General features: G+C 43.8%; 1 protein-coding gene and 1 pseudogene across 4 annotated transcripts; one reads left to right on the top strand and one right to left on the bottom strand.

The window, feature by feature from the left end:
* Nucleotides 1–11,081: 11,081 nt before the first annotated feature.
* Nucleotides 11,082–11,501, bottom strand: LOC147464890 (small ribosomal subunit protein uS12 pseudogene; annotated as a pseudogene).
* A 60,784-nt stretch (nucleotides 11,502–72,285) lies between these two features.
* On the top strand, nucleotides 72,286–140,979 carry LOC147464889 (calcium-dependent protein kinase 1-like). 4 transcript variants are annotated; one of them, XM_086516997.1, is made up of 11 exons: nucleotides 72,286–72,382; nucleotides 77,400–77,473; nucleotides 77,617–77,915; nucleotides 78,052–78,447; nucleotides 114,537–114,680; nucleotides 114,760–114,912; nucleotides 115,072–115,187; nucleotides 115,426–115,593; nucleotides 140,051–140,178; nucleotides 140,264–140,381; nucleotides 140,491–140,979. In XM_086516997.1, exons 3-11 carry the CDS (start codon nucleotides 77,627–77,629, stop codon nucleotides 140,563–140,565), a joined length of 1,587 nt encoding a protein of 528 aa, XP_086373123.1. In that variant the 5' UTR covers nucleotides 72,286–72,382; nucleotides 77,400–77,473; nucleotides 77,617–77,626; the 3' UTR covers nucleotides 140,566–140,979. The 4 variants fall into 4 exon arrangements, with proteins under 4 accessions (XP_086373123.1, XP_086373118.1, XP_086373112.1 ...); XM_086516992.1 differs by having other exon boundaries at nucleotides 72,308–72,382; nucleotides 77,400–77,915; nucleotides 140,264–140,363; XM_086516986.1 differs by having other exon boundaries at nucleotides 72,308–72,382; nucleotides 77,400–77,915.
* Nucleotides 140,980–144,179: the final 3,200 nt, after the last annotated feature.

The raw sequence follows: 144,179 nt of genomic DNA, 5'->3' as shown, positions 1-144,179 counted from the left end.
ATCATGTGGATCGTCACTCTGCTCTATGATTTCATCCCCCTCAAACACGTGACTCTTCCTTGCTTGCCAAATATTGTGCAAGAAGTAGTACCTAATTATTTGAGTGCAGAAAAGAAGAGCAGGACTTCCCAACGTGTTACTACCAAAGAACAAATCATTCTTGAAGACCTTAGTTTGCCATGTCCTTTGAATCCACTTGCATATTTTGCCAGCCATGCCCCTAATTGCCTGGCATCCCATGAAAAGGTGGGCTAGGTCTTCACTAGCTATTCTGCACCCCGAGCAACGATCGGACTCGATGCCTCTTTCTTGTATCTTTACGCCCGTCGACAGAGCACCCCCCTTCCACTTCCCCCTTTCGATCCCAGTTTTACTGCATCAAGCATTTCCTTGGTCATGATAGCCCAAGCTTGGTCCTGTTTAGCCAATGAGACCCTAAATTTGGCACAAAGGACCTCAACATAGGTGTTGATTGCTCTGAATGACTAGTCCCGTCTGGAGATTTTGAATTGCCACATTTTCAGTGTTGATGATGCGATAATGTTTTCAACTGATAAAAAAATTGACGGGTTTTGCAGAGATTGATTACAGAGTACGAATCTCTAGCAACCCTAAACCGTGAGGCGACAACAAGAGCTTTTATTGGTGCAACTCACCTACACAAATGCCTCCACTTGAAAAAGGGTGGGGATGCTGTATGTGATAAGTGAGCTTCTGGCTGTAAGGCATCAGAGGAGCGAAGATAATTTTTTCATGTTCTTCTTATTCAGGAAGGCTTTACCCAGCAGGAGGCTTTGAGTAGGCCCTTGACACAAGTACAAATCAACATGGTGGTTGTCTTGCACCGCACCCACCTGCGTGCCCTCAACCAATGTACCTTGACCCAGCCAGCACAATGATGCATCTGGTAACTTTTTCTGCCAATGAAGCCAACATTTGAATGCTTATCAGCCATGTACATGGCTCCTGAACCGAGTCTTTATGTAAATCCCAATGTAACATGAATTTAGCTCAACAAGCTTACATCCCTTTTTTGTTCAACTCCCTTTTCCTTTTCATTTGATGCAGCGCTCGAAATATATATGTCTTGGATAAATACTTATGTTTTGATTGTAAATGGCCAGCAAGCAAACCTCAAAGCCTCAAATATGTAGATCACAAAACTAAAGTCGAAAGGCTTATGCTAGTGTTGGGAGCGATAGCCCCATGGACAACACTTCCACTTTCAAAAGTCCCTAGAGATTGTATGGGGTGTCACTCTAAAGCATCAACCTTAAGACCTTGATATATAGGTCCATTGCATGGTTGTGCTTATTCATGCACCGTGATTAACTTTGTGTGCATGCATCGTGTATAAGGAAGTTGGCCTCTTAACACTTAGAAGTGGCCAGGATGTTAAGGGGGGAAAACTATGATCCATTCGTAATGAAAATAGCATTGGATAAGCTCATGAAATCATACATGAGATATTCAAGTGTTAATATATGGATAGAGTTCACTAAACAAGCTTTGGGTCACACCAACATACAAAATTAAGAGAAAGACTGAGAGTTTGGCATCATGTGTTGAAGTTTAACCTAGCAATCACGCCCTTAAAACACACACACTTTTTTTTTTATAGTGATATGCCCTTAAAAACACACACACACACACACACACACTTTTTTTTGGATTAGGATGGATCAGTATGTAGTGCTCTATATTCTAGTTGCTCCAAAGCCATCTCAACATATGCATCTTCCCGGGAAGCCACATTTGGATGCAATGAGAAGCACATTGCACAATGTGAGTGCTACATTCGACTATGAACTCTGCATATCATCACTTGGGAGTGCTGCTATCACATGAACATATCCACAATTTCTTGAAGTATAGAGGTTGAGTACAAAAGTGCTATAGTGGCAGCATGCGAGGTAGCATGGTTGGAGTTGCTACTTGGAGAGTTGGGTATACAAGTTTAGAGGCTGGTTGTCCTCCACAACACAACCTTAGTAGCGTGCAATTGGTGTGGAACCTAGTGTTCCACGCGAGGACAAGAAATAACTACCACTTCACTAGAGATAGGTCTTGGCAGATCAATCTTAGGTACGTGAGGGCAGATGAGTAAGCTCATACACCTTCATGAAGGCTTGGGGACAGAGAAGCTGAGACCATTCAGAGCTATTGTTGGACTACAAGAGATTGCATTGAGCTTGAGGGGAAGTGTTGAGATACAAGGTATTCTTGGATTAATTCTTGCCTACATTTATTAGTGACACAACTTAGCGAGCACGAGGATCATCCTAGTGATACTACATGTGGACTTCATGAACTTGGTCTACCTACCGAGAGTTATGGTCACTTATCTTTCTAGCTCACTCACTACTGCTTCACATTGACTTGTACATAGTTATCTCTTTATGTTATGTTTTCCACATTTTAAAAAAGACCATCTTGCCATTTTGAGAAGTAAAGAAGAAGAAGTAGCTTTGTGCCTCCATTTTCATTGTGTGCTCTCTTGGTTGTGTGTGTGCGTGCTCTTGCAATAGCTCAAGCTTTCTCCTTCTCTATCTCTTTATACAAATTTTGAAACTTCATGATTGGATTTTGCCAATTCGTCGCTTTGGCTCTAGGTCCTTGACCTTCCCACAACATTCCCGGAACACTTTAACTTGGTATAGACTTTGGCTCTAGGTGATGGGTATAGACTTCAAATAGCCATCCGAGGCCTTGGAGCTCAAATTTGAGCATCCTTATCTCCTTTTATTAGAGGTGATCAAGATTTGGCTACTTTTACCAGTGTTGATTACCCTAAGTGACATGTGTGCACTTACTACCATAGAACTCATGTTCGTTTAATGGGTGTCTATCCCTAGACACTTCTTGTAGATGGTGCCGAATATGAAATGGTAAAGCATAGGAAAAGCACGTAAGAAATTGAATTATGTAGCATTGCCATTTGCATTTGATAGCAAAGTTTGGGTTAAGTAATTTTGCCCAGTTTGTATATTCAAAGCCATAATGTGGATGGATGACAAAGTTATCATGTGGAAGAAGTTAGTAGCAACAAATGAGCTATGGAAAGACATGCAGATTGAGGAGGTTGCCATGGGAAGTTAATTTGTCTTTACAAAACCAATATTTTGTTATGTGGTAGTGTAAGTTGCAAATGTGATGAAACTCAAAGTCTTTCTAATGGAATCCATCTCCAAGGGTTGAGGTTTTTATTCTTGCAGTGAATTTTGAAGAGGCTAATGAAGGATGCACCCATTTTCTAGATTAGATCGTAGTTCAAAATTATGCTTTATAGTGGACAATCCCAATTTAAACTAAGTTATGCCTTGGACGTATTGTGCATGCAACACCCCCTTTCCATGTGTTATCTTAAGATGAGATTCTTCTTTATTAAAAACTTGACAAAAACTGTGAGATGAAGGGAGAAAAGTTTCGGTGCAAAAAAGGAGACTTTTTTTTTTTTTTTTGGGGGTCGCTGAAACCCATGTATTAAGAATAGAAATTGCATGTGCATAGGGTGAACAATAAAATCATGCCTAATGCATGTGTCTAATGGTGTGTCTAATGGTGAGACACCCCTAGTAGGCGTGCCCCATTTTGGAAGCAGGTTGAGAAAGGGGTATCTTGGGAGACCCCTTTGAAAAGTTTCTAGTGGAAAAACAGGGAGGACACACATGGAGCTAGGCGAAAAGAGCGATGCTATCTATTTCGCGCGTGTACATTGAGATATCATTTCTCTCTCTCCTCTCTTTGTCTCTCGGTACAACGGATGCAGGTGGGGGGAGGTTGGGTGCAGTGGGGGACGAAGAGATGTGATGGCGAAGAGAAACGAGGAGGCTGCTTGTGTATGTGTCTTGGGCGCAGGTGATAAGAGCGTAGGACGAACTGTCTCTTTCTTTCTCTCTGTCTCTCTCGATAGAACGGATGCAGGCGGGGATAGGTTGGGTGCCGAGGGGGTGGAAGAGATGCCATGTGCAGGCTTGTGGGCGCTGCGGAGGAGGAGTAGGTTTGTGGACGCTGTGCAGTATCGCGGACCAGGAGTAGGTTTGTGGGCGCTGACCTGGACAGTATGCGTGGACTCTAGCAACATCTACCTAGATTCCAGTTAATGGACCCACAGACCGAGTAGGCGTGCCCAATTCTGGTTTGGGGTGAATTAACGCGAATGTCACTAGATGCTGTTGAGTCTTTGAGGGAAAAGAGGGGGGGGGGGGCACGTGGAGAGAGAGAGAGAGAGAGAGAGAGAGAGAGAGAGAGAGAGAAGAAGAAGAAGAAGAAGAAGAGAATTTAAACGTCGTGGGAAATATCCGACGAGCAGAGTTAGTGAAGGCGTGTTATGAGAGAGAGAGGTTTTTGCGTCGGTGGAGTATTCGCAGAAGCACATACGCGACAGGCGGAACTGTTCAGAGCCAGGGTTGGCCGCGCAGGAGTGGATAGCTTGGGAGGCCTGCTGACGGGCTGAAGGAGTGACAGGAGTAGGACGAGCTTGTTCGGGAAAAGCAAGGCGAATCTGCCGCCATGGGAGACTCTGTTTTTTAGCAGAAGAGCAGACACGCATGTGTGTGTGTGTGTCGCGCGTGTAGGGCTCAGAGGGAGGACTGATAGAGGAGAGAGGAGAGAGAGGGGCAGGGGGATCTGGAGAGATTCGGGTTAATAGTGCGTGTAGACCCAGTAGTGCCATTAGTTCAAATAGTATGCATACTCAAAGATTGTACAATAAAATCAAGAGCTACGAGCATTTAAAAAATGTATCTCAATTCCACTTTCAAATCAATGCAATGTTAGTTCTTTTTCAAGCATGAATTATCCTCTCATTTTACTCACTAGGCCGGACCAATTTTCGGTTTTGGGTTGATTAAGGGGTATCTTTAGAGATCCATTTTCATGGCTTTGAAGTGAAAAAGGGGGGAAGAGACACGTTGAGGAGAGAGAAAAAGGCACATGCCATGTGGGACAGCATGAGAGAGAGAGAGAGAATATTGTTCAAGACTTTCAAAGGCACGCGTCGGCTCTTCTGCAAGGAAGGGCCCGAATGTGGCTGTGTATTCTGCATTCATCTGCAGATCATGCAGTACACCTTGGTTTTCGAAGCACAACTGTAGCATGGAGCGACAGATGAAGTGATCTTGCGAGACGAGCGTAGCAGTCAGCCATTATGCAGAGGAGGAAGCAAGGTCGGGGTCGGGGTTGTACAACTTGTTCTTGTGCTCTTCCCATTGCGGCTTCGCTCCATATTTTGTACGCCATGCCAATAGCAAACGCATGATGGAATATTTTTGCAATGCAAGAGCTGCTGCAGTCAGCAATCTCATTTTGTGCAGAGCGGAACAACGCACACGGTTGGGGTGGGGATGGGGGCAGAGAACAACTTGACATAGAGCTGTTACAGTCACGCAATCTTGTTCTGCACAGAGCAGAACAACGGACAATGTTGGGGGAGGGGAGGGGATGGGGGCAGACCAGTACAAAGCAGGGCTGCCAGGGGTAAAGGTGTGCGGTGTGATGAGGTGCAAAAAAGCTGATGGCGACAGCTTGGGTCGTTTTGCCTTTCAATCCTAAGATTTTTTGAGGATCTTAGTGACAAATTGATTAATGAGAGTAGAATCGACCGAGTAGTAGAGGCCAAAGAAAAAAAAGAGCTATGATGGGTTCTCTAAGAAATTTATGTGGTATTTGGGACATGTTGGAGCATCTCTAAGGGTTGGTACAAGTCCAAAGAGGATTTTTTTGTAGAGGTTTTTCCACTATATCCTCACAATGCATGAGCACACAATTGTTATTCACCATCTCTATTAGAGATTGTATTCAGCATGTCCATCCACTCCTGATTGAGTAGGGAAATACTATCACTAATTGTCCTCTTGTTGGTACCTTTCTCTTCTTTACTTAGAGGCTAGGAGGTTGGAGACTCAAAATCCACCACATGTATCCTTGATAACTCTTACGATTATGGGCAATTAGGTTGACCCTCATGGTTACCCCATCATGTCGGAGGTACCTATACTTGTATCCCTAGTCTTGGACAACCATGCGTTGCCCATGAAAGGTCTACCCAAAATCACTTGATGGATAGTTGGGATCCCTGTCAAAGTCCACAATAACAAGCAAATGTGTATATTCCACCTTACATCTAGTGACTTCAATGTTCTCAAGGAGCCCCTTGGGATTCTCAAGATTTCCATTAACCAGTTGAAGGACCATTCTAATTCTTTGCACTTCCCATAAGTTAGCTAAAGGACCATTCTAGTCTTTTCCACTTCCCATTAGTTACCTAAAGGACCATTCTAGTATTTTCCACTTTTTGTTTTCCCCTTTTCTTCCACATGTCATTGCAATTATCCGAACTCATACCACTACCACAAAAATCTAAAATTTCCATGGCCTTTTGATCATTGTACTCTACAAATAGGGTTGTGTTCCCTTTGCTTGACTTGCCATGTTCCTAGGATACTTTATGGATCGGTACTGCCTTTGCCTTCTTTTTTTTTTTTTTTTTTCCCTTTTGACTTTCATTTTTTTCATAAGTTTCAAGAAGTCTTGATCTAACCCATGTTGATGCAAAAGTTAGTGCCTATTTTCATGTGTCCAAGCTCCCGCCATAATCTAGGCCTTATCTTCAATAGATCATTTCCAAGGGAAAAGTGCTCATCACTAGGATTGACACTAGAGCTTGCCCTCAACCAATGCCCTTTTCTTTAGGAGTTATCTCTTTTGATTTCAACATAAGAACTACCTCCAATTTAGCCCCATACTCTCCTATGTATTCAAAATGCATAGCTAGAGTGATTTTTTTATTTTTTATTTTGCAAAAATCACAATTGTGAGTGAATTATATTGAACAACCCAAAAAATTACAAGGTCTAGTCATGCTCTTGTTGAGCCATGACATCATCCACATACTATAATTACATCATGGCCCATCTCTTCCTTGATACACAGGGTCCAAAAAGTTGTCCTTTTGAGATCTTTTATTTACCGATGGCCGAGATTTTCCCCCGTCCTAGGCATTCCATCTGCTGACAACAAGGCACAAGTAGTCCTAAACCAATCCTCCGAGTGTTTCTTGCGCCCGAGCGTCCATATTAGCACTTTGCTTTCTTGAGTAATTTCTGCGAAGCTTGCCACCTCAGAACCTCCTTCAAACACACGGCGGTTCCTTGTCTGCCATACATTATGTAAGAAGAAATATCTGACGATTTGAGTGCTGACGAGGAGGGCAGGACTTCCTGAATTCTTGCCTCCAAGGAATAGGTCAGTCTTGAAGAAACTAATTTTCCATGTTCTTTGGACCCACTTGCATATTTTCCCTGCGAGGCCTTTAATAGTTGGGCAGTCCATGAATAGGTGGGCCAGATCTTCTCTAACCATCCTGCACCCCAAGCATCGATCTGACCCAATCCCTCTCTCCTGAATCTTCACCCTCGTTGTTGGTAGAGCACCCCAAATTACTTTCCATAGAAAGACCTTCATGTGCTGCGGAACCTTTGGCTTCCATATGTACTCCAATACTTGCTCCCACCTTTCCTCCGGCCATTGCTTTTTCCATAGCTTGTTTAGGGGGCTAGACCAATTCTTCTTATGCATCATTGTCTGATAAATGCTTTTAGGATGGGGTTTCCCTAATAGACTGCTTCCGGGCCATTTCCAAGAATTCCAGTCAAACACCGAATCACAGATTGGCATCACTAAATTGTCAAGCTCCTTCATCACTTTGTGGACAAGCAAGACCTCCAAGCTATTGAGTTGGTATTGGGTCACCAGAAGGTCAATGGTTTTTCAACCCTAGTTGCCACTATCCCAGAAGTGTCCAAGTCACTTCAGACCCTTATTATTCAGTTTTCTGGCTGTCTCAATTCAATAGGGAGTTTGTGGCGGATCTACAACTTTGGACAGCCAGGGGGACCAATGCAGAATGGAGTTCTTGAAGTATCTGACTTCTTCCCCCCACTTTAAGACTCCTACTCTTCTCTTGCATTTTCTTACCAATTCTCCTGAGCTGCCTCCCAATCTTAAGGTAGACCACTCCGGGGCTAACAGTTTGTCATGAACCTCCACCCCTCTCCACTTTCCACCATCGGAGCCAAGTTTAGATGTTGCTATCATATCTCTGACCATGACAGCCCAAACTTAATCCTGTTTAGCCTAGGAGACAACAAAATTGGCGCAACAAACTTCTGCATGGGCCACAGGGTTGAGAATTCCAAGGCCTCCTTGATTCACCGTTCGAGAAACTAATTCCCACCGGGCCCATTGCCGTGGCCTGGAGGATCTCTTGCTATGGGCATTGAATACGCAACTGTCACAAAGCAGGAGTGCATTCTGTTGCAGTTGGACCTGGACAAGGTTTATGACAGAATAACATGGACATATATATGAGCCGTCATGGAAGCTCTGGGCTTTGGGCCTCGCCTGTGTCGGTTGGTACGCGTACTGGGGGCTGAAAGCCAGTCAGAGCTCCTATGAAACGATAGAATTTTTGGCTCTTTTGAGGTCAAAAGGTCTATGAAGCAGGGATGCCCTCTAGCCCCCCTTCTTTTCGCCATAGGTTCACATCCTTTAATCACGACGCTCGAAGCTAGTGCGGAACGAGGGGAGTCGCAAGGCCTCGCTTTGCCAGGAAATAGCCAACTCCTAGCAAAACTTTTTGCAGACGATTCTCTCCTCTTCTTGAAGGCATGCCCCCAGGTCATCAGAAAAGCTCTAGAGATTGTTTAAATATTCTCAAAAGCCTTAGGGTCCCAGTGTAATATAGAGAAGTCAAGGCTGATCTCCCTATCGGAAAATGACTCATTTGACCCTTCTGTGTGGTCGGGGGAGATTGTCACAAAAGGGAATATATTTAGGCATCTGGGAGCCCCCTTGGGGGTGGACGTGACTCACAAGCAAAAATTTCAGTGGGTGCTTGAGAAAATAAAAACAAAAATGAGTAGGTGGTTCCAAGTAGGATAAAAGTGATGAATGCCTTTATGATTCCTATAGCTAGAGTGATTTTAATGTCCCACTATCATTGTTGCACTCTAGGTAATCTTTAATACTTTAGCTCATCTCAACAAATTTATTCATTGACGGTTGTACATAATAGTTCTTATTATGTTTTATTTTCCACTTATGTTTCCTGGAACTTATCATTTCAAGTACTGTGAAGAAGAAAAAGAAGAAGAAGAAGATGTAGCCTTGTGTCTCCACCTCCATGGTGTTCTCTCTTGGTTGTGTGCATGTGTGCTTTTGCAAGAGCTCAAGATCTCTCCTTCTCCATCTCGATATCGAAGCCTGGTTGTGTTTGAGGATCTATGTAAGCAACAAGCAAAAGTAGTTAAAAAGTGGTTGAGGGTAAGAGTTTCTCCACTCGACTCCCTCGTATGCTGGTACTAACCTCACCCCTGAGATTTTTGAGAGGCGTCAACAACGATCTTTGAGTTTGACAATTTCTATGGGACATCATACGGCTAGAAATTTTGTACACTCTTTAGGACTAAATTTTTGCAACAAGATGGCATTTTTGGGTGCATTTTGGCATCCATTCTGGAATTAAAGTGTGTTCATGTGCAAGAAAACAAAGGTGTGAGATTTTGCAAATCTTGTATTTTGATATAGCAAGAAGCTTAGTTGATGTTGCAATTTTCATAACTATCATATACTAGTGTTGTTTAATGGGGTATATGTGTGCATATTGTGGTTACAATATTTTTGCTCCATTGCAAATTTTGTGGAGAATTTTGATTTTTTGCAAATATATCTAACAATGATAACATCAATGGTATTGTTAGTGAGAAGTTGAACAAGAAGAACTTCAATGCTTCAAAGTTTAGAATGACCAATTTCTTAATGGGTGGAGGTTATTAAGAGTACACTAAAGGTGAATATGAAGACGCACCAGTGTTGCCCAAGGGGAACACTACTTCTCAACGAAGTGAAGGTGTTTAAGGATTGGAATAGGAGAGCACATAAGGTTATGTAATGGTTTTTTATCAGTGTGAAAAATACCATGATTGTGCATATATAGGATGTCAACTCTCCTAAGGAGGCATGCAATGATTTGGTATCACTAGATGTGACCAACAATAAGGCAGGGGAACTATAATTGATGACATAACTCACCACTATGAAGCAGATGGGCATGTCAGGGAATGATTATGTCTCAAAGATAAAGGACATATGTGAAGCCTTTGTGTCGATTAACATTTCTATTGATGATGATGACAAGGTGAAAGCATGCATACATAGTTTAGGGCCACTGTACAAGTAGTTCAAGACCTCTATTTTGAGTTTTCAGGATCTTGTCCATTGTTGATTATAGCAAAGAAGAACATTATTGAAGATTCATCGACACAAAGCGCAAGTAATTATGAAAAGGTATTCTACAACAATAAAATGTAAGAGGTAGAGGACATGGTGCATGCCAAGGAGGTGTCTATGTCTAAAAATTAAAATTAGGGCAATCAATGCATATTTGACAATCAAGGGTAGAATATAGATGGTAGAGGAAACTTATGAGGTATGGGTTTCACAAAGGTGGTGGAAGATTTTGCAAAAATAATGCATAGATTAATGGAAGGGGATGTTGGAAAATCAAGCCCCACCGAGTTGAGGTATTGAGGGAGCTCTTTTCAGAGTTGAGCAAAAAAGAAAAAAAAATCACTTCGCTCCAAAATCAATTTTTTGGAGCGAGCTTTTCGGAGTGAGATTCTCTCTCTCTCTCTCTCTCTCTCTCTCTCTCTGTGAGTCCCTTCCTTCCCTGCTCTCTACCTACTAAGCAATTTCAATTGTCATTGCATTCATCTGAGTTTTATTCAAGTGTGTAGAAACCTTTGCTGGCTTCTTAGATATGGCCAACTTGGGGGACCAGTCAAGAACATCAATGCGTCATGATTGTTTCTCCCTCCCTCCCTCTCTCTCTCTCTCTCTCTCTCTCTCTCTCTCTCTCTCTCTCTCTCTCTCTCTCTCTCTCTCTCTGTGAATTTAACAACTATATTTCCAAAAAAGTTCTAGGAAGTTCATCGGAAACAGGATCATCTTGAAATGTTTTTGCAAAAAACTCTCACCAAAATACACCTTAACAAAAACCAAAACCTTATCCAATCTCACTCCTAGCCTTCACAAAACCAAGACTTGGGCTTCTCTTTCTTCTCCTTGAAGAGATCAAGCAATGATATGCCTGACACTTTCACAACTTTAAACCTAACCCCGAGAATATCACCCACAACATGTCCTTTTCTTCCAAACCTAGCAATCAGAACTTCATCATTCTCTTTAATATAGTTGAGACATCTATCATTGGGGTCAAATGCAACGATTTTCTTAAGACTTTTTATCAATTGTACTCGGGCACACTTTTGAATAGTAGAGTTGGGTTGTTTGGTCTCTATAACAATTTTCTCAAGCACAATCCCTTTTGCATGAGAAGAGCCTGCAAATGGCTTCCATTCATTGCCAAGGTTTCTCTGTTTGTAAGCCTTGTCTGTCCACAATTGGGCTCTGTGGTGGTTCTTGAGCTTGCGCCCAACTTCTCTCTCTCTCTCTCTCTCTCTCTCTCTCTCTCTCTCTCACACACACACACACACACACACACACACACACACACACACACACACACGCTCATGTTAGCGCTCACTTACAGAACATGAGCATGTGAGAGAGAGAGAGAATCTCAAGATCATGCTGTGGGGATGATGGGGAGCAAGCAGTGGGTCTAGCGCTCACTTGTTGCAGAACAAGAGCATGTGAGAGAGAGAGAGAGAGAGAGAGAGAGAGAGAGAGAGAGAGAGAGAGAGAGAGAGAGAGAGAGAGAGAGAGAGAGAGAGAGAGAGACTCTCAAGAGCATGCTATGGGGATGATGGGGAGCAAGCAGTGGGTCTCTCTCTTGTTTTTGCTGGCCATAGCAGCTGCTCTTTGTGCAGGCGACAGGGCAGCCCCCTCAAGCGCGGAAGGCTACTATGACGTGATGAGTGGGCAAAGTGGGATGGGAGGATTAATGAATGAGGAGGGGATGAGAAGAAGAATGTTGGTAGCCACTCTAGGCACCCGTTACATCAGCTATGACAACCTTTTGTGAGATCGTGTCGGTCCGCGTGCCTTGTTCATAGGCAGGGTCCTACTATGGTTGCCCTGGTTTCGGATCGGCAAACCCATACTAGAGGCTGTAGCTCTATCACCCCTTGTTATCGTGATGTTAGTTGACCAGGACTAGGACCTCATCCCAGTGTAATAGCCACCCTCAAATTGTAATACATGCTTGTATGTCCCCATTTGCACATGACTTCTTTAGCGTTGTTTTTGTTTATAAAAGGCCAACTTTAGATGTTTTCTAGAGAGAGAGAGAGAGAGGAGTAGCGCTAGAAAAATACATTTTCCCTAATCGGTAAAAATAAGGGCAAACTTGAAATTCTCTCAGTTTCTAGGTCAAATTTTGAAGCTTTCGCCAGTAATTACACTTAAATTTGTGTAAATTTTTTGGTTTTCTTAAAGGCAATTTGAAAACTTAACCGGGATTTTTTTATAATTACACTAAAAATTGTTTAAATTTTTTGATTTTCTTAAAGCCAAGTTCAAAACCTAACCAAGATTTTACAATTTCACCCGGTTAAAATACATTAGACCTTGATTTATTTCTATAACACACACACACACACACACACACACACACACACACACACACACACACATATAGAGGGAGGGAGAGAGAGAGAGGGGGGGGGGGGGGGGGGGGAGGGACAGAGAGAGCGAGATAGGGAGATAGATAGATAGATAGATAGAGAGATTGAGGGTTTAAGAAAAAAATCTTGCTCCAAAATTTGAAGCGAGCTTTTTTTATTTTTTCTTAGCTGAGAAAAAAATCTAGAAAAAGCTCCCTCCAAGGCTCTTTCTCCAAAACCTCCCTCGATTCCCATCCCCCCACTAACTCGAGTGCAATTGTCCACAAAGAAGCCAACAAAACAAATTTGTAAGTACTATTGGAGGTGTAGATGAGCTAGAGATATTTTTTTGTTATGTAGTATATGGTGAACACTATGTCTACAAATGTATCTAAATGTGGTCATAATGTATGGTATGCAAATTTAGGTGCATCAAATCACATGACTAGCCATGGTGAATGGTTTTTGGACATGGAAACCTTGTATAGTCTTGGTTATGTTGAGATTAAGGATGATGCAACACATCCTGTTATGCATACAAGGAATGTGCCAATGTCATTGATAGATGGAAAAGAAAAGTATTTGAATGATGTATTGCATGTGCCCAACATTACAAAGAACTTGTTGTCTGTTGTGAAAATGGTTGAGCAAGGTTTGATGTTAGGTTCAATTCTAATGGCCTCTATGTAGAGGAAGACAAGAAGAATGGAAGGTACATTGCACAAGGCAAAAAGGTGGGTAGGATGTTCACTCTTGATGTAGATGTACAAGAGATGAAAGCTCCCATGTTTGCACAAGGTTCAAGAGTTGTTGCAAATATTAGCATTTGGCATAAGTGTATTGGACATGCAAAGGTACAAAGGCTAAAGACTATGCAAAGTGAGGAGCTTGTAATAGGTTTTGTAGTTTGTAAGATGGTTGAAATACAAAAAGTTTGTGAGGCTTGTCACTTTGCAAAGTACTCAAAATCATAGTTTCCCATGATAAACATGTAAGCTAAAATGTATCGGAGATACAAGGAGATAGTGTTACGAGCACGTCTCAAGATAGAAGAGAGCAAGAGGAGGAACACAATTAACAAGACCTTGAGGCTTGATTACAATACTTAATACTTGATTGAGAAACCTTGATACAAGACTTGATACTTGATTAAGAAAACTTGATACAAGACTTGGTTACAAGAACAAGATCCGAAAACAAGACAAGAATTGGAAGAAGACGTACCTTAATGCAGGAGCCTCACAACAGGTGTTGGAAGACTCATTAAAGAACAAGACTTGATAACAAGACAAGAAGTCAAAGAGGATGTACCTCACACGAGTCTCACAACTAGTGTTCACAAGACTGAGGGGCTTGTAGCCCCAGACCTCTATTTATAATAGAGTTTGATGAGGTTAAGAAGCTTCTAGGTGCTTCCTCAAGCTAAAGGAGGTTAAGAAGTTTCTAGGTTCTTTCTCAAGTTTAAGGAGGGTTAAGAATCTTCTAGGTCCTTCCTCAAGCTTCTAGAACTTTCTAGGAACTTCTAGATTCTTCTTCAGACTTCTAGAATTATCTAGGAACTTCTATATTCTCCTGTTTTAGAACCTTCTAGAATCTAGTAGATGCTTGTAGAATCTTTTAGAACCTTCTAGAACTTTCTTCAATCTTATTGAATCTTTCACAACTTTCCATTAGAAATATGGAGTTTGTATGGGCCTTGTAAGGAATTCTAATTTTTAGGGATTAAGGCTAATGTTATGTAGGGTTAAGGGGACAAGGGCATTCAAGAATCTAGTTTTGAATAGGCTTTTCTAACCTTTTTTTAAGGCACCATTAGGATGTGGACCTAAGAGGTCCCTTTCTCTCTCTAGCTTTTTGAAAGTGAATGGAGTAAAGGAGTGTGGCCACATCAGCAAAAACGTGCATAACTAAGGTCATACATGACTTAAAACCCCCTCCCAACATATATGCATACTAAAAAAACCATTTTTTGACCTTATTTTTCACCTACAAGCACTGAAAGTCCACTTTTTCAAAAATATTTTCCCCCTCCAAAAAAAAGACCTTTGCTCTCTCCTCCTCTCCGTCCTCTCACTCACTCCTCTCCCTCCTTGTCCCCTTCTCTCCTCCTCCTTCCCTATCCCCTTCTCTCCTCCTCCTCCTCCTCTCCCTCCCTCTCTCTTTTCATCCATTGCTTCCTCACACATTAGCTGCCATGGTGCTCATGGATATCACAAATTGTGTACCTTTACCACCATGTACTCCGCTCACAAAAAGTGTACATATTTGCTTCCCCAAAAAGTTTTCACCAAAGGCCGCACGTGAGGGTGAGCAAAGGTCATCACAAGAATGTTGGGATGTTGGTGAGATGAATGTCAATATTTGGGTGGATAGCCATTTGTTTCCTTATGATCCTATAAGCCGCTTTCATCCATCATTTGATAGCCTTTTTATGTTTCTTCAATATCTTGGGAGGAGAGAAACATGCTTGTTAGGCTATTGCCAGTGGTTGTCTATGGGTGTAGGTGCTTCATTGCATTCATGGATGCACCACCAATTTCAAGCTCTTCAACTCAAGGCATTGCCATTCCAAGATAATATTTCCTCCTTGGAGAGGGAGGTTACAAATCTCCAACAACAAACGTTGGAAAAAGGTGCCCACCTTATGAAGCTTGGAAACACCATCACACATTTGAAAGAAACACACCTTGGTGCAAGAGAACGCAAGCGCGCATTTTCATCCATTGAAACTCTTGCACATACGAATGGAGCACGCAAATGACAAGTGACAGTCACAAGGTGATTTATTATGTACTTGCAGGGGACATTTCTACTTCATACTATTCACTAATATTTATCTTGCTGGCTGCCAAAAACTTTATTCAAGAGGCATGTGGTGGAACAAGCCAAGATGATTGAGCCAACCTTCTCACTGCTTGTCTCAATACCCACAATGTGATTTCTATCTTATATTCACCTGGAGAGAAGTACATTAGGGATAAAGACACCATGGAGATTATGCACAAATTGGCAAATGTGGTTAGTGAAGATTACATCCAACGTGCTTTTGATGAGGCTAAGATCAACACCAAAGCCTACAAGGTTATTTTTGAACTCCTAAAGGATGCCCTGCAGGAGCATGTCATCGTGGAGAATCTGTTTCCCATTTCGCACAAGGTCAACCTTGCAAAGAAGGCCACTAACAAAGATGTGTTCTCTTGCATTGGAGCATACCTACACATTGAGGACACAATGCCAGATTCACTTTATGCTTCATGCACATCAAAGGCAAGGGAAAAATGTAGGCAAAAATCCATAAGATCTTTGGAGAATGACTTCACTCACACAATGTGGAACAATATTTTGTGGACCTCAAGAGGCTTCAACAAGCTATGCTTAGATTCTACGAGTTACCTCAAGAAGGTGACACAATATACTTTTTAACTTTTGGTTGTGTTCTTCTTACCATAGACTTTGAAGTCGAAGGTCTTGCCTCTACTTGTTTTCCAGTGCTTGGCACAAAGTTCATTTTTGTGTTGAAATTCAATGAGTGTCAAATAGTGAAAGGTTAAAGGCTAGATAGATTAAGTGTCACTCTAATGAATGAAGCCGTGTTGCAAACCAAGCAAAGGGATTCAATTGAACCATCTCCCACCCCATCAACGTGCAATTAGAGAAAGACATTTGGTGGCTGGGTGCTATTGAGGTGTCCAAAAAGACCAATGGAGTACTATCATGGATTTTTGAGAGAACTCCATGGATTATACAAGTAATACACTCCTAACTTGCAGGTGAGAACTTGGAGGTTGAGGGTTTTGGTAGCTTTGATGTGGAGTGGCAACTGGGCGGGGACTTAAAGACCATAAAGTGTTCTCTTGGCTGCAAATAAGGGGCTTCTTCACTCTATCCTTGTCCATTTGCACTTGGAGATACAAACCTAACAAAAAAAAAGCACAAAAGAACTCTGCAGAGGGTGGTTCAATGCTTCCATGGCAAGAGGATGGAGATGAAGCATTGGAAAATTTCAGTGTCAAAGATGAAAGCAAGGAATGAAATGCGTTTATTTTGAGATGCCCCATGCTCAATGCCCCAGATCATGCACTAAAGAACAAGGCTTGAAAATAAATCTTTCTATTTTCTATATCTAATGTACTTTTTTTTGTACTATCTAAAGCTCCACATTGACTATGCTTTCACAATGAAGCCATTGCAAAAGTCCCATGAGGCAATCGAAAGTGTGGAGGCACTTCTCAATTCCATTGACTGCCATGATGAAAACATGTCGATTGTTGTGATGATGCAAAGAACACATGGGAGGCCCATGAGATTGCCCAACAAGTGTCAATGTTTGTGCTTTCCAAATGTCTTGGGGTGCACACAAGCTCAAAAAATGAAAAAAGAGGGGTGGCCACAAGAGTGCACAAAACAGCCAAACAAGCCCTGTTTAGTTGTTCTACGTTGGTGCAGCCAAAGTATGTCGGCTCTAGAAGATGGCATGGACAGGTGTTATAGGCAAGTAGAAGCATGGCAAAGGAATGGAGCAGCTAGGAAGTTCATGGGATAACAGGTAGCAGCGGGAGTGTATGCATGATGCGGCTTATAGGCCAAGAAATGCTCCATAATGTGCTAATTGGGGTAGTAGGTGAAGGAGATGTAGAGTGCAGCTTTTGGGTCCAGAAATGAAGAGCTTGAAGTGCTGAAGGAGCCGGTCCGGACGACTCATCAAACCGAGCTACGGAGCCCAAGTTATTGAAGGTTGAAGTTTTGATGCTTTGCAGATTCTTGCCGGATAGGGCAGCTGGTGACAGGTGATCCAAGTGGAACTTGAGGTATAGATGTGTAGAGCTCAACTCATAGAGCCTACCCGTCTTTTCGGATTGTGGATCGGAGCTCTGGATTGCAAGCTATGGTCAGCTGAAGTTTTTTTGGGGGTCGGGTCTGATCCCACTTTGCCACATTGGAGTACGCGCCATCTGGAATCTTCTGAGCCTCGACAAAGTTCTAGAGTAGAGTGTACACCATATGGAGCTAGCAGGAAGTGACTGCATGCCAAACGGAATCCGAAGCAGAAAGATATGGAAGTCGGAAGATTGGTTGTCTTTGCCCGAAGTTAATTGCAAATGGTTTTATCGTGTTTTGGTCGCATTGGATATCGGGCCTAGAGGAGTCGAATAACGGTGCGGATCATGGAGGAGCAGGGCGGCAGTGCACGATTTCACTCGGGCTTTGCGGCTCGGCAACAGAAGGTGGGAGCACAAAATGGGGGCCAGGTCAAGGCAGATTGCAAAGTTTTTTTGGTTAAAGGAAGAAAATAATGAGTTTTTGGAGCCCTTGGGGCTCAAGTCTTAGGGGAATGCCACGTGGCAGGGGCCTAAAACCCACATGCGGGCGCGGGACCATTGAGGCCAGGCTATAAAGGCTGAGGCGTGGGCTTCCATTAGCACACAAGGAAGGAGAGAGAGGGGAGCTCTCTTGGGCGCAGCTATGGCGTCCGCGTGCATGGCGCTGCTGTGGGTGTCCGGCGGCGATTTTGGTGGCAATGGCCGGCGGTGCTGGATGGTGGTGGCACCCGTGGGCGGCCCTGGCTGGTGATGTAGTGATGACGTGGCAGGCCTTGCTAGAGGCGGGTCCCGCGGCTCCAAATTTTTGAGAAGGAGCGGGAGAGCAATAGCGAGGTCGCTATTGCCTCCCCCCTCGTGTAAGAGAGAGGTCCCACAGTAGCATGCAAGGAGACGCCGACAAGCAAATGAAGTGCAAGGAGAAGGGAATCCGGGCGGCCGGCAAAAAAAGTGAAGGGAAAGGGGCCAAAGGGCCAATGTGTCTAGCATGCAAAAGTTTCCAAGAATAATTAAGCCAAGTGTTGGCAATGCATAGAACTTCCAAATGGAACTCCAAAGGGAGTGCACGACATGGAATCACACCACATTTTTTTCTTTTTTGGACTCCTATGCACACCCCTATAAAAGGGTGCTTATGTTCATTTGTAAGGGTTTTTTTTGGGGACCAATGTCTTTTGCCAAGGAGGGCTTTGGACAAAGGAGGGTTTTTTCTTGCCAAAGCTTGTGGAGCTTTTGTTTTGATTGCCGAGGTTCATGTCGGCAGGGTGTTGATTGTACATGCTATTGCCTATGCTAGTAGATGGTTCCCTTCTGTTTCAGGCGTCATTCCCCCTTCCCCCTTCTCTTCTCTACTTGTGTGCGTGTGTTTCCAGGTGTGTGTCGGCGTGTGTGCCACCCCGAGGTTTGTCGTGCAAAGAGAGATAGAGAGAGGTTGTGTGAGTGCGGAAGGCTGTGAATTGAGCGGAGCGGAGTGATTGAGTCTGTCTGATGCATTGCAAGGCGTATGTGCGTGCGGTTGTGTGAAAGCAGTGGTTTGCTTGCGGATAGTGTTGAGTTTTGAAGGTGAACTCTAGTGGATTGGAGCGCTGTGTATACCCTAGGTTATAGTGAGGCATTGTGTTGTGTGCTGGGTGTGTTCCCCTTTCCCCCTCTCCAACGTGCCCTTGTGGCCATCCCCATTTTTACAATTTTTGGGCTTGTGTGCACCCCAGGACAATAGAAAAGCACAAACTTTTCTTGATTTCAAAGTTTCATGCACTCTGTCAGCTTTGGCTCTAGCAGTGCCAGGGGGAGAGGGGATGAAGTAATGCATGGAGACCTAAATTTCAATTGGATTTGAGATTTTTCAATGTCGTGGGGTGCACACAAGGCCAAGACAAGCAAAAAGAAGGGAAGGGGGGGGGGGGGGGGGGGGGGGGGGGGGCGCACCAGGATGGCATGATTAGCATTCCCTTATAACTCTCTCAATTCTCTTTTGTGTTGACTTTGAGCAATTCACATCTTCAACCAATTTTGTTGAATTCATTTTCTCTATGTATTGTTCACCTCATTTTGAAGCCCTCCTCACAAGCCCCTTGTAGAGCCTTCAAGCCTTGTATTTTGATCTTGGAGCCCCATAAACACCATCCCCCATTATCTACAGAAAAAAAAAGTGTTTGTGTGTGTGTGTGAGTTTGTGTATACACCTCCCTGCCAAAGCTAAGCATAAAAGATTATTTTTAGCCTATAACCACATGCAATGGCATGTGGGCAAGATAGTGGCCATTGCTGATTCTTAGCTCATGTTCACAAGTTTAATAGTGGCAAGACAATCGAGCGTGAGGGTTGACAATTAAACTTAATTTTTTTAACGTTGGTGGGTTTTCAAGTGACATATCCTATGCCATCGTGTTTTTCTCATGTCGCTTGGACATCAAGCCTCATCCACAAGGGCTTATAAAGCATGTCGCTTTGTAAGCTTGCTATCCTGCGTGCCATGTTGCTCCCAAAGCTCACCCCCTCCAACCCAGAGTAAGGATTTCTGTCCCGCACCTTGTAGACCCAAGATCTCTTACCTCTCTCCAAGAGGGGAGTCCTATGTTGTTGCACCAAGGCAACAACTAGGCCACCCAAATAAGAGCTCCAAGCCTCCAAAGCTCAAGCTACAAGGGTAGCTTCCTATAGTAGCAGGAGTTTTTTCTTATGATATTCAAAACTGCTCAAAATATTTAAAGCTTATTCTCTCACACTTCAAGGCAACAACAAAGCAATTCAAATTCAAAGGCTTCCCTTCAACCGAACCTCAAGCAAGGAAGGAATCTTTCTCTCTCATTCTCTCTAGCCCTAAATCTTCAAAGATAAATCTTGCATCCATGACATAAAACATGGTTTGTATGCATTTAATTTTCACCTATGGGAATAGGGTCACTCAAGTGCACTTGTATAGAGGCTAGATACTCGCATTAGCTTTTGCTAATAGCTAAGACCCCTCTATCGGCACTATGGGAAAAAAAGAGATCAACAATTCAGTGGGAAGGGTTTCCATACCTGGCAGACCAAACTATGAGGCTCCCGTATGCACAAGCAACTATAGACTATTTCTAAACCATGAACAACTGAAACATCCAAAGTTGAAGGCACACACAAGAGCCAAAATTTCAAAAATATAAGCCAAAGATGAACAAAATGGCATAATTATCACTTCATTGCACAATAATTATGTGCACTTCACTATGAATTGCACCAGATCTATCCAAACATGGACTATCTTATATGAAAATTTTGGTGCCAAGCAAAAAGTGAGCAAGATAAGCCTTAAAAGGAACCTTTACAAATTTACAATGCTTCAAGGCAAAGATATTTCAAGCCTTTTGATGAGTATCATCACTCAATTAACCTACATTGAGTGTCAAATTCTTGAAGAAGATAAGGTTGATGTGCTCTCAAGTGTTGTTCCCAAAAAAATTGGAAACATTGTCACAATCCTAGAACAAAAGGACCTTACACCAACTTTGCAACATGTGATCAATGCATTAATTGAAGAAGAGGAAAATCAAGCAAAAACGGCTTCAACCAATGGAGGGGTTTACATTGCATCTTCATCTTGGATTGCATCTTCATCAACTAGGACCAATAATAAGAAGTGTTGCAAATGTGGCAAATCAGGTCATTTTTCTATAAGAAAAAAATTTGTAGGCAAATACAACATCAAAGGTTATTCACCATATACAAAATGCCACAATAGCAACAACAATAGGAGAGACAAAGGAAAAATCAACCTTGTAGAGGATGAAGGCAAAGACAAAGATCAAGAGAAGGAGAACTATCTGTATGTTTGTCCTACCCCTGACAACCACTTTTGCATTAGTATACTGATGTATTATAGATATGAATGGTCTCCTACTTTTTTTGAGGGGAGGATTCTTTAGTTTGTGTGACACCATATCAGTTGAGACCTACGAGCCTATTTGGCATTGAGTCTTGTTAAGCTTACTTCAGTAGAGTCCAAAGTCCAAGGGGAGGTGTTTTGGGATTATGGACTTTGGCCTAGACCTCTCATATACTATGGGCATGACCTCTTGTGCAGTCAGCAGACTAGTCACCATGAGAGGATGTGAGGGCACATAGCCTAGTACACATGGCATTGTGAGTTGCACAAGAATCCAAAAAGGTATCCCAAGCATCTTAGCCTTCCACATTCTATGGAGCCACTCTTGCCCTCTGGAGAGGTACCCCTTAACTCTTGGAAGAAGGTACTTATCCGACCCTTGAGAGGTCTAACTATCCATATGGTGCTGCTATTTAAGTAGCTACTCAATTGTACACACTTCCCAATGTTGTTAGTTCATTTCTAATCAAGTTATTATTTTGTGTCTACATTCTCTCTCTCTCTCTCTCTCTCTCTCTCTCTCTCTCTTGCATTGAGTTAATTGGTGTTATCAATCTATTAACATGAATGCTAGTATTGTTAACCCACCCTAGCCTTTAGAAAATAGGATATTTTCAAAAACTAGAACCTTTGTGTTCCTACAGGTGAACACTTTCTAACTCCACAACGGATGCCGAAACGTGCCCGTAACTAAAATTTAGCCATAGAGGTATCAACCAAAAGGACTCTATATTTGTTCAACCAATTCTATAGAACCACACAATTTTCCAAAGAAATTAAAATCAATTATTGTTACAAACACCTCCCAAAATTCTCAAGGGGTGTGAGTGTATTACCAACACATGAGGGTGGAGAGTGGAGAAACTCTTACTCTCACTCACTTATTCCACTACTCTTGCTTGTCATTCAAAGATCCTTATTGACAATCAAGCTTTGATGTCATGTAAAAAGGTAGATAAGGAGAGAACACAACCAAGAGAGCACAAACTGAACATGGAGACCGAAATTTTCTTCTTCATCTTCACTACTCAAAATGATTTGATAGTCTACATAAACATAAGTACGTCATACAACATAAAGAGATAATTATGTACATCAGTCAATCTAAAACCACTACTGAGTGAGATGGCAAGATAAGTGGGCATCACTCCTAGTAGGTAGACCAAGCTGGGGAAGTGCAGATGTAGTATCATCAACGACAATCAATGTGTCCTCTATGTCATGGTAGTGCGATAAATGCAAATGAGAAATCATCCATGCATACCATGTGGTGAGCTTGGTATTTCAACAATATGGTGATATAATTGTGTGTTGGAATGTGGACAAGGAGTAAAGTGAGAATACAAGTTTATGTCCTCATTGGAGACAAGCATTGCAAATATAAAGAGAAAGGGTGTTTTGGGATTTGCCTAGACATTGTATGAATTTATTGTAATACTTTGTGAGAGGTCAAAAGGAGATTTTTGATGTAAGTTCATGATTTTATAATAGGCCGAGCTCACATGGGTTCTAATTTGTATCTCGTATGCTCCTATTTTATGCTTAGACTCGCTAGTTTAATTATTGTCCAATAGGCATCTAGTTTGAATCCCTAGGTATAAATATCACATTGCAGTATGGGAAAGGGCCCTTTGAGCTCATCTTTAAGAAAAAATCCTCATATGCTTTGCGACGAGATCAAGATTCCATTGCTCAGAATCTTGGCTTGTAATGTATGTGAGGCAACTAAGACCTTTGCTCCTTGTCTAATCTCTTCTCTTCTCTATTAAGTGCATATGACCTTTTGTTCTCACATTGAAAATGTTCTTCTAAAAGTATTTCATGCTTGTGTGTGTGTGTAGAAATGTATGCAATTTTTGGGTGTGTACTCTCTTGAGTGTGTGAATGTGCCTGTTTGTGCCTTCCATGTTTGATTGATGAGAACCTATGCTTGCTTTGTCAATCATAGGTTTTGGATCGAGTAGAATTGATTGCATTATAGAATTGAGAGATATAGTCTTCATGAGTTTGCAGCTAGGCAAAGTAGATCAAGCAGTTGTTGTACAACATGCATAGCATGGACTCCCATACACAAGTATGATTGCCAACCACCAAGCACTAGTTGGGTAAGCTAACCAAATGATAGTTTAGAGGATATCTACACCAATGACTACACAAGGTGATGTGGAGCATTAAAAAAAAAACTGTAAATGATATGTAAGGCAAGGCATTCGAAGTTGTAAAGTGTTACATTGCTGCTGAAACGTTAAGACATTAAAATGTTTCACTAAATAATTAAAAGTTTTATGATCTCTTGAATTTACACTTGAATTGACTTGAATCTACCCATTACTCATGCATGGAAGACTTCCAATTTAAAACAAAGATTTTTGATGCTAGATACATTACCAAGGTAAGAGTGCATGTTGCATAACAAATGATCAAGGGGGTTAAGTGGAGGAAGAAGCAGATGACTAAGGTAGAAAGGGAAATCCAAAAAATGACTTAAAATTTTGTGATGCAAAAGTAAAATGATGCCCCTCCTCCTTAGGATTGGTTAACTGCTTTACCCCATGACTTTTGCTTCTAATCTCATTGTAGAGCGTGCACGATAGGCTAACATTAAGAAGGACGTAGGGAAATTGACTTATTGAGAGACAAGTAGTAAGTAGCAAAGATCACAAGGCCCCATCAGCCAGGTAGCATGGTGCCAACAAAGAGTACAACAAAGGTGTACTCATGGGCCATTACTTCCTCTGTGTATGTAGATTTTCCTTTGGTAAATTTTTAGGGTGAAAAGCATCCCCTATAAGAATTAAAGTCATAGTGTGAAAAGAACCCATTATAAGGAACCCACGAGCCACAAATCTAGGTGTTTGTTTTAGCCCATAAAGTCCTTTTCCTAGTTTACATACACATTTGGATGTCCCACATCCTTACACCACCATGGATACTCCATATATTTCTCTTCTTGCAAGTTTCCATGCAGGAATTCATTATTCACATCCATCTATTGCAAAACCCAACCTTTTGTTCTATAGTAATGTTATGAACAATAGCCATCCTTGCCACACTATTGAATGTCTCCTCGTACTGACATAGCCCTTTGTTACAAATCTAGCTTTGTATATGCTCACTAAGCTATTTTCATTGTGCTTCACCTTTCAAACACATTTACATCCAATCACATTCTTTCATATTGGCAATGACAAAAAATTCCATGTCTCATTGGCATCAAGAGAAATAATCTCCTCATCCATACCTAGATACTATTTTGGATCTTCAACATCAATCTCAAAACAAATAGGCTCTCGATCTTGCATAATGGCAAGCCACATAAGTATCAGAAGTAAATCTTTGCACATGATTCTTGACCCTTTGAGATTTATGTGGTCTAGGATTAGTGCTAGGTTTTTTCTAATTGCATCTTGTTAGGAAGATAACTCTTTGTGCCTTCTATGTGCACTCTCTAGCTCGTGTTATGTATCCATGTAAAAATCCCATGGTCCAACCCTTAACCATCTTGAACTGTCATTTACTCTTTCTCAGCCACTTGTCGGTGAAAATGATGTAATACTTATAAAAGGCCCAAAATCTAAATGATGACATCTTTTTCTTTGTGTCCACTTGAATATTATCCTGTCTCACTCTTTTTTCTATGTGCACACTCCCTTGCCATGTCTCTAAGAGAAGGTATTGAATTTCGGTGCTAGCTCTATAATCCATCCAAATGGCTCAAAAAAATCCTTAGGAAATGGTTATGGGATGTACACTTTGTCTTCTATTGGTCTCTCAAAGATGCAATATTCTATTGCCAAACTCTCACAAATCCTCGTGGTTATGTGATGTACTCTTTGTCTTCAACTGGTCTCTCTAAGATGCAATCTTCTATTGCCAAACTCTCACACTCAAAAGCTCCACACATCCAAAGATGTGCTTTACTCTCTGTCCATTAGGTATCTCTTGCTCGTTGATCGTTACTGAGTTAAATTCCTCTACAAGAGTTTGACTAACATCTCGGTAGCTATGGTCCTTGATAGTGATCCTTGTCATGACCTTTTTGTGTCTCAAGTAGGTGTGGTTGTTTTTGGAATTAGGGTTGCAAGAAAACACACACATCTTGGAGAAGACAAAGGAAGCTCAAGGCACACAACACAGAGTGTACTACTTAGTGTGCAATGGGATAGATAGTTAGCCCTAGAATGATGGAAGTATATACAATGCATGGGGGGAAAAACGTCCTAATGAGGGGAAAAATGCTATGACGGTCCTAAGTGTGTTCACACACATCACTGCCACATGTATATGGTAACAAAGCCCCCTGGGAGTGATGCGGTGAACGAGAGCTATCACATAGAGTAAAGGGAAATGACATTCCCTAAGGACATGATCAGTCCACAAAGGGGAGTAAGCCCAAAGCTTTTCAAAAAGATTTGAACTTCTCACGAGACAATGCCTTTGTGAAAAGATTTGCAAGGTTGTCCTCTACTGGCACATAAGACAAGCTGATATCTCATAATGAGAGCCTCTCCCTGACATAGTGGTAATGCACCTAAATGTGCTTTGTGCGAGCATGAAAAACTGGGTTCCTTGCAAGTGCCAATGCGCTCTGACTGTCAGTGTAGATAGTGTTGGCAATGTCTTTTCAAACACCCAAATCAGCCCATAAGGCGTCTGAGCCATACACACTCAACCATAGCTATGACTGAGAAGATTGCCATATACTCAGCCTCACAACTAGAAGTGGCCACAATTGGTTTTCTTCTTGCTCAACCAAGATATACATGAACTGCCAAGCATGGAACAAAGCAACGATCCCCCCTTGGGATAAAACAAGCCAAGATGTAAAGTGCCACTCAAGTAGCAAAAAATCCTCTTGATAGCCTGCCAATGCTTAGACCCTGGGCTATGCATAAATCTGCTGACCTGTGAGACTGCAAACTGAATAACCAGCCTCGTGTTGCATACATAAATGAGTCATCCAACATTAGTTTGGTAAAGAGTGACATCTGCACGATCAACAACATCATTAAGACTCAGTTTCAAACCTGTTTCCATGGGAGTGGCAATAAGTTTGCAATCCTCAAGTCCAAACTTACATAGCAACGTCTCTATGTAACTTTTTTGACACAAGGAAATACCACCATCACACTGCTTAAATTGTATACCCAAGTAATGATGCAACATACCCAAATCTTTCATCTTGAAAGTAGCATTCAAATTAGTCTTAAATTCAACAATATGTCTCTCATTTGGTCCAGTGATCAACAAATCATCTACAAAAGAACCACAATGAGAAGTACATCACCCTCACGCTTTACATATAGTGTGCTTTCTGTTGGACTCTTACAAAAGCCTCGTTTGACTAAATGAGTGTTAGTCTTCTCATACCAAGCATGAGGAGATTGCTTCAACCCATACAAAGCTTTGTTACATTTGCACACCTTATCGTCTTATCCTTTCTTGACAAAACCGCGAGGCTGCGTTACATAAAATTCCTCAAATATGTCACCGTTCAAGAAAGCAATAACAATGTCTAATTGATGTACATCCCAACCAAAATGAGCTGCCAATGCACATAGAAAATGCACAGTAGTCATACAACAAGTGGGAGCCAAAGTCTCTTCATAATCTATTCCTTTTTGCTGTGCATAACCCTTTGCAACAAGTCGAGCCTTATAGCGATCAATCTCACCATCCGGCTTGCATTTCAACTTGTAAATCCACTTTGTACCAATGGCCTTTTTTCCAAGAGGCAAATCACATAAAGTCCTTGTGTCATTTTCTAGAAGTGCATCATATTTTGATTGCATGGGAGCCATCCAATTTTATGAATTTTGTGCTTCATCAAAAGACAGAGGTTCCTCAACATCACATAATCTAGACACAACCAAAACATAACAATCTATCTGATGCATAAGATGCATGGTGAGAACCTGAACAAGTATGACCAGACAAAGGTGCATCCAATTTACTATCACACAAAGTATGCACCATCCATTTAACAATACCTCTAGCCCTTTTCTCATCAAGTACATCATGTACATTTGCATCAGTAATAGGTGGATCTGTAACATTTTTAGAAACCCCCATAGGCTGTACAGATGATACAAATTGTATCCCTCTTAGCAACACCATTTTGTTGAGGCATATAAGGAAATATACATTGGTGTTTTATCCCGCAACTAGCCAAAATGTATTAAACTCATGAGACATATACTCCCCCCCTTGATCAGAACGTAGGGTGCCCATAGTACATTTTGAGACATTTTCAGCCATAGCCAGAAGTTGTTTGAAGCACATAAATACTTCGGAATTTTATTTAAGCGGATATGCCCATGCCTGCCTGAAGTAATCATCAATGAAAGTCACGAAGTAAAGGTAATTGCCCAACGACGAAGTTTGCATGGGCCTACAAACATCACTATACTCACAAGCTGCAACTTGCATCTGGCCCTAACTAAACCATCCTTTGGAAACTTAGAATGCTACATCTTACCCAAAATATAGCCTTCACAAACATGTTTGAGGGATGCTTCAAGAGGCAGCAAAGAAGCAACCATATAAGATTTTTGCAAACGCAGCAAACTAATAAAATTTAGATGTCCAAAACGTGCATGCCAAAGTTTTGCATCTGAAATACCTTTAGAATTGACAATTGCATTTGCAAAATTCTGCCACACTTGTCATACAAATCAAATGAGCTTATGCAGCCCACGACATAATATGCCAGATGCAACAATTTTATCACCAAAATTGAGATCATGTAGTGTACATCTATCATCCACAAACTTGACTACAAGTCCAAGTCTAGCAAGTGCAAACACAAACAAAAGATTATTCTTGATCCCAGGCACATAAAAGGGCATCTACAAGTGTGAAAGAACTGCCATTTACAGCAGTAAGCTCAATCTTTCCAACTCCCTGAACCGGAGAAGAGGCATTGTTGGCACAAGTGACTGAATTCCCATGAGGGACAGACTCAAGAGAGGTGAATAAATCATGATGTGAGGTAATGTGCTTTGTAGCACCACTATCAAAATACCACACATGTGAATCTATTGACATGCATGCATCATGGACAACAAGATTATAGGTACACTCTGCACTAAAAGCCCATTCTACATCAACATCAGCATCATAGTCTCCTTTCACAAAAGACTCAACAATAGCTGCATTTGTAGTGGAACGAGCATTAGTAGTGGAACCAGCCTCTTTCTTCTTAGCCTCTTTGGCCTCCAACTTAGGACACTGCTTGAGCAAGTAATCATTAGCTTTACAATAATGGCAATGCAGCTTATTTTTGTCCTTATCACCAGAATTCCCAAACAAATTGCATTAGAAACATGTGATTTTCCACTCGTAGAAGAACCATGAGACGTGGTTGCATTGCTGTTACCACCTTTGCTTTGAGCAGCAATAAAAGCATGTTCAATTGCATGTTGTCTAGTCTTATTTTATTTGGAAAGTGACTCTTGCAACAACAATGTGCACAATGCATCAAACTTGACAACTTCAGGATTTTCTTGGGTGATGAGTCTCCAAGTACTAGCAAAAGTGTGGTAAGAATCTGGCAAGGCATCAAGAACAGTTTGCACAAGGGAACTGTCTGAAATGACTTCACCTGCAGAAATAAGTTGCTCATTGATATCGTTGACACCAGCAAGGAAAATGTCCATATCATCTTCCTCGTGCATAATTTTTGACTCCAGCTCTCTATGTAGCGATGCAATTTTTGCCTCATCGTGACTTGCATAATGACCAGCTAGAATATCCCAAGCATGTTTTGCCTATTTTGTTGAATGAATGTGGGGAGTAATAGTGCACTTCCCAGACAACACAATCAATACATGAGCTTGTGCAACTTTTACATCCCAACGAGCTTGCTCACCTATAGGCAAAACAACTCTAACAGTAGCAATCTTGCAGCAAGACCCGCAACATCCTCAACATCGCCTGTATCCTCAGAACCAGGATGTACATCAATGCCATGCACAATGTTCCAAATGCACTTCCAGACAAGAACATCTTGCATCATATAAGCCCACATAGGGCAAGTGTCCCCATCCAATCTGTCCTCAGTAGCAAACATCTTGAACACATTTGTATTGTTGTCAACCACGGTAAATGTTGACCTGATGTGAAAGCTACCCGAAAAGAGGATAAAGAAGTCATGAACAACACATGCTATATAACACAAACCATAGAAGATTGTAAGGGACCTATTATGCAAAAAACAGCACAAACAATTTTTTTTGCACAAAATGACAAAATAGATTGCACAAAACTGCTTGTAGTGGAAACAAAGGTCGAAATGAGCACGAATTAGAAATGTGAGCAGACTGAGCTCTATGAGATCACTCAAAATATTTTTTGACTTGAGAACGCTTGCCAAAGCTCACTGAAATCAGAGAAAGTGAGCAGGCATGTGTTGAAGCTGATGGCGACTAAGCCTGGGAGGATGCAACCTGCTCTGATACGAATTGTTGGAATTAGGGTGCCAGGAAAACACACACATCTTGGAGAAGAGGAAGGAAGCTCAAGGCACACAACAAAGAGTGTATTACTTAGTGTGCAAAGATAGTTAGCCTTAGAATGTTGTGCGTATATACAATGCACGGGGGAAAAAATCTCATAGTGAGGGAAAAAATGCCCTGGCGGTCTTAAGTGTGTTCACACACATCATTACCACATGTATATGGTAGCAGTTATAGCCCCAATCTTGAACCATTTTAAGTTGTCTTATGAATGCATGTCCCAAAATTATTTCAAAAGTGTTGTCTTTTCCAAAATTTAATATTGTAAACATATATTTGTATTCTACCCCACAACAAGTATTTGTTCTAGCATGCCCATAGGTCTCTCTATATAACCATCTGTGAGTTGCAATTTCATTCTAGTTTTCTAAGAGCTAATTTTTTCCAATTTTTTTTGGTGGCTATGGCTACTCTAGCCCCACTATCAAACATAGCCATTGTTTTGACTCTTTTGTGCTCCATTGGTAAGGTACCCACAAACTATTGGCCTTCATCCAACAATTTGATGCGGCCTTTGGAGATGAGGGCTTCACAAAGTTCTTCAAGCTACACCATGTAGCTATGCAATTCTTGAAATCTGCTCATCAATGGTGGGCTAGCCTTCGTTGCAGCAGTGAAGCCCCAAAGACATGGAAAACTCTATGAGTTTCCATCATGAAGCAATCCCTTGCAAGCGATGCAAAGGACAAAGTGCTTACCGAATGGCAGAGTTTGAAGCTGCTCTCCAATGATTCTATCCACAAATATGTTAAGAAGCTTTGGGATTTACATCTCAAGTCTACTGTCTTTCAAAAGATAGACTTCATCGAGCAAAAGCAACAATTTTGTGAGGGATTACCTGAAGAAATGGACGAGTATGTCAACTCCCAATGGCATGGTTCTATCACCAAAGTAATCCACCACATTATGGTTGCTTGCCGCATCATTTTCAACAAGGGGCTAAAACGAATTCCAAGCCCATGGAAAGCAAAGACAAAAATGATGCAAAGGGAAAAAACAATGCCCAAAAATCTTCCCAAGGTAATTCCAACAACAACATCAACAACAATCGGTCCAAGGAGAAGGGAGTTTACAAAGGTAAAAACAAAATCTCTCCTGAAGAGCTAGAACCTTCTCGTAAGGACCACAAATTCTTCAAGTGTGGGGAGCAAAGACATGGCTATCGTTCTTGCCCCAAAAGAAATGCCCGCAATGAGACTCCTAGAGCTTCCACAAATGAAGCTCCAATAGAGGATGCTCATTTCAAAGGATCACCTCTCTCCTATGCTTGGGGAAAGGTAAAGGAGCATGATGCCTTCATCTTGTTTGACCTTGGCTCTACTCACAACTTCATATCAACTGAGCTAGCCATTGAGTTGGGCATTCAAATATTCGAGATGGGAGATACTATAACTGCCGATGGAGCTTTCGATGGACAACAAGCCTCCACTACTCCCTGGATTGGGAAGTTGAGGCTTCATGTCCAAAGCTACGTCGACAAAGAACACTTTTTCATCTCTTTTCTTTAACATGAGGATGTTATCCTAGGGGCACCATGGTTCAACCGCATGGCTGCCAACATGAAGTTCTCTGAAAGGAGAATTACTTCACATACACGAAAAAGAGCATGTATATAGATGCTAATGAGTCCAATCGTACTATACCACTTGTAAATTTACCTGCTTTTGATAAGTCAATGAAAAGCTCGGTTTTTGCATACATGATTTTCGTTAAAGATATCCCTTCGGATTTACCTCCAAAACGAGGGGATGATGACCATCAAATTGAGCTCCTACCAGAAAGCTCACCGCTAGAAGCAGTATTCGGGAAAAATATGTCTTAGCTTAACATCGTGCCGTTTTTTATTTCAAAGATGTTGGTTGAGGGCAAGCACAAGAGGGGGAATCTTGCCCTAAACTAGTGTAACAAGAAAAAAAAACCTATTTTTTAAAAATTTCCTCTTAGTAAGTTCAAGGAAAGGAATTTTGTATATTTGGGAAAATGGTTTTTCTTGAACATTGCTTAGAAGGCCCAAGATCCAATTTTTAAAGACATAATATTTAACAAAAAATAGATTGTATTATCTAAAAATAAGTTATATTGTTTATCTACTTAGGCTATGGTCACACAAGGCTCAATTATCAGTAACTTGGGCGGCTAATTGAGCCCGCAATGTGGTTGCACACATCCTACTGAGCGAGTTCAATTCTACCAATCATAGCCTTTTTTTAACTATGCCATTGGCATACTTGCAAAAAGCTACAAGAAGTGCCTTCAATAACAGGTGTGCATTTCACTTTTTCAACCTTGTGCAAGGAGTTTGATTGATGGCATTGCAAACTACCAACTTTGTTGGGCGTAGACACACCGAATTCTATCGGCTATCTTTGTTCCATCGACCTCTAGGTGGCAGCACTCCAACCTCGATAATATATGCATGACGACTTTGAAGGTTCATTAGCCATCTAGAATGTCAAAAACAAGTTTAGTACATCAAAATTTGAAAATTATGCATCGCGTGACCATAGCCTTAGCACATCTTTATAAAAATGGCTCAAAGAGTACGTCTCTAATTCTTGTAGCCATCCGTGTTGACACGGATGGTTACAGGTAGTGTGAAGTGGGGACAATCTCATTAACAAATTTCACCAAGGGCCAAATTGTCGCTACTCTCTTTTGCTACATCTTTGCCCATTGTTGTTGAAGACAACACATGCATACAGTGGCCTATGGAGCTAGGGGGATCTCTCTCTCTCTCTCTCTCTCTCTCTCTCTCTCTCTCTCTCTCTCTCTCTCTCTCTCTCTCTCTCTCTCTCTCTCTCTCTCTCTCACACACACACACACACACACACACACACACACACACACACACACATTGATAAGGATCACAAGGGCTTGTTGCAGATGTACTGAGAATGCGATATTTTTCCAAGGATTGGAAACTAATTTTCTGAGGTCTCCGTGACGCTATAAAACATCAAGGTCGCCATGGAGTTTGCATCCAAAGTGAGCTAGTGAAATTATGGCCTTGCAAGCACGATCTACACTTACTGTTCTTTTGCATGTAAGTAAGATTGCGAGGGGATCGTTGCAAACTATGTTTGTCAAACCTGAAGCTATTTGTTGCCAGTTGCAATTGCCAAACCTGAAGCTACCTGTAGCCGTTTGTGCCAACGCGGATGGCTATAGGTAGGTTTGAGTTGGGAAGATAGAGTAGAAAGTAATCGACTGAACAAAAACTTGAATCAATTCAACAGCTATGCGGGTCAATCTTGTTTGCCAGTGAAGGGAGATCTCCCAACCATAAAACCTACCTATGGACACCTGCATCAATGCGGACGGCTACAGATTAGTGCCTTTCTCATTAAGAGGACAAAAGCGCCAGAACAAAGCCAGGCTAAGTGAGTCAAGAGACTTATGCTGCGCTATTTTCAGCTTTAAGTACTATCGACAGCTGAGTGAAAGGCATATTCATAGCAAAAGACATAGCTCGAATGCTGCAGTGCGCACATCGAACGATTGTAAGCAAAATTTTGAATGAGCAAGGAACCAGCAAGATAATTATAGCAAGATTTCTAGTAAGGCTTGAACTCAAAAATTGCCAGTTGCAAAGCACACATTGTTCAAACTAGCCACTCCGGTGCAAAGATATCGATCTCTAAATCAATACTACAATAGAAGGTCAGTGGGTCTTAGGAGAGAAACACGGCTCATTAGTGGCCCCTTTACCCTAGTGGGTACCTTTTGGGTTTCGGCGGTATGTTGATTGGCACTTCCTGCTTGCATGGAGTGATATAGGCGTGGAGCCTATGAAATGTTGCCCACAACTCTTAGGCTTATTGAAGCTATTTTAAGATTCTTCTTTTCAGTGTTTCTTTTGAACCATGCTTGTGATAAAGAATAGCGCTTGCATAAAAAAATATTGCTAATAGCAGCAGCGCAAGGAGACTTGAGCAAGGAGCATAAGGAATGCTCTAGAGTTCTCTCTCTCTCTCTCTCTCTCTCTCTCTCTCTCTCTCTCTCTCTCTCTCTCTCTCTCTCTCTCTCTCTCTCTCTCTCTCTCTCTCTCGGACATCTTGCTTAGGACAAAGTTATATTGCGTAGGCATATCAAAATATTTCTTCCAAAGCTTGGTTAGAAGCTTATTTTGATGTTTGATGCTGGATTGTTTGATCTTGAGTCTCCTCATGAGATTTTTTGACACAATAAGACGTACTAGGACGTAAGTGCATCCATAGTGAAGAATAGACATATTGAAAATCTTTTGAAGTGATTATATTGCCTAATGAAAACATGTTTTTGAGTTCCTATCAAAACATGGGTAGCTAATTTTGGGGGGAGTGAGGGGATTGGTAACTTGAAAATATGTTTAAAGGGGTTATTTAGCCCCATTATTAACACATTTTTAAACTACATAAGAGTAAGAATCAAATGAAAGATACATAGATTAGATTGAATGGAGAAAAGGTGTGTTTTATTTATAAAAAATCGAATGCACATGATGTGAAGCATTTATATGATGAACCTCCTGAGCTTTTTTTTTCCTTTGCATATTTTTGGCTACTCTCACATTCCAACTTTAGTATCCCAGGCTATGTGCATCAAAGGAAATTATCTTTATTTTTTATCACCATTTAGAATTTCAAAGAAAATGACAAATTCATCTAGAGTTCATGTAGGTGAGACTTTCAACTTGGATGCCACATTCTGATGTTTATGGTAGGTGAGAAGATGTTCTTTATATGATACTAGTACTTCTAGTAGAGAAAATACTTTTCTTTTTGCTCACCATTTCTCTTTGCTAAAAGAAACAAAATTTTCCCGAATTACACAAAATACTAAATTTCAATGACTAGATTTGTATTTTCACCCCTCTAGTGCTTGTACTAGGTGAGAATATGCTTTTAATTGTGCCCCTTGATTGCATCAAGCAGATGATATATTTTGGCTTTTGATTGTCATTTCTATTCACTAAAAAAAAAGCAAACTCATCACAAAGAAAAAATCTTGAATATTGTTATACGCTAGATCAATTTGTGCCTTAGCTTACAATCACCCTCTACTATTTATGATATATTGAGGTTCTTTGCCGAATTTAGCTTGGGTTTATTTTAGCTCAAAAAAATTTGCTCGGAGTCTAGGTTTTCTCTTCTACATGCCCTAGACACATGGAAGCACTACCTATTGGGGACTCCATTTATTTTGCAAACGAGCCACCAAAGTCTCAAGTACTTCATGACACAAACCAAGCTTTTTGATAAACAAATGAGGTGGGAAAATTTTCTTTCATAATTTTATTTTCTATTACTCACACTGCTAGTAAGCACAATCAAGTGGCCGATGCACTTTCATGACGACCAAGAGTCAATGCGATGTCTATAGCAACTCACAATGATATATCTTTTATGATAGATGAGTATGCTACTGACCCTGACTTTAAAGATATAAAGTCAACCCTTGCCTTAGGGAAGAAAGAGGAACCATTCACCTTGCATGATGGTTATCTTCTCCATGGCAACAGGCTATGTGTTACTCACTCCCTTCGTGAGAAAGCTATGTATGAATACCTGCTCCTCCAAAATGCGGGGCATTGAGGAATTCAACCTACTCTTTAAATATTAGTTTGATAGTTCTATTGGCCTACCATGAAAGTGGACATACAGGAGTATGTACTGGCAAAATGTGTGGTATATCAAAAGACCAAATATGATAGAGGGAAGCAACTTGGATTACTCCAGCCATTGCCAATCCCTAATTCACCATGGGAGAGTATATCCATGGATTTTATCTTTGGATTACCCAAGTCTATCCATGGGAAGAGGGGAATAGTAGATAGGTTTAGCAACCAAGCACACTTTATTCCTGTCAAAAAGACCATTAAGGCACACCAATTGGAAACCCTCTTCATATCTCAAATTTTCAAACACCATGGATTGACAACATCCACAGTGTCAGATAGAGATCCTAGAATGACCAGTAATTGTTGGAAAGGTCTCTTTGAAAATCTAGGCACACCATTGAACTTCTCTTCGGCCTATCACTCACAAACGGATGGCCAAAGTGAAATAGCTAATCTTACGATTCTCGATCGACTAAAGACTTATGTTACAGAAGTAGATCAACACTCACAATGGGAAAAGTACTTACCCCTTATAGAGTATGCGTACAATAATGTTGTCCATATTACTATGGGAAAGGCACCTTTTGAGATCATAGAGGGAAGACCTAAAAGTCCCTTGCTACTTAAAGTAGATGGGAAGATTTTTGCTGCCGATGAGTATAGTCGTGACCTACAATTCGATTGAGGCAAACAACGGGCAAAAAACCTACGGGTCATCAAATGTATTATGCTAAACTAGCAAAAAAGATACTATGTTCCTTTTCATATCTTGAAGACAATCAATGACATGGCTTATCAACTCAAGCTGCCCAACCATTGACTCATACACAATGCTTTTCATGTGAGCCTACTCAAGCCTTACAAAGGAGAGCCACCAAGAGAACCAATTATTTAAGACCCTCCAAAAATTGAAGACCAAGAAGAGGTGCTACAACCTAAAGCTATCCTTCCGCATGAGGCATGGTAAGATTATCCAACGATATCTTATTAAGTTCAAAAATTGTTCTTTTGAAGATGCTAGATGGATGCAAAGAATACAGCTTAAGGATGGTATGAACCTTGTCAATGCTTACAATGCTACATTGGAGTAAGCAAATATACTTGCTTCTTTTAAATGATCAATGTTTTTATCTTATAAGACTAACTCTTCCACTTTGGGAGAATGAAATGGACTCAAGAGCAGACATTCTTTTGGCAGCTAAGTCTCCCAAGCCTCAAATGGAATAGTCATCCATCTTGGAATGATGTCGTAGGGTAAAAAGGGATCCTCTACCTACTAAGAAACATCGACTAATGACTAAGGCTTTATCTCTTCTACCTCATAGTTGAGGACGACTGTGATTTCAAGAGACATGTAGTGTCATAAACTCTAATATCTAACCAACCCAAATGATTTTCTCATATTAAATTGATCATTTAATGTGGGAGAATAAATGGGAACAAGGGTTAGAATATAGGCACGTGCTTATGGATCTATCTCAACATGGGGCCAAGGTTAGAGGGTTCCAAATGAGAGATAGTATTTCAAAAAGCAAGGCTAGCTAAAATTCCTTTGACCTTAGGCAAGATAGGTTTGTGCTTGAGGTGGGAACTTGGCCCAAGATTGAGGTGCTTATCGTGCTTGATGACTAAGGTGCTTGAGGTGCTTGCTGACTAAGGTGCTTGAGGTGCTTAATGACTAAGGTTCTAAGGTGCTCCATGACTAAGGTGCTTAAGGGGTTCAAGGTGTTTCCAAAAGTCAACATGATCCCTACTCAAGGGGCGGCGAGCCCTTATTGTGGGAGTATGAGAGAACACACACACCCTCACAGAAGGCAAGCTTGGTCTAAAGAATCAACAAGGACACTTGTCAAGTTCCTCTCCATGTTTCCCTCATGGTGTGCCTAAAGCCTATTGGTTGGCCTCTTAAGGGGTCCAATGATAATTTAGCTAATTTAATTAATTGTTTATGCATTTATCAAGTCCTGTCCTCAAAAGGGAAAGGGGGACACTTGTTCCTAGGCTAGCATGGTTGCTTGATATGCAGTCTGCATGTGATTGGCTAGGCCTGAAGGGGTCCAATCATATTCTTTCATGAGCTACAAGGGGGGATCGACCAAGGTGGCTAGGAACTAGCTTGGGGGTATACTCTGCCCCACACACACACACACACACACACACACACACACACACACACACACTATCATTGTGTGAGGTGCAAAGTTCAAGAGCTCCATCTCCTTCTCCAAGCTTGTTGAAAAGTTGAGAGCCTACACCAACACTCTTGGCTATGGAATGCAAATCCAACCAAAAGCCATGCTTCAATGAGTAAGCTTGCCATCTTCTCCATCTTCATTACTATGCTATCATGTATGCTAAGCAAGAAGAGTGAGGATTTATTTCTTTTTTCTATGAATCTTTATTCTTCCTCTTCCCTACCCTCATTCCCTGCTAGCTCTCTCCACCTTCGAAGGTGTTTGAGGCCTTGGGATTGAGGCTAGGGATAGTTAATGCTTTTACCAAGGGTTATGTTATGCTTGTGATGCATGAAGTTTACTATCTTTATTCCATCACCTAGGTCACAAGGAACACAAAGATTGTATTGTGCCAAGTCTCTCTTGTTACCATATACATGTGGTAGTGATGTGTGTGAACACACTTAGGATTGCCGGGGCATTTTTCCCCTCTTTTTTTACCTCGTGCATTGTATACACGCCCATTCATTCTAGGGCTATCTATATTTCCATTGCACACTAAGTAATACATTCTCTGTTGTGTGCCTTGAGCTTCCTTCGTCTTCTCCAAGCTGTGTGTGTTTTCCTACAACCCTAATTCCAACAATTGGTATGAGTGCAGGTTGAGTCCTCCCGGGCTTAGTTGCTAGCAGCTCAAGCACACGTATGCTCACTTTCTTCGATTTCAATGAGCTTTGGCAAGCGTTCGCAGGTCGACAAAAATTTTGGGTAATGCTCGAACAGCTCAGTCTGCTCAGATTTTTGATTCGGGCTCATTTTGGCCTCCGTTTCCACTACAGGCAATACTACATAGGCTATTTTATCATTTTGTGTAAAATTTTTGTCAGTGCCATTTTTTGCATAACAGCTCTCTAACAGTCTTCTACGGTTTGTGCTATATAGTACCTGTTGTTCCCGCTTTGTTTCTCCTTTTTTCAAGCAGTTTTCACATCAGGTGCATCATTTACCATGGCTAACAACAACACAGATGTGTTCAAAATATTTGATGTTGAGGATAGATTGGAAGGGGACAATTACCGTATGTGGGCTTATATGATGCAACATGTTCTTGTGTGGAAGGAAATTTGGAATATTGTGCAGCGCATTGATGTACGTCTTGGTTCTAATGATGTAGGCGATGTTGAGGATGTTGCAGGTCTTGCTGCAAGGATTGCTACTATTAGAGTTGTTTTGCCTACAGCTGAGCAAGCTCGTTGGGATATAAAAGATGCTTAGGCTCATGCATTGATTGCATTGTCTGCAAAGTTTATTATTACTCCCCACATTCGTTCAACAAAATCTACCAAACATGCTTGGGATATTCTAGCTGGTTTTTATGCAAGTTGTAATGAGGCTAAAATTGCATTGCTGTGTAAAGAGCTAAAATCAAAGATTATGCATGAGGAAGATGATATGGAGACTTTCCTTGCTGGTGTCAAGGATATCAATGAGCAACTTATTTTTGCAGGTGAAGTCATTTCAGACAGTTCCCTTGTGCAGATTGTTCTTGATGCCATGCCAAATTCTTACCAGACTTTTGCTAGTACTTGGAGACTTATGACCTAAGAAAATCCTGAAGTTGTCAAGTTTGATGCATTATGCATATTGCTATTGCAAGAGTCACTTTCCAAACAAAACAGGACTAGACAGTGTGCAGTTGAACAGGCTTTTATTACTGCTCAAAGAAAGGGTGGTAACAACAATGCAACCACTTCCTATGGTTCTTCTGAGAGTGGAAAGGCACCTGTTCCTAATGCTTTTGCTGGCAGCAATTTGTCTGGACATTCTGGTGATAAGGGCAAAAAGAAGATGTGTTGCCATTATTGTAAAGCTAATGATCACTTGATCAAGGAGTGTTCTAAGTTGAAGGCCAAAGAGGCTAAGAAGAAAGAGGGTGGTTCCACTATTAATGCTCGTTCCACTACAAATGAAGCTATTGTTGAGTCTTCTGTGAAAGGAGACTGTGATGTTGATGTTGATGCAGAATGGGATTTTAGTGCAGAGTGTATCTATAATCCTGTTGTCCATGATGCATGCATGTCAATTTTTGCAAATTCACATGTGTGGTATTTTGACAGTGGTGCTACAAAGCACATTACATCACATCGTAAATTGTTCATCTCTCTTGAGTCTGTCCCTCATGGGAATTCAGTCACTTGTGCCAACAATGCCTCTTATACGGTTCAAGGAGTTGGAAAGATTGTGCTTACTGCTACAAATGGAAGTTCTTTCACACTTGTTGATGCACTTTATGTACCTGGGATCAAGAAGAATCTTTTGTCTGTATCTGCACTTGCTAGACTTGGACTTGTAGTCAAGTTTGTGGATGACAGATATACAATACATGATCTCAGTTTTTGTGATGAAATTGTTGCATCTGGCATATTATGTCGTGGGCTATATAAGCTCACTTTGTATGACAAGTGTATGTAGAATTTTTCAAATGGAGTTGTGGATTCTAAGGCAATTTCACATGCAAAACTTTGGCATGCACGTTTTGGGCATCTAATTTGCCAGTTTGCTGCATTTGCAGAAATCTGATATAGTTGCTTCTTGGCCGCCTCTTGAAGCACCTGGCAAAAATGTTTGTGAAGGCTGTATTTTGGGTAAAATGCAACATTCTAAGTTTCCAAAGGATGGTTCAGTTAGGGCCACATGCAGGTTGCAGCTTGTGCGCTTAGTGATGATTGTGGGCCCATGTAAACTCTGTCCTTGGGAAATTACCTTAGGCTTTGTGACTTTGATTGATGATTATTCCAAGCATGCATGGGTATTTCCGCTTAAAGCAAAGTCCAAAATTTTTATGTGCTTCAAACAATTTCAAACTATGGCTCAAAATGTCTCCAAATGTACTATGGGCACCGTCCGTTCCAATCGAGGGGGGGAGTATATGTCTCATCAATTTAATGCATTTCTGGCTAGTCATGGGATAAAACACCGATGTACAGTGCCTTCTATACCTCAGCAAAATGGTGTTGTTGAGAGGAAAAACAAGTCACTTATAGAAATGGCACAATGTATGGTCAAAAGTCAAGATTTGTCGCATTCTTTTTGGCTTGAAAGCATGATGTGTGCAACTTATGTACTAAACAGGTGTCCTACAAAAGCTCCACAACCTATTACTCCATATGAAGCATGGCATGATAGAAACGCCTTCTATTGAGCACACATGTGTTTTTGGTTGTTTGGCATATGCTTTGGTGCCACAAACACAATGCAAAAAATTAAATGATAAGGCTGTCAAATGTATTTTTGTTGGTTATAGTGTTGAAAGAAAAGGTTACAGGTTGTATCAATCCACAAACAAAGCGTATCTTCGTCTCACGGGATGTTGTGTTTGTGGAAGATTTTATTCAGCCCTTGCGGTCATGTACTAGAGATAGTAATGCCAGCTCACAAGACACTTATGACACTTTGTTGCCTCTTTTCAGTGGTGGAAGTTCAAATGTAAATTCCAATGAGATAAATGTATAGCCTATGGGGGTTTTTAAAACGTTATAGATCAACCTATCACTGATGTAGATGTACATGATGTACTTGATGAGGAAAGGGCTGAAAATGAGTAGGCTAGAGGTATGCCAAAATGGCTAGTGCATACATTGCGTGGCAATAAATTGGATGCACCTTTGTCTAGTCATACTTGTTCATGCTCTCACCATGCATCTTATGCATGAGATTGTTATGCTTTGGTTGTGTCTAGCTTACATGATGTTGAGGTACCTTTGTCTTTTGATGAAGCACAAAATTCATAAATTTGGATGGCTCTCATGCAATCAGAATATGATGCACTTGTAGAAAATGACACATGGACTTTATGTGATTTGCCTCCTGGCAAAAAGGCCATTGGTACAAAGTGGGTTTACAAGTTGAAACGCAAGCCAGATGGTGAGATTGATTGTTATAAGGCTCAACTTGCAAAGGGTTATGCATAGCAAAAAGGCATAGATTATGAAGAGACTTTTGCTCCCACTTGTCGTATGACTACTTTGCGCTTTCTATGTGCATTGCCAGCTCATTTTGGTTAGAATGTACATCAATCAGACATTGTTACTCCTTTCTTGAATTGTGACATATTTGAGGAAGTTTATGTAACACAGCCTTGTGCTTTTGTCAAGAAAGGACAAGAGGATAAGGTGTGCAAATGTAACGAAGCTTTGTATGGGTTGAAGTAATCTCCTTGTGCTTGGTATGAGAAGGTTGACTCTCAGTTATTCAAATGAGGCTTTCGTAATAGTTCAACAGAAATCACATTGTATGTAAAGCGTGAGGGTGATATACTTCTCATTGTTGTTCTTTATGTAGATGATGTGTTGATCATTGGACTAAATGAGAGAATATTGTTGAATTTAAGGCTAATTTGAATACTACTTTCAAGATGAAAGATTTGGGGATGTTGCATCATTACTTGGGTATACAATTTAAGCAATGTGATGGTGGTATTGCCTTGTGTCAAAAAAGTTACATAGAGACATTGGTGTGTAAGTTTGGACTTGAGGATTGCAAACTTATTGCCAATCCCATGGAAACAGGTCTTAATGATGATGGTGATCCTGCAGATGTCACTCTTTACCAAACTAATGTGGATGCCTCATTTATGTATGCAACACGAGGCTCAATATTCAGTTTGCAGTCTCACACGTCAATAAATTTATGCATAGCCCACGGTATAAGCATTGGCAGGATGTCAGGAGGATTTTCGGATTCTTGAGTGGCACTTTACATCTTGGCTTGTTTTATCCCAAGGGAGGATCATTGCCACCAGACTTACATCCTTTTTTGGACTCAGTTTGGGCTGGTTGTTTTGGCATGCGAGTGTCCACAAGTGGTTTTTGTTTCATGCTTGGAAGTTCATGTATATCATGGTTTAGCAAGAAGCAACCTACTGTGGCCACTTCTAGTTGTGAGGCTGAGTACATGACAGTCTTCACAGCTACGGTTGAGTGTGTATGGCTCAGACGCCTTATGGCTGATTTGGGGTGTTGGACAGGACACTGCCAACACTATCTACACTGACAGACAGAGCGCCCTTGGCATTTGCGAAGAACCCAATTTTTCATGCTCGCTCAAAGCACATTGAGGTGCATAACCACTTTGTGAGGGAGAGGCTCTTAGCAAGAGAGATCAGCTTGGCTATGTGCCAACACAGGACAACCTTGCAGATCTTTTCACAAAGGCATTGTCTTGTGAGAAGTTCGAAGCTTTTCGCAAAGCTTTGGGCTTACTCCCCTTTGTGGACTGATCATGTCCTTAGGGCATGGCACTTCCCTTTACTCATGTGCCAGCTCTCATTCACCGCATCACTCCAGGGGGTATTTGTTACCATATACATGCAGTAGTGATGTGTGTGAACACACTTAGGACCGTCGGGGAATTTTTTTCCTCACTAGGAAGTTTTTCCCCCGGTGCATTGTATATATGCCCATTCATTCTATGGCTATCTATCTTTCCATTGCACACTAAGTAATACACTCTCTGTTGTGTGCCTTGAGCTTCCTTCGTCTTCTCCAAGCTGTGTGTGTTTTCTTGAAACCCTAATTCCAACGTGTCTTTATGGGAGAATCTATAATACAAAAGCCTATTGGAGGGGGGACCGGCTCCACATAAATTGGGTCCTCAACTATTGTCGACCAAAGGTGCCATCATATGTAAGAAAAGAGATATTCTTTCCTCCCTCTTTGAATTTCTTGAGCTTTTGGGATCTTCTCCATGCAGGGTAGGATTTGCGATGTCCACTTCTCTTGTATTCTCTAGGAGAATAGTTGTTGCTTTTATCGAAAGAGGAGGAAGGTGAAGAAGAAGGAGAAGAGGGTAACATCTTTCTTGCCTTTTTCTTCCTTTGTTCCTCTCTTCCCTTTCGGAGTGACAAGGAGAAGGACTATGGGTTGACCATTTCCTCTTTGGAGGAATTGGCGACCATCTAGACTGTCGTCTTCATGAAGCCACATCTTCAGAGGAACTTAGGGATTCGCTTCTTTCTAGTTCTTTGGATTTCTCCTCTCTTATGGAAGAGAGTCTTCTTTCTCGTTCTTTGGATTTCTCCTCTCTTATGGAAGAGAGTCTTCTTATGGGGGTCTCATCAAGAGGCATCCTAAGCTCTCTGTCCTCTTGGAGAGGAAGGGAAATCCCATAAGCACAAAGTTGTTGAGTATCTTCGGCTTGCAAATCAGGGTTTCCCATAGCTTGTTGCAACCTAGTAACAATTTAATTAACAAACAGGGCATCATCATTAGCACCTTTATGTGAAAAATCAAAGTTATTAATGTTCATTAGCACCTTCATGTGCAAAATCAAAGTTATTAATGTTCATTTCAATCTCTTGGTTATTGTCAACCATGCTAATTAAACTTATGTATGAATTACTTTGTGCTTTGGTACCCTCAAAAATCTTAGTCGCTACCGTTCTTTACCTTTCAAAAAATTAGTTCTCAAGTAGCCACACCCCTGGTTTAGACATTATTGATTGCAAAGACTAGTGGAGAGGGTCTAACCTTGCTTGGTTGATTATGGTTCCTGTTGAGCTTGTTCATAGCTCAATAATGGTTAAGCCAAAGGCAAGCCTCGAGAAGCTCCATTAGTAAGACTATAGTTTCCAATGGTGTACCTCAAACTAAGTCCTTCTCAACCAAGATAATAGATCCCTGTCCCACTTACCCTATTGCAAAAGTCCAACCTTTCATGGACAACTTAAGGACCTCTCTCCTTAAGCAAGAAAAAAGAAACCAATAGCTTTAATACCAATGTAATGGAAATGGCTTATGAACTTTGAGAATAGTGGAATTAAGAGAATTAGAGTGAGCATTTTCATGAGGCTACTTTGAGAACATAGAGGGTGAACTTAATTAGAGATAGAAACATAACCATATACTTAATTAACTTGGAATGATCAATACTTTTGCAAGAGAGAGAATTAGACAACACGACAACAGTTGAGGATCTGATTTATGTGGAGCCGGTCCCCCCTCCAATAGGCTTTTGTATTATAGATTCTCCCATGAAGAGAGACTTGGCACAATACAATCTTTGTGTTCCTTGTGACCTAGGTGATGGAATGAAGATGGGAATCTTCATGCATCACAAGAATAACATAATCCTTGGTAAAAGAATTAACAATCCCCAGCCTTAGTCATAAGGCCTCAAACACCTTCGAAGGTGCAGAGAGCTAGCGGGGAGTGAGGGAAGGGAAGAGGACGAAGAAACATTCATACGAGAAAGAAATAGTTCCTCACTTATCATCACTCTTCTTGCTTAGCATACATAATAGCATAGTAATGAACATGGAGAAGATGGCAAGATTAAGAAATAGTTCCTCACTTATCATCACTCTTCTTGCTTAGCATACATAATAGCATAGTAATGAAGATGGAGAAGATGGCAAGATTAAGCATTATTTGCATTCCATAGCCAAGAGTGTTGGTGTAGGCTCTCAACTTCTCAACAAGCTTGGAGAAGGAGATGGAGCTCTTGCACTTTGCACCTCACACAATGTGTGTGTGTGTGTGTGTGTGTGTGTTGGGGGGGGGGGGGGGGGGGGGGGGGGGGGGGGGGGGGGGGGGGAAGAGTATACGCCCCAAGATAGCCCCTAGCTTCCTTGGTCAACCCCCTTGTAGCTCATGAAAGAATTTGATTGGACCCCTTCAAGCCTAACCAATCACATGCAGAGTGCATATCAAGCAACCATGCTAGCCTTGGGACAAGTGTCCCCCTTTCCCCTTTGAGAGAGAGGACTTGATAAATGCATAAACAATTAATTAAATTAGCTAAATTATCATTGGACCTCTTGAGAGGCCAATCAATAGGGTTTACGCACACCATGAGCGTAACATGGAGAGGAACTTGACAAGTGTCATTGTTGCTTCTTTAGACCAATCTTTCCTTGTGTGAGGGTGTGTGTGTTCTCTCTCATGATCTTTCAATGAGGGCTCGCCCCCCCTTGAGTAGGGATCATGTTGAATTTTGAAAACACCTTGAACCCCTTAAGCACCTTAGTCATTAAGCACCTCAAGCACCTTAGCCAGCAAGCATGATAAGCACCTCAAGCTTGGGCCGGGTTCCCACCTCAAGCACAACCCTAGCTTGCCTAAGGTCAAAGGATTTTTAACACTAACCTTTGGAGGTATTTAATGAAGCTAACCCTAAGGTCTTTCAGCTCCATTAACTAACCTTGCTCTTTGATAGACCATCTCTCATTTGCACCCCTTTAACCTTGGCCCCATGTTGAGATATATCCATAAGCACATGTCTATATTCTAATCCTAGTTCCAGTTTATTCTCCCACATTAAATGATTAGTTTAATATGAGAAAATCATTCGGGTTGGTTCGATATGACAAGTTTTGCCTTAGTTTTCTCTTGTGTCATTTTACCCATTTGATCATGGAAGGGAATATCTTGAAGAGGAATTTTAAATCCCATCCTCTAGACTTTTGCCCACTTTTCCCCATAGATATGATTTGATTTTCAACAAATTTGAGAGTAATAGTGCATTGTATAGGAGTAAATCAATTCGTACAAGCTTGTAGTATCTATCATTTTTAGTGTGGCTTTCCACTGAGATGGCACCATTCTAACCTTATATTTGGCTTCATGTCACCCATATATGATGGTAGAGTCTATAGAGAATGTGGTTTTCTCTCTTCAAATGCTATAGACCCAGTATTATGGTATAGAGATTGTATTCTCATGGGTAAAACTCATGATCCATGTTGATCTCAGTGATAGGTGCAGACTTAAAAGTTTCACTACCATCCTTCTTATTCCTTATCGTTTCCCATAAGGCTTGTGGCCATGGTTTTTCCCTCCAAAAATTGGCATAATCACTTGTGACTTTGAATCATCAGTGGTATTAGCCACTACCCTATTTTTCACTTGTGTTTTAGTCTCTGGTCTCATGTGATCATTCGTTTCGTTTCTTCGTGCTCAAATTTTGCGTTTCTTTCATGGATTAATGCTTCTGGCTTAGGGATGTTTTGTTTCTCTGGCTCCATTAGAGCTTGAGTTGTCTCTATAAGAATTTTGCACATTTCAAATCTTTGTTTCTCGATTTTTTTATACAAATTTGTGAACCATCTCTGTTCCAATGTTTGATTGGCTTTCATTTTAGAACACCATATTAGTGAGTTTGAGAATTTCCTAATTCCCACTTTCAAAATGATCTTAAGATTTGACCACATGGCCAACTATTTGTCAAATTTTTAAGAGCATGGCCAAAACCCTCTAATATGGGATTCGACCACATGGCCAACTATTTGTCAAATTTTTAAGAGCATGGCCAAAACTCTCTAATATGGTGTTTTAGCCTCATAAGGTTGCAATAGAGCCTCTAAAGATTCAACGACTTTATCAACCATGACTAAACCTCTCGATGTTGTCTTAGATGACACTGCTCCGCCTGTTTGATCCTTTTTTTTTACTTTTGTAATCTAGCTTCTCTTTGGTTTGTTGTATCTCAATTTCCAATGTTGTTTTCTCTTTTAACCTTTTTGCTTTCATTTTTTCTCGTTTAGCTTTCCACAATTATCTTTGAGTCCTCATTGATATGCTCTCAATTTTTGTTTAAATAGGCAATTTACATTTCTCCTCCATAGGTTTATTTTTGGTCTCCACACACACACACACACAGCTTTTCCAGAGACCCTAAATTGGTCTCTTGATTGGCTATGAACATTAAGACGTTCTCGCTTATGGAATAATGATTTCTCATGGGTTGTGGCAAATACTCATTTGGTTGAGTGTAGTTGACTACTACTCTACTATTGTTTAAAAGAGGAGGTTGTTCCCCTAGAATACGTTGTGGTCTCGGTTGAGTGTTATAGTTGGGATGATCCCTTCCACAAGTGTCACATCTCCTCGTTTGTTTTTGTAGTACATTCAGGTTTTGTCTATAGCTTGGGTTCATTCTCTTGGTCACTTATTTAACAAATTGATTAATGTTTGGCATGGTAGGAGTTTGAACACTCCGCTTCATTGTGGGTTCACTTGTCAAAAGAGGTGCTACTAGTTGCATTGTTTGCATCTTATCTCACCTCTTCATAGGCCTTACAATTGTCAACTAGATATAGAGCTTCTCTAGTTACTTACTCAAACATCATGCATCCTTTAAAGTATAGATCTTTTTTGATAGTTTCATTTTTTAAGCCCTCTATAAAGAGAACTGACAATCTTTCCATTTGCGATAACTCTCATTTGGGACATCTGTCAAGGTATTGTTTGAATTAAAGTAATTCTAATTTCTAGTGTGTGTGTGTGTGTTTTGGAGAAAATCTTGGTGCAATCCTCTTTGCTCTGGGATTGTTTTTAAAAATATATGTCCAAATTGTGGTCCTATTGACCCCATAGCTTTAGTCCTTAAAAGATGAATGTATTCAAGAGACTCGTTGAATCCCCTTCCCATAGATTGCGTCTCAACTTCTTGTGTTTTGGCCCCAAAGATCACTAGTGCACTCACACTCGGCTGAAAGTACGTAGAAATTGGAGTACACTTGTATGTATATCTTTCTACATCAATTGGATCAACTAGTTTATTCTTCGTCCATACTTATATACCATCAAAACTTGTACTCCTTTGGCATATGTATATGTGGATGCATAGAGGTTCTTATGGTTTGTCAACTCTCCAGCATTGGTTTCTACACACTTGTAGAAGTTATGTTGATCCCCATTTGTGAACCTATGCAAGCCTTCATGAGTGTAATCCATTAGAACTCTCCTGAATTCAATGGTTTTGATGAATCTCTCATTGGGTTTGTTGATCACTTCTCCTCTTAGTTCCTTGTTGGAAATGAATCCTCAAAGAGACCATAGTATGATTATGACCTCCGAAACAATTTTAGGTCTGACAAACTTACTCATCTCCTCGGATAGGCCCCATCATAAAATTGTGCTTTTTCTCCACAAACTCTATGTTTTTGTAGATAGTGGATTTGAGATGTAACTCCCAAATCTTATCCACATAGCTTTGGATAGACTGGTATGGAGCCATCTTCAAACTTTGCCATTCCGTAAGGACTTTGTCTTTGGCATCACTTGCAAGAAATTTCTTTGTAATAGCAATCGTCAAAGCTTTCCAAGTATTGGAGCTTCACCTCTACTACATAGGTTTGCCCACCATTGACGGGGTGACTTTTGGAAATGCATAGAAACATTTTGGAGCTTTGAAGATTTTGAGGAATCTTCATCTCCAAAAGACACATCAAACTATTGGATAAAGGTCAATGCTTTATAAGTGTCTTCAAAGGTTCCATCATAAATGATGAAACTGATGTTCTTTCCTTCCTCTTTGAATTTCTTCAACTTATGTAACCTCTTCCATGTTGCATAGATCCTACATTTATCCCTTCTCTTGGGTGGCAAGTCACCATCTCCATGTCAAAAGATGGTGACGATGACGAAGAAAAAGAGGAGGAAGAAAGCAAAGATAGTGACCGTTTTCTTTGCTTCCTCTTGCTTGGATTTATTTCTCCCTTCTTCGGATTGGCATGGGAGGGAGTATTTGATTTTTGGGAGGACTAGGTGTCCACCGTGATTTTTGTCTTCTTGGGGCAACATCACTTTCATAAGTTGGAGGGGTGTCGTTTCATACCTCTCCGTTGAAAATTTATGGTGCACTTCTTCTTCTCAAAAAGTTTTCCTAGGAGTTCCTTCTGGTATCTCCTTTTCATTACCCAAAGAGATTCCCCTTTTGGAGGTTTCACTAGGAGGCCTTGAAGGAATTCTCTCTTCTTGGGCACTTAGGGAAACTTGAAATTGAAGGGCTTGAATTTGGCTTTGAACCTCCGCCTACAAAATATGGTTTCCCATCGCTTCTTGTAACTTGTCAACAAGATAATTGACAAATGCAATCATCATCAAATACTATACCATGAGCCAAATATAAGTTGTTCATATTAATTACATTCTCTTTATTATATTGGGCCATGATGGAATTTCCTTGTATATGTATGCTAACTTTTTCCTTGGCACTTCCAAAACTTTGGCTACTACTCTTCTCATCCCTTGAAAGTAACTACACCCATGGTATAAAATATTGTTAATTGCAAAGAGTAATGGAGTGGGTTTTACAATGCAAGGCTGGCACTAGTTCCTATTGAGAATTGTAATATAAGCCTCTCAAAAAACAGCTTTGATACAATATATATTTGTGCTCTTGTGGAGCTTTTCTTGAATTGCAAAGATGGTGTTCTTACAAATTCCATAATATAACCCTTCTTTCCAAACCCTAAACACCCTAACGGGGAGAAAGAAATTGCAGTGAAAGAGGAAGATGAGGGTGAAAAGAAGTATTTTTCAAGAAAAAGATTCAATACTCCATGTTTTCTTGCTCATGGGAAAACTCTTAGCATAGCTTAGTATAATAGAATAGTAGACATGGAAAAGAAGAACCTTACATTGGCTTGGATTTGCATCCATAGCCAAGATCTTGAGCATAGAGTCCCCATCTCTAGAGCTCCCATGAGAGAAGTAGAGAGAGAGAGAGAGAGAGAGAGAGAGAGAGAGAGAGAGAGAGAGAGCTTGCTTTGCCAACTTGGGCACTTGATAGAGTGTGGTGAGAGGAGCAAGAGAGAAAAAATTGAATGAGCCCCTTCTTTTATGCTTATGCTACTGTGCAACTAGTCTTGAATTGGAAGGCTTGCAACTTGACTAATGAGGTAAGAACGCCTCATAATGCAATATCCCACAACTATCCTAGCTTATATTGCATGAAGAAATTATCTTCTCTTATCTTATTAGATCCTTCTTGGCAAGTATAAACACCACACACACTCACACACATATGTTAAGTTCACTCAAAGCAAATGTGTGCTACTTTGGACATGTGGTTTAGCCAAGCTTAGTAAACAAAGACTAGAGTCAACTTACTAAATGAGAAATTCCAGCAGAAGAACATGTGATTTACCACTCGTAGAGGAACCATGAGAATTGGCTACATTGTTATTACCACTTTCTCTTTGAGCACTATAAGAGGTTGTGTGCTCTTGTGACGCTGCTAGCGACGGAAATACATTGGGTTTTTATAACCCCCGGCATCGCTAAGACCGTTGCTAACAACGTCGATACGGGAACGTTGCTATAAGCGTCGCTATAACAATCGCTATAAACGTCGCTATATAGCGACGCCTATAGCAACGATTATAGCGACGTTTGCAGGCCATCTATAGCGACGTTTATAGCGATGCTGCAGAGGCTTATATGGCAACGTTCATAGCGACGCCCGAGAGGAAAAATTCAATGCCCTGCCACCCATCAACCATATTGAATGTTTCATTAATTGATTCACCTTTGAAAAAAAGTGCAAAGGTAGATATAGACCCAAAATGGTCACCCACAAGACAATATAACCATTAACTCCATCATCCATAGTACGTATTGTTTGCAAAATAAAGATACAAAACTGACAAGCGTGAATTGATGAAAGTAAATCAATGACAATTGTACACATCATAGGCAAAATCACTTGATTGTTAAACTTTGCAAATGTAATAGTTACAACACCATTGTCATTATTGAAAAAATATAGATGGTTTTCAAAAAGACGTACAAAAGTCGTCTCATGATACATAAGGTATGACAAAAAGAAACTAATGCTATCTAGCTACGGCTAGACTGACGTCGTCTAATCAGACGTCTCATCGCGTCCAAGCGGCGTATCTGTCGGATTCTGCAAAAAAAAACAATAAGAGAGCTTTTTGTAAGTATAACATATAGCAACGTTTATAAAACAATACAACAAATAGAAAAGAGTAAACCCTAATACTAACCATGCCGCCATGAGAACTCAGAATGTCCATCAGAGCGTTTAAGCCCTTCCTGCCTGCGTACTCGCGCTCGTACGGTGTGGGATCACGTCCTGTCATCGACCACTGTCAAAACATACAAAGAATCCATTATGTTAGAATTTAAAAACCCAAAAACCCTAAACTATCAAATATAAAGAGCAATGCAAAAACACTTACAAAATCGACCTCAAAAGATGCCCACCCGCCGCTCCCCAAGTGGTGCGAGCTCCCTGCCTCTACTCGCGCTCTGGCTACCTCCTTTTGTTGCTTCCACTTGTTGGGATTCTCGTGCGTTGCTTTCTTCGCATTCTTCCAATCTTCTTTGGCCAACCAATCTGGTCTATTCCACCCATGTTTGATTGATTTTTGCACTTCGGAACGCTTGTGCTTGCAGTATTCGCGCATTTGAACCTTCATCACGTCTTCATTGAAGCGGTCATCCCGTGTTGGAGCGGGAAACTCGTCATGAAGCATGCAAATGACTCTGTCTTTTAAATCATTTGATACTTCACTCCAGGTGTTTAGTATGTAGTGTCTAAACACCTGAGAGCAAAGACCGCGCATACGCGAAATCACCTTGTTGCCTTCATCATCCAAGATGATGCCGCCGCTGAAGTCGACGGAGTAAGGCAAGCCCTCTCGCCGCTGACACGTGAACCTGGGTGTTCCGGAAAGGGTCTCTAGCAGCGTGTCGACGGGGGTACGGACGTTAGGTGTCTCCACTACAGTCTGAGCCCCGAAGCGAGGAGTGTCCACTGGAGTGACTCCTGGAGGAGTAGCTAGTGGTGTGTAGCCGCTAGGAACCGCAGACAGCCGCACAAAACCTGGTGTCGATGGCGATTCCGTGGCTGGTGTTGGGGCAGGCAAAGAAGGGGAAGGTAAAGAGCCTCGTCGAACACGAGGCAGTGTCGAAGCATCGGCAGCGGCATCCCCACAACAAGCACCACTGCCACCACTAGAGCGCCGGTGCCTAGACGAGTGTGAAGATCGTCTCGTCGACACCGAAGCTTCGGAGCACACTGAATGCTCCAAAACATAGGGAGATGCGGATGGAGTAGGAACGCACGATGGTGCGCCAGAGCGATGACGCTCCACGTACCACTGTCTCTACTGGGGTGACAAAGAAGAAAGAAACTCTTCATCATCCATACCTGCATTAAACACACAAACATTTAAACTTAATATGGAATGAATGGAGTAGAAAACATGGACAAGTAAATAGAGAGAGAGAGAGAGAGAGAGAGGAGGAGGAGGGATTCCTCTGTAGAGAGTTTTCGTTGAATGAGGGTGAATTTGTAAAAGCACTGCGCTCCGGGTGCGATGGAGACTGAAGCTGCAATCGCAAAGGAAGTCCGTATCTGCTCATAGATGTTGCGTGCCCCACCACTAAATCTAGTTGATCGGGTGAAAGAGACGCTAATAAGCACTAGTAGTGCTTCTTAGCGTCTCTTTCACCACTAAATCTAGTTGATCGGGTGAAAGAGACACTAAGTAAGCAGTAGTAGTTCTTCTTAGCGTCTCTTTCACCCAATCAATTAGATCTAGCGTTGAGACGAGCTGCATCTATGAGCAGAGAGAGATCACTCCCTTCGCGATTGCATCTTCAGTCTCCATCGTGAAGGAGTACGAGCGGAAGTGCGACACGAGAGAGAGTGCGAGAAGAAGAGCACGACGATATGGTGAACTCGCTCTACTGTAATGTGTAGAGCATAGTGAGTTCTTATTAGGTTTTTACAAAAGAATATGTGTACATACCTGGCGGCCCACCCACTTACCTAGGCGACCACATTGGGCTTTATACCCCAACACATCGCACCCGGAGCGCAGTGCTCGTCGTCCCTGTTTGTGAGAACATATCTAGAGCATACGTACCTCGAGTGGACGCAAAGACCATTAAATACAATGACGCATATAAATAGAAATGGACAAAAAGCCACGTGAACACAATATATATTATAAAACGGAGCAAAACTATTCAAAACATACAATCGTACAAGAATCCCAACTATCTCTTTCTTTTTTGACGTAGAACTTGAAGGTGCTTGTAGCTTTGGAATGTTCAAAGGCTAGCAGCAACATAACACGTTCTTCTTCTATTCAACTTGAGTGACGGAAGAGGCAACTCGATAACTCAGAATTTTCAATCAAAAGAGGGAGAGAGAGAGAGAGAGAGAGAGAGAGAGAGAGAGCGTGCACGCTATCAAATCTTGCAGTCGAAAAGCCAAGTGGTGGAGCTACATGTGGCCATGGATTCCCCAGGATGTGAGCGCAAAATCAAAAGAGCATTATACAACATGGAAGGTACTTAGAGAGCCAGAGTTTTTACAAAACGGAGCAAAATTGTTCAAATACAATATTTATGGCTTTAAGAGATCTCTCTCTCATGCTCACATAGCTCAGCATAACTTCCTATATCTATATAGAGCTCTCCAGTTAAACAGATATCCTCCGTTTCATTTTGTAGATCCTCTGCATGCACCCCATAGAGAGTAGCAGCTTGATGTTCGTCTGGAACCACCTCAACGGCTTCTGACTGAGCATCTTCTCCGATCTCCTCCATTGATGCCACTGTGATTGGCACATGGTAGCCTTCATACGTCCGTGCACTACGAGGGGCTACCTCTATGATGTACCACCAGTTTGATGCAGACTTTGTAGGATGAAATATCACCTGCCAGAGCCACATAACTTACATGAGAGCTTCCAAGCACATAAATTCTAAAGTGGGATGTTAACTATTTACATACTTACTTGTTCACAATGCTCGGGTAGTACGAAAGTGTCTCTTAGGTCAGTCCATTTCTTAGTTGAATCCACCTCAAGAAAACCAGACTCTCCTCTACGCACAGTAGCGTTGCGACCCTCCATGATTATCTTGAACCATTGCACGTCGAACAAGTCGACAAAAAATCCTCTATAATCGATCCTCAAAATCTCTTGTAGCGTGCCGAAGTAAGTGAGTTCCGCCACAACAGGATCTGCATCAGAGGACCGCCATCGACTAGACTGTTCAAATTTTGCCATGATTCCACAATCTTGAGTAAAACACTTTTTGTTGATCCGTTCCACCCTAAAATGCCGACCTTTACACCATCCTGCTGTGTATGACTTATACTACAACGAACAAAGATGATAAGTGGCCGTTCAAACATCTAGAAATTCACTAGTCGTACATTGCAAACTTACCTTGGTCGCGCAACTCCGAGAGTACTCCCAGTCTTCCTCAGTCACTTCTTCACCGCACTGTTGTGCGCTTTTTGATTGGTTGTGCAACCATCTTAAGCTCATGAATGTTGGTAGGCTCTCCAGACCCGTCGGATAGTGCATCGGTGGTCGTCTTCCCTGTCTCCACTCGATTTGTGTCCTTTGTCGCTCTTGCTTTGCATCCTCATATTGTGAAATCCACTTTTGCATCATTGGATTGTGAAGCATGCAAAATCGGTTGATTTTAGCCTCTAGATCTTCCGTCATCTTCTTCTCAACACCGAGATTGCACATGACAATCCCAGATATGCGCTCATCATCTATGGTTCTCCATAGCGTGTCCCGTCTAGCCACTCTCCAATGTACACTAGGGACTCTGATACCAGCCAACCTTCTGCCATGCTACCCTCCGGACGTGCCTTCTGACGCACATATCCCTTGAGCGTTTTCATGAAATGTTCTAAAAAGAACATCCATCTGGAATGTACTGTGCCAGCTATTTCCACCTCATCAACTATGTGAACAAAAAGATGCACCTGAATGGTTAGCATGGTAGTAGGAAAATGTTTCTCAAACATGCACACAACCTCCGCAGTGTTTATTTTAGCGAATGGTATGGAGTCTACGTTGATCTCCTTTTGTGAGATCCATTGCACCAACTTTGCAAGTTTGTAGATTGTGTTACGGATGTCAAGAGACAAACATCCCTCAATGGCAACCGGTAAAATAAACTGCAAAACACGTGCAACAATGATATTAAAGTCCACACACGAATTTGTTACACAATTCCCACTATGAACATACATGACACATTTTATACCAGTCTTGTGACTTCAAACCAGTAAGCTTTCCTTCTTTAGTAAAACACATTCGGAGCGAGTGCATTACTCCAGTGGGGGTTCGCAAAGATCGAATGGTCTCTTTTACTTTGCGTTCTTGGGCTCCTGTGAAAATCCATGGTGCTTTAGGGAGTTTTATCGATCCATCGGACGCTGTTTGCGGCCAATATTGCTCCATACGATCCACATTTCTACGGTCAACCCTGGCTCCCAAAGTATCTTTCTTGCCGGTCAAATGGTCCCATAGTAGATTACCCACATTCTTGAATATGTGCATTGGATCGAGCAAGTGATTGATCATGAGTCGGGTCCAGTATGGTAACTCATACCATAGAGATAGTCTCTTCATCCTAGGGGACAATCCGTCATCACACATCTCCTTCTGCTCTAACGATGCTTGTGCAGACATCCTCGGTGGCTCTCTTCCCAAAAAGCCATCGCGTAACACATGATTCTCTGGAAGATACTCTTGATGACGTTCGTAGATTTTCTTCTTCAATGAGGGCGCCCTACGTGCATTCAGTTTAGGTCCACATGTGACACATGCTCTGTATCCGCTTGTTTGAAGCCCTGCATGTATACACATGATAATAGATCAGCTTGAGAAAAACCAAGATTTACAGTGTTTGAGTGAGGAGTGTAAATCACCTGAGCATTTTGTTAGTCCAGGATAGTCATGCATGGTCTACATTAGAATGCCTCTAATCAAAGCATTCCGTCGACCTGTGTGTTGGCTCATATCCACCACTTCTATGCCAATCGACACTTGTAGGTCTTCCAATAATGGAAGAACATACAAATCCATATTCTTCACTTTATATCGCCTCGGCACAATCAAGCTTAGCCATAGGTGCCCCTTCTTCGTAGTCAACCACGGGGGCAAAATCCCCAAGTTTCGCAAAATCTTTCTTGCTTCCTCTCGGGAATTTGGCATCACATTATCAGCTGGTAGTATGTGCTCTTTGAGCAATCTACACAACATAAAAATACGGTACAATTGTGTAAAAATCTATCAGATCAATATACATTTAGAGTTTTATTAAAGTAAACTAATTGTAATAGATCACCTGAAAAACGCTGTGACGCTAGTGGCACTCCATCCAAACTTTTCCTGCATGTTGAGAAGAACCAGGAGCGCTTTCAATCTAGAGACACGTGCTCCATTATACAATGGCGTATCGGCTTCACTTTTCATATCATCATAGATAAGCCTTTCTGAATCCATGATCGTCTCGATCATTTCATCAATCTCGGGCTCAAACATTGCCTCGTTGGAAATGTGGTGCATGATCATCCCCCGAGCTGTCAGAGGCTACATCTTGTGGCCTCACATATGCTGCTTGACCAAAGCGCCTGTGAACACGTCTATTGGGTTGCAAGATTGCTGCCTATTGGCCAGAGTCAGAGTCCGACGAGTTATAATTGGCAACAACTCGATCTATAATAGATGGATCAAACTCGCCAAATTCGTGAATGTGCTGCAAAGAAACCTGTCTTGTACGTCGCACAGCATGCTTACATTGATTACAAGGACATAAGATCCTCGTTGAGAGATAGGTGTTTCGGTTGGACGGCCCCACATCCTCGTCACTACTCACAATGATGGTAAAAATCTTATAACCTGGACAATAAATTTAATCTTCTATTAACATTCTTCGTCTTTTATCTCTCTCTCTCTCTCTCTCTCTCTCTCTCTCTCTCTCTCTCTCTCTCTTTGTTCACACTGTAAACTACCTCACATTCTCCAGTCATGTCCAATCCCCGCACACCTCGGTCTAGAGGTGCACGGAGATCAGAACCACCGGGTTATAATCTCATCTTTAATGGTCAATGCCTATATTTGTGGGTACAAGAAATCTACACACCCACATCTACATGATAGTGCATGTAGTGGACAAAACCCCTTTGCCTCTTCTCTAGCTGTAGCATTGCACATCATCTTAACATCTTTTCACAGTAGATCTTTTCATCGTTTGTCTAACTCTAATTTTTTTACCGTAATCTCGAAGGTAGACTCTAATATAAAAACTCAATCCAAAATCTTATCTTAAATCTAACCTAATTGAACATGTGGGTGATTCGCTCCATTGAAGGGTAAAAGACATACCAATGGGGCTACTAGCTGTGTAGATGTGAATGGGCCTCACATATACAAATACTTCAATGCAAGAGTTTAATACTCTCACCTCTCCACCCCGTCGATCCATGACCCAGGTGATGGGACAAAATCCTCCTCGAAGCTGGCCCAGCCGCCACTCCCTAGGTGATGGGATAATCCCGTCTTGATGCAAACTCTTGCTGCGTCACTTTGCTGCCACCACCTGTCTCGATTGGTCGTCCTCTCCTCCCTAATACCCCTCCACTCCTCTCCTCCACGCCGGTCAGGTCTGGCATCTGTGCATCTGACCTCCAATGCTTCATGTAGTCGCGCATGCGCCTCCTCATCCAAGCATCGTCAAATGTATCAGGGAGGAGAGGACGACCAATCCAGACAGGTGGTGGCAGCAAAGTGACGTAGCAAGAGTTTGCATCAAGACGGGATTATCCCCGATGCAGCGTCGCAATAAGATAATCCTTAGAGGCTTTATCTTGATCCCTCCAAGAGACCCCAGTGTGTCAAAAAACCTGTTTATACAACTGTTGTATGCGGCCCATCACTTGCTTCCCCTCAGGGGTCATAATGGTCTCATCGAACATACGATTGATGAGGTAGGCGTATCACTTTGGCATGTCCCTCCCGTGAACTATAGCAACCCTGTCCAATGAATGCTCATCATCCAGGCCTCTAGGTGACCCCGACGCAGTGTTCGGGTCACTCCTAAGCATCTCCGACGTAGTGGCCGGGACACCACTCTCAAACGCGTAGGCAGTATAATCCTTCGGTGTACTCAAAATAAACATAAATCTAATCTAATCTAACTTAAATAAACCTAAATCTAATCTAACGTAAATCTAAATCTAACCTTATCTTAAACGATAAAAAGAGAAAAATGGTATAACCTTTGTATCACCCAAGTGTGGTAGATTGGTTATGCCATTTCCCTCTTCAATAACAGGTAAATAATGTAATTAAACTTAAATCTAATCTAATATAACGTAAATCTAAATCTAACGTAAATAAACCTAAATAAATCTAAATCTTATCTAATATAACGTAAATCTAAATCTAACATAAATAAACATAAATCTAATCAAACGTAAATCTAACTAAAAATAAACCTAAATCTAATATAATTTAACTTAAATAAACATAAATCTAATCTAATGTAAGTTTACATCTAACATAATCTTTAACGTCTTTTGGGATAGTTTCCTACGACGTTAAAACTCTCTTCTTCTCGTGTGTGTGTGTGTGGTTGTGTGTGTGCCAATAAAAAGAGAAAAATGGTATAACCTTTCTATCACCCAAGTGTGGTAGATTGGTTATTCCATTTCCCTCTTGAATAATAGGTCTTGAGTTCAACTCCTCGTTGGCTAGATCTTTAAGGTCTCTTGAATTAGTTTCCTATGACGTTAAATTAAACTCTCTTCTTCTCGGGTGTGTGTGTGTGTGTGTGTGTGTGTGGGTGTGGGTGTGGGTGTGTGTGTGTGGGTGTGTGTGCACGCTAATAAAAGGAGAAAAATGGTATAAATTTTCTATCACCCAAGTGTGATAGATTGGTTATGCCATTTCCCTCATGAATAACAGGTCTTGAGTTCAACTCCTTGGCAACTAGATCTTTAAGGTCTCTTGGGATGTTTTCCTACGATGTTAAGAGTCTCTTCTTCTTCTTCTTCTCTCTCTCTCTCTCTCTCTCTCTCTCTCTCTCTCTTATATCTTTCTCTTTCTCTCTCTCTCTCTCTCTCTCTCTCTCTCTCTCTCTCTCTCTCTCTCTTTCTCTCTCAATGTGTGTGCATTCTTTGTTTATGCATGTGTGTGTGCGTTTTTGGTTTATGCATGCTCTCTCTCTCTCTCTCAATGTGTGTGTGCATTCTTTGTTTATGCATGTGTGTGTGTGCGTTTTTTGTTTATGCATGTGCTCTCTCTCTCTCTCTCTCTCTCTCTCTCTCTCTCTCTCTCTCTCTCTCAAAAACACAATGTGTGTGTGTGAGAGAGAGAGAGGGAGAGAGGGAGAGAGAAAGAGGGGAAGGGAACATGAGAGTGAGGAGAGAGAAGGAGCATACCTGACTCTCCTTCCTCTCCTCGTGTGTGTGTGTGTGTGTGTGTGGAGAAGAAAGAGAGAGAGAGAGAGAGAGGGAGAGTGCGCATTACCTTCGCTTGCTTGAGCGCGCGTCGAAAACTCAGATCTGAGATCTGCGTTTTCGGACGCTCTCGGTTGTTTTTTTACCCCTGACTTCGTCGCTATGAGCGTCGCTAAGTTACTTATAATTTAGCAACGTGCATAGCGATGCCGTGGGTTTTCACATTTGAGCATCGCACTAGGAGCGTCGCTAATATTAAGTACCTTGTAGTGGAGAAACAATAAAAGCCAGTTCAACTACACGTTGTTTAGCCTTGTTTTTTTTGGAAAGTGACTCTTGCAACAACAATGTGCATAATGCATCAACCTTGACAACTTTAGGATTTCCCTGGGTCATAAGTCCCCAAGTACTAGCAAAAGCCTGGTAAGAATTTGGCAAAGCATCAAGAACAGTCTGCACAAGGAAACTGTCAAAAATGACTTCACCCGCAGAAATAAGTTGCTCATTAATATCCTTGATACCGGCAAGGAAAGTGTCCATTTCATCTTCCTCATGCATAATCTTTGACTCCAGCTCTTTACGCACAACAATGAAATTTTAGTCTCATTGCGGCTTGTATAAAGACAAGCTAGAATATCCCAAGCCTGTTTTGTAGATCTAGATGAACAAATGTGAGGAGTAATAGTGTGCTTCATAGATAATGCAATCAATGCATGAGCCTACGCATCTCTTACATCCCAATGAGCTTGTTCATCCATAGGCAAAACAGCTCTAGCAGCAAGGATTCTGCCACCAAAATGTGCAACATCCTCAACATCGCATGTATCCATAGAACCAAGGTGTACATCAATGCCCTACATAAGAACATGTTGCATTATGTAAGCCCACATTGGGTAATTGTCCCCATCCAATCTATCTTCAATAGTAGCAAACATCTTGAACACGTGTGTTGTTGTTAGCCATGGTGAATGCCTGTACCTGATGAGAAAACTATTGAAAAAGAGGAAAAATGAAGCGGGACTAATGCGGGCTATATAGCACAATCTGAAGAAGACTATACGGGACTTGTTATGCAAAAATGGGCACTGACAAAAAATTTGCACAAACGAACAAATTTGCTTGCACAGTACTGCTCGAAATTTTTGTCCACCTGCTGACACTCACCAAAGCTCATTGAAATCGAAGAAAGTGAGTAGGTGTGTGATGGTAATGCTGGCAGCTATGCCCGAGAGGACACGCAACATGCTATGCTACCAATCACATTGGAAATAGGGTTGCAAGGAAACACATAGAGCTTGGAGAAGACAAAGGAAGCTCAAAGCACACAACAGAGAGTCGTATTACTTAGTGTGCATTGGAAAGCTAATATAGCCTTATAGTGATGGGCGTATGTATAATGCACGGGGAAAAAAACTTCCTACTGAGGGAAAAAAATACCCCGGCGGTTCTAAGTGTGTTCGCACAGATCACCACCACATGTATATGGTAAGACACAACTGAAAATGGGATGTGCATTAAACAAGTGTCAACTACATGATCATAATGACTTACATGAATGTATGCCTAGTTAATCCCCTCTACAATGAACATTAACTTCTCCATTTAACAAACTTTATCCAAAGGTCCACAATTGCCAGCGAGAGATCAACACTTTACCAAGGACTATATAGAGGTGAGTCCAAAGATGCATCTCTTCCTTTCCAAACCCAACACACACACACACACACACACACACACACACAAGTGCAAGTCCAACAATAAAAGCATACCTCACATGCAGCCATGACGAATGTGGATACCTTTCAATAATGTGATTTGACAATGTTAAAGTGATTGCTTTTAAAGTATGATCAAATGACGTAGATTATTGAATTATAGAAACATTTTAAAGGAATGATGGACATAAGTAATTGCTTTTAAAGTATGATCAAATGACGTACATCATTGAATGATAGAAACATTTCAAAGGAATGATGGACCTAAGTAATTGTGTTTCAATTAATATTAATAATATTTCATAAAAATGACACTAATTAATGCGAATTTTTTTCTTACAGCATTCTCTTGATCAAGTATTACTTGTGACATGTATACATGAATTTTTCTTTTCAAATATATTTTATCAATACTAGAAATGCCTTAAGAAATGCAAAGAAAGCTATTTACGGGACGCAATTCACATAATATGTCTCGAATGCCCCTCTTTTTTCCACTATTCCTCCTACTTGACATAAGGGTTCTCGTTCTATGCATGTTGTGTAATCAAGCTGACAATTGCTTCGTGAATCAAAATAGTACGCAGTGTTTGCAAACTTATAGGCTAATTTTAGAGTTGAAATTTGAGACATGGAGGTAAGTATATAATGGTGATCGAGAGCCAAACAACGCTTGGAGTGTGTGTATTTCATTTAAGGATAATTTACAAATTCTTGTTATAAATTGTCTGTAAATGAAACACAAATTTACAATAAAAAGGTATATTTCAAATCAAAAAGGTTGAAAAGGAAGTCATTAGATCCTTAAATTAAAGGACTCATTTACAAATTAAACAAAGAAAAAAAAAGTCAAGTGAACATTAAAGCAAAGACCAAGTTATAATGATAGAAATACCATTTACATTATAAAAAGAATATATCATTTTTATAAAACTTTTCTTAAAGAAGAAAACAAGGAAGTTTAAGTGAGCATTAAAAGAAAGGACCAAAATACAATGATGGAAAGATTCGTTTACATTATAAAAGAGAGATATACTCTTTATAAAACCTTTCTTTTCAACAAAAGAGGACATGTGTCCACCATCCTTCGGCCTTTGTCCCTCACAATTACACCTTGAGCATTTGAAGAAAGAACACTTGAGAGAGACATAAAAGAGAGTGAAAAGTTGGCTGAAAAGTGTGCATTTGAGATGTGACGTTAAAAAAATTTCTTGTCATACAAGCAAACTTTTGAATGCTTTACTACTACAACTACTACAATCTAAAGAGGTGCACTTAGCCTTAACCTTGCTTGTAACAAAAAATGACTATGTTTGAATGAATATAGCAAAGCGTTTTATATAGTCATATTCTAGGGTAAAGGGGCCAATACAAGGCCACTTAAAACATGGGGGCCAATAGAGGGACATTCAGTTTTGAATGTTATGAATTATTTAATAGGATTGACACTTTTCAATGAAATTGATATGAAAAGATAGGTCATATTATGCTCTTGCCATTTCCAATGTCATCCCAATCATAATTCTCATATTTTTTGGTTATATTTACTATTTACTTTAAAGGTGGCCCTGTTTTGGACCCCGGTCCGTTATTGGCCCCTTTACCCTAGAATATGACTATATAAAACGCTTTGCTATATTCATTCAAACATAGTCATTTTTTGTTACAAGCAAGGTTAAGGCTAAGTGCACCTCTTTAGATTGTAGTAGTTGTAACACCCCTCACTTGAATAACAAGTGAAAGGGTCACTGTGGCTTTCTAAAAAAGTAAGAAAGTGATAAAGTCATTAGGTTAAGTCTAATTGGAATCGGTGTTCTGGAAAGGATTGCCTCAGCTTAGCCTTGAGCAGATTGAAAATCGAGACTAGCCGGTTGCAAACCATGGTAAAGGGAACTAAAACAGTGAAATATGTGAAAATGTAGTTCAAAAATCTTGCAAATTTATACTAGTATTTTCGGTTCGCTTTTTTGTGATGAGGAAGAAATTCGACAAACAACTGCTTAATAAAAGAGATTTTTTGAATATTGATTATAATTAATTTATAGACTGCAAGAAAAGTCAAGACATGTGAGGTTGTGAAATAAAAAGAACTCATAAATGTGTGTGTGTGTGTGTATAGAAATTACTAGAAATATGCAAGGTGAAGCTTCACTCTAACATTCAATAGAATGCAAAAAAAAGTCAAGCATGTCGGATATAAAATGAAGGGTGAAATAAAAAGATCCATTTGCTATTTTAAAAGTGAAATAACATGTAAGGTAAGTCTCAATCATCATTGATTGAAAGTATGCTTAGCCAGACACTCCTCTAAGGGTTCTTTTAGAAAGCGAATAACGATTACCTTTTGTGCCTGTAGCAGGGCTACAATGTCACTTCACAGGGCAGACAGTTGGATAGTTGGCTACATTGGGTTTGGTTCACACTGGACGGACCCTCTGGATGGACCTCTGGTCTAGGGAGTGACACGTGGCAGGGTACCTACCGACGGTGGTCTAGTGGACCTCGTGGCCAGGTCACCACATGGCTGACATTATGAGCCGTTGGTGGATCTTTATGGTGGTACATATGAGTAGTAGCGGTTGGTGATGTTATCATCTTCTTCACCTCTGATCTTGTACGTAGTCGTCTAGAGTGAGTCTTACACAGAGCACTGCTTCACCATCCTTGCACATCTGAGCCTCGACACCCCATTTGTACCTGTGAGTCCTGGGCTGGAGCTGAGTGTGCTGCCAAACCAGAGTCTGTACATGGTTCTTTGAGCTAGTCGAGTCCACATGTTCTGGTCCACTGTTGTGTCTCTGTTGTTATCCATTGTTTTTGTGTTTCATTCTGTTTGAGAGAGTTTTCATTTGTTTGAAAACTCAGTGAGATTGTCACGCACATTGCACTGAGGGGCACCCACACTATAGAGAGCACGACACATTATCTGCGCTACAGGTGCTCTCATTTTGGCGATCATGCTGGGGACCTCAACTGAAATCTCACTCTGTGAGGTGCAAATCTTGAAGCTAGTTAGGTTTATCTAGCTTTGCCTACCTTCACCAACCTGGCCTTGCACTGTTCTCCTCTAGTCCAACTAGTCTAGTCCCCTCTCACCTGGTCCAACTGGTCTAGTCCTCTCTCTCCCTGGTCCAACCTGTCCTTGTCCCTGGTCTAGACCTCCTCGACCCTGGTCTAGTCCTCCTCGCCCCTGGTCTCGTCCATGGTCCAGCCGGGTCTAGTCACTTACCTGGTCTGGTCTGGTGGAGTCTAGACCTGTCACAAGTTTTCTTGCCCCAAGCGTGGTTGGACTGGTGGTCACTGCATGACACATACAAGGAGGACAGTCAAGCGTCAAAGCTCACTACTGAGCCCTCTGAAGTACTATCACAGAAGACGACCTTTGACACCTTGTAGAAATCCTTCAACCTCATCACCTAAACCTCCACATATCACATCACCCATTCCTTCATCAGGTTCCCCATCTTCCCGATCACCTTCTCCAGTAAAGCTCTCTCCTATTCTGATACAGCAAGCTATAGAGCAACAGGCTCAGCAAGGAATCAAGGAGCCACTAGCTAGTGTTTTGGCCAAGGTAAACATCAAGTATCCTACCTTCAAATGGCTTTCTTCAGAAGATGCTGACGACCATGCAAGAAGATTTTTATCTCTCTGTAGAGGACGTGGTCTTAACAGGGAAGATGCTTATCTGGTACTTTTTCCATCCACCTTGGACGGCTCAGCATACAAATGGTACAGCCAGTTTGCAGAGAATCATTTTGCAACTTGGGCAGACTTAAGACAACAATTCTGTGCAGCCTTCAAGCCGGGCGACTACCGAGAGAAAGTGTTGGATGAGTTGGCCAACATGGTGCTCCAGCCAGAGGAGACTTTTGCGGAGCTTATGACCAAAACCAAGTCTCTGGTTGCCAAACTTCCCCAGCAACCCGGTGAATTCATGGTTAAGAAGTGGGTGGAGAAGGCGCTTCCAAAAACCTCTCAGCAAAAACTCCGGGAGAGCCTCCGACCTGACGCCACTTTGGAGGAATTCATCGCAGCTGCTACTAGAATAGATGGGGCTAGGAAGTTTTTCAACAACTCTCCTCACATAGATACTCCCTCTGTGTTCTCAGAAGGTAGTCCTGCTGATCCTTTGACTTCCTTGCGCAGGGAACTGGAAGCCCTAAAGTTACAGCGAGCTCTTCAAGAGGAGAGGTCCTTCTGTCTTAGACAAGAGAAGCCTCCAAATCATGAGGCATTGGAACAGATTAAGCGCGAGCTAGAAGAGCTCAAGTGTCATCAAGAGACTAAGGCTACGGTTTGGTGTAGTTCATGCCGCTCTCCAGGGCACCCTCCACAGGAATGCCCCCTTCGGGTTTACTGCCACTTTTGTGAAAAATCTGGACATGAGGACAAGGATTGTTACTACCTAAAGGGATTGCACAAAATACAACAAAGTCTTGGTCCTTCTCTCCAACAAGGGTTAGCACCATCATCCAACATGGTTTCCCACTACGGCCATCCCAACTACATGCCACCTTTTCTCAATACCCCTGCTGTCCAAGGTATGTCAAGTACTTTCCCGACTCAAAGTTTTTATAATGCTAATGCCACCTCAACCCCTTAGAGCTTCTACACTTCAACCTCCAACTCCATGCAGCAACCACCTCGTCCCCCGTTTCGTCCTTCCAATCGGCGCATACTCTGCTACAGATGCGGAGAGTATGGGCATTATCAGAGAAAATGCCCTCTGCCAGAAGGCTCTTCTCCATGCCAACTTTGCCCTGAGGCTCAGGATCACTACACTCAGGATTGTCCAAAACAACGCGCCTCTACCTCTGCGAGCCCAAGTTAGAGCCAACCTAAATTCACCTTTCCCAAGATCAATTTGATAGCAGTTAGTACCAACCCCAAGCCACCACTTTCTGCCCATATGATTGCCTCTCAAGACAAGTTGCAGCTGGTAGAGGAGCCAGCTGGTGTCCTCACACGAGCTCAGAGGGCAACCCTCGGCCTCAATCTTCCAGCAGGTACAGCCCTTTCCTCCCCAATGCCTACACCTCCTCCAGGAGCTGACATGCCATCCCCTAGTGCTAAGAAAGGATCTTTTACTATGCTCTCCGATATTGATGGGGCTTTCTTAGAAGCAGTTGCTGACTTACAAAAGATCAAGGAAACTGAGAAGACACTGATCCCAAGAGAAAAACCTACAGCAGAGACTATATTGAAGAATACCTTTCAGCAAGTGTCATTGTATGACATGCTTCGACTTGATGCAAATTTTCAAAGTGACACCCTTGCCATCATTCAATCTCTGTACCCTGGTGCAGGGTCTAGTGGCGGGCACCTCCCAGTGCAGCCCTCCGAATCCTACATGATATCCTATCCCGAAGCTTCACTTACTGATTACAGGAGTCCGCGTCCAACCGTTTCTATTATGAGCCGCGAATTCTCAGGGGTCATAGTAGATGGTGGGTCGGGTATCAACCTGATGCCTGAATTTACTATGCTGGCATTGGGTCTCTAGCCCACTAGGCCTGCCCCATTCACAGTGACTTTGGCCGACCAGAGGACTGTCTACCCCTTGGGCATTGTAGAAAAGGTGCCTCTGCAGGTTCAAGATTTCACATTCAGCTTGGATTTTGTGGTGGTTTGCCTTCCCTAGGTAGAAGGCGACTTCCCATTGCTCATTGGCAGACCATTGCTATGACACACGAAAGCACTACATGATTGGGGAAACGATGCAATGTGGATACGAACCCCTGGCTCCCCAATGCAACCGAGAATGCCTTGAAGGCGGAATGGATCCGGTGGTGCATCATAGTTCCCTGTCCATGGAGTCCAATCCCGAACTGGAACAACCTACTCGGTCGGATGGGTCAGATGAAGACCTGCTCGAGTGGTTGGAGGCCACAAAATCTATGCCTTGTTATGGAGTCTCTATTCACTCTTCGCCTGAAAGAACACCCTCTTCAAATGATTCCACAGTAACTAAATCTAATGTGCCACCTGAGCCTATGAAGAAGTATAGAAGCAATAAGAAATCTCCTCTACAAACACCTTTGGTGTCTGCTTCTCCGACCATAACAAAGCTCTCCTTTGTGTATAGCAAACTCCCTTCACAGAGCCCGTCTTGCAAGATGAATTCTAAGATCATGATCGCTGTATTGCTCATGGTAGCTGCGTGCTCATTATTTGCACCTATCTACCCTATCCCCTTCTCCCCCTCTTCCCCTCACTACCCCTCGCCTTACCCTCCCCCTCGCCCTAGTCCCTCACCCTCCCTCCCCCCTCTCCCCCTCGCCCTCGTCTACCCTCCCCCTCGCCTAGTCCCCCTCACTACCCTCGCCCTAAGTCCCTCCCCCTCGCCCTAGTCCCTCCCCCTCATCCCCTCGTCCTCCCCCTACCCACCCCCTCTCGCCCCTAACCACTCCCCCACTCACCCTCGCCCCTACCCACCCCTTCCTATCCTCGCCCCTATCCACCCCAGCTCACCCTCGCCCCTACCCACCCCAGCTTGCCCTCGCCCCTACCCAGCCCTTCCTCGCCCCTACCCAGCCCCCCCTCGCCCCTACCCACCCCTTTCCCCCTCGCCCCTACCTATCCCCTCTCCCTAATGGGATACTCTCTCCAAAATAATGCACAGCCCAAACAAGCAGCCTAGAAGCAGTGTATTTTGTGTTCATTCCCTGCATTGAGAGAGCACCTGTAGGTAGGTAGATAGGAGTGAAATTCACACCTACATATCTTCAGTCAGCGGGACTAGATGTAAAAGTTTTGGCAGTTTGTGCTCTACTTGCTGCCATCTGTTTTCATGCATATCAGCAGGTCTCATACATGATTTTGCAGAGGGTTTCACCTCAAACTCAATCAGTAGGCAATTGCGTGAAGCGACTGGTGGTCATTGTTACCTCTGTTCTTTTCTTCAGGACCCCTGTTTCCCCATCAATGGCATTGGCACTGGTATTGCTTTGGCTGGAGTCTTTGCGTACTCACGGGTGAAGCAGCAAAAGAAGAAGCCTGAAAAGTCTGAGTGGCAAACAAAACTTGTAGGACAATGATTAAGGCACACTTCATTTGTCAGAGCTAAACATTTGATATCGATTGGTTGCGATTGGTTGAAGAGCTACCGGTCACCTACTTCCTGCTGTGGAGCTTTATTATGTTTTGCCAATTGGGATTCTTGAAATCATACTGCATCCTGCTTCTCCAAAGGATTAAAAATTTGCAAGCAGTGCAGTGTGTTTAAACTCCATTTTTGGGCCTAGAACCTGCTTCAAGAAGGATGTACATATGCAGTACCTAATGGTTTTCTTTCACAGTTTTTTCAATATTTGCTCTCACCGAGACGGTGAGCGGTCTTGTGGCGGGCAACCTGTAGCAGGGCTACAGTGTCACTTCACAGGGCAGACAGTTGGCTACACTGGGTCTGGTTCACACTGGACGGACCTCTGGTCTAGGGAGTGACACGTGGCAGGGTACCTACCGACGGTGGTCTAGTGGACCTCGTGGCCAGGTCACCACATGGCTGACATTATGAGCCGTTGGTGGCTCTTTATGGTGGTACATATGAGTAGTAGCGGTTGGTGATGTTATCATCTTCTTCACCTCTGATCTTGTACGTAGTCGTCTGAGTCTTACACAGAGCACTACTTCACCATCCCTGCACATCTGAGCCTCGACACCCCATTTGTACCTTTGAGTCCTGGGCTGGAGCTGAGTGTGCTGCCAAGCCAGAGTCTGTACATGGTTCTTTGAGCTAGTCGAGTCCACATGTTCTGGTCCACTGTTGTGTCTCTGTTGTTATCCATTGTTTCTATGTTTCATTCTGTTTGAGAGAGTTTTCATTTGTTTGAGTGAGATTGTCACGCACATTGCAATGAGGGGCACCCACACTATAGAGAGCACGACACATTATCCGCGCTACAGTGCCCGGGGAGGAAGGAGGTAATACCCCCTTAGTGTAGGGGGCACCTTAGGAGTCAGGACGTTTTTGGTGAAGAATATAAGAAGGCACTAGGCCTATGTTTGTGATCATTCTTGCTAGAATTTCTATTCACAAGCCTTTGTATAGGTCAAAAGATTCTGGCTAGCGTTTTAGACGGGCATGAAGACTAGAAGAAACTTCTAGTTTACATCAAACTGTCCCATTTTCAATACTATGACATGTTCGTGTTTAATTAGATGGGCATTTTAATATGCCTCAATTGTCATGTACCCAATTTATTAGTGTTTCTTATAAAAGGGCAGTTTTTAAGCAAGTCCTCTTAATGACAAATTCATGAAAATTGGGACCTTCGTACAAAGTAGGAAATGGCTTTAGAAGGGTCGATGGGTGTGAAATCCAATCGTGTTTCTTATAGAAGGGCTTTTTTAAAGCAAGTCCTCTTAATAACAAATTAATAAAAATTTGGACCTTCGTACAAAGTAGAAAATGCCTTAAGAAGGGTCGATGTGCGTGAAATCCAATCGTGTTTCTTATAGAAGGGCATTTTTAAAGCAAGTCCTCTTAATAACAAATTCATAAAACTTTGGACCTTCATACAAAGTAGAAGCTGCCTTAGAAAGGGTCGATGGACGTGAAATCCAACGGTGGCTTCTTTCATACACTTGGGCATCCTATAAAGCAAAAAGCACATCATTTACAAACTCTTTCAAAAGCATCCAAGGTGTTTTTTCTTACTAACTAAATAGTCATATAGTATGCATTGCAGGTTATGTGTTTTTGACCATTCATTGTTTTGGGCCATTTTCATATGTAGGGAGCAAGGAGTAGATTCTATGGATGTTCATAAAGGAAGGAAGAGAGAGAGAGAGAGAGAGAGAGATGTTTTTTTCTTTTTTTGAGAACTACCTACAACTTTGAAATCGCAACACACACACACAACCTTCGTAGGTGAAAGCAACCTAACTTTTTCACCGTCTTCCCGATGGATAAGGTTGGCCAAACCACACAAGGAACGTCCCTAAGGGATACAACATGTCTTCGAGTAGTGAAGGGGTGTTGAACCCACCACCTTTGAGCTCATAGGCTATGACTCTTCCAATTGGTCTAACACTCATCATGAATTTTGGAATATAATAGCTTCACATTCAAACTCAGGAGGCATCTTAGAAGACAGGGCATCGAAGGCAAAGGCCTTAATGTTTGGTTGGGTTTTTAAAGCTTTGGAGATAAGGTAATTATTGTAGTGCTAAGTGGGTTATGATAGTTTTGATTTAGATCCCTAAGAAAAAGATGTCAAGGAAAGGATAGTTTTTAAAAATTTCCCTTTTCTAGTTTCATATCTCATTTTTTCTAAAGGAAACATTTCATTCTCTACATTTAAAATTTATTAAATGTTTAACATTTGTTAAACTTTACTACAATTAAATTAGTGGACATAACTCGCATGCCATTCCTAGAATGAAATTCCACTTACCTTGAGATTATTTCTTGTTTTATTTGGTACACGTGTGCACAAGATATCATGCATCTTTTAGTGAAAATGCTTCTCCACTTGCAACAAAAAGGTAGGAGGAAAAGAGCCATGTCTGCACGAGGCCCTATCAACTAGTGAAACCCAAGAGCCAAATGTTACGGGCGATGATCTCCCTAGGCAAATAATTGATCTTCTTAGCCACTTGGTGAGTGCCTTTGAGTCGTCAAAAAGCACTAGTGAGATTAAAAAAAAGGAAAAAAAGAAAAAGTGAGTCTCTCGATTGGTGTTGATTTATCATTTCTTGTGTCATGGTGGCTCCCTTGTTAGCCGGCTCTGCTAGCATTTCTACCTCTATTGTGGTGTCCCTCATAATCGGCCTGTCGTGAGGTTATGATGCATTTTTTTCAGTTTTAGTAATATAATAGTCTCACATAGTGTGAGAATTGTTTTATATATAAGAACATTATGTGTCTTTATGCATACACCCATGGCATCCTAAAAATGGTGCTACGCATAGAAAAAGAAAGGAGCTATACATGGGGCTGCATGTGGTGGGGGAGGGGGGGATTTCAACCCTAAAAATGTATGCATACCACGATAGCACCAAAGAAGAGTTATTTTATTCGACCAAATCTTCAGAATTTTGAAGGATTACATTGACAAAAGTGTTATTTTATTACAAATTTGACAAAAAGCCATAAGTTTTTCAAAAAGACGTTATTTTATAATTACCTCATAGCATGCAAGTAAAGGAGCCTTTTTAATATCTCGGTTTTAACACTTGTCAAAAAGATAATTTCTTAGTGGTGAATCCATCAAGGCCTAGTTAACACATTATCCTCCTCTTTCACAATATATACCTCTTCTATTTATCAAAATTGGATGTGTCTATAATTAAATTGAAACTTGCTACCTTGAATTTCTTGTGTTTCATATTTCTTTTTATTGAAGTTGTCTATTCACAACAAGCAATGACTTGGTATATTGGCTTTATTCCATATGTTTGGCTTGCTTTGAGAACTTTAACAAACATAAAGCCCTTTTTGGCCCCTTGAAAAGCCATGAGAGGAGAAGGGTGGTAGGCATACAAATCTTACTTTTACCATTCAAAGGGAGACACTATTCTCTTAGGCCCTTGTGCTTGTTTAGATAGGTGGCTGCCCACATGCTAAGCACCTTGTTTTAAAATGCTAGTGAAGGCACGTACTGGTTTCATCTGTGCAAAGCCTAGGTTGTGAGTTCGCATCTAGCTCAGCATTTGGGGTTGCGTTTGTGTGGTTTTTTTATAAGCTCCAAATAATTGTACCTTTAGCATAGTAATATCTAAGTTACAATTTAAAATTCATCCAAAGCTTACACGAGTGACGAGAGAGAGAAGCTTTAGATGAACGAGAGAACACAGAGAGAGAGAGAGAGAGAGAAAGAGAGAGAAGCTTTAAACGAACGAGAGAAAACACACACACACACACTTCATTCATTTTACCTTTGTTGGTTGCGTCGGGTGGCAGAAGGGTATTTCTACAAAAAATATTACAAATAAATTGCTCAGTCTTTACGTCACCTCGAGCTTCCTACATCCTGCAATTTCATCTCACAAACCTCGGCCCTTCATTCACAACAAGTTCCTGCAGGCAAGTCCCTGAGCATTCAACATGACAGAAACTTGCGGTTTGTGTGTGCATGTAAGATGTTACTCATGTTTGTGACATGAAATGAAATGACGTACTCATTTAGTGTGTGTGTGTAACGTGGGTGCGTGCACGCACACACACACATTTTTTTTTGGTAAAACACGCGCGCACACACACACACACACACACACCATGTGTGTGTGTGTGTGTGTGTGAGAGAGAGAGAGAGAGAGAGAGAGAGAGAGAGAGAGAGAGAGAGAGAGTTGATGAAAACATTCAATTTTGTAAGGTGGGAATATGGCTTTGGTTTCTCTCATTTGCTTGTTCTTTGCACTAGGCAATATGATAGTCCTATAATTTGTGGCATTAAATGACAAGTGCGTGGTACCCATTTCAAATGTATATGTTTGTGTGCGTTCTCTTCATCAATCTACTATAGGACAAAATTGGCCAGTGTGATAGATTGATGTACATGAGTGTGTTGTCTAGCTAGGACAAACGTACTAAACATTAATACTACAAATTGAATGAAAACTGGAAAGATTAGATAGGTACATGAGTGATGGAGAGCTAAACTCTAGGGGTAGATAAATCTACATGCTGCACCCACTGTTAAAGTGTGGGAGTAGATTATCATGCATGGGTGGGTAAAAGAGAGAGAGCTAGAGAGAGGGTAGAAAAAAAGAGTGTATTATATCTCAAAGAAGCCAATGTGGCCTATGAGACCAAATCAGTATTGTAGGAAATTGAGATGCTAGGTGCACATACAAGGAAATTTGGTGCCATCAGCCAGCCACATTATACAAGCGACTCTCTTAGGTTAATAACCAAACACTTTTGAATTCTGGAATCAGTGAAAAGATCAACTTGTATAGCTGATATGCCCAATTCGGTCTCTCATTGCAAATCATAACTACCAAGAGAGAGCTTTGATCCCAAGCATATAAAGAAACCTCAACAACCATACTAGTAAGAAACACTTCACCAAAAGACAAACTCAAAAAGTCGATGATGTGAGTGAAAGAGTTGCAGAAGGTCTATTGTTGAGCAATTCGGATGGGCCGTTTTGTAGAAGCAAGGTGAAAATATAGTAGAAGTGTTGATGGTGATAGCTCAAGATGAGTGATCAATACGTACACAAGGTTCCTGTTTACTTGATTGAGAGAGGTGTGCAATAGACAAAGAGAGAGAGAAGCGAGAATGATATTTTGTGTGAGGTTCTGTGAGAGTGAGAGAGAGAGAAAGAAAGAAAGCTAACACCAGATGGGGTCCCAAACCCCCCTCCAAGGGCCACCCACTCTATTGCTAGAGTGGTATTTGCTTGAGATTGCACAACTGTTGATACAATGGATCTAGATGCTAAGATGTTGATGGGATGATATTGTGCATGAAGGTTCTGTGAGTGTGAGAGAGAAATAGAGAAGGCTAACACCAAATGGGGTCCCAAACCCCTCTACAAGGGCCCCCCACTCTATTGCTAGAGTGATATTTGCTTAAGATTGTACAATTGCTGATACAATCGATGTAGATGCTGAGATGATGATGGGATCATGCATTGAATGTGGGAGACTTGATGGTAGGGAGAGGCTAAGGCTGAAATCTGAAAATGCTAAGGCAACTCGCTTGGATCTGCAAGTGATGACGAGGCTATGGGCTGAAAACTGAAATCGCTGATGCTAATGAGGGCTGAAACTGAAAGGTTGATCTGATGCTGCCAAAAACGTTGAAGGACGGACTACTTGATGGCCGAAATACTAATGCTGGGGAGGCTGATGGATCTAGCGAATGTAGTAGGCTGATGGTGCCAAAAAACGATAAGAGGGTTCAAAAACGCCAGGATACTGATAGAGATGGAAAATGCCGGATGGCTCTGCATGTCGCCCGAGGGTACTGGCAACTGACTTGATAATTGGAATGGTGACCCAAGGGGTCATCTTTATAGTGCATGGAGTCTAGGTCAAGGAGTGCAAGGGAGCCACATTGATGCCCTACGACTTCATTAAATGATGGTCACTTATTAATGTTAAAACTTACTTATAATGGGTGCTTCACATGGTGATAAACTACTTAGGCTTATTCTAATGCTAAAGTCCTATAATGTGACCACTCTCCAATGCCTACACCTAGCAAACATCGGCAGTGATCGTGTGCAATCAGGGGGTATGCAATTGACTAAAGTGCGTGGACACGCATGTCCTGTGAGCAGGCTCAGATTATTGCTAGAACACTTCCTAAGCTGTCCTAAAATGTGACGGATTTTACGGTTAGGGTTTTTGCGTCGAGGTCATAAATGCATCTAATCAATTCGTCCATTTGGCCAGTCACAAATTCACTTGTCCTAGAAAGGTGGTCCATTCCAATCTCTATGTCAAAGCCAAAATTTTATGAGTTCCTCTATTTGGTATTTGCATCTGTGTGTGACATTAGGAACATCTGAGTGACCTTCAGGTTTTGGTCTAACCTTTGCGTTTTGCAGGTTCCGGCTGAGGGGCCTAAAGCCTAGAAGAGGGAGGAATAGAAGAAATTCCAACTGAAGAAGTCCCTTCGAGTGGCCTAACTTATAAAATGGGTTAGGATTAAAAATCCTAACTTTTAATCCTAACCCCCAACAACTTATAAAGTTTCATCGGGGAGCCTAGATTATTCAAGAACACACACAAACAAAAATTACGTAAAAGGCTGATGATGTGGCAGCTATACAGACGCCCGTGATTTGCGTTGATAGGATGACGTGGTGCTGTTGTTAGACTTGACGCTTTTATGATTAGCTTTTGAGTTTGGGCCTAAAGGCCCGTAAATATGTAACACAGGCACTCTTTCTGGCATTCTATTGTGAGGAGAAGCAGAAGAGAGCTCCCGAAAGTTGTACCTTTGCAACGTAAGAATAAACAAATACTGAAAGGGGCGCTAGTCTTTGGGGCCAGTGCCGACTTGGGATAGAACTCTGCCACTCCACGTGTTTTGTGTGGATTCTCTCTCTCTCTCTCTCTCCAAATTTTTTTGAAGTACTTAAAGTGTGGCTAAGTGTGTAGATTGCAGTCATCTTTGTGTTTCTGTTCGGTCCGTCGTTGGAAGTGATTACAGTTGTATAAGAGCACAGTCTGCTTCCTTGCCCTTTGCAAACCAAAGCACGATCCTATCAACATGGATGGAGCATGGGAGATCACATTGTAGAAGGTGGGAACTTGTAACGAAAGGGCACCATGTGCCAATGGAAAAGAAAAGATTGAACAACTTTAAGCACTTCAAATAACAACTGAACTGAAATAGATGCACGACACACGAGACGCGGAGTTCCACCTCAAGAGAGCACTAGTCCCAAACCCTGACGCCCCTTTCGGTATTTCTTTATATTGCTTCAACTCAATATAAGCTGGTACTCCATCTCTGCACCTCCACATGGAGACGTGCCAGAGAATGAGCCCTTGGCACATATTTGAAGGCCCTAGGCCCATGAAAAGAAGTTTACATGAAAAGCTTCGAACACAAAAGCTTTTGGTCCAAAACCTGGCGTTGAAAAGTTGACAATGCAAATTACGAAAATCTATACACCTGCCACGTCAGCAATCAGCAACGCAAATCGCGGATCTGCCACGCCACCATGTCAACCACGTCATCAGTTGCTATGTAAGTCTTCTGTGTTTATTTTATTAGTCTTGGGCACTTGGGCCTGCATTGGACGAGGTCCCATAAGTCGGTGGGAACATTAAAATTTAGGCCATTCGGCAAGACTTTGTAAGTTGGCAAAACTTCTTTTGTTGCTTCTGCTTCTTCTCTAAGGCTTTAGGCCCCTCGCCCGGGATTTGCAAGTTGGCTCAGGTCTTCAATGGCTTGACACATGAGCAGTTTGTGACAGAACCCACTCAATCCTTCCACATAAACACATAAAAGCAACCCAAAGAGACACACACCGAGTATGTGGTACGACAATTGGTGCAACTGGTGGAGCAACAAGAGAAGAATCCAACCGATGATCGAATTGACTTGGAGGCTTTGCACACCTATTTGGGTTCTTTGAATCCTCCCGTTGCTCCTGTTGTACCGCAACCACCCCCTCAGATCCATGTTTCACTCCCTCCAAATCCTCTTGTGGCCTCCTCACGTTAGAGTTCGGGGGATGTCTCTCAATTTCTAGGGGGGCATTTGGCCTTGGGATAACGTTCTCGTACCATAGCGAAATTTTCACCTTCATTACCTCTAGCCACCCCAGTCGCATAACACCGATCAGCCCTCTAAGTGCGGTGCCCTTCTTTTTATAAGCAAAGAGATTGGATAAATGAAAAGCCAAAGGTCAGATACCTTTAGGGACGTAGGGGTTGCTTAAGGGGTCTAGGGGGGTTCTACTAAAGTTGCTCATGTACCCATAAAGTTAGATGATTGTTAGTTACTTAACATTGAACTAAGGCAGTGATAATAGTTTGTTTACTCGGCATTGGACTTAGGAAGAGGATGATCTTTCCTTGGGATTAGCTGAAAGAGAAGGTTTTTGATGACAATCGCAAGTCACTTTTCCACCCTAAGAGCATGAAAAAAGTAGCAATAATATCATTGAAGAAGCATCAAGTGGGATAGAGAGGGTAGTAAAGGAAGATGCCTGTAAAATCTCAAATATTGGAGAGCAAAAGATTGAAGTGAAAGAAGGTGATAGATGATAGAGTCACACTGCCTTATGTCGTAAATGGTATTTTCTTAGGTCACGGCATGAGAAGTGTAGCTCATGGAATCACAAATACAGATTCTCCAACCAGTGACTCATCAGTGCTACATCCTATTTTGATGGCCCTAATGGTTGCTTTCTCCAATGCCTTTATCTGCTCGATAGCTTATCTTTGTTCTCTTCTTGTACAACTTCATATGAGGATAATGTACTTCAATTTCAAGGGTTAAATGTTCATTCATTTCATGTAGTAGATGTGTCATTTTTCAATGGTTCAATCTTTTATTAGAAAAAAGTTGGTCCCATTCATTGTTTTGCTGCTGGGTTTTGCATAAGGTGGTTGCTTGCTGTGTGTTGCAGGAGCCTAAGCTTCAGAACCAGGGAACTGAACATTCTGAGTGTAAGGACGATTAGAATGAATGAACAAAACAAATGTAATGCATATTACCTGGCTTTTTGCTCTCCCTTCGCTAGTCTCAGATTATCTTAAAATCCTGTGGCATTTATTGTACAAGGGATATTGTCTTCTTAATTCTCTACTGAATTACATTGTTAAGCTTCTTTTTTCAAGTTCCAGACCATCTTACATGGGCAGTTGTATAAGTTCAGAAACATTCACCCCTTGTGGAAGAAGTTCTGAGAATTCTGACAATGTCTTTCCTTCCAAACAACCCTCTTCACAGCCCATGCCATACCCTTCATCTAGAGTAGACAAGCCACTTCCAAATCCCATCATTCCAAACCATTCAGAAACATCAAGGCAAGGAGAGGTGCTTCGACGTCGAATGGAAGATGTCAAGACTAGGTACAATCTGGGCCGGGAATTGGGTCGTGGCCAATTCGGTATAACCTACCGTTGCATTGACAAAGTTACAGGTGAGGAGATTACTAAGAAGGTGGATCTTCATAGCTTTTACTATAAGTAAAACATAGCATGCCTGCTAGAATCATTTGGGTGCCTTCTCTATTTTCTTGCTTGTATATGATTCAGGTCTATCTGCTTTAATCGCAGGGGAGGTCCTTGCATGCAAGTCCATATTAAAGGCTAAGCTAACAACAAAGGAGGACAAAGAGGATATACGCAGAGAAGTAGAGATTATGTATCATCTAACAGGTCACGACAATATTGTGGAGCTGAAGGGTGCGTATGAAGATGAACAATCAGTGCACTTGGTAATGGAGCTTTGTGACGGAGGGGAGCTTTTTGATCGCATTATTGCAAAAGGGAAGTATAGTGAGCGAGAGGCTGCTGCTTTATTTCGCACAATCATGGGTGTTGTTCAGACATGCCATTCTCTAGGTGTAATCCATAGAGATCTAAAACCAGAGAACTTCTTGTTTTTGGATAAAACTGAGGATTCTCCACTTAAAACAATAGACTTTGGCCTATCCTTGTTTATTAATCAAGGTGAGTCTTTTCTTATGATTTTACAAGTTTCAAAAGACACATTTTGTTTATTTGTGTGTGTGTGTGTGTGTGTGTTAGAGAGAGAGAGAGAGAGAGAGAGAGAGAGAGAGAGAGAGAGAGAGAGAGAGAGAGAGAGAGAGAGAGAGAAGAGAGAGAGAGAGAGAGAGAGAGAGAGAGAGAGAGAGAGAGAGAGAGAGAGAGAAAATGAAATGAAATGTTATATTAACGTCTTCAAAAGGCCAGAATGACCTATGAGACCAGAAAGTTACAATGTGGTGGATCTGATACAAAGTCAGAGTAATGAAAATGACAAAATAAAATAAAATGACAGAATAAAATGCTATGGAATCCGAAACAGCTAGGTGGGATAGGTAAATCACAGATCACAAAAGATCCAGCATCGCTCGTTGGCGGATCTCATCAATCTCCTCCATGGTCAATAGCCTGACCGGGCCTCGTGCATGTCGGGCCGAAGTGTTTCGAATCCTCTGATGCAGCCTCCGTCGATGTTGTGTAGTTCTCCGCAGTCGTGGGCGTTTGGATCTCCCTAGCTCGGTCACTTCGTCGATCAGTGTGCCTCTGGTATGAGGCAACAAGCTCTCCTGTGGTGGTAGCTCCTCCGGGTGTCCAGTGTGCTCTAAAGAAGTCTGTGATCCGTCTCTGAGACTAGCTGGCCTCTCCCCTCATCATGCTCTCTCTCTGTGTCTGCGTAGCTCGAGCAAAAACAAACCCAAGCATCTCTGATCCTCGTACCGCATGACTCTGGAGAGTGGTCGGAAGCCCTCTCTCAGGAAGCGGCCGCGTATCTCGTAGTAGACGGGGCAATGGCATGTGTAGTGCAACTCTGTCTCAGGCTCTAGGTCACACAGGGGGCATGTCTTGGCCTCTGCTGGTACTCTGTTGTATCTCCCAGTCTCGATCCGCAACTGGTGTGAAGATGTGTGTATCTGGCCAATGGCACACGTATCCCATGAGACAAGTGAGTGTCCATGTATCTGGGTCTCCTCACAAAACCGTCCTCCGTGAGCTAGAGAAGATGCTCTCTGTAGAAAGCCATCTTCGTGCCCGGCTCCCGGTAAACTGGATGTAACAGTGTGTGAAACAAAGATGGAAGAAATGGTGAGGATCCATCCTCATCTGCACTCTGGATGTCGAGAGAGTATGGCTCGAATCTTCTGTTGTAGTCTCCGTCGATGCTGTGTAGCTCCTCTCCTCAGTCGCGGTCGTCTGTATCTCTGTAGCTCCAATGCTCGGTCGATGAGAGTGCCAGTAGTGGTCGAATGAGTGTGGGACGAGCTCTGCAGTGGTGGCTGCTCCTCTGGCTGTCCCATATCTAGTGAAAAGAAATCTGTAATGTGTCTCTGGGACTGCCTCTCTCTAGCTCTCCCCAGTAAAGTGTCTCTATACCTGTGTAACTCAAGTAGATATAGTCCAAGACATCTCTGATCCTCATAACTCATGACCCTAGATAGAGGACCAAAACCCTCTCTGAATAAGCAGTGGAAACGCCCCCGTATCTCATAGAACACTGTGCAATGACATATGTAGTGCAACTCTGTCTCTGGCTCTCTCTGGCATAATCGGCATATCCTGCTGTCTGCTGGTATCCCTCTGAATCTACCGGTCTCAATCTCGAGCTGATGTGAGGATGTGCGTATCTGACCAATGGCACAACGCAAACCATGAGACATATGTGTGTCCATGTAGCTGGGTCGAATCACAAACCCATCTCCTGTGAGGTGGAGAAGATGCTCTCTATAGAAAGCCATCTTCGTGCTCAACTCCTGAGGCGGCTCTATCCATGTCCTCTTGGTGTCGAGCTGGATCAGGTCCTGACGAATGAGTCTAGTGATCTCCACCCGTGTAAGAGACAGCGAGGGTGCCTGAAGAGAATACTGGAAAGGGGGCAACCTGTCCATGGTGAAGCCATGCGTCTGAAACCATGAAGTCATCTGTGCATACCAGCATGAAGTGTCCCCCTGTAGAGCTAACTGTCTGGAAGACTCAAGGGCCAATCTAGCATATCTGTCTCTAGTAGTATCGCATAGGCTGTGCACAAAGGACACTGATCTGGTAAGCGCCTCAATCTCCATGGGGGGGGCAGCTAGCTCTGCTCGAATGATCGCGTGAGGTACGGAGGCCTTGGCTCTAATCAATCGGGAGATCATAGATACCAAGGGCCTCTCCATACGTCTCCAACCATCCTGGCCTACAGAAGGTCCCCATACCTGTACCCCATACATCATAGCTGAGGCTACTAAAGTATCAAAGAGCCATAACTTTGTCCGAGGTTCCTGGAACTGAACCTGCGAACACATCCTCTCCAAGCCTCCCAAGGCCGCATAAGCTCTGGTCAGTCTAGTCTTTGCTGCTCTCCCCAAAGAAAACCTCGGCCCAGTGAAGACTATCCCAAGGTAAGTGTATGCATCTATATACTCCACAATCTCTTGACCATACGTGAAGGTCGGTGCCGATCTCCTGATCCACTGCGGTGTGGTGTTAAACACCATGACCTTGGTTTTACCAAGGTTTACAGACAATCCACTATCCTCTGCAAAACTGTGTAATGCATCCAACTGTCGCTGCATACCCTCTGGTGAGTCAGAGATCAAGACAATATCATCAGCATATAACAACAATGGGATCCACGTCCCTGCCAGCTGGGCACCTCTATCACCCTCTCTGTCAATGTAATCAGACACCTCATCAACATACATACCAAATAGAGTAGGAGACAATGGGCAACCCTGTTTCACCCCGATAGTGGAGTGAACTAAGTCAGATATCCCCTCTGGGGTGCGTACATGTCCCATCACTGATCTGTATAAAGCCATAATCCCCCAAATCAACACTGTGGGCACCCCCATCTCCTGCAGTCTGCGCATCAGTCGAGCTCTCGGTACCATGTCAAATGCTTTGCGGAAATCCACAAAGCTACAATAAATCCGTCTCCCATGTGACCTGCCCTCCTCAATGATAGCTCTGAGTGTCAGAATATGGTCAAGAGTGGAGAAACCCCTCCTGAAACCTGCCTGTCCCTTTGCCCGTACACCCTCACCCTCTGCCCAGTTACTCAACTGCTGCTCAATAATGGATGCATACAATCGTGCCAGTGTGTGTCCAACCATAATAGTGCGGTAATTTCCAGGCTCTGTAGGATCACCTGCCTTGAATATAGGCACAATAGTAGACAACCTCCAAGTCTCAGGTAATCCCTCACACATGGCACGATTGAACAACACTGCAAGAACCTCCATCAGCATATCCCTAGCATGTATAAAGTGCTCCGCTACTAGACCGTCATGATCGTAAGCCCTCCTGGTCCTCATCCTGTCAATGGCTCTCTTTACCATCTCAGTGGTAAAGAAGGTGCTCGTAGGTGGACATGGCTCTGTAGGATCTGGAAGGGGATCCTGCCCAGGAACCGTATATAACGATGTCGCATACTGGCCCCACACATCAGGAGAAGTAATCACTGGGGAAGGGGAGTGCTCATGGAAGAGTCGCCATGCCTCGCCTGAGTCTCTACTCAAGAACAACTGATACAAGTCTCGCTCCATCTGGGCCAGGTAAGCTCGTTTCTTCTTTCGCACAAGGCGCCGGAAAGCAATCCGCGACTGTCTGTAGGTGATGACTCCTAAATGAAGATCCCTCTGAAGCTGGGCTCTCATCTCTCTGCACTCCTCATCATACCAACTATTCTGGGGCATGCTCCCAGAATGTCGCCTCCGATCCGGTTGAGTGTGTGGGTATGCCTCTGATGCTGCATCATGTAGTGTCTCAGTCAATAAAGTAGTGCACTCCTCTACTGAGAGGCCTGGAGCAACTGTGCATAGACGATCCCAGATCGCCTCTGTATAAACCGAGTCAGTCTCTGGTGTAAATGTATAACGGGTGTGTGACTTGCCTCCTGATTTCTGGGCTGTACTAAACTGAAAAGATACGGACAGTGTCAAGAGAGCATGATCCACTGCTACGCCCACTGGTCTGGCTCCCACCATGAAATCCTGAATACAAGGAATAAAGCTCGGCTGTGTCATAACATAGTCCACTGTACTGGCCCCATGTCTGTGTGGAAAGCATGTGAAGCCTGCTGCTCCAGGAAACCGCTGTAAGCCATTAAGTATGGCTAGCCCATGTGTAGTCGTCATCTCCGTGAGGTATCTCCCATACTCAGTCTGCTCTCTGTCATGTGAGCATCTGTCAAACCCCAGCTCACCCACATCCAACTCTCTAAGCATCTCATCTGAGGTGTCGTAGAAGACTGTCTGACAGTTGCCCGTTCGAGCATTGAAGTCTCCTAGGAGGATGATATCACCATCCCTAGAAAACTCCCATATATCATCATCTAGAATTGAGAAAGGCGACTGCCCTCTGGATACAGCATATACTGACGTACTGGGGGGGAAAGTAACATATAGCAATATATAGAAATCGACCTGTGTCAGCTCTCAGCCTCACCCACATGTATCTAGCCTGATCATCTCTCCGTACAATATGTAGTAGTGGCTGTAGCTCCTCCCTAAACAACACCGCTACTCCTCCTGAACCTCTACTCCCATGCTCAGATCTCGTGACTGTTCTGTGGGCTGTCTCCCATTTGTATCCCACCACATGTGGCATCAGTTGGCCAGGGGCCTGGTGAGTCTCTGAAAAGAAAACAATGTCCTTGTCTCTGAAACTGTCCTCAAAGGCACCAACATCCAACCTCATAGACCCATTACAATTCCAAGTCGCCATCCTCAATGTGGTCCCATAGGTCTCGCACCGTCATGTAGAGCGCCGCTCTACAATCACCACCCGACCATCTCTGTAAAAGGCCATCTTCCCCTTCTCCCTTGCCGCTTGAATCTCGGGCATTACTTCTCTCATATGCGCAAGTTGTGAGAGAGTGAGGTCATCGCCTAAGAAAATACCTGTCTTCTTGAGAGTAGGTCTCTTCCTCAAGAATTCCTTCTTCTCTTCCAATGAAGGGAAGCGTAGTATGAGAGCTCTTTCCTTTGAAGATTCTCCGGGGCCCTCACTCTTCTTGCCCACTCTCCATGCCTTTGTGTGTGAAGGCTTCTCCACCCCCATCATTGATGTGAGGCTTGTGACCTCTTTTTCCACATTGTTTATGTCCTTGAGGCCGGTTACCCTCACATGTAGAGCCCGCACCCTCCTTCTTTGTTCCTCTTCGAGGGTCATGTTGATAAGAGTGGGTGTACAAGGAGCTTCCTTACCTTTCCCTTTCTTGGCAACCTCAATCCATTTTTCGGCCTCCTCTACTTTCTTTTGCGTTTCGGATATGACCGCGGCCCATGACTTCTTCTCCTCATTGATGTTGTCAATTTCTTCCCTCAAAGAGGGCTGAAATTCCCCCTCTTCAAGCCCATTTTTTGACCGTGTTTCCAACACTTCTTTGTGGAGGTCCAAAATGCTATTCTCCAACGTGGCGATCTTGTTGAGAAGATGATCCTTCTCGTCCTTCCACCTCTTCTCCTTTTCTTCATTTTCTCGGAGGAAAACGGTCTTCGCGTTCCTCCAATCTTCCATCTCTTTTCTCCATGCTTTCATTTCCAATTCAATGATGGAAATTCGTTTGGAGTGAAGCATATATTTGAGTTTGCTTGTTGCCATAGGTGAGGTTGGGGATGACATGAGAGAGAGAGAGAGAGAGAGAGAGAGAGAGAGAGAGAGGATTGATGTTTCTAAAGTGCAGAAAATGCAGCAAACCCTAAAACGCAGATCTGTCCAACAACCCCAAAAAAAAAAAAAAAAAAAAAAAACAGTCGCGAACCCTAAAATACAGGTCGCGAGCCCTAAAAACAGGTCGCGAACCCTAAAATACAGCAGCAAACCCTAAACAAAAGCATGGTAAAGAGAGAGAGAGATGGCGTGATGAGAGAGAGAGAGAGAGAGAGAGAGAGAGAGAGAGAGAGAGAGAGAGAGAGAGAGAGATGGCGTGATGAGAGAGAGAGAGAGAGAGAGAGAGAGAGAGAGAGAGAGAGAGAGAGAGAGAGAGAGAGAGAGATGAAATGGAATGTTATATTAAACATTATCAAAAGGCCAAAATGACCTATGAGACCAAACTGATACAATCTTGGTGGATCTAATACAATGTCTGGGTACAAAAATAAAATGAAGTAAAGTGAAAAATTAAAATCTTAACTGCTAGATGTGAACTAAGCAGCTAGCTGGAACTGTGTAGGATATGAGTATGGGGGGGGCTAATACAACACAATGTGGGTGTGTGCATGTGGGACTATAATGGGTGAGAGCTGATACAAAGGCTGATACAAGATGAGCAGGATGTACAATCCTCAAAAGAGCTAAATCATAGGAGATCCACCATCGGTGGCTGGCGGATCTCATCAATCTCCTCCATGGTCAATAGTTTGACGAGGCGTCGTGCATGTCGGCTGAATCCTTTGTTGCAGCCTTTGTCGATGCTGTGTAGTCCTCCGTAATCGTGTGCGTCTAGATCTCCCTAGCTCGGTCGCTCGATCGGTCAACGTGCCTCTTGTGTGAGGAGAATGTGAACTCTGCTGTGGTAGCTGCATTGGTTCTTATACCCCATGACTCTAGAGAGTGGTCCAAAGCCCTCTCCGAACAGGCAGTGAAAGCGGCCTCGTATCTCATAGTAAACTGGGCAGTGGCATGTGTAGTGCAACTCTGTCTCAGGCTCCATGTGACATAGGGGACATGTCCTGGCCTCTGCTTATACTCCGCTGTATCTACTAGTCTTGATCCGAAGCTGGTGTGAAGATGTGCGTATCTGGCCAATAGCACATTGTATCCCATGAGATATGTCACAGACTTGGACACTCCAAGTCAAGAATCTACCACGATAGCACCAAATAACCACTTCAAAACAGTTCACAGTTCACAATTTATTCGACATTGGCCCGGCGGAGTTTCGTGCCTAGAGATATTGGTCCCAAAGACTGGCTCCCATTTTGGGATTTCTTTTTGTATTAATCTGAGTTCAAAGTACAAGAGTGCGCGCAGGCGCTCACACTCAGACTCTATGTCCAGATGCTCTGAGTTGTGAGAGGCCTGCTCACATATTTAAAGGTACAAGGGATACCAAAAGCAGAGCCCCAAAAGCTTCAAAAGCTGAAAAATTAAAAGCTTATGCTTTTTTTTTCTCAAGTTCTCTCTCTCTTGCCCTAAAAATAAAGCAAAAGAGTTCTCCTTCTCTCTCTTTCAATTTGCGTAGCCTAAAAAGCAAACCAAAAAGCAAATTGTCACATGCTTTCAATTCCGCAAAATCCGCCGCTTTTTGCGGGCTGCCATGTCAGCAGGTGTACGGAAACTGCCACGTCAGCAGGTCTGATTTTCTGCAGCCAGCCAATTAGGGTTTCTGGAAGAATTTAGGGTTTTTGGTAGAATTAGGGTTTCTGTTTCCCTGCATTTAGGTTTAAGGTTTTAGGGCAGCCACATCATCACTTTGTGACATACCCCCCACTTGAAAGCATTGTAATCGCCCTCGATTACGCCTGCAAAACAAACAGAGGCCGTAAACCGTCTTAGCAGACACTGGCTGTTAGTACCTACGTACTAGGAACACACATTTAGCACATGTACCAATCGACAGTCACATCACACGACATCACTTGACATCACATGACATTCAACATTCATTCGGATCTTAGACCATGATTTATCGGCAATGTAGCTAGCAATCACATCTAGATCCAGTCGGGACCTCATCGATGCCCGATTGACTAACCCCTATTGCAACCATGTCTATTCGAGATCAAGTAGACCAAAATGCTGCAATCATTTCGTCTATCAGTTCCTGCACTTAAGAACAAGTCAAGAACAAATCAGTTTCATATTGAGGAATTCCAATTCATAAAGTCATCCAGCAGAATACTGTCAGCTCTCAGTATCCGTGAAGCTCAAAGAGAGATCAGTGACTCTAGTATTCAAAAATCAAGGCATCTGTTGACAAAGGAGCGGAGTAACTCCCCTCTTGTGCATCCCACTGCACCAGATCTGCGGCCAAGCTAAATTTTGGATTCCATTTGGAATAGACTATGCTAAATCAAAAGCTTCAAGGTAAAGGTTCACAATCTGAGGAGTATTTGCTAGGTCCTCCTCCTCCATCCACTTTGCATCCAATGCAGGATAGTTTTTGAATTTAACCAAGAACCGCCTTCGGACTTTACCTTTATTCTTTGTGTCCTTATGTGCCAAAATCTGTTCAGGAACAAGGATCTCCTCATTTTCTTCCACTTCAGGTTGCTCATCAGGCTCCCCATCATCAGTCACATCACCTTTAAAAGGTTTTAAGAGACTCACATGGAATGCATTGTGAATCCTCCAAGTGTCAAGCAGTTTCAGTCGGAAGGAGACATCATTGAGAAAGGTCCGTAGTATCTCATACTAAGATTTGGAAAAAGCCTCTCCTTTCCCTTCTTCTTTCTCAGGCGTGCCTTCTCAAAACGTAAGAGCACCCAATCATCCTCCTTCAATTTCAAATCGCAACGATGGCTATCCGCTGCCTTCTTTTGTCGTTCTTGAGATTTCTGCAAAGCCTCGCGGACTTTGGCAAAAGCCGTATCTAAGTCGCACATGTATTCATCCGCTTCAAAAATCTTATCTTTCGTGCTTAGGAAGGGTGGAACCTTTGCAGCACCTTCAACAATCTCAAATGGCGCCTTCCCTGTCGAAGAGTGTATCGTGTTATTGTAAGCAAATTCGACCAAAGGTAGATACTTTTCCCATTGAGTCTTCTGATCCGAGATATAAGACTTCAATAAATCCAAAACCACTGAATTGGCAATCTCAGATTGCCCGTTAGTCTGCTAGTGCCAAAGATGACGAGAACTGCAACCTCGAAAATCTGGGGTCCTTGTCGGAGACAATTGTCTCAGGCATGCCATGTAATGTGGAAATCTGGGCCACAAGCAGTCTTACTAAGTGATTTGGCTTGACTGTTTTCTTCACTGGAATGAAATGAGCCTGTTTGCTAAATCTGTCAATAACAGTCTAGATACCCTCATGACCACTCTGTGTTCTCGGGAGATCAAAAATGAAATCCATTTCAATACTTTCCTAGGGGCGGGTGGATATGGGCAAAGGCTGTAACAATCCCTATGCTTTATGCCGTCAAACTTGACCTTCTGGCATACCAAGCAACTGCACACAAACTCTTCCACATCCTTCTTGAGTCTCGACCAAAAGAAGTATCTCTCTACCCCTTTCATGGTGGTAGCAATGCCGCGATGACCCGTAAAAGGTGGACAGTGGCATTCAGTCATAACCTTTCCCTCAACGGCTGTGTAACGCACAACATGGTTTTCCTCATCAAGTAGCCATCCTGAATAGAATATCCCGCTACTGTCTCCCCATCCTGTACCGTGTGAAAACGTCTGCAAAATCTGTATCCGTGGCATATTGGTCGACCATATCCTCGAAGCTTCTATTATGTACCGCGGAAATAGCTAGAACCAGCGGCTTCCGAGACAAAGCATCTGCCACCACATTCTTCTGTCCCTGAACATGGACAATCTGGAAGTGAAACTGTGACAAGATGTTCGCCCACTGCATCTGCTTTCCGATAGCTGCTTCTGTGACAAGAAGTAGCGTAAACTCTGATGGTCTATAAAGATAGTAAAATCCGCTTCGAGTAGGTAATGCCGCCACTGAGTAAGAGCATGGATAACCGCCAAAAGATCTTTCTCATAAAATCTGTGCTGTCAATTCCGGCCTTGAGAACAATTGGCTCTCGTAAGCAATGACATGGCCTTCTTGTATTAAGACCACCCTCGTTGTATATTCGATCAATCACCAAGAATCGATCTTGGCTTTCGAGTCGAGGTCCACAGATCCCCCACAAGAAGATTCGATAGATCCCGAAGAACCGATCTTGGCTCTCGAGCCTTGGTCCAAAGAACCCTCACAGGAAATATTATGTGTTCGCATGATTGATACGTACGCATGGTTCGAGTGTTTCATTCATAAAGGTTTCCTGTATTTTAGCCACATCGTTATGTGATCCCTTTTCCTAGGCATGACATATTGTATGTTGAGCACGTTGCTATCATGGATGAGCACGAATGTATGCGGATTGTTCATGAAAAGCTGTATGTCAGGAAGTCACATTCCATGTCTCTTCCTTGGCATGACACAGTTTCCGAAAGAGCACATGATTGTATGAGCACCAAGCATGGGTATTTCCATTGTGATTTTCCACAGTTGATTGATTTCTACATTGCATACACAGTCTTTAGAGAAGACAAGATTTTTTTCTTTCGCTTTACATGGAATGGGTATGTTCATGGTTTTGTGTTGGAGATGGTTTCAGGAATTTTCAGCCATGGAGATTCTTGAAGACGAAAGAAGCAGGACTCTAGACAAAGTTGACGTAAGAAAGGAGATTCAAACGACTTTGAGTCGCTTTTGGCGCGGCCCAAAGAAGCAAGCATTGCAGACCTTTATGAAGTTCAAGTACCGCACGACCCACACATCAGAGTGGGCCGGCGAAAAGTTCCTTCCAGGATTCCGGATGCTGTTGGCGATCTCCCTCGACGCCATACAGTTCGGTACCAGTACCTCACTTTGAAAAGAAGGGGATGTCACGTGACACATCCCAACCCTATGTGTCCGTGGACAAGCTACACCACAGCAGGGTTCAGTCAATTCAATCAAGTTTAGATTAGCAGTGATCTCGCACTTTTGTGAGTCCATTCGTAGACCGTGCATGCCCAGTCACTTAGCATAGATGCATATCCTCCGGTTGCACACAACATGATCATCGGAATTCCCATCAGAATCCATTAGTATCAGTTAGGGGAATTTTCCAGTGCATTTAGCCTATTTTCCTATTTATTGGTTATTTTCACTTATTATTTTTAAGTGACTTTCCAACAAAAGTAGGTAGGGCAATTTTGCTAAGTTAATATATAAGCAAACCCAAGTTAGCACTTTCTGGCAGAAGAGGCAGCAGGAGCTTCCCGCTCAACAGGCAACTTCTCAGCAGTACCCCCCCTCAGCACCCTAGCATCTTCAAGAATCAGCATCGCCATCCTCCCACTTCCTTGGCGTTTCCCCAGATCCAACATCGCCCTCCATGTCCTCCATTGCCTGGCGTTTTTAACCATCAGCAGCAGACCAGCCCATAGCGGTTCTGACATCAGCAAACCACTAACGCTAGCAGCGTTTTTGCAGCCCTTCAGTTTGTGGAAACTCAGCGTTTTCATCATCAGTTTCAGCCATTGGAAACGCAGCAGATCCTGAGCGTTTTCAGCCGGCAACAGTCCCATCAAAAGCCTGTAGCAACCAGCGTTTTTCAGCTTTCAACATCAGCCGATAAATCGCAGCCAAAAGGGTACAGATCCTTAGCGTTTTGTCCTCAGCATGACCCCCCGACAACTCGATCATTTTCAGCCATGAAACAGCAAGAAAACAATCATTTTCAGCCACGAAGACAACCCCGAATTCAGTCATAGAAGATCACAGATTCAGCCTAAGCCGTCGTCATCACCGTCGTCGTCATCGGCATAGTCCCATTGCATCAGTCCATTGCATATGCATTGTACACCTTTGTGCAATCAAAGTAGACCACTCTCGCCGATGAGAGTGGGGCCTTCGGAGGAGGGTTTTACAACCTCTCGGGCGTCGTATCTCTTCTCTCTCCTTCTCTCAGTCTCATTCACTTGCACGCACAATATCCACTCACTTTGTTTGTGATCATAGCACTCTCCATAAGACGGAAAGCTCTCTCTTTCCCTAAGAACTAAAAGGAACCTTGAGCAATAAAGATCACTAATCTTGAGAAAATACAACATTCATTCCGCTGCACCTTACAAATGGCTATGTCCCTGCCGGGTGCCGCTAGAACAGCCTTTGCAAGTGGTCCCATCCGATCGAGAGTGATCTCGAGCTGCACCGCCAATTCCGGTGAAATGAAGTTGGCCTTGGCTCCTCCATCAAAGAAGATTTGGGCTTCTTGGTCCTTCACTTTGCCCCAAGCTAGGCAAAGTTCTGTACTCTCGTCCATCGTGCTCGGATCGGTACCCACGCAATCTGGAACTAGTCCTGTCTTCATCTTGTCTTTTCTTACACGTTCCTCCGCTGCTCTCGAACTCTCAGGCATTTCGTCGTCCTTGTCGTTCTGTTCTTTTTGTGACTTTTTAGGGCACTTCGCGGAGATATGTCCAGATTCCCCGCATCCAAAGCACTTCCCCTCCCTGATGAAGCGAGCTCGCTCCTGAGGAGTAAGCTTGGGTCGTGCATCTTTCTTTTCTGAGTTGCTCTTTCTCTTTCTACTTTCATTTGTCGAACTCTGTTCAGCTCTTTGTGTCATGATCTCATCAGTGGGGTAGGTCAGACTACCAGAGTGAATGGCAAAACCCCGTTTTGCATGACTCATCAACTCCTGAATAGAAGCTGACTTCTGTTCCAAGCAGTGATCTCGGATCTCTGTAGGTAGACCCAAGGTAAACCTTTCATCTGCTCCTTGAACGAGATCTTCTTAAATGAAGAGGCGTGTAGAAAAGAGCTCTAGAATCTCTCGCAATAAGCATCCACTGTATCTTTCTTGGTCATCCGAAGATGGTTCCAAGCAGTTCGTATATCCCGTTCATACTCTTGAGTCAACTAAGAAGAAATAAAAAGCCTCTTGAATTTCAGCCATTTAACTGGCGCAGTCTTGCTTAAAAGAAGCGTGGACCACCAAGTTCGAGCATTCCCCTTAAAGTAAGAGGCAGCTCTCTGAATCTTGGAGTGCTTTGAGTAACGTCCTCCCGCGAAAGCAATGTCAAACTGCTGTACAAAAGACAAAGCCTTAGGGTCGGCTTTGTAAAAATTCTTCTTCTTTGCATAAAAGTTGCTCTCATTAGAGTCCGAACTGTCTATAGACGAATCCTCTGTAGAACTGTCACTCACTGGGTGAGATTTAGACTTCTTTGTTGTTTTCTTGCCCTTTCCGAAGCGTTGCTGCTTGCTTCGTTTTTTACCTTTTCTGTCTTCTTTGCTCGAATCAGATAAGCTAGTAGAATTGTTAGAAGAAGAAGAAGAAGAAGAAGAAGAAGAACTGGATACTCCTTCGAATCGAACACGCTTCTTCTGTTTTCTTGCTTTTTCAAAGGTAGACTGACGACCCAAATAACTCGAGAAGTTAGCATCTTTCTTTTGTTTTTGCCGTGCTTTTCAGCTTTGTCTTGCACGTCAAAAAGCTGAGCAATCAGTGCATCAACCACCTCTTCTAATTCCTTCTCTGTATATTTCTTGTGAGCAAAAGGTTTCTTGAGAGCGGGTTTTGGGGGTGGTGTTATGGTTTTTTGCCACTCCGTATGCACCTCCTCCAAAGAGGTCTCGCTCATATATTTTGCCATTTTCGGGTCCTTGGCAAAATTAAGCATCATCTTTGTTGCATCGTCGATCAATTGTCGGCGCTCCATCTCTCGACGCTCCGCCTGAGTAGGCCAAGGCGGGTCATACTCCTCGCGTCAATCTTGGTTGTGATCCCTTCCCGCATCTCCAGATGTAGAGGGAGTCGACTGATCCTTGCCTTAAGCCATAGGTGCCACGAAAATTTTTTTTGGGATCGGATTTCCCGTAGAAGAGAAATTGGCCGTGCTCTGATACCATTGTCATAGACTTGGACACTCCAAGTCAAGAATCTACCACGATAGCACCAAATAACCACTTCAAAACAGTTCACAGTTCACAGTTCACAATTTATTCGACATTGGCCCGGTGGAGTTCCGTGCCTAGAGATATTGGCCCCAAAGACTGACACCCTTTTCGGTATTTCTTTTTGTATCAATTTGAGTTCAAAGTACAAGAGTGCGGGCAGGCGCTCACACTCAGACTCTGCGTCCAGATGCTTTGAGTTGTGAGAGGTCTTCTCACATATTTAAAGGTACAAGGGATGCCAAAAGCAGAGCCCCAAAAGCTTCAAAGGCTGAAAAATTAAAAGCTTATGCTTTTTTTTTTCTCAAGTTCTCTCTCTCTTGCCAGGGAAGTTCCCACATGCGGTGTATGAAGCAGACAGATCTGGTGAGCGCCTCAATCACTAGTGGGGGGGCAGCTAGCTCTGCTCGGATAATGGCACGTGGTACTGAAGCCTTGGCTCTAATGAGCCGTGAGATCATAGAGACTAGTGGCTTCTCCATGTCCCCACATCCATCAGTGCGACCAGTCCTCCCATGATGGTCCAATGAAGGTCCCCAAATCTCAGCTCCATAGAGCAATGCAAAAGCCACCAAGGTGTCAAAGAGCTAGACCTTCGTCCGAGGCTCCTGAAACTGAACATGTGAACACATCCTCTCCAATCTACCCAATGCTGCATGGGCTATAGTCAATCTAGTCTTTGCTGCTCTTCTCAATGAAAATGCTGGTCCACTAAAAACCACTCCTAGGTAGGTGTAAGCATCTGTATACTCCACTGTCTCCTGGCCGTTTGCGAATGCGGGTGTTGACCTCCTGATCCACTGTTGCATCCCCTCGGAGCATCCCCTCGGAGAGTCGGAGATCAACACAATATCATCAACATATAACAATAGTGGAATCCCTGTTCCTGCCAGTTGTGCACCTCTATCACCATCTCTCTCAATGTAGTCAGAAACCTTATCCACATACATACCAAACTGAGTAGGAGAGAGCGGGCAACCTTGCTTCACCCCAATAGTGGAATGAACCGCTGTAGATAGGCCCTCTGAGGTGCGTACATGCCCCACTACTGACTTGTATAGTGTCATGACCCCCCAAATGAGCTCTATGGGTACTCCCATCTCCTGTAATCTACGCATCAATCTAGCTCTGGGTACTATGTCAAATGCTTTGCAAAAGTCCACAAAGCTGCAATAGATCCGTCTCCCATGCGATCTGTCCTCCTCAATGATGGCTCTGAGTGTCAAGATATGGTAAAGAGTAGAAAAACCTCTCCTAAATCTTGCCTGCCCTGCTACGCGTATCCCCTCCTTCTCTGCCCATCTACTTTGTTGCTGCTCAAGAATGGATGCGTACAACCGTGCCAATGTGTGTCCGATCATGATAGTGCGATAATTCCCAGGCTCCATAGGGTCTCCTGACTTGAAGATAGGTACAATCATAGATAGGCTCCAAGTATCAATCAAGCCCTCACACATGGCACGGTTAAACATAACTGCTAGGAGCTCTGCTAGTAGATCTCTGGCATACATGAAGTGCTCAGCTACTAAGCCATCATGATCGTATGCTCTCGTAGTCCTCATCCTGTCAATGGCCTTCCTCACCATCTAAGCGGTGAAAAAAGCACATGTGTGGGGGCATGGATCGGGGAGATCAGGAAGGGGCGGCCGTCCAGGAACCGTGTACAGAGATGACGCGTACTGGCCCCAGGCCTCTGTAGAGGTAATGGCAGGGGGGGGGGAGTGCTCATGAAAGAGCCGCCATGCCTCACGTGAGTAGAATCAAGAATAGCTGGTATAGATCCTGCTCTAGGCGAGCCAAAAATGTCCTCTTCTTCCGCCACACTAGGCGTCGGGACTCAGAAGTCAATCTGTGAGACTGTCTGTGAGTGATGTCCCCCAAAAGAACCTCCCTCTGAAGTCTAGCTCTGGTCTCGCGGCATTCCTCATCATGCCGGCTGTTCTGGGGCATGCTCCCAGAACGGCGTCTCTGCTCAGGCTGTGTGTGGATATGCCTCTGCTGCTGCATCATGGAACGTCTGTGTCAGTATAGTAGTAAGCTCCTCCAAAGGTCTCCCTGGCTCTTCTGTACTCAAGGGTCTGTAGATCCCATCTATGTATACAGAGTCCGTCTCCCGCGTGAAGGTGTAGCGAGTAGGAGCTGCTGCCTGTGGCCTGTGTGCTACACTAAACTCGAAAGAGATGGTCAGCGACACAAGAGCATGGTCCACTGCCACACCAACAGGTCTGGGTCCAACTGTGAGGTCTTGGATACTAGAGATGAGACTCGGCTGGGCCATGACATAATCCACTGTGCTAGCTCCATGTCTATGTGGAAAGCATGTAAAACCCGCCGCAGCGGGAAATCTCTGTAGGCCATTCAAGATGACCAATCCATGTGCAATCCCCATGTCTATCAAGTGTCGTCCATACTCAGTATGCTTCCCATCCTGTGATAGTCTAGATAGGCCCGTCTCTACAACATCCAGCTCTCTCAGCATCTCCTCTAAAGTATCATAAAAAACTGTCTGATGATGAGCAGTCCTAGCATTGAAATCCCCTAGAATGATGATGTCACCATCTCTAGAGAACTCCCAGATGTCATCATCCAAAATAGAGAAGGGGGACTGTCCTCTGGGTGGTGCATACACTGACGTACTCTGGGGAAAGTAGCAAATAGCAATGTAAAGATATCTGCCTGTCTCTGCTCTCAATCTCACCCACATGTACCTAGCTTGCTCATCCGTGCGAGCTATATGTATCAATGGCTGCAACTCCTCTCTGAATAACACTGCCACTCCACCTGAGCCCCGCCCTCTGTGCTTTGATCGTGTCTCCTGTCTACATGCGGTCTCCCATCTGTATCCACTAATGTGAGGCATAGATTGCCCAGGGGGCCTGATGTGTCTCAGAGTAGAAGATGATATCTCTCCCACTAAAACTTTCCTCAAAAGCACCTACATCTAGACGCATAAATCCATTACAATTCCAGGTAGCAACTTTGAGTGTGGTCCCATAGGTCTCACACCGTCATGTGGAGCGTAGGTCTCACACCGTCATGTGGAGCGTGGCTCCAATATCACCACTCTTCCATCTCGGTAAAAAGCAATCTTACCTTTTTCCCTTGCCGCTCTAATCTCTGGCATTACCTCCTGCATATGAGCTATCTGTAAGAGGGTAAGGTCATCCCCGAGAGAGAGAGAGAGAGAGAGAGAGAGAGAGAGAGAGAGAGAGAGAGAGAGAGAGAGAGAGAGAGAGAGAGAGAGAGAGAGAGAGAGAGAGAGAGAGAGATATGATGATGATGATGTTGTATTTACGTCCTCGGGGGGCCAAAATGACCCATGGGACCACAAAAAAATCTACAAGAGGCTCCCCTCATGTGTGTAGAGGGGGTAGTGGGCTAGTAGCTTTCTTGTGTGTTAGTGTTGTGTGATGATCCAATACTTTGGCAAAGTAGATGCCTAAAGCTACTGGGGAGGGGTGTGTCCGATAGAGAAGCTCCTCAAAGGTGACATCTCCTTGCAATAGTAGTGGGAAATCAGCACGGATGTGTGCGTATGCTGGGGACTCGATGGTGACATGGGCCTTGCTTTCCACTTTGTTTAAATTGCATTGTGTGCATGTCCTTCTATTTTCCTTAATATTCAGCCACCCTCCCGTTTCAATCTTGAGCATGTGTGATCTCGTCCGCATCAAAGTAATGGCCTGTCTTGCCCGGTGGGACATAGGTGTCCTGATATGCATATGGGTGTCCCCAGTCTTGTAGGTCTCCCAATATCGTGTATTGATGTGTTTGCCGTAGTATTCAAATTTGGACCTGTGTACTGTTGTACTCCATCTAGTGCATGTTCAGTGCCTTCCTCTATGTGCATGTCCACATGGTCTCCCACATTCCATCTAGAGAACCATTTCCGTATGTCTTCTACGAGACTGGATGTGAGAAATTTACTCTTGTAATTCTTTTGCGGTTTACATCTTGCTTGCCATGCCATGTGGGGTAGACGGCTCTCCGGCATCATGTTAACTTTCATGAGGTATCTGTGTACCCTCTGTAAGGCTTGCAGAGAGAAGAGAGAGAGAGAGAGAGAGAGAGAGAGAGAGAGAGAGAGAGAGAGAGAGAGAGAGAGAGAGAGAGAGAGAGAGAGAGATGAAATGAAATGTTATATTAACGTCTTCAAAAGGCCAGAATGACCTATGAGACCAAACTGATACAAAAGTGGTGAATCTGTTACAATGTTTGGGTACCTTAGTACTAAAGTACTAAGTGTGAAAGTGTGAAAATAGATGTGAAAAACTAAATACAAAGTATTAAATAAACTTCTTAGGAGTATTCTGGGTGTCTGGCTAGAATGCTTCTAATCCTTTGTTGTCGTCTCCTCCGGTGAAGTGTGCTTCTGCATCTCGGTCGTGGTCGTCTCGATTTCCTAAGCTCAATCGCCCTGTCAATGAGGGTGCCTTTGGTATGAATGTGGGTACTCCTTTGTGCTGGCTGCTGGCCTCTTGCTTCTCCTTCCACTCCTGCTTCTCTCAATCCGAAGAAATCTGTGATCTTCCTCTGAAGCTGTAGTGCTCTTTGTCTTCTCATTAGATTATCCCTGTGCCGATGTAGTTCCAGTAGGTACAAGCCTAAGCATCTTTGATCTTGGTATTGCATGACTCTATCTAGAGGTCCAAAGCCTTCTTTAAATAGGCAATGGAAACGCCCACGTATCTCATAGTATACGGTGCAATGGCATATGTAGTGTAATTCTGTCTCCGGCTCCATTCCACATAACTTGCAAATTCTGCTCTCAGGTGGGATTCCCCTAAATCTGCCAAATTCAATTTCCAGCAGTTGGTGTGAGGATGTACAAATCTGACCAATAGCACATCTCAAACCATGAGACAGGTGGGTATCCATGTAGCTCGGGCGAATCAAAAATCCATCTTCAGATAGCTGTAGGAAGTTTCTTTGTAGTCGGCCATCCTCGTGCCCAATTCTTGTGTAGGGTCTACCCATGTCCTCTTAGTATCCAATTGTATAAGATCCTGATGGATGATTTTATTAATCTCCGTTCGTGTAATTGCCAGTGATGGAGCCTCAAGAGAGTATTGGAAGGGGGGTAATCTTTCCATACTGAACCCGTGTCTCTGAAACCACGAGGACAGTTGCGCATACCAACATGATGTATCCCCTTTCATTGCTAATTGTCGAGAGGATTCGAGGGCCAGTCTAGTATATCGGCAATTATTTGTATCCCACAAACCATGTATAAAGGACACTGATCTGGTAAGAGCTTCAATTTCTATCGGAGGGGCAGCTAGTTCCGCTCGGGTAATCGCGTGTGGTACGGAGGCCTTGGCTCTAATCATTCGGGAAATCATAGATACCAAAGGTCTCTCCATTGACTTCCAATTATCCTGATCCACAGATGGTCCCCAAATCTGGACCCCATAAAGCATAGCCGAAGCCACCACAGTATCAAAGAGCCAAAGTGTTGCTCATGGTTCCTGAAACTGCACTTGTGAACACATCCTCTCCAACCCTCCCAAGGCCGCAGAGGCTCTGGACAATCTAGCATCCGCTGCTTTCTTAAGAGTAAACTTCGGTCCTGTAAATACCACACCAAGGTATGTGTATGCATCTGTGTACTCTACTGTATCCTGGCCATATGCAAATATAGGTGCCGATCTCCTAACCCATTGCGGTGTGGTGTTAAACACCATAACTTTTGTTTTACCCAAGTTTACCGACAGTCCACTGTCCTCCGCGAATTTATGTAATGCATCTAGCTGCCTCTACATTCCATCTGGTGATTTTGCTATCAATACAATATCATCTGCATACAACAACAAAGGGATCCATGACCCTGCAAGTTGAGCACCTCTGTCACCCTCTCTATCAATGTAATCTGATACCTCATCTATGTACATACCAAATAAAGTAGGGGACAGTGGGCATCCCTGCTTTACTCCAACGGTGGAATGAACAATGTCGGAATCCCCTTCTGGAGTACGTACATAACCAGTTGCTGACCCGTATAAGGCCATGATCCCCCAAATAATCTCTTTGGGGACCCCTAACTCTTGCATCCTGCGCATCAATCTGGCCCTTGGTACTGTATCAAAAGCTTTCCGAAAATCCACAAAGCAACAATACATCCTTCTCCCGCTTGCTCTTCCTTCCTGAATAATGGCTCTGAGCGTAAGAATATGATCTAAAGTGGAATAACCCCTCCTGAATCCAGCTTGTCCCATTGCCCTTATGCCCTCGTTCTCTGCCCATCTACTCAATTTTTGTTCAAGAATGGATGCGTACAGTCGGGTCAATGTGTGACCTACCATAATGGTACGGTAGTTCCCGGTTATCATAGGATCCCTTGATTTGAAAATAGGTACGATAGTAGATAATTTCCAAGATTCAGGTAATCCTTCACACATGACCCGATTAAACAGACGAGCAAGGACTTCTGAAAGTAGATCCCTAGCATGGATCAGATGTTCTGCTACTAAACCATCATGATCATATGCTCTTCTTGTCTTCATCTTATCAATGGATTTTTTCACCATTTCCGTAGTAAAGAAAGTACTAGTAGCAGGGCATGGCTCTAGCGGATCTGGTAATGGAGGCTGTCCAGATACCATATATAATGATGTTACATATTGACCCCAAATCTCAGGAGAAGTAATCGTCGGAGGCGGTGAGTGCTCGTGAAATAAACGTCAGGCCTCATGTGAGTCCTGACTCATGAAGAGTTGATATAAATCCTTCTCCAGTTTGGCTAAGAATGCCCTTTTCTTGCGACGTACTATACGCCGAAGAGCAATCCGAGATTGCTTATATGTGATGATCCCAAGTGTAAGCTCTTTCTGGACGTGGGTTCTCGTCTCTCTGCATTCCTCGTCATACCAACTGTTTTGAGGCATGTTCCTAGATCCTCTCTTCTGATCAAGTTGAGTATGTGGGTATGCCTCTTGTGCTGCTCCATGTAGTATCTCTGTTAACTGAGAAGTAATCTCCTCTACAGTATATACTGGCTCGGCTTCCCACATCCTATTATAGATCTTTTCGATATATACTGAATCAGTCTCTGGCGTGAAAGTATATCTTGTGTGTGTCTTCTTCCTTTGTGCTTGAGAGGCATTGTATTGGAAGGAGATTGATAGGGTCAAGAGAGCATGATCCACTGCAATCCCAACCGGTCTGGGTCCCACCTTAAAGTCTTCGATACTAGAAATAAAGCTTGGTGAAGTCATGACATAATCCATTGTACTGGCCCCATGCCTGTGCGGGAAGCATGTGAATCCCCCAGATAAAGGGAAATTCTCTAGACCATTAAGTATGGCCAAACCATGTATAGTTGCCATCTCCATGAGATGTCTCCCATATTCAGTGTGTTCTTTATCCTTTGAGTTTCTAGTAAGCCCCCGCTATGATAAAATCCACTTCTCTGAGCATTTCCTCAGAAGTATCATAGAATACTGCTTGAGAGTTGGCCGTTTTGGCATTAAAGTCTCCTAAGAGAACGATGTCTCCATCTCTAGAGAACTCCCATATGTCAATATTCAATATGGAGAAAGGGGACTGTCCTTTAGGTGAGGAGTAGACTAATGTACTTGGAGGGAAGTAGCATATAGCGATATATAGAAATCTACCTGTCTCGGCTCTCATTCTCACCCACATATACCTTGCTTGCTCATCTTTCCTGATAATCTGTAGTAGTGGTTTCAGCTCCTCTTTAAATAAGACTGCTACTCCTCTTGAACCCCGGCTACCCCGTAGAGATCTCTTGTCTAGTCGACTAGCTGTTTCCCATAAACAACCCTTCACATGTGGCATAAGCTGTCCTGGTATCTGGTGTGTCTCTGAGTAGAAAACTATGTCTCTGTCCCTAAAGCTGTCTTCAAAGGCACCTACATCTAGCCTATATGATCCATTACAATTCCATGCCGCTATTCGGAGTGTCGCCCCATAGGTCTCGCACCGTCATGATGAGCGCTTTTCCAAAACCACTACTTTCCCTCCTCTATAAAAGGCGATTTTCCCCTTTTCTCTTGCTGCCCTGATCTCTGGCATCAACTCTTGCATGTGTGCCAATGTAAGGTCATCTCCCAGGAAAATACCGGTTTTCTAAAGAGTTGGCCTCTTCTTTAGAAATTCTTTCCTTATTTCTATATTCGGGAAGCGGAGAATAAGTGCCCTATCCTTTACGTTTCCCTTCTCATCGATTCCTTTCTTGCCCACTCTCCATGCACTTGTGTGAGTAGGCTCTGTGATGCCCATGCGTTGTAGCAGTTCCTTCACTTCTTCATCTACATTCTCTTTGTCTTTGACTCCTGTGACCCGCACATGCAGAGCTCGATTCTTCCTTTTCTGCTCTTCCGCAATGGTCATATTAATAATGGTGGAGGTAGGTGTGGTCTCGGGCATCTGGGCCTTCCCTTTCTTCGCATCCTCAATCCATTTCTCGGCTTCATCAACCTTTTCTTGTGTCTTAAAAAGACGTTCCGCCCATGAAGATGCCATTTTCGATTTCTGTTCATCTCCTTCCCGTAGAGCTTTCATCTGATCCTTCATGTCCTCGAGCTCCTTCAGCACCGAAGGTTGGTCGTCTCCCTTCTCCTTAGTTGCAGATTTGCAAGCTGCAAGTTCTCCTTTTAGCTCCTCGATTATTGCATCTTTTTCCCCCATGTGCTTTTCCATATTTGTTCTCCATGCTTCAAAACTTGCTACTGTCTCATCGAGTTTCTTTTGCATAACGCATTCTGTTACATTTACTTCGGCCTTGATTAGGCTTCGTAATTCTGTTTTCAAGACCTGAATTTCCTCATTCTGTATCCCCCGGATCTCTCTCCCTAGTTCTCTCATCATGTCTCCATACATGGAGTTCGTGTAGCTCTCAGCGCTCGCGTGCATTTCCTTCCTGATGTCATCCCTCATATAGTTTAGCTGTGATTTGAGCATCACTTGGACCTTCTCCATCATTAGCTCATCATGTATCCTGGAGGTTTTCCCAACTCGTAAGGATCCTGGTGATCGTACAGTATCTCTGTTTCTCCGTTTAAATGTAGCTGCTGTTTTTTTTGGGTGGTGTAGCTATCTACACCCGGCCCTTCCCCTTCGGTAGGCGGATCCATCGAACCCGGGCCACAAATGTGGGGTAGGGTACTAGGGTACTAGGGTGAGGGACTGAGAATAGGGCAAAACTTAAAAGTTTAACTTAAAACTAAAAAGTCGAGATAATTTGGAACACACTTTGTAACTTCCTCAAAGATAAATGCTCGCTGCTGCTCCTACGCGTTCCCCCCCCCCCCCCCCCCCTGCTCTTGCTCCCCCGCGCCATAGCCCCCCCTTCGCCCTCGCCCTCACGCTGCCCCTGCTTGCGCGCTGTCTGTCCACGCGCGCTGCTGAGCTTACACCCAATCTGCGCGCAGCCCAGCCAGAGTGCAGCCCCGCCCGCTGCCCCCCCTGTTGTTCGCTGCCCGCTGCCTCGCCGCTCCAGCCCCTTATCCCCCCCCCCCCTCCTCCTCCTCAGGCCTCGTTTGAATTGCCTGGCAGTGGATTCTCAGTTGGTTTCTCCTTGCCGAGCTCTCAAGCGTTGGCCTTCTCGTCCGCCCTTCTCCTTCAGAGCAACAGACACTAATGGAGGCTCATGCTCCACCTCAGAGGGACTCCTCCGAAGCCCCCTCGCCCAACACCGCTGAGCCCACCATTCGACTTGCTCTCTCACCGACAGAGCAAGCGAGCCTAGCCGATGAGGTAGAGTGTCTGCAGGCGACCTCGGTCATTTGGAAGATTCTCGGCACCCGACCCAGCAGAGGAGAGCTGCGTGACCTTCTCCAGGCCCGCCTTCTCGCAGAGGTGGGCAAGATTTTGGATGTCCAGATCCTCGGACGGGGGTACTACCAGATCGAGTTCGAGACTTCCGAGATGGCCTCCAAGGTCATAGCTATGAGTCCACTGGCTATCCGAGCATCACGCGCCCACTTTCGACAGTGGCGACACGGTTTTGACCCAACATCGGATGTGCTCGTAGAGGAGGCAGACATCCCCATCTCAGTCTGCTTTCCAGGTTTACGGAGGGAGTACCTTCCACTGCTCTCCAGGATTGGCTCCGCCATCGGGACTGTTTTGGAGAGACCTCGTACGGCAGCATCAGTAGCTGCCAAGGCGGCCGGCATCCCTTCAATTCGAGTTTTGGTCAGAGATACCCACACGCTCTCGAAGGTCATCCTTTTGCCTCGGGTGAGTGGGGGTTGGTTTAGGCAGAGTGTGGAGTACTCGGGTCTCCCGAACTAGTGCTTCATTTGCAGACAGATGGGCCACCTAGCGAAGGCCTGTCCACGGAGGAGACCACGACCTGCACCTCAGCCTCAGCCCCAGCCTGCCAAGGCTGGGCCGTAGCCTCAGCCAGCGACACATCGCACAGATTCTGAGCCACCCTCCGAGCCTAGGGCTCCAGCAGAGGAGGGGTGGAAGCAGGCCCGTGGCCGTCGACTCCAGGGGCCACAGCGACAGCCTGGCACTCAGAGTGGCCCTCAGGTGCCTACTCAGCAGCAGTGGGTTCCCACGAGGAACCGCTTTGGTCCTCTTGAGCAGGAGGAGCCTCCTACGCCAGCCTTCTCTTCCGTTTCACCCTCGCCAGCCCCTCCACCCTCAGATTTCCCCTCTTCCTCCTCATCCCCTCCCCCGCCCTTTGCTCCCGCCCACTCCCCACCTCGTCCCCCTGTCTCTGTCGTCCCGCCCCGCTTCTCTTCTCCCCCCCCCCCCCCCCCCCCCCCCCAGCTCCTTCTCCCCCTCCTCCTGCTTCAGTACCACAGTCGACTCAGGAGACTGGTCCCTCGCCGGCGGCTAGGAGATCTCTTGGCAGCGCTTTTGCCACGAGTCGCCTAGTGAGAGAGGGTCAGCCCTTCTTGCGGCCCCCTTTGCAGATTCAGTCATCTTCCCTTGCAGCTATCTCTCGTGGTCTGACGAGCATTGACCTCCGACGCCGCTGGGACTTCTTCGATTACGGATTCACTCGCTTTCTCGGCGATTCCGCAGCAGACCACGAGGCAGCCTGCTTCAGGGTCCACGCTCTGTTCCTCGCCGCTAGGGGGACAGAGGCCTTGGACTCAGCAGTTGGTTTCTCCTTTCCTCTCTGCGGTAGGACCGAGACAGAGTGGTCCCTCGACTCAGTGGTGGGATGGTTGCATACACAGGTTCTCGAGTTCTCTCACCACATGGGAGAACTTGGAGTTACAGATTTGCTGCAGACTTTGTGGCCACTGGCCAAGTTTGCGGTGACACCCCCAGACTCAGCAGGATGTAGGCACATTGTGGTGTACTTTTTTGCTGATACACAGTGTTTGCCTTGCTATGTATACATACATGAGGACTCCTGGACAGAGGAGGTTGCTTTACGCTCGGCTCGCTCTGCTTGGGCTTGGGCCAGGCACTCACTACAGGCTCGCCTATCTAGAGGACGCTCGGATGCGGATTACTCCCCATCCAAGCCTGCCTCGAAGATAGCCCGTCTTGCTGCTGCTGCAGCATCTATTCTCTCTCGCTCTCCATGAGGATCGTCTCATGGAACGTGCATGGATTAGGTGGGCCCCAGTTTCAGCGACACAGGGCCGATTGCGGCAGGAGCTTCAGCGTTGCCTTGTGGGAGGAGAGATTGATCTCCTTATGCTCCAGGAGCACCATTTGTCTGAGAGCCGCATCCGGCGCTGTGGTTAGATTTTGCGTGGACGTTATGATTCCTTTTGGTCAGCTGCTTTTGGACCTGGAGGCATCCAGGGTGGGGTATGTATGACTATTGCGGACTCATTGCAGCAGGCCAATGTGGGCAGAGGGATTATTGTGCCAGGCAGGGCTCAGTGGATTACTTTGCAGGTTCAGGGTGGCCTTGTGGGCTTCCTGAACATCTATGCGCCCAATGTGGTGAGTGCTCGTGCAGAGTTTTGGTCACAGATTGTTGAGTCTTTGCCACAGGTTGACCATTGGTGTGTAGGAGGGGACTTCAACATGTTGGAGGACCCTTCTGACAGGATCGGAGGCAGCCATGCTACTGTGCATGGAGTCGAGTTAGCAGCTTGGGAGAGGTTGTGTATGACCTTGAGGGTCTCGGATACATGGCAGCATTCTGGCTTTGTGAGGCCTCCAGAGAGTCTTGCCTTCTCTAGATCAGACCGCAGAGTGGGAGGAGTGAATCTATTGCGGATAGATCGCTTCTACACTAGTGACCACTTCAGTGACTTCAGGGGATCAGTGGGCATCCTGGCAGGGACATCCTTCTCGGACCATGCACCAGTGATCCTCACAGTGGCAGACAGGCAGAGGAGTGGGAGCACGATGCTTTGCATCCCAGAGCGGGTCTTGTTGGACACAGCACTCAGAGAGAGGGTAGAGGCTCTTTGGATAGAGGGCATGGACAGCCAGGCTCTACCGGCAGACAGAGTGGCCTTAGGCCTAGCTCAGCTTAGCCACTTTTTTCTCCAGGAGTCTTTGGCTCGACGGGCCGCAGCGAGAGAGGAGGAGCAGCGTCTCAAACGAGGCATTGCTTCACTACAGAGGATGCAGGAGCAGCATCTAGACAGTCCATGGTTGGAGGAGCAGTTACAACAGGCTCGACAGGAGCTTGTTTGCACAGAGGAGAGGCGCCATGAGTTTGCCTTTAACCGACAGGCATCTTAGTGGACTCAGGTAGGTGATAGAGTGACAGGTGCCTTTTTTGAGACAGTAGGACCTCGACACTCGCATGCCAAGGTCACTCAGTTGAGGAGACCCGATGGGTCAGTTGCTTGTGAGCCTGAGGATATGCGTGCAGTTGCTACTGACTTTTACCGTGAGCTACTGACGGCTGAGCCCCAGTCAGAGAGACAGGATGTATGCAGGGAGCAGGTTTGGGCGCAGATGCCTTGTCTTGTGACTGAGGAGATGCGCCAGAGGCTGGAGATACCTCTTCAGCTTGAGGAGCTGCACACGGCTCTTAGGGCCCTTCCTCGTGGTAGTTGTCCAGGTGAGGATGGGCTGACTCCCAGTTTCTTCTTGGAGTACTGGGACTTGCTTGGCCCAGATCTTTGTAGTGCCTTTCAGTACATTCTCCACACAGGAGTGATGCCGGATAGCATGAGTGAGGGCCTGATTTACCTCATTCCAAAGGAGGGTGGCTCCTTGGATGAGATTCGACAGTGGCGCCCCATCACCATCCTCAACTCAACCTACAAAATTCTTGCCAAGGCTCTGAGTTTGAGGATTCAGCCACTTTTGGAGAGCCTTATACATGGGACTCAGACAGGTTTTGTGAAGGAACGTAGTATCCTTGACAACATCTTCACTTTCTGGGAGGCTTCTGCCCTGGCACGTCTCTGTGGGGAGGACCTTGTGATTCTTCTTCTCGATTTTGAGAAGGCATACGACAGAGTTGACTGGGACTTTCTAGAGGGCACGCTTCGCAGGATGGGCTTTTCAGATGCTTGGATGAGAGGGGTGTCGGCTTTGTACAGACAGGCTCACAGTTAGGTGCTTTTGGTAGGAGGTAGAGGAGAGCGCTTCATGCTCACACGATCGGTCAGACAGGGTTGTCCTCTTGCCCCCTTTCTCTTTCTGTTCTATGCGGAGGCGATGAGCAGATTTTTGGTGTCACAGCATTTTGGTGTCACAGCAGGTTGGTTTGAGGGGCTTAGCACTCCCGATACGGGGAGATGAGCTTCTGGACGCTGAGTTTGCCGACGACTCAGCCTTGTACTTAGAGGGCCAGGAGGCCAATTTACACAGGTGTGGGCAGGCTCTTGAGACCTTCTGCTGTGCATCGGGCGCATTGATCAACTGGAGAAAGACAGTGGCTTTCTCGGTTGGCAGTGCTCCTGTGCAAGAGTGGATGCCAGGAGAGGGTTTCAGGTGGATTCCCCAAGGGACTGCAGTTCGATACTTGGGTTGTCAGGTTGGTTTGGATTTGTCCCCCGAGCAACAGATTGCTCCTCTTCTCCTATCCATCAGGAGAAAGCTGTTCTACTGGAGCTCAGCACGACTTTCGCTGGCTGGTAGAGTAGTAGTTGCCAACCAGGTGTTGTTGGCAACTATGTGGTACATCACTTCTTGCTGGATCTTCTCGAGTTCTTGTATCAGCCAGGTAGAGAGGCTGATCAGGAACTTCCTTTAGTCAGGTCGCGACACTCAGGTTGCCCGAGCCAAGGTGGCTTGGTCGGTCATCACACTTCCTTGTTCTCAGGGAGGGCTTGGGATCATTGATCCAGCACAGCAGAGCAGAGCCCTTCTTGGGAAGTTCGTCGTCAGAGGACTTCTTCCAGGCGAGGAGTCCTGGAAAGAGTTCTTGCTGCAGAGGCTTCGTGCCAGGGTGCCTCAGTCAGGAGGCCCTTGGCAACCTTCGACCAGATGGATCTTTACAGAGTTGCGCCGAGTTGGTTTGAGCAGGAGACTGGAGGACCGATTCGCTGTGAGTTTGCTTCGCTCTTGGGAGCTCTTACGGCGTGGCCTAGAGCAGAGACAACCGACATGCACGGAGGAGCGCCTACGACAGCCCCTCGTATGGAACCCCATGGTTAGCACTCAGAGAGGCCACCTGGTTGGGAGTAGGCCTCATGTGTCATGGGGTCCCATGGCAGCAGGTCTAGCGCGCTCTCTAGGTGACTGGCTAGAGTTCACAGGTTTGTCAGAGGAGGTGCAGGGTGTCCAGCTACAGGGCATGAGAGGGGTTCAGAGCATGTATCAAGACATCTCAGAGTGAGTTCCAGCTGAGTGGCTCACGCCTCTCGAGCCAGTAGCACCCCGATGGATGGGAGCCTTCACACGACTGGAGGTTCTCATCTCAGTCAGGGCTTGTTCAGAGACTGTCCCAGCCCTGTTCTTTGAGCTTCAGGGTGGGGGACGATTACAGCGAGTTACAGTAGAGGCCCCGTAGGTAGCAGAGTGTTGTTTCCAGAGGATCCGAGTTGTGGGCATCTGTGGGAGGACTTGCGTCATAGACCCTGACCCAGCAGCTCTCGAGACAGGACACTGGAGGTTATGGGCTTGGGAGTGTTGTCCACTGGCACGAGTACAGTGGGACCCTGGTGAGTGGCTATGGAGGGACCCCTTCTCTTCTGCAGACCGCCGAGGAGTCCCTTTGTTTCAGTACACTGTTCGGCTTGGACGTTATATACTTGCAGCGCAGAGAGAGGCCCGCCCCGTTGCAGCACGTCATTGGCAGGAGGAGGGTCTCACAGTTGAGTTCTTGGCAGCTTTTTGGCAGAGGCTGTGGGACTCCAGACAGCCGAGGCGCGTCACTTTGTTCCAGTGGTTGGTTGCACACAGAGCCACAACAGTAGGGGCTGTGGGACTCCAGACAGCCGAGGCGCGTCACTTTGTTCCAGTGGTTGGTTGCACACAGAGCCACAGCCTGTGACCAGTTGGTGGAGAGTCAGCGACACTGTCTTTGGGACTGTCCTTCGGCCCAGCAGGTGTGGCTACGAGTTCTTCGGCTGATGCCTGCCCTCTCCGCGGCTCGACAGTACACTTGGGGGGCAGCGGCTTGGTCCACCCTCACGGGCCCGGCACTACAGTTTGAGCTATCTTCCACCAACAGGATGATAGTGATATAGGGGGGGCGACCTGCACTCCAGCTTGCTACAGACCTTACTCCACAGGAGTGGTGCAGTGAGAGAGAGGAGTGCTGGGAGCTCATCAGCGGCCTAGCTCTTTGGTTCATCTGGCGGGCCCGTTGTTTCCGCATCTTTGAGGCTCGCCCTGTGCCACCAGCAGAGACTGTTCGTGACTTTTGGCTAGAGCTGATCCATACTCTCAGAGGACAGCTTGAGGGACTACAGGGCAGCTCCGACCGCATGCGGGAGCGCCGCGAGGCTTTCCTTCGACTCTGGCGCCCTGGGCCTTTCTACACCATGGTCCAGGGGGTGCTTAGATGGCACTACTGTCCACCTGTGTGGCTCTTCCCTCCTCCCATTTCTTGATCTAGCCCCATTGTATATATGCTTTTTTTTCATTGGGAGAGTCTCCCCATCATGCTTGTTGTAGCCCTCTCTTGCAGAGGTGGATGTAGCCCTATGGGCAGTTTTCATTAACTAATAGAAGGATCTTATTCTTGGAAAAAAAAAAAAACTAAAAAGTCTTTAACTTTAACGTAGGAGGTACTACGCGTAGATAAATGCAGGGGGGCGCGTATGACAGGACCTTCTACGCGTAGAGGAGCTTGCAACCAACCCTAGCCTACACAGGCTCGCATCCCTCTGCTGCCTTTGCTTCGTCCCCTAGTGTACGCCCACGTCCACGTCCTCCCTTGCTACCGCCAACGGCTGTTTGTCGCGTCTGAGTTGCCCGGCTCTAGCGCGTGCCATTACAATAGCCGGCCACCCATTTCTGCCCCTCTGCTGGCCTCGCTTCTTCTCTTAGTGCGACAGCAGCTGCAGGAGAATGCGCAGGGGCTGGGCGCGCTGTCACAGCAGGCGGAGGGAGAGGGTGTGCAGCTCACGTAGGAGACCAGCGCGTAGGGTGTGCAGCTCGCAGAGAGAGAGAGAGAGAGAGAGAGAGAGAGAGAGAGAGAGAGAGAGAGAGAGAGAGAGAGAGAGAGAGAGAGAGAGAGAGAGAGAGAGAGAGAGAGAGAGAGAGAGAGAGAGAGAGAGAGAGAGAGAGAGAGAGATGAAATGTTATATTAACGTCTTCAAAAGGCCAGAGTGACCTATGAGACCAAACTGATACAAAAGTGGTGAATCTGTTACAATGTCTGAAAAGTGTGAAAATAAATGCGAAAAACTAAATACAAAGTATTAGACAAACTTCTTAGGAGCATTCTGGGTGTCTGGCTAGAATACTTCTAATCCTTTGTTGTAGTCTCCTCTGCTGAAGTGTGCTTCTGCATCTTGGTCGTGGTCGTTTCGATTTCCTAAGCTCAATCGCCCTGTCAATGAGGGTGCCTTTGGTATGAATGTGGGTACTCCTTTGTGCTTGCTGTTGGCCTCTTGCTTCTCCTTCCATTCCTGCTTCTCTCGATCCGAAGAAATCTGTGATCTGCCTCTGAGGCTGTAGTGATCTTTGTCTTCTCATTAGATTATCCCTGTGCCGATGTAGTTTCAGTAGGTACAGGCCTAAGCACCTTTGATCTTGGTATTGCATGACTCTATCTAGAGGTCCAAAGCCTTCTTTAAATAGGCAATGGAAACGCCCACTTATCTCATAGTATACGGTGCAATGGCATATGTAGTGTAATTCTGTCTCGTACTCCATTCCACGTAACTTGCAAATTCTGCTCTCAGGTGGGATTCCCCTAAATCTGCCAAATTCAATTTCCAGCTGGTGTGAGGATGTACGAATCTGACCAATAGCACATCTCAAACCATGAGACAGGTGGGTATCCATGTAACTCGGGCGAATCACAAAACCATCTTCAGATAGCTGTAGGAAGTTTTCTTTGTAGTCGGCCATCTTCGTGCCCAATTCTTGTGTAGGTCCTCTTAGTGTCCAACTGTATAAGATCCTAGCGGATGATTTTATTAATCTCCGTTCGTGTGATTGCCAATGATGGAGCCTCAAGAGAGTATTGGAAGGGGGGTAATCTTTCCATACCGAACCCGTGTCTCTGAAACCACGAGGACAGTTGCGCATACCAGCATGATGTATCTCCTTTCATTGCTAATTGTCGAGAGGATTCGAGGGCCAATCTAGTATATCGGAAATTATTTGTATCCCATTAACCATGTATAAAGGACACTGATCTGGTAAGAGCTTCAATCTCTATCGGAGGGGCAGCTAGTTCCGCTCGGATAATCGCGTGTGGTACGGAGGCCTTGGCTCTAATCATTCGGGAAATCATAGATACCAAAGGTCTCTGCATTGACTTCCAATTATCCTGATCCACAGATGGTCCCCAAATCTGGACCCCATTAAGCAGAGAGAGAGAGAGAGAGAGAGTTCTATTATCGTCCTGGGAGGTCAAATATGACCTATGGGACCAAATGAACATGTCACGTGGTGTGAGTGGAGTTCATAAGTGACTCTCGATGCTCAAAAATGGCTGAAATGAGCGTCGCAATAGAGAGTCCACATCGTGGTTGGGAGAGGAAGGTATGTAGGGAGAGATCATGGCTGAATATATGGGGAAAAGAGGACCTAATGTGGTCAAAAGCTGAGCACTCAAGTAGTGTGTGGTACTCACTCTCTCGCACTTGACGAGGGCATAAGGTGCAAAGTCGATGACACTCCTCGCCAGTGCCCCAACGTCCTGTCTCGCAGCGTAGAGAATGGGAGCTAAGACGAATGGAGGCAATGGTGCGGATCGCACTCAACGGGATGGGCTCAAGGATGTAGGAATGGGTTCGGTTACCTCGTTCCGAGAAGAAGAGAGATTTGTAGTTTGGGGCAACGTGTGTGGTGTAATGGCTGAAGCGAGAACCTCCGGATTTCTCCCAAGCCGTGATACATTGGCGTTGTAAGAAGGCCTCATTAACTTGGGAGTCGATCGACGCATCCTTGACCAAGTGACATGCATCCCATCTTCCAAACCATTTCTTGATATCAAGCATCCACCCCGAACTTAGTATTTTGCTCTTGCATGTCTTTTGAACCATTTGACTTGCTTCATATGCGATTCTAGGAAGTCGGTGCAAAGGGCTACGTTGTGTCTTACGCATGTACTCCACAACCCTTTGCATGCCCAAGACCTCAATGGGAAGCAATCCGGACTCAAGAAGTAAGAGCATGTAGGGTGTTTGTGTCTTGACTTCGAGAAAGTTGGTGAGAAAACGCTTTTGGACATTCTCAAACTCTTTCCAAGTAGACTTCCCGATGCTTCCACCCCACACCTCCACTCCATAAAGAAGCACCGGTGTCACCAATGTGTCAAAGAGGTACTTTTTGAGAGCCCAACACTTGATCTCTCGTGCATTGCACATGTTCTCAAATGCATAATAGGCCCTCTTTCCGGCTTCCAAGCGACGCATTGCACAATCCTTTCATTTATGATTGGATGGAACCTCAAGGCCACGGTACTTGAAGTTATCTACCACTTCAAGTTTCTCATTGTTATATACAATGCATGGATTTTCATCATTGAGGGTCTTTACAAGCATAACCTTGGTTTTGGATCCATTCACGATCAGCCCGCTATGTAGGCAAAAGCGTTCCAAGACACTCATAAGCTTTTGTGCATCTTCTAAGGTATGTGCCAAGAGCACTACATCATCGGCATAAAGCAAAAGCATGATCACCGCATTTCCAATCTTAACCTCTTCTATGCCTTCTTGCTGCATAAAGTCAAGAACCATGCATTCCAATTCATCAATGAGTAGCCCAAAGAGGGTTGGGGAAAGTGGGCATCCTTGTTTGACACCAATAGTGCTTGCAAAAAATTCTGAAATTCCATCTCCCATACGTAATCGACATATCACTTTTTGGTAGATGCGAAAGACTGCATGCATAAATTCTCTCGGCACTTGAAGGCTTTGCATACGTCTCCAAAGATTTCCTCGCGGTACTATGTCAAAAGCTTTCTTGAAATCCACAAAGCAACAATACAACTTTTTTCCTTTCAATCGAGACGCTTCCATAAGAACTCGAAGAGTGACAAGGTGATTAATAGTGCTATGATGCTTTCGAAAACCTGCTTGGCCAAGTGCACGTTTGCCATTCTTTTCAGCCCATTCACTTATCTTCATCTCCATGATACATCCAAATAACTTTGCCATTAAAGAACCAACCATTATAGTGCGATAGTTGTTCACATTGTTTACATCTCCTCCTTTGTGCAAAGGTTTGATCCAATTTGCACTCCAATCATGAGGCATGCCATACTGAAGTGCAAGGTTAAACATATCGCATATCCAATATCGTGTTTTCTTGCTTGTCCATTTAATCATTTCAGCCTTGACACCTTGAAGGTCACCTGCCTTGCGAGTAGCAAGTTTCTCAAGCGCGCGGCATACATCTTCAATGGTAAAGAAAGGAGACATAAACGGAAGGGAGCTACAACACTCCATCTTATCAACATTGGGTTGCTCATAGAGATTCTCACAATGCATATACATATCCTCAAGAGTCAAGTCACCAAAGCTCTCAACGCGCTTGCCTTTTAGATTTTGCCAAAACTTGCCACATGCATGTGCTTTCTCTTGTGCTAAAAGAAGTTGTTTTTCGACTTCCCACCTGCTCCTCTTCTTTTGAACAAGTGCTTTGTATGTGTGTGAACATTCCAAGTAAACTTCCTTGTTTTTGATTGCATCCAATCTTAGCAAGTGTTTTCGGGCTTGACTACATTCCATGTCAAACTATTTCTTCTTGGTGCTACCTTTCTTAGACCTTTTGCAAGACATGTGTTTCACCGAAAAGCATTCCTTCGCACAAGAGAAAATTACTTCTTTGAAAACTTTCCACTTGCATTCTAATGTTGGGCTCTCTTGATGCTCTATTATGCTTAACATTTGGTCCACCATATCATGATTGGAGGCTACATGCTCGGGCCGTTTACCACACTTGAGGTCAATACATAACATCTTATGATCCGATTCCGGATTCCATTCACCAAGTGTAAAGCTTTGTATGCATTCTAGACTGGCTTCCGAGAACAACATATAGTCAATCACGCTAGCACCGTTGTGCTTTCTACATGTAAAGTCATTGGTGCCTTGCCATAGAGATACACCATTTGCAATGAACATTCCGGTACTATTGCACATATGTAGAAGTGACTTACCATAGTGATCCACTTCTTTTGCATCATTAGAACTTCGATTATACATGTATGAGTCATCCATTCTTCTTGAGACATGCGGCATGTCTACTTGTTGTGTGTCGTGTTGTAGCATATTTGTGCGAGCATTCATGTCTCCAAAAACAATGACTTCACCTTGATCCTTGTAATGAGCAATGTCTTCCTCTAGTTCAACAAAGGGCTGATCTCTATCCATATTCAAGCAAGCATAAAAGTTGGAGTCATAGTGAAGAATGTAGCAACCGGCCACAAACATGACTTGACCATTTGGTGGGCTGGTTTTCAACCATAAGTAGCGTTTATACTTATCTTCTTTGACAATGGAAACATCTTTCAAACCTTTTTTGGTCATACATGCTACGCCTCCTTGGCCTCTTCGTTGCTTTGCATTTTTGGCCCACATCAAAGAATGCACATCGTATTTGTCAAATCCAAGAATTCGTTGCGCATCATGCTCCCATGTTTCGACAAGAAGTATCACAGCGGAGTCATTGGTAAGCTCATCAATGCCAATTCCCGCATTCCATGGATACCCGTTACAATTTCAAAAGCTTATTCGCAAGCGTGAGTTGGTCTCATAGATCATGTGTCCCTATTTGTTGGGTGGACTTGCATCCTCCTTAAGTGGCTTTTCTTCTTGAGGTGATACCTTAACCTTCTTGCTTTTTTCCTCATATGCTTTGCGACGTATATTTTGTTGCATAATAGTGCGATCCTCATATACATTACAACCTGTTCCTTTGAGGTAGATCCAACCATTGTCAAGGATGATCTTTCTCTTTACCTCATCAGCCATGGTACATACAATAGGTCTTTCTCCCGAACGAGGGACTCCTTGTTTTCCAACTCGATGTGCACCATAAGCCATGATTCATGACATGCCAAAGTGTGTAGCAAAAAACTCTTCAATAGCAACTGCAAGAGATTGGGGTGTTTCCATGCTTTCCTCCTTGATTCCACGAATGACGATGTTCTTTGAGCGTTTTTGTCGTTCGTGCAATTCTTGAGTGTCCACATTCTCTACATTTTTTGCTTGGACAACGGCTTGCGTGATAGGAGATGTAGAAACCACATTATCCTTACATATATCAGCCCATGATTTGGATGCATTTCTCATCTCACATACATCATGTCGTATTGTATCTATTGTTTCCTCTTTCAATACATGATCACTCTCAACTTTGCTCAAGCTCTCTTTCAATACATTCATGTCAACAAGAGAGCGTTTACATTCTTGAACTTCATTCTCAAGATGCATCAAGCGTGGTGTTTGCATTTCAAGAACCTTCTTGAGGTGCTCATTCTCCACAACGAGAACTCTTAAAGTACCATTCTCCATTGCAAGTGCGCGCAACTTTTCACCTTGTTTGTTGATGGTTTCTTGTAACGAGATCAAGTAAGCCATGATCATTGCTTCCGTTGTTGTAGATGATGTGGTTGGATTAGCATCCAAATTCCTTGGAGATTTTGCATCATTCTCCATGGCGAGTGTGGCTTTTCCACCCTTGCGAGTTTTGTCTGACATTGCCTTCAAGTCGGCAACAAAAAACGCAAAGTTTTGACAGTTTTTTCAGTTCTGAGATGCTGTTACAGCAAAGCCTTCCATTACACAGAAAAATTCTGTCTTTACATCAATGTGTAGAGGGCTTCGTGCTCTTCGATTGAGGCTATAGATCACCTAAATCGGAGTTCGGATGAGCAAGTTATGGTCAAAAGAGTGAACTGCTGTCTACTAGGTCAAAAAACGGCTGAGAGAGAGAGAGAGAGAGAGAGAGAGAGAGAGAGAGAGAGCTCTTTCTAACAGGTGATGTTCTCAAGGACATTGTTGGGAGTGCATATTATGTTGCTCCGGAAGTTCTTCGTCAACATTATGGTCCAGAGGCAGATGTTTGGAGTGTTGGAGTAATATTGTACATTCTTTTGAGTGGTGTACCCCCATTTTGGGCAGGTAGTGTTAGAGACATTTCTCTTTTTGTGAAGCTGTACCATCCTCTACTCATTCAGGATAACACGGTTCTGTGGAGCAGAGACCGAACAAGGTATATTCAATGCTATCTTGAAGGGTAAATTTGACTTAAGAAGTGCTCCATGGCCAAACATCTCATCTGGGGCCAAGGAGCTTATCAAAAATCTATTAAAGCAAGACCCCAAAGAGCGGTGGACCCCTACTGCTGTTTTGAGTGAGTGCTCTTACTGTTGATTTTTTGCGATCAAAACAATATTATCCTGAAGCTTTTTGTCCATTCACTACACAAGCTTTGAAGCAATGAAACATGACTACTGCTAACTTTTTCCCGTGGTGGTCTATATGCACTCACGGAAAGATTTTCTTCTTGCAGACCATCCTTGGGTTCGTGTGGGTGGTAATGCTTCTGACAGGCCGCTCGATAGTGCAGTATTTGCAAGGATGAAGCAATTCAGAGCAATGAATAAGCTTAAAAGGCTTGCTCTTAAGGTGATTCACCTGAATAGGATTATTTCTGGTTTTAGTTGGAATGCCTCAACTATTGACTTTGTATGTTTTGCATCATTGTACAAGGAGGGTTTTAGAAAGTTTCATACAACAGCTCACCTTAGTCTTTTCATCAGGCAATGTGTGTTTAGACACAAACTTGACCAAATATGAAATTTGATGGGAGGGATGAAAGTCCAAGTACATGACATTTACATTTTGAGGGTGCCAAACACTTCAGGTAATAGCTGGAAACTTATCGAAGGAGGAAATTTCAGGCTTGAGCCAAATGTTCAAGAACATGGACACAGATGGTAACGGGATGATCAGCTATGAAGAGCTTAAAGCAGGTCTAGCTAAGCAAGGGGCAACTCTTGCCGAGTCTGAAGTAAAACAGTTGCTGGATGCGGTAAGGTTTTAAACTGTTGAGGATTTACAAGTTACGTTCCTACTACAGAGGTTTATATGTGAAGGTGATAATTTGCTTCTTTTTAGGTCCATTTGATTTGTCCTGGGACTGCAAAAGTAGTCTTGAAAGCAACAAAAAAGTTATTCTGTTTGAAAGAGAAGTGTATGAGAAAGCATTCCACAAATTGAAATACAGACTGACAAATGTTTGCATTGTAGACTCCATCTGAAATTCCACTGAGGAGGTCGTAAGAAAACAATTTGCAGAAATTGGAGTTTTGACTCTGTCCTTAAGAGTTGGGGATGTTTTGAGCATAGACACTTATTGCAGGGCGCACACACACACACACACACACACAAGAAAATCTTTTATTGAGCGTGACCTGTCAGACCAAAATATATAACAAAATCAGAGAGAGAGAGCGAGAGAGAGAGAGAGAGAGAGAGAGAGAGAGAGAGAGAGAGAGAGAGAGAGAGAGAGAGAGAGAGAGAGAGATGGAGATGAAATGAAATGTTATATTAACGTCTTCAAAAGGCCAAAGTGACCTATGAGACCAGAAAGTTACAATGCGGTGTATCTAATACGAAGTCAGATTAACAAAATAAATTAAACTAGGATAACAGAATATAAATACTGCGGAATCCTAAACTAAGCTGATAGGTGTGAAAGGTGAAAGGCGTGAAATGTGTGAACTAAGCAGTACAATGTGTAGACAATATGGGAGGGAAGTAGAGATCCATCTTCATCTGCACTCTGGACGACGAAAAAGTATGGTTCGAATCTTTTGTTGTAGCCTCCTTTGAAACTGTGTAGCTCCTCTTCTCCATCGAAGTCGTCTAGATCTCCCTAGCTCCAATGCTCGGTCTATGAGAATGCCAGTAGTGCGGGCAGACCTCTCCACTGTTGGCTGCTCCTCTGTCTGTTCTTTTGGGTGTACAATATCTAGTGTAAAGAAATTTGTGATCTGTCTCTGGAGTTGTCTCTCTTCAGCTCTCCTCAGTAAAGCTTCTCTATGCCTGTGTAACTCAAGTAGATATAGCCTAAGACATCTCTGATCCTCATAACTCATGACCCTAGATAGAGGCCCAAAACCTTCTCTGAATAGACAATGAAAACGGCCTCGTATCTCATAGTACACTGTGCAATGACATATGTAATGTAGCTCTGTCTCTGGCTCTAGATGGCATAAGCGGCATATCCTGCTATCTGTTGGTGTCCCTCTGAATCTGCCAGTCTCAATCTCGAGCTGATGTGAGGACGTGCGTATTTGGCCAATGGCACAATGCAAACCATGAGAAAGATGCGTGTCCATATAGCTAGGTCGAATCATCCCCGTGAAGTGGAGAAGATGCTCTCTATAGAAAGCCATCTTTGTGCCCAACTCCCGTATCGGCTCTATCCACGTCCTCCTCGTGTCCAACTGGATCAGATCCTGACGAATGAGTCTATTAATCTCTACCCGCGTCCGAGACCTCAAGGGTGCCTGTAGAGAGTATTGAAAAGGAGGCAATCTGTCCATGGTGAAACCATGTGTCTGAAACCATGATGCCATCTGTGTATACCAGCATGATGTATCCCCATTAAGAGCTAATTGTCTGGAGGACTCTAGAGCCACCCTGGCATATCTGTCTCTGGTAGTATCGCATAGTCTGTGTAAAGGAGACTGATCTAGTAAGCACCTCAATCTCCATAGGGGGGCAGCTAATCCCACTCGAATGATATCATGCGGTACGGAAGCCTTGGCTCTAATCAGCCGAGAGATCATAGATACCAGGGCTTCTCCATACGCCTCCACCCATCCTGGCCTACAGAAGGTCCCCAAACTTGCACCCCATATAACATAGTAGAGGCAACCAAAGTATCAAAGAGCCATAACTTTGTCCTAGGTTCGTGGAACTGAACCTGCGAACACATCCTCTCCATTCCTCCCAGAGCTGCACCAGCTCTAGTCTAGGCTCTAGTCTAGGCTCTGCTGCTCTTCTCAAAGAAAATCTCGGCCCAGTATAGACTACCCCTGCGAACACATCCTCTCCATTCCTCCCAGAGCCGCACCAGCTCTAGTCTAGGCTCTGCTGCTCTTCTCAAAGAAAATCTCGGCCCAATATAGACTACCCCTAGGTAAGTGTATGCATCTGTATACTCCACAATCTCCTGACCATATTTGAAAGTAGGTACTGATCTCCTGACCCATTGCGGTGTGGTGTTAAACACCATAACCTTGGTTTTACCTAGGTTTACACACAATCCACTATCCTCTGCAAAACTGCGTAGTGCATCCAAATGTCGTTGCATACCTTCTGGTGAGTCAGATATCAGCACAATATCATCAGCATATAGCAACAATGGGATCCACGTCCGTGCCAGCTGGGCACCCCGGTCACCCTCTCTGTCAATGTAATCAGACACCTCATCAACATACATACCAAATAGAGTAGGAGACAATGGGCAGCCCTGTTTCACTCCAATAGTAGAGTGAACTGAATCAGAAACCCCTTCCGAAGTGCGTACATGTCCCATCACTGATCTGTACAAAGCCATAATCCCCCAAATCACCTCTATGGGCACCCCCATCTCCTGTAGTCTGCGCATCAATCGAGCTCTTGGTACCATGTCAAGTGCTTTGCGAAAATCCACAAAGCTACAATAGATCTGTCTCCCATGTGCTCTGCCCTCCTCAATGATGGCCTTGAGTGTCAGAATATGATCAAGAGTGGAGAAACCCTCCTGAAGCCGGCCTAACCCTTTGCTCGTACACCCTCGCCCTCTGCCCAATTACTCAAGTGTTGCTCGAGGATAGATGCATACAACCGTGCCAATGTGTGTCTGACCATAATAGTGCGGTAGTTCCCAGGCTCTGTAGGGTCACCAGCCTTGAGGATGGGCACAATATTAGACAACCTCCAAGTCTCAGGTAACCCCTCACACATGGCACGATTGAACAACACTGCGAGAACCTCCATCAGCATATCCCTGGCATGTATAAAGTGCTCCGCTACTAGACCGTCATGATCATATGCCTTCCCGGTCCTCATCCTGTCGATGGCCCTTTGTACCATCTCAGATGTAAAGAAAGTGCTCGTAGCTGGGCAAGGCTTGGAAGGGTCTGGAAGGGGTTCCTGTCCAGGAACCGTATATAATGATGTCACATATTGGCCCCACACATCAGGTGAAGTAATCACTGGGGGAGGGGAGTGCTCATGGAAGAGTCGCCATCTCTCCTAAGTCCCTACTCAAGAACATCTGTTATAAGTCTCGCTCCATCTAAGCTAGGTAAGCTCGCTTCTTCCGTCGCACAAGGCGTCGGAAAGCAATCCGAGACGGTCTATAAGTGATGACTCCTAAAAGAAGATCCCTCTGAAGCTGGGCTCTCATCTCTCTGCACTCCTCATCATACCAACTATTCTGGGGCATGCCACTGATTGAGCCCCATGCAGTGTCTCAGTCAGTAGAGTGGTGCACTCCTCCACTGAGAGGCCTGTACCATTTGTGCCAGCTGTGCCTTCCAATAGACGATCCCAGATCTCCTCTGTATAAACGAAATCAGTCTCTGGTGTAAATGTATAGTGGGTGTGTGACCTACCTCCTGATGTCGGGGTTGTACTATATTGAAATTTAACAGACAATGTCAAGAGAGCATGATCTACTGCTATGTCCACTGGCCTGGCTTCCACTGTGAAATCTTGAATTCTGGGGACAAAGCTCGGTTGTGTCATAACATAACCCACTGTACTGGCCCCATGTCTGTGAGGAAAGCATGTGAAACCGGCTGCTCAAGGAAATCGCTGTAAACCATTAAGTATGGCTAATCCATGTGTAGTTGTCACGATTGTGACTATGTTAACAACAATACATCTACTCCTAGTTGCAGATATGCGAAGTGCCATGCCAAGAAGGACCCTTGCGCTTGGATGGTCACACCCCTTCACCCAAAGGACGTGTCTCTTCGCCAAAAGCCACACTCCTTCGACGATTGGTCACACCCCTTCGCTCTATGGGTGCGACTCTTCGCCCAATGGTTGCAGCTCTTCGCCGAAAGGATGTGTCTTTACGTCTAAAGTCATGTCTCTTCACCAAGAGACGTGTCTTTTCATTTATGTCTCTTCGTCTCCTATATAAGGAGCCCTTGTATCACACATTCAATCAATCAAACACAGAGTCTTATAAGTCTTGTTCCGAGTACAGTTCAAGTTTCTTAAGTCTTAATCATGAGTTTAAGTACTTAATTAAGGATTAGCACCTAGAATCCTTACAGTGATACCAGAGCAAATTTTTTTCCCGGGCCTTTGGACTTGGCGTCTACCTAGCCTCGCTGTTGCTGACCCTACCTGCGACACTCACCTCGTGTGTTGTATGGCCGCAGAGGAAAGATGGTGTACTTCTACTACGCGTATGAGGTAACTTAAATTTATACTGTTCCAATTATATACATAAAGGATACAGGACAGAACACAGATGTGTGTGGTGTACCCGGTGACGGTCTGGAAAGTCCCTACGGGAGGCCTCTTCACGTGCCTCTTCACCAGATTGTACCCCTTCGTGTGTGTGATCGCACCCCTTCATGCAAAAGGGCACCAAGCCGGCATGTGGCCACCCTTTCCCCAATGATCGCACCCCTTTGCCTACAAGGGACACACGTACATACACCCTTGGTTGCTGGAACGCTAAATTCAGAGCCTGATCCCTGGTGCCTTTTCACCTCGAACGGACACTCCCTTGTGAAGAGTTGCATCCATTTGCACAGCGCTTCAATTTGCTGAAATCGCTGGCTGCTGAAAATGTCAAGATGGGCTGAAATTATTGAAACGCTGGGCTGTGTGCAGCGCTGGAATAACCTTACGAGTGGGTTTTCACACAAATCGCTGGCTGGGCTGGGCTGCGCTACTGAAATTTCTCTACGTAAAACAAAAATCAGGCAACGTGACCTTTACAAAGATGCCCCAAATTTATTGAAACCTCAAGTGGCCGGCCACACTTGACCGGCCTCCCCCAAATTAACCCAAATTTTTAACCCCATGTGAAAACACCCATATTTAAAAAAAAACAAAAAACTCCATGTGAAAGCCTCTTCACGTAAACTTACCTTTATAAAAATACGCTGCGTCTCCCTTGCTCTGCTCTGTGTGCACCTACTGCGCAAGATATTTCGCACACATGGCCGACGCGAACCACTACGCAGATTTTTCCCGATGAAATTTTGCGGGTAAATTTCCGTACTCACAGCCAGAAGTTATACTTATTCCCGATACTCTAGAACCCGAACAATTGGCAGCACCCGAACCAAAGGTTATTATTATTCTGGATTCTCCAGCTCCAATTCCCAGAACCTGTTCCCGACCCAGAACTTATACCTGTTCGAGAATTCCTTTTGAGGCGTAACCATGCCGAATTCTCAGGACGGAGGTGGTCAATCTGACTATGCTCTTACTCTTATTAAGGAGCAGATGGCCACACTTTCCATAAGCCTCGCATCACTTCACACTCGCTTGGATGAGATGCACACGGAAAACACTTCTCGAAGTCGACCTGCTGTTTCTCGAACTACAAATGCAGCATCTTCAACACCTTCTTCCGAAGCTTCAGTGGACGAACCAAACGAACCAGATCCAATTGAAGAGGTAGACAATCGCGAACTTCAATTACTTCATAAAATTTTTAATGTTACACAGAAGAAGAAGCTTGGTGTTAAACTGCCGGAACCATATACTGGTCGCCGCGACAAGCGCGTGTTGGACCAATGGCTGTTCAAAATGGAGATCTACTTATCGAACACGGACTTGGTCGAGAGTAAAAAAGGTGCACTTGCTAGTTCTCTGCTTAAGGACACAGCATTTCTTTGGTGGCAATGACGGGTTGCTGATGGTAAACACACACCTTCTTGGGATAAATTCCGACGTGCTATTCGCAAAGCGTTCGAACCTGCCAATGCGGATTTTCATGCCCGGTCCTCTCTTCGCCGCCTGAGCCAGACAGGTTTCTTGGCCGCGTACATCACAGAGTTTCAAAGATTAACTCTGGAGATAGAGACCCTTAGTCCCTCTGATAAACTTCACAGCTTTATCGAAGGACTCGAACCCAACCTGAAGGACGATGTGCACAAATACAACCCTACCACTTTGGATGCTGCAATTGCCTATGTGGAGCGTCTTGGCGATAATCGGCGCCCTGCACGGAATTTTCTCCCAGGTAACAGATCTTCAAATAGCGCTCGCTTTTCACAGCGCGATCGTAGAGACAACTATAGCCAAAGTCAGCAACATCAGTCTCAGTTCAGACAGCAAGCAACGCAACCTTATTCAACTTCAAGGTTCTATTCTCAAGATTGACAATCTGAAAGCAGATCTTCTTCACTTGTTCCTCCACTTGATCGTGGTAAAGGACGTGATTTTTCTCAAGATGGGCATTCTAATCCTCAGCAAGGCTCTTCGTCAAATGGATCTTCGACTTCAAAGAAGGAAGGATTGTGTACAATTTGCAGTGGTGACCATAGATGGTATCAATGTCCAAAGAGACCAAATCCGTCTAATTTGAAAAGAAATTCCAACGCGGAAACATCATCGAACTCTGAACAACCAGATTCTGCTAAGCATAAAGGAAAATCAGTGGTCAATACGATTCATATCTCAGAGAATACGAGTATTCTTATGAAGCATGCTCAGTGCAATTCTTCAGTTTTGGAGCCTCTCTCAAAGCAAGTTTTGAGCCTTCTTGGAACACTCAATGGTCGCTCCATCAATATTTTGGTGGACAGCTGATGCTCGAATAATTTCGTCAGCACTCAGATAGTTCAACAGCTTGGCTCACCAACTCAGAAGACATCTCACTTATATGATGTGGAATTAGCAGATGGATCAATTTTGACTTGTGATTAGACAGTTCGACAGTTGCAGTGCAAGATTCAAACTTATGCAGATCAACTGGATTTTGAAGTCATGCCTTTATCTTATTACGACATGATTCTCGGTCAGCATTGGTTATTCCAATATAATCCAGCAATTAGCTTTCGAGGACATACTATCAATTTGTTCAAAGATGGACGTGAATTGACTTTACACGGGCTTTCTCATGCGGAAAGAGTGATTTAAGCCTCACGTGTACTAGTCAATTGCAAACAGCATGATACAGTGGATTATGAAGAGAATATGATTTCCGATGCAGATGTAGATATTATTATTGATGAATTTGTGAATTCATTAACTTCTCCCGAATCAATTGATGAAGACAAAGATAAAGATATAGTGGTAGATTCCGAGTCTGAAGACGACTATGCTTTCTTTGATTCTTTACTAGATGATGATATGCCAATTACAAGTCATGAAGTTACAGTTCCAGAAGATGATTCTGAAGAATTTTGGGATTCATTATTGGAAGATGATTACAGTCTCAAGCCAAAGTCCTTTCCAGTGATTACTAAAATTGAAGTCACCCCATCTGAAGAGTACCTTGAGAAGATTTCCTCTTCCCCAAATATTTCACAATTATTGGAAGATTTTGAACCAAAAATCTTACGTCGCATGAAGAATTTTGAAGATCAATCTCTTGTTGCAGTCAACCTGATTAAGCCAGATTCCTCTAAAAAGTCTTTGAATAATGCAATGACATGGGATTTAGCAGTCAAAGCAAAAAGGTTTCGCAAGAAGCAAAGGTTCAAGACAAAGGTTTCCGATAACTCAAAGATTGAAGATTTTCGAAGATTCAATGAGTTTCCAGAGTTCTATCAACATCAGAAGTCATTTCTTTGACACAGGCTCTCATTTTAAATGGGAGGGAATGTCACGATTGTGACTATGTTAACAGCAATACATCTACTCCTAGTTGCAGATACGCGAAGTGCCATGCCAAGAAGGACCCCTGCGCTTGGATGGTCACACCCCTTCACCCAAAGGACGTGTCTCTTCGCCAAAAGCCACACTCCTTCGACGACTGGTCACACCCCTTCGCTCTATGGGTGCGACTCTTCGCCCAATGGTTGCAGCTCTTCGCCGAAAGGATGTGTCTTTACGTCTGAAGTCGTGTCTCTTCACCAAGAGACATGTCTTTTCATTTATGTCTCTTCGTCTCCTATATAAGGAGCCCTTGTATCAGACATTCAATCAATCAAACACAGTCTTATAAGTCTTGTTCCGAGTACAGTTCAAGTTTCTTAAGTCTTAATCATGAGTTTAAGTACTTAATTAAGGATTAGCACCTAGAATCCTCACAGTAGTTGTCATTTCCATGAGGTATCTTCCATACTCCGTCTGCTCTCTATCATCTAAGCATCTGTCAAGCCCCAGCTCACCCACATCCAACTCTCTAAGCATCTCATCTGAAGTGTCGTAGAAGACTGTCTGCGAGTTGCCCGTTCGGGCATTGAAGTCCCCTAGGAGAATGATATCACCATCCCTAGAAAACTCCCATATGTCATCATCTAGAATAGAGAAAGGCGACTGCCCTCTGGATGCAGCATACACTGATGTACTGGGAGGAAAGTAACATATGGAAATATATAGGAATCGACGTGTGTCAGCTCTCAGTCTCACCCACATATATCTAGCATGATCATCTCTTCGTACAATATGCAGTAATGGTTGTAGTTCCTCTCTGAATAGCAGTGCTACTCCTCCTGAACCTCTACTCCCATGCTCAGATCTCGCATTTGTCTTGTGAGTTGTCTCCCATCTGTATCCCACCACCTGTGGCATCACCTATCGAGGGGCCTGATGAGTCTCTAAGAAGAATACAATATCCTTGTCTTTGAAACTGTCCTCAAATGCACCCACGTCCAACCTCATAGACCCATTACAATTCCAGGTAGCCATCTTCAGTGTGGTCCCATAGGTCTCGCACCGTCATGCATTGCGCCGCTCTAAAATCACCACCCGTCCATCTCTGTAGAAGGCTATCTTTCCCTTCTCCCTTGCCGCTGTAATCTCTGGCATTACCTCTCTCATATGTACGAATTGTGAGAGAGTCAGGTCATCACCGAGGAAAATACCTTTCTTTTTGAGAGTAGGCCTCTTCCTCAAGAATTCCTTCTTCTCTTCCAACGAGGGGAAGCGTAGTATGAGAGCTCTCCCCTTTGAGAGAGAGAGAGAGAGAGAGAGAGAGAGAGAGAGAGAGAGAGAGAGAGATTAACGTCCACTGGAGGCCGAAACCGACCTATGTGACAAATCAAAGTACATCTTCTACATTGTCTTCCAGCTCAACAAAAGGAAAAATAAAATAAAACTACCTCAGTAGCTCAGAGCTCCATGGTTATGAGCTTACCGTTACAAACATGTATCACCCATGCTTTCCATAGAAAGAATAAAAGATAGACAATCATGTTTCTCTAATCTCATAATCTGCTATTTTGGGACGTGATTTGTTGACAAAGTCTCTAATGATGGCTTTTCCTTCTTTGTAGACTGCCCACTTTTCTTGATTTCTTGCTTCCTCAACTTATGTTCCAAGATAGATGCATAGAGTTTAGCTAGGAGTGATCAACCATAATAGTGCGATAGTGATTCGGCGAATTGAGATCGCCAGACTTGGATATTGGCATGATCGTGGACACTTTAAGTGTCAGGAAATCCCTCACACATAGCTCTGTCATGAGAGTTGGTAGATTTTCTACCGTGTTTTTGGCATGTATAAAGTGCTCTGCTACTAGACTGTCATGGTCCTGTGATCTCCTTGTACTTAGCTTGTCAATGGCCTTCTTTACCATCTCTGTGGTAAAGAAGGTACAAATGGGTGGGCATGGCTGTGGGGGATTGGGCAAGAGGGCTTGATGTGGCATGGTGAATGGTGAGGTTGCATACTCCCCCCAAGTCTCTAGTTAGGTAATATCGACAAGTCTGGAACGCTCTCGAAGCATCCTCCAGGCCTTCCCGAATCCTGATTTAAGAATAGCTTGTACATGTCTCTCTCAAGCTGTGCCAAGAATGCTCGCTTCTCCTTCACATAAGGTGTCGGCAGATGATACGTGACTGACTCTGAGTGGTCACCCCAGTAGCAACCTCTGTTTGTAATCGAGCTCTCATCTCTTTGCATTCCTCATGGTACCAACTGTTATGGGGCATGCTCCCAAAATGTCGTCTCACTATAGGTTGGGGGAAAGATTTCACCGCAGCTGTGTATAGAGTCTCAATGAAGATCTAAGTGAGCTCTCCCAAAGGCCTCCATGGATCCTCCGTACTCAAAAGTATATATATCTCTGCTATGTAGACCCTTCTCATCTCTCTACAGAAAGTGTCGCGGGAACAAGGCTATAGACCCCTGAGTATGGCTATTACTGTAGTGCAACTCCATCAATAATGATATGACTACACGATCTACTGCCACCCCAATAGGACGAGGCCCCACTATGAGATCCTGGATATGTGGGATGGAGCTATCTAGGCTAGCACATAATCTATCGTGCAGGCTCCATGTGTGTGAGGAAAGCAAGTAAAAATTCTGGCTCTCGGACATCTCCCCAAATCATTTAGAAAAGCTAGTCCATGTCCTGTCCCCATCTCCGGTAGATATCTCCCATACTTTGTGTACTTCTCCACTTGTGAGCTGCGACTAAGTTCGAGCTCTGTAGTATCTATCTCTATCAGCCTCTCCTCAATCATGTCAAAAAAGGAAGACTGCTGCTGGGCTGTCCTCACATTAGAATGATATTCCCATCCCTAGAGAACTCCCATTTGTCCTCATCCAAACATCATTTAGTGTGAAAGTCCCTTGGGTGATGCATAGAGAGATGTGTTGGGAGAAAACAACATATTGCAATGTACAATGGTCTATCCATTTGTGCTTTCATGTTGACCCACATATATCTGGCATGTTTACCCCTTCGTACAATATGAATGGCGGACTGCAGTTCCTTCTTATACAATATTGCTACACCTCCAGATCCTCACCTTCTATGCTCTGATCTCACCTACACTCTACAAGTAGACTCTCAATGGTATCGTGTGACACCAAGGTGGAAAGGTACGTAGTGTACAACATGTTTTAGGTACATACGTTACGTACTACCGTACTGAACCACCTTTCAGGTACATACCATTTGTAAAAACCCATATTTTAGGGAAAAACCCATAGACTCATAAACAAATTTGCATTACAATGCTGAAAATGAACATAATGATAATTGGACATAAACTCAAATGCCTCAAGCCTCAATGATAAATTATGAAACCAAGTTCAACTACAAGCATAATGTTAAGTATGGAGCCTGATTTACCCTTGTAATTTTCTGTGGTAAAAGCGCACATTTGTAAGGCCTCCATTATGAGGAGAAGCCATCGTGCGTTAAGGAAAATCACTCACCGGAAACCAAAATTTTCACGGACAAGAATCAGGGGCAACTTTAGAGGCCTCCCGAGACTTTTTTTTTCGTCGGAATATTCCTTTTCGCCGGAATATTATGGCCGGACGGCGGCCGGAAAGTGGTCGGAAAACAACCGGTCGGTTGGTCGGTGGCCGGAAAGTGGTCGGAAAACAACCGGTCAGTTGGTCGGTGGCCGGTAGTCAATGGCCGGTGGCCGGTGGTCGGAAGTCAATGGCCGGTGGCCGGTTGCCGAATTCAATGGCCGGTGGCCGAATTCAAAAGCGGACTTGTCTTCTCAAGGGCGGCCACACATGGGCGGATTGGAGGGTCCGATTTGGACTTAATTCGCACAAGGGCGGCTACACATGGCTGCCTCTCATAAGAGAGGGCAGCCCTTTTGGCCTATAAAAGGAGGCCATTTCTACACACATTTTATAGTGTGAAGTTGATGCAACAAGGTGAGTGTGAGGTGGTGAGAGTGAAGCAAGGCGGGAGCTCTATCAAGGGTTTAATCCCTTTGTAAACTACTTCTTCTTTTGAAGTGCTAAAGCCATTGAGTGGCTGCTTTCCCGTGGACGTAGCCCACATTGGGTGAACCACGTATATCGTGTGTACTCTCTCTCTCTCTCTACTCTATAATCTCTTGTGTGTGAAATCTATCTCTCTCCATTAAGTAATCTACTCAAAAATCTATTTAGCTACGTCTTATTTTCTAACACATAATGTCTATGGTGTCAGCCACAAGCCGGCACTGTATATGCCATACAAACTGAAACAAAACAATGAAACACAAGTACAAGCTCAACTACAAGCATAATGTCTATGGCATGTGTCACAAATTGATGACGTGGCATGACCTGTGGACACTAAATTAAAGACTTCCAATTATAAGTTGTTCCAACTTATGGGAAACTGCCGACGATGCCAAAGGGACACAAGGACATAAAAAATTGCGTAGAAGTTGCTGACGTGGCTGGTTGTATAGACGCCCGTGAATTTCGCTGTTGACGTGGCAGGATGTACGAAATTTCACAAATCGCGCTGGCTGTGTTGGGCGGAAGCTTTTGGCACCATATGCTTTTGAAACTGAAGCTTTTTATGTAAATTGATTTTCCAAGGCCAAGGGCCTTTAAATAAGACCCTAGGCTCTCTCTGGCTCATACAGTGCTGACGATCCGGTGAGCAGAAGAGAGCCCAGTGCACATGTACTTGCTCAATTGTTAATACAAAAAGAAATGTTGAAAGGGGCGCCAGTCTTTGGGGCCAATCTCTCTGGGCACGGAACTACGCCGGGCCGTGTCGACTCAGTTGTACTATGATTTAAATTTGTGAAGTTCTTAAAGTAAATCTCTCTTGTCGCAAAAGTTTCCAGACTTGGGGTGTCCAAGTTTGTTACAGTGGTATCAACGCTTAGTCGATTTCTCTTCTATCGGGAAATTCGATCCCTTTTCTCGCAACACACACGGATTGGGGCAAGAATCAGAGGACTCCTCTTGCCACCTCGAGAACGGGAAGCAGTGTGGAGAATTTGAGTGGATTAGCAGAGTACTAGTATGGGCCACCTCGGCCTACAGAGTACCAGCTTATGGAGATGCAACGTCAACAATGGGTTGATGAGTGTGCAAATGAGATGCTCCAATTTGCAAAGGATCCACATTGTGCCAAATTTTTGACCCGGCACCCAATGGATGAAGTGCATACTCATTTTGGCAGAAACTGTAGTTGCCCAGGTCAAGTGGATCCTTAGACTTGTGGATAGGCACAATGGTGTGCAGAGTCCACTCTGAAGGCAGTCCCTTTGCCAATACTCTATTGAAAAGCATTGCAATGAAAGGGGCTAATGTATCTGCATCATAAATAAGGTGCTCACTCTGCATATTTGTGTGATCTATGGAGCGTCCATGTTGTAGGCGCCATATAGCTCTCTTTACTATACCTGCTACGAAGAGAGTAGAGGTGGTCGGGATGGTCCCGCGGACTTTAGTATGGGTGGCTTTCTCGAGATCTGGCAGAGCCTCTGCATAATCATGCCATCTTTGTGGGTTCTTAGTTGAGGTGGATGGGCAAGGCTCCCATAATGGACGCCAAGCCACTGCTAAATCTTGGCTCATTAGTAAGCGGAAGAGATCTAGCTCATGTGCCTCCTCAAACTCTCGCTTTTTACGGCGGGTGAGGGACATCATCTGGATGTGGGCCTCTCTGTGTGATCTCTCCTAGAGCACACTGTGCGCATAGGCGCATGTATAGCTCTCTACACTCGTCATCAATCCATCTATTCTCAGGCATGGTCCCAGAACGAGTACTGCTGCTAGTGTGTGTGTGATGCAGAAAGCTATTGAGAGTTGAATCATGTAAAACAGATGAGAGTTGTGTAGTGAGTGTGTCGAGGGGTGCGGCTTTCTCAAGATCTGGCAGAGCCTCTGCATAATCATGCCATCTTTGTGGGTTCTTAATTGAAGTGGATGGGCAAGGCTCCCATAATGGACGCCAAGCCACTGCTAAATCTTGGCTCATTAGTAAGCGGAAGAGATCTAGCTCATGTGCCTCCTCAAATTCCCGCTTTTTACGGCGGGTGAGGGACCTCATCTGTCTGTGGGCCTCTCTGTGTGATCTCTCCTAGAGCACACTGTGTGCATAGGCACATGTATAGCTCTCTACACTCGTCATCAATCCATCTATTCTCAGGCATGGTCCCAGAACGAGTACTGCTGCTAGTGTGTGTGTGATGCAGAAAGCTATTGAGAGTTGAATCATGCAAAAAAAGATGAGAGCTGTGTAGTGAGTGTGTCGAGGGGTGCAGATGGATCAAGCTGATATATGCCACTATAAAGGTGCTGAGTATATATTTCAGAGAGAGCATGTGTAAAGTAGATGGTCGTGTGGGATGTGGAGATGGGTGGGTATGTGATGGGGGTGTGTTACCCAAGGAGAGAGAAATGTAGGTATGATATGCTCCAAGGGGTATGGGTGGGATGGTAAGAGATGTAATCAGGTGTGCAGCTTCTCTAGATCCAATGACATAGTCCAGCGTGCTCCACCCTGTGGTGCCGATGATGGGATGCAGGTGAGGCCTCCTGAGTCGGGCCACTAGGTCATTCCGTTATAAATAACGAGACGATGTTGTTAGCCCGGTCTGGGTAGGTTTCTCCCATAAAGCTGGGACGGCTATGTCTGTTGATGTCATCACTACTCCTGCCTCATTTAGTGGATGTAGAAGGTCGGAGTCCTCAAAGTCGTATGTCTGACATTGTTTGCCTTGTGTCCGCCCATTGAAGTCCCCCATGAGGAAGATTTCACCGAGGTTAGAGTACTCCATGATCCCGTCTGTCAGGCATGCATAAGGCGAGAGTGTCTCCCGCTCTGCCTCTCCGTCTCTCTTCTGATCCTTTGTGTCGCCCCCTGCAGTGTCTCTAGTGATTGTAGAAAATCTGGATCTTGATGGGGCAAAATGGCATAAGGCAATGTAGATGAAATTCCCCTCATGTATCTCCACTCTTATCCATATGAAGTGTGCCTTTGGGTCTCTAGCCAAGATTTGTATCGTTCCCTGTAGCTCTCGTTGATATAGAACCGCTACTCCCCTTGAGCCTTTGGAACTGTGGTGGCGCATACACTTCCTATGTGAGGACTCCCACACATATCCGAGTACTCTCGGAAATCCTCTATCTGGGCTCTCATGTGTCTCTATGAGGAGTATGATATCTCGAACCTCCCTAGTCTCCCTGCATGTGTCCACAAGGAACCATTAGCATTCCATACCACCACGTGTATCTCTGAATGAGGTGTCTCATAGGCCACGAGTCCCTAGTCGGTGGCCTTGCTATCAATGATGACACAACTGTCTCTGTAGATGGCCCTCTTGCCCTCTTTGTGGGCTTGTAGTACCCGAGGCATACATGCGCGTCGATGCTCAATGTGCATGCGTGTGAGATCATTGTCAAGGCATATGGGTGGCCCCTACAATACACACAATGCCACGCTCTTCCTCATGAAGGTGTTCTGCTCCAACTCATTGGGAAAGTGGAGGATGAGAGCTCTCTTTTTGGTGGTGTCCTTCCCCACTCTCCATGTCTTTGCAAATGGGAAAACGTCATTTTTGGATCCAAGCTTGAGGCAAAGCTTTATGGCCTCTTCTTCTAGGGTAGAGGTAGGTGTCTCCATGATGCCCATCACTCACACATTGAGACGTCGTGCTTGTCTCATCTTCTCCTCCTCTATTGTGTTTCGTATAAGGAGGTGCTCACCTTTTTGGGTTTCCTCTTTGACTTCTTTGTAGAGTTTTTACCTACTACCTCCACCCATCCCTCCTTGGTTTTCATCTTCGCTTCTATGGAGTTGGACATGGCTTTTGTCTTCATCTCTATGGTCTTGGCGATGGCTTTTGTGAGCTCCTCTTTCATTGCTTCCTTCACCTCGACAATCTCTTCCTCTTCACACGGTGAACGGTCCCTAAGAGAAGCAACCTCCACCTTAAGTGCGTCGATCTCTTGTCTCATCGCATCTCGTTCTTTGAGTATGGCTGATTTTTCATTCCTCCACTTGTCCATCTCCTTCCTCCAAGCCTTCATCTCATCCTCGAAAGCAATGACTCGCTTGTTGGTTGTAGTGAAAGTTGCTTTGCTCATCCGGTTTATCAACAGAGGATGCCATTTTGGATACGGATGCCCTCACCCTCCTCACCCTTCCATCATGTGTGTGTGATCGTGTTTTTTTTTTTAAAATTTTTTTTTAAGGGGGGGGGGGGGGGGGGGGGGCAGTGCGCCCAGGCAAGGGAGGCTGAGCCTGAGAGGGGGAGTGCTGGGGGACTGAGCAGGAGGGAGAGGGGGTTGGGCGGGCAGGGGGGTCTTAAGTGTGCGAGGAGGCCCTAGAGCTGGGGGCTGAGAGAGAGAGAGAGAGAGAGAGAGAGAGAGAGAGAGAGAGAGAGAGATGCTATCGAAACTTTTTGTTTTACCTTCTTGTGTTGCGACACCTGCTCACGTAGCCAATACAACACTGCTCATGTAGCCAATACAACACCCTGATTGCCTGATCTATCCCGTAGCTCACATCTGCCGTGCTAGATTTCTGTTCGCGTAGAGTTCACAGACCTTGGCACTACAGGTTCACATGGTGTGAGGGCTCACAGAGGCACTCACTCGTGTGCATCCCAGCATACTTTAGAAATGAAATGATATATTAACGTCTACAAAAGGCCAAAATGACCTATGAGACCAAACTGATTACAATGGTGAGTCTAGTACCAAGTCCGGGTACAAACAAAGAAAACTACAAACTAAAAACTGAGATAGGAGTGCTACCGACTCCTATGGGTGGCTGGTAAGATGAGCAATGGTATATTGCCACAAAGGTACAAAGTGGGGATAAGTGTCACCATGATACAATATAGCAGTAGCATGAAGCCTATCCTGATTGACACTCTGGGTATCGTGCCAGAATCTTGTGGATCCTCTGCCGCAATCTCCCTCGGTGCTGCATGGCTCCCCTCCTCATTCATGGTCGTCTCGATCTCCCCAACTCTATAGCTCGATCAATGAGAGTACCACTCGTGTGTGTATGGGTGGGAACCAAGCTCTGTGGTGGTGGTGGCCCCTCTGCCTCTGTGGTACTCGGACTGAAAAATCTGAGATGCGTCTCTGGGACTGTCTCTGTCTATGCCCTCTCAATAGAGAGTCTTTATGTCTCTGTATCTCAAGTAGAAATAATCCGAGACATCTCTGATCCTGATATCTCATGACTCTATCTAACGAGTCAAAACCATCTCTAAATAAACAGTGAAAGTGTCCCCAAATCTCATAGTAGACTATGTAGTGACATATGAAGTGAAACTCTGTCTCTGTCTCTGCATGGCATAACTGACATATCCTCCTGTTTGCTGGTATGCCTCTGAATCTACCTGTCTCAATCCCAAGCTGCTGTGAAGATGTGCGTATCTGGCCTATGGCACATCGTAACCCATGAGATAGATGTGTGTCCATGTAGCTGGGCCGTGTGACAAAACCGTATGTCGTGAGTTGGAGAAGATGCTCTCTATAGAAAGCCCTCTTCGTACCCAACTCCCGTGATGGCTCTATCCATGTCCTCCTGGTATCAAGCTGGATAAGATCCTGCCGAACGAGTCTAGTAATCTCCATCCGTGTAAGAGCCAAAGATGGTGCATCAAGAGAATACAGGAAAGGGGGCAGGCCGCCGCAGCCTGCCCATGTTGAAACCATGCCTCTGAAACTATGAGCTCATCTATGCATACCAACATGATGTATCTCTCTGTAATGCCAGCTGTCTGGATGACTCAAGAGCAAGCCTAGCATATCTGTCCCTGATGGTGTCCCATAAGCTGTGTACAAATGATACTGATCTGATAAGTACCTCAATCTCCATAGGTGGGAACCAACTCTGCTCATATGATGTCATGTGGAATTGAGGTCTTGGCTATTTCCATGATACATCATAGGAACTTCGAGGATATGGTCGGTCAATACGTCACAGAACAGATTTTGGAGATGTATCTAGTTGAATAGAGAAAGGGGAGATAGTAGCGGACTATTCCATTTCGGATGGCTACTTGATGAAGAAAACCATGTTGTGCATTACATAGCCGTTGAGGAAAAAGGTTCTAACCGAATGCCACTGTCCACCTTTTACGGGTCACCGCGGCATTGCTACCACCTTGTAAGGGGTAGAGAGATACTTCTTTTGGCCGAGACTCAAGAAGGATGTGGTGAGTTTGTGCGCAATTGCTTGGTATGCCAGAAGGTCAAATTTGACAGGCATAAAGCACAGGGATTGTTACAGCTTTTACCCATACCCACCTGTCCCTGGGAAAGTATTGCAATGAATTTCATCTTCCGAGAACACAGCGTGGACACGACTGTTTATTGCCCAGGTCTTTAGATTACATGGCATGCCTGAGACAATTGTCTCCGACAGGGACCCCAGGTTCACGAGTTTGTTTCGGATGGCTATTTGGGAGAACATAGGCACGTGGTTGTAGTTTTCGTCATCGTTCCACCCGCAGACTAACGGGCAATCAGAGATTGCTATTGAGTGAAACACGTTTGACTCTTTGATGGGGAAGGTGCCATTTGAGATTCTTGAATTTGCTATGAAGGTTTCACCCTTCCTTAGCACGGAAGATAATATTTTTCTTTGAAGCCAACCAGTTCACGAGGGACTTGGTCCGGACGACTTTGCAGAAATTTTAGGAAAGACAGAAAAAGGCAGCAGATCGCCATTGTTGCGATTTGAAATTGAAGGAGAAGGATTGGATGCTCTTACATTATGGGAAGGCACGCCCCAGAGAAAAAAAAAACAAAAAACAAAAGGGAAAGGAGCGGCTTCTTTTGTAAGCTTAGCATGACATAGTGTGGACCTTTCCAGGTTTTCCGAAAAGATAAATGATATCTCCTTTGGACTGAAGCTGCCAGAATACTTGGAGGATTCACAATGTTTTTCATGTGAGTCTCTTAAAGCCTTTTGAAGGCGATGTGCCCGATGATGGGAAGCCAGAGGTGCAACCCGAATTGGACGAAAACGAGCAGATGCTCGTTCCAGAACAAAAATTGGCACAAAAAGAAAGAAAGAAGGTAAAGCGAACTGATGGTTCTTGGTTAAATTCAAGACCTACTTCGCAATGGATGCGAAGCGAATGGAGGAGGAAGACCTAGCAGATATTCCTCAGAATGTGAATCTTTACCTTGAAGCTTTTGGTTTAGCATAGCTATTTCAAATGGAACACAGAATTCAGCTTGGCCGGAGATCTGGTGCAGTGGGTATGCACAAGAGGGGAGTTACTCCGCTCCTTTGTCAACAGATGCCTCAATTTTCGAATACTAGAGTCACTGATGTCTCTTTGAGCTTCAGGGATACTGAGAGCTGACAGTATTCTACTGGATGACTTTATGAAATGGAATTCCGGAATATGAAACTGATTTGTTCTTAACTTGTTTTAAGTGCAGGAACTGATAGACGAAATGACTGTAGCATTTTGGTCTAATTGATCTCGAATAGACATGGTTGCAATAGGGGTTAGTCAATTGGCCATCTATGAGGTCCCGACTGGATCTAGATGCGATTGCTAGCTACATTGCCGATAAATCATGGTCTAAGATCCGAATGAATGTTGAATGTCATATGATGTCCTGTGCCGTCGTGTGATGTGACTGTCGATTGGTATATGTACTAGATGTGTGTTCCTAGTGCGTAGGTACTAACAGTCAATGTCTGTTAAGATAGTTTATGGACTCTATTTGTTTTGCAGGCTTAATCGAGGGCGATTACAATGCTTTCAAGAGGGGGCTATGCAAGAAACTGTGACGTGGCTGCCCAATGCAGGGAAAAACCCTAACTGCAGGAAAAGCTGCCCAATGCAGGGAAAAACCCTAACTGTAGGAAAGACCCTAATTGCAGGTTGTATACGTGGCTGCCTTGTACGGACCCGAATACTGCGCAGCATGTTGACGTGGCATCCGCGATTTACGGCGGATTTTTAGGGCTGCAAACATGGCACTTTTGCGGCAGTTTTTGGACACTACTTTTGCTTTATCCAAGAGCTCAAGAGAGAAAGTGGAACTGCTTTATTTTTACAAGCTTTTTATTCAGCTTTTAAAGCTTTTGGGGTTCTGTTTTTGTTAACCCTTGTACCTTTAAATAAGCGGGCTTGCCACTTACAACTCAGAGAATCTGGACGCAAAGTCTGAGTGTGAGCACTTGCCCGCACTCTTGTACTTTGAACACAGATTAATACAAAAAGAAATACCGAAAGGGGCGCCAGTCTTTGGGGCCAATATCTCTAGGCAAGGAACTCCGCCAGGCCAGTGTCGAATCAATTGTGAATTGTGAACTGTTTTTGAAGTGGTTATTTGTGTTGTTGCGGTAGATTTGACTTGGAGTGTTCAAGTCTGTTACACCAAGGGCCTCTTCATATTACTCCACCCAACATTGTCAACATATGGTCCCCAAACCTGAACCCCGTAGTGCATAACTGAAGCGACCAAAGTGTCGAAGAGCCAGAGCTTTGTTCGAGGTTCCTGGAACTGAACCTGCGAACAAATCCTCTCTAAACAGCCTAGGGCTGCATAGGCACGAGTCAATCTAGTGTCTTCTACCACTTTCAGTGCGAACCTCGGTCCACTAAAGACCACCCCAAGATATGTGTATGCATCAGTGTACTCCATACTGTCCTGACCATATGTGAATGTAGGTGCTGATCTCCTGACCCACTGTGGCGTGGTATTAAATACTATGACCTTGGGTTTACCAAGGTTGATAGACAATCCACTATCCCCTACAAAACTATGCAATGCGTCCAAATAACTATGCATACCCTTTGGTGAGTCTGATATCAACACGATATCGTCAGCATACAATAAAAGAGGGATCCATGTCTGTGCTAGCTGAGCACCTCTATCTCCTCCTCTGTCAATATAATCAGAGACCTCATCAACATACATACCAAATAAAGTAGAGGACAATGGGCATCCCTATTTCGCTCCGATAGTGGAGTGAACTATGTCAGATATCCCCTCTGGTGTGCGTACATGACCCTTCACTGAATTGTACAATGCCATAATCCCCCATATCAGTTCTGTGGGTACCCCCAATTCCATAAGTCGGCGCATCAATCTGGCCCTTCGTACTGTGTCAAAAGCTTTGCGGAAGTCCACAAAGCTGCAATATATCCGTCTACCATGTGCTCGACCCTCCTCAATGATAGCTCTGAGTGTAAAGACATGATCCAGTGTGGAGAAACCCCTCTTGAAACCAGCCTGTTCAGGTGCCAGTATGCCCATAATCTTTGCCCAACTGCTCAGCCTATGCTCAAGGATGGATGCATACAACCGTGCCAATGTGTGTCCTACCATGATAGTACGGTAATTCCCCGGCACTGTGGGGTCTTCTGTCTTGAAGATAGGCACAATAGTAGACAATCTCCAAGACTCAGGGAAGCCCTCACACATGACATGGTTGAACAACCGTGCAAGCATCTCTTCCAACAAGTCCCCAGCATGTATAATGTGCTTTGCTACCAAACCCTCATGATCCTGTGCCCGTACGAAATGTGCTTTGCTACCAAACCCTCATGATCCTGTGCCCGTACGGTCTTCATCCTGTCAATGGCCTCCTTTACCATCTCAGTGGTGAAGGTGCTCGTAGCCAGACATGGCTGTGGTGGATCTGGTAGTGGTGGCTGTCCAGGTACAGTGTATAATGATGTTGCATACAACCCCCATATCTCCATAGAAGTAATCACTGGTGGGGGAGACTGCTCATGGAATAAACGCCAAGCCTCTCCTGAATCTCTACTGAATGTCCAATTACAAAACTAGTGTTAAACTACAAACTCCCTCTTGCCTAAGAGCCTTTTCAAATGCAAGACCCCATTCAATATTTTTATTGCATAATCTTCAACTAGTGTGCCATGATTACTTTGCTGAAAATGGTTCAATTCAAATCGCATTCATGAATTAGATCAGCATTGAATATGCTTCAATGGTAGGTTAGTATTGTGAGTGTGGCACCGAATCCTTGCTTTTACGCAAGGATTTGTGAGACAACCTTCAGGCTAGCCCCTCTTGGCAAGCACACTTTGACGAAAGGATTGTTGCACGATGTGAATGTATTCAATCAAGGTAAGGGTGGTGATGGTGCTTCGATACAAATCGAGTTTAATCCTGACATTGCTATCCATTGCCTTCAAGCTTATTGCTCAAAAGCGACAGTGTTGTATATTGGTGGTCACTCCCAATGCAAGCTCTCACTAGATCTGAGCTCTCCTCTGTCGACACTCCTCATCATACCAGTTGTTCTGAGGCATGTGCCCAGAACGATGTCTCTAACGTAGGAAACTATCCCAAGAGACCTTAAAGATCTATCCGACGAGCAGAGTTGAACTCAAGACCTGTTATTCAAGAGGGAAATGGCATAACCAATCTACCACACTTGGGTGATAGAAAGGTTATACCATTTTCCTCTTTTTATTAGCGCACACACACACACACACCCGAGAAGAAGAGAATTTTAACGTCGTAGGAAACTATCCCAAGAGACCTTAAAGATCTATCCAACAAGGAGAGTTGAACTCAAGACCTGCTATTCAAGAGGGAAATGGCATAACTAATCTACCATACTTGGGTGATAGAAATGTTATACCATTTTCATTATTTATTAGCCCCCCCCCCCTTGCGAGAAGCAGAGAATTTTAACGTCTTAGGAAACTATCCTAAGAGACCTTAAAGATCTATCCGACGAGGAGAGTTGAACTCAAGACCTGTTATTCAAGAGGGAAATGGCATAACCAATCTACCACCCTTGGGTGATAGAAAGGTTATACCATTTTCCTCTTTTATTAGCACACGCACACACACACCCCGAGAAGAAGAGAATTTTAACGTCGTAGGAAACTATCCCAAGAGACCTTAAAGATCTATCCGACGAAGAGAGTTGAACTCAAGTCCTGTTATTCAAGAGGGAAATGGCATAAGTAATCTACCACACTTGGGGTGATAGAAAGGTTATACTATTTTCCTCTTTTTATTAGTGCGCGCGCACGCACACACACACACACACACACACCCTTGAAAAAGAGAATTTTAACGTCTTAGGAAACTATCCCGAGAGACCTTAAAGATCTATCCGGAGAGAGAGAGAGAGAGAGAGAGAGGGGGGGGGGGAGAGATGAGATGTTATATTTAAGACCTTCCAAAGGCGAAAATGACCTATGAGACAAAAGAGTTAGATCATGGTGAATCTGATACAAGGTCTGGATAAAAAGAAAGAAACTAACTAAACAGAAACACTGCTAAAGCTGTAAAAGGTGCATATCAAGAGCCTGAGGGGTAATATACAAAAGGTGGATGTATATCTCAGAGAACAGACACAAAATGGTGGATATGTGTATATCATAACGGAAGATGGCTTGCATCAGTCAGTGCATGATCATGTCGATGTCCACACAGGGCATCTCCCATGTCTCCCCAATATAGATCTGATCCTCTGCTGCAACCTCCTCTGTCAATGGGAGCATCCCCTCATCCTAGGCCTCTTGGATCTCCCCGGATCTACTGCTCGATGACTCAGTATACCTCTACTAGTGATATGCCTTGTTTCCCTCCTCTCTGGCTATTCTCATCTCTACTCAACCTCTGTATGGAAGAACACTTTGATTTGTCTCTGGGTGTGTCTCTAGGTTTGTGAGCCTCTCTCAGAAACCCGCTCGATGTTGTTGAATCTCTAGTAGATAGAGTCCAAGACATCTCTGCTCCTGGTATCTCATAACTCTAGATAGAGGTCCAAAACCCTCTCTAAAGAGGTAGTGAAAGCGGCCACGTATCTCATAGTATGTTGTACAGGGGCATACATAGGAGCTCTGTCTTTGAATCTCTCTGACATAGCTGACACAATCTGGCCTCATTTGAGAGGCTTCGAAATCGGCCAGTCTCAATCTCCAACTGGTGTGATGATGTCTGAATATGTCCAGTAGCACATTGTAAGCTGTGGGACAAGTGAGTGTCCATGTAGATAGGCCTAGATAAAAACCCATCCTCTGTGAGTTGGAGAAAATGCTCTCTTTGTATGTAATCATCTTCGTGTCCAGCTCTTGTAAAGGCTCGATCCATGTCCTCTGGGTATCAACTGAAACAGATCCTGTCGTATAAGCCTAGTGACTGCCCTCCGTGCTAGGGAAAACTGAAAAGAGGGGGAGCGTGTCCATAAAGAAACCATGTAGCTCAAGCCTTGCTGCCATCTGTGCATACCAACATCATGTATCTCCCTATGTTGTCAAGTGCCGTAAGGACTCCAGATCCAGCTGAGCATAACGATCTCGTGGAAGCTCCCATAAGCTGTGTATGAATGCCGTTGATCTCGTAAGAGACTCCACCACCAGAGGAGGGGCAGCCAGCTCTGCTCGGATGATCGCATGATGGTGGAAAATTGGGGCCTTAGCCTTGATCATCCTGGAGATCATGGAGATAAGTGGCCTCTTCATGTTTTGCCACCCATCTGTACCTCCATGCCGATGACTATGATCATCTACTGAGGGTCCACATATCTGCACTCCATATAGCAAAGTTTTGTACAGCTAATATTAAAGTATTTTTTGTTTGGTTTAAGAACTCATTATTATGGAGGATGTTTATCATGTCCAAAAATGTCGAGTGCTTTGTTATTTGAAATTGGCAGGCTGACGTAGATGGAAGTGGCACCATAGATTATATGGAATTTATTTCAGCAACAATGCATATAAGCAAGGTCGATAAGGAAAATCACTTGCATGAGGCTTTCAATTACTTTGATAAAGATAGAAGCGGGTAAGGCATTTGATATTTTTCATTTGCTTGCACCTCTAGATTTTCAAGAGTTATCTTTTTCATATATCAACTCAAATCTCTGCAGTTTCATCACCATGGATGAGTTAAAAGTAGCTCTTGAAAAGTATAATATGGGGGATGAAAAGACAATCACGGACATCATCACAGAAGTAGACACTAACAAAGTAAGCAGCAAAACAGTGGTAAAACATGAGCTATTCATCATGTTTCTTTACATGCAGTCACATTTAACGGCGAAGAAAAGATAGTACACTTATATCTTAATTCCTTTTCTCTCTTGTTCTTTGGAAGGATGGAAGAATTGACTATGTGGAGTTCCAGGCCATGATGAGGAAGGGTATGCCAACCCGGAGGCGACGTGGATGAAGTATCTAGTAGTGCTCACCTTCAAAGACTCTGGCTAGAATGTAAGTGAGAAAAGCCTAGATCCCCCATTACCTTACTCTTGATAAGCTTGGCCACCTGAGAACCAAGGACATGCGACCAGATAGCAGTTTGGTTTTAATGGTGCTTGTCGATCGAGTCCCATCTTTCTGGAAGCTTCCCGCAAATTGGAGAGATTGGACATCATCTCCAAATTGCCATGGCTATATAATCACACATGTATATTATATGTATGCATATAGCTATTTGCTTATCTTACTGACCAGAAAGAGATTTATTTGTTCTCTTAAAATAGTTCTTGTATGAAGCAAAAACTAAGTTTATAAGATGCTACAATCTGTGTCCATCCAACAGAGAAACTATGACATTTAAACTTGAAAGGCTCATCTTTCTTCAGTCTTACCTCATAATAAAAAGTTGAACTAGTAAGTCAGATAGTTACGTTTTTTGACAAAAAATTTTATCAGAACTCTTACACAATTCCCGAGAGAGAGAGAGAGAGAGAGAGAGGAATGAAATGGGGCCTTTTAATCCCATTTTGGGAACTTTAGACTCAACCCTCAGCACTTATAAGCTCTTAGACCTCTTAGATGCTTAGTTGATCATTTGTGCCATTGTATCACTTGGAGCTAGAACTTGCTTCTCTAATTATTAATCTAAGTCTTCATTGTATCACAAATCCTTGTATCTAAATTTGAATCTGAATTAGATGTATCCAGCTTTAATCTGAACTACATCCTTAGTTGTGTTGTCTCCTATTCATTGTGTCCATGATCTGAACTTGTCTATTCAAATTGGTCCAGTCATTCGTCTAAATCATTTGTCTAAAATTTGGTCTCAAGTTCACCTGAATTTGTCTATTCAATAATCAAGTTTATGCTCTCCAAGAAGTACACAGTCATGGCAACATGCTATGTAAGTAAGTGGGTTGAATCCAAGGTACTTCCAAAAAACACAACCAAGTCCACATCTTGGTTTATATATGAAAATATAATATGTTGGTATGGCTCTCCTCTAGAAATAGTCTCATACCAAGGAACTCATTTCATCAATGAAACTATTGAGATCTCACTAAGATATTCTACATCAAGCATTGTAAATAAACACTTTACTATCCTAGATGCAATGGGCAGTCTGAGAGCAGTAACAAAACTATAAAGATATTTTTAACTAGTATCTTCTAGAAAGAACCTCACAACTAGGATGAAAAGCTTCAAGCTACGCTATAGTTTATAGGATTAGCCTACAAGATTACTATTGGAATGACACCATTCAAAATGGTGTGTGGCACAGAGGCTACAGTCCCATTGGAATTTGCAGTTCCTAGTCTCAAAGTCACATAAAAATAAAATATGGATAATAACACTAACCTTAAAAAGAGACTCAAGGACTTATTGAAGTTGGATGAGATTAGACAAAAAGTAATTCTAGAATAGGAGGTGGTATAGTAAAGGAAGAAGCATCGGCACAATAGCAAAGTGAAAGTACATAAATTTTAGAAGGGGGATTTAGTTCTACTATAACAGTCTAAGTTAGGGTGGGGTTAGGGCCCAAGAAACTCAATCTGAAGATTGCATGGTCTTGACCTTATGAGGTTGACTAGGTATTTTCTAGTGGTACACTTAGATTGGAAGAGATATTTGGATTAATGTTGCCTAGTGTTTAATAATGGGTGAAAGATCAAGCTAAATTATTCAGCCCCAAAGAAACTTCTATCACAAGTCATTGATCCATCTAATTCTAAAATTCAACCATTAAACTTATTTTTAGGAAGATCTGATCGGAATCATGGCAACCAAAGTTTGAATTCAGATGGTTTGGAGCTTATTAAACACATGTTCCAACAACCAAACAATTTAAAGACTCGGTTAGATATTAAGACAGTAAGCAACAATACCTAGAAGTGCATTCCATGTTGAATCTCTTAGGGAACTGGAATGATGCTCAATAAAAAAATCAACCAATACATGTTCGCCACATCAATAACAAATGTTCTTTCCCCAAGGCACAAATGTAGTGGGTCATTCATGGCTCTAATTAGAACCATTGTAAGATGTATTGGTGATCCTAAGTCGTACCTGCACAGTCCTTCCACACCACGCTATCTTCCTAAGAGCTTCCACCTACAAGGAGTGCATAAAAAATTCTGTTTGTCATTGTCGTACTTCATTTTTCAAGCAGTTCATGCAGGTTGTCCCTTTCAAACCAAGGTATAGCTCACACTCTTGCCATGGGTAAGACAAAAGCTTCCAAGGCTGTGCAACAGGTTTTAGAAGAAGAAAAGGTTTCCATCTCATACCAAGCTATTGGCAAATATGTAAAGGATGAAGAGAAAGACCTATTGACAAGATGGGGTATCACAAAGTTGATGGATATAGCTAAGATACCCATCAATATGAATGTCATACAACAAATGGTGGACACCTTTGATGCAAAGATAGCCACTGTCATTGTGAATGATCAAGAATACAACTCACTATTGTTATAATTGCAACTATGTTTAGACTTCCCTATCAAAAGAAACCCAAGGTTTCCATAGCTAAAGAAGTCTGCAGGTTTTTGAAGGAGACACCAAAGCTCAAGCAAAACTGGAAGTCTGGAGGAAAGGGGGTCCCAAAGTCGACTCTACCAAATAAGGCTGCATATAAATTTTCTATTGGAACCCTGAAAGAGACAACAAATCTCAAGCAAAAATGGAAGTCTGGAGGAAAGGGGGTCTCAACATCGACTCTACCAAATAAGGTTGCATATAAATTTACTATTGGAGCCCTAAGCCTAAAAACAATCCAACATATGTGTTTGAGAGGATCTTTAGTATGCAAACACCCCAAGATCTAGTTAAGGGTTGCCCTAATGATTTGAGCACCATCCTGCATGATAGTGTCGTGGCACAAACAGGTAAAGTAAAAACCCAACATTTGTTTCAATCATGGTATATTTGGCAATTTGCCTACTATACCAGTTGTGTGCCTATCCATCCTAGGGTCATAGCTCTATCCTTGAATAGGAAAGACAACCAAGAAGGCTAGTCAAAAGGCTCATGTTAACCTTTAGCAAAGAAATATGAGGTTTTGATTGACTAGAAGGATCTAGCCATTTTTCCCTCAATATCATAGAATTCAATTTACCATTGATACACACTATAACATGCCGCACAAAAATCGACGCGGATATCGATGACTCAAAGCTTGCTTTAAAAGTAAAATACGTTGGAATAATCATTGGAATAGATGTCGGTACGGTGTCGTAGGTATATGTACCAGTATTTTAGTCGTCAAAATAAGCTATAAAAAGGGTGTCGGAATAAACGTTGAAATAAGCGCCGGTATAATATATTATGATACCACCGTCTGTTCCTAGGCCTATACCATCGTATATACTGAACTCTGTACCGACGATAGAACCTGCAATTTTTTTTTGGGCAGAGAGGGCTGACAATTGATACTGCATGTACTGCAGCAATAGAAAACAACCCTCTCTGCCCAAAGGAAGAGTGCATAAGCAACCGCACTCCACCTACAACTTGACGCTAAAGAGCAAGTATATATAGATTAGCAAAATTGTAAGAAGAACAAAATCACAAAATCAAAAGCTTA

Source organism: Adiantum capillus-veneris, chromosome 1 (assembly GCF_014529385.1).
Source record: "Adiantum capillus-veneris isolate H3 chromosome 1, ASM1452938v2, whole genome shotgun sequence".
Taxonomy (NCBI): Eukaryota; Viridiplantae; Streptophyta; class Polypodiopsida; order Polypodiales; family Pteridaceae; genus Adiantum; species Adiantum capillus-veneris.
The sequence above is the reverse complement of the archived record's forward strand: the minus strand, read 5'-3'. Positions and strand labels throughout refer to the sequence as shown.

Excerpts from the sequence above, each read along its gene's own strand:
- LOC147464889 (XM_086516986.1), top strand. The coding sequence starts at position 77,459 with ATGAACAAAACAAATGTAATGCATATTACCTGGCTTTTTGCTCTCCCT. Across the intron at positions 115,188-115,425 it reads TTAAAAGGCTTGCTCTTAAG|GTAATAGCTGGAAACTTATC; the intron begins GTGATTCACCTG and ends CAAACACTTCAG. Across the intron at positions 115,594-140,050 it reads TAAAACAGTTGCTGGATGCG|GCTGACGTAGATGGAAGTGG; the intron begins GTAAGGTTTTAA and ends TGAAATTGGCAG.